This window comes from Artibeus jamaicensis, unplaced genomic scaffold (genome assembly GCF_021234435.1).
Source record: "Artibeus jamaicensis isolate MK-2021 breed Jamaican fruit bat unplaced genomic scaffold, CSHL_Jam_final contig_456, whole genome shotgun sequence".
In the NCBI taxonomy this organism is placed as follows: Eukaryota; Metazoa; Chordata; class Mammalia; order Chiroptera; family Phyllostomidae; genus Artibeus; species Artibeus jamaicensis.
This window is the reverse complement of record NW_026521839.1, coordinates 7220510-7361446: the sequence shown is the minus strand read 5'-3', so window position 1 is coordinate 7361446 and position 140937 is coordinate 7220510. Positions and strand designations below refer to the sequence as shown.

Below are 140937 nucleotides of genomic sequence, written 5' to 3'. Positions count from 1 at the left end.
CAAGGACATTGGCAATTTTTTGTCAGGGAAGAAAAACCTTTTCCACTACCCTCTTAGAACTGGAGGCCTGTGACTGAAGCTAATGGTGGGGGGGGGGAGCAAAATTTCTATTAATATTCACCTGCAGAAAAGAAAACTCAAGTTTTGAGGTTAGACTCAGAGCTTTATAGATCCCCCTTTTTCTAACTGAACTGCTGAAATTCAGTTAGAGAAAGAGAAATATTGATCTGCTCTTCCACTTATTTATGCATTGATTGGTTGATTCTTGTATGTGCCCTGACTGGGGATCAAACCCACAACCTTGGTGTATGACAATGCTCTGTCCAACCTAGTTACTGGCCAGGACCTTATATACCCCCTAACAAAGGAAGGAGGCTTTGGGCTCCAAGGAATAATAAATTGTGGGCAAGTGACTGGGAAATATATGAGGGAAACTAATGGAAGGTAAGGGCTATTTGAGTAATGTCCATTTATGCCAATTCATCTTGGTGCTGACTCCCTGTCTTCAGTTATGCCCTGCTTTCAGGGAGATAAGGGGCATGCAGAGAACTCTGCCTGCCTCTGTTGATTCTTTTTTTTTTTTTGCAGTAGGAATAAGTTTTTATTTTTCCAGTTATAGTTTACATTCAACATTGTCTCACATTAGTTGCAGGTGTACAGAATCGTGGTTAGACAATCATATACTTTACAAAGTGATCTCTGATATTTCTAGTATCCCACCTGGCACGATATGTAGTTATCACAGTACCACTGACTATATTCCCTGTGCTGTACTTTACATTCCCATGATTGTTCTGTGACTACCAATCTGTACTTCTCACTCCCTTTGCCTTTTTCACTGAGCCTCCCAACCCCCCCTCCCCTCTGGCAACCCTCAGTCTGATCTCTGTATCCACGAACCTGTTTCTGTTGTTTGTTTGTTTTGCTCTCTAAATTTCATATATAAGTAAAATCATATATTTGTCTTTCCCTGACTGACTTAATCCACTTAGCATAGTTCCCTCTAGGTCTATCCATGCTGTCACAAATGGTAAGATTTTACTCTTATTTATGACTGAGTAATAGTCCATAACTTTCTGATCCTCTTGTCTATCGATGGGCACTTGGGTTGCTTCCAGATCTTGGCTATTGTAAATAATGCTGTGATGAACATAGGGGTGCACGTATTCTTTTGAATTAGTGTTTGGAGCTTCTTCAGATGGACTCCTAGAAGTGGGTTCTCTGGGTCATAAGGCAGCCCCATTTTCAATTTTCCACTCTCTCCTATTTTCCTCAGTGGTCACACTAGTCTACATGGGGTGAGTTTATGAGGCGTGTGTGTTTCTTCTCACCAGTGTCAGCAGGATCGTCTTTCTGGCCTTCTACTCACTTTTACAAAAGGAGCAGAAGGTAGTCAATATCCAGGCAGTTGCATCAGCCCCACTGCTCAGACACGGATGGTGTCGCTGGACTGGAGCTGATGATCAGCAAGCCCAGCACCTTGTGATAGCCCAGAATGCCTGCTTGGGGGCTGATGTGAGAAACTCTGAGTCTGGCCTTGGGAAAGCCAACATTTGAAAGGGCAGGGTTTATAGGAATAACCTTGGGCCACAAAACTAACACAGGGAGCAGTTCAGCACTAAACTTTGTGCAGGTGATCCTAAGCACAAAAGGAATCCAGAGAAAGTAGAGGTAACTCAGGGTTGGATTTGCCAGTGTTCTCCGACCTGTCTGCACTATGTTGAATATGTTTGGAAAAGGCACATGTTCTATAGCTATTCCAAGTTGGTATGTAATTTGCTTTTTCCTTTATATTACATAATGAAACTTTCCTAGTTATAAAAAATTAATTGAAAAGTCAAGTGTGAATGACTGTCCAACATCCCATCTTGGGGACCTGGCCTGCAACTCAGGCAGTGGCCTGAGTGGGAATAGAACAGACGACCCCTTTGTTTGGAGTCCAGCACTCAATCCACTGAGCCACACCAGCCAAGGCTGCCTCTGTTGATTCTTACTTGCCTCCAAGTAATAAATCCTCATGCCAAAGTGGCATATTTAGGGGTGGCATATTCTGGTCCTCTTTACTTTGCCTTCCTCTTCAACTGCAAGGACCAGAAATATAGCAAGCCCCATAGTAGCAAAGCCTTCTTCTGCAGCCATAATGAACATTCCAGATCTAGCTCCCAGAGCAGTTCTCAGATGTACAGAAGCTGCAGTACCTGCCCTGTATTCTTATATTCCCATGCCTTCAGGGCATCTAAGAAGAAAGCTCAGAGAAAACACTCCTAGGCCAAGGAGGAAGCCATTAAAGAAGCATATCTGGACCTTGGGGGATTAAGATTCACCCCAATTTTCTGACAAGAGCCTCTGCCTTTGGGAGTACTGGTGAGCCACACTGACTTCTCTGAGAACTGCCCTCAACTAATAGGCCTGAGATCCTGTTATTCCTTTAGTAGCACATGCATATGCTTTCTTTACCCAGCTGATAGGCCTCGGATGGACCCTTGATCCAGAAAAGCCAATTTAGAACCTGTGCACGAACAATCAGATTTTCCATTAATTTGGAATCAGGATAGGAGATCATTTAGCTAAAGTCACAGGACCTGGAAGGTCATGCAGAAGAAGTAGGCCTACAAAAAGAATGAAGTGGATGTTCCATGATGTCTAGGTCTTCAAGAGATAAGGCTCAGGGACTTCCGCCAAGATGGAGGCATAGGTGGAGACGCCGAGCTTTCTCACGCAACCAAGTTTAGAGACAACAAAATATTAGCAACAGAAAACATAACCAGAACACAGAAAACTGAACTTTTCGGAAGTCTGATAACAATGAATGCTTCAGCCTGACCGGTGAGAGGGGCAAAACCAGCAGCTGGTGGAGCGGGGTTGCACAGGAAAACTTGGTCAGACGGACTCAGGCGCGCAGATCCCAGGCGTGAGGTTGTAAAGGGCAGACCCAGTGAGCGACCCAGTGAGCGACCAGCGGATCTGGCAAGGGTGCAGGGCAGTGTGTTGACTGTGGTGGCTCATTCCTGAGCAGATAGACGGGCAAGGGGGCGGGCAGTGAGACGGGACCCAGCGGGCCCCAGCGGCAGGAGGCAGCAGAGAGGGCTGCCATTTCCCCACTCTGACCCCGCCCCCACATTCAGCGTCACAACCCAGTGACCTCGCCCTGGTGGCCCCGCCCCACTCCTAAGGTTCTGCTCCTCATACTTAATGGGTGCGAACAGACCAAAAATGGCTCAGAAAGATCTCAAAGCCCCAGAGCCCATAACTCTAAGTGGTGAAGAAATAGCAAAACTTTCAGATGCACAGTTCAAAACACTGGTGATCAGGATGCTCACAGAACTGGTTGATTTTTGTCACAAACTAGAGGAACATATGAAGGCTAAACTAATTGAAATGAAGGGAAATGCACAGGAAACCAATAGTGATGAAAAGGAAACTGGGTCTCAAATCAATGGAGTGGACCAGAAAGAAGGAAAAAATGACCAAACAGAAAAATATGAAGAAACAAGAATTCAAAAAAATGAGGAGAGACTTAGGGACCTCCAGGACATCTTTAAATGCTCCAACATCCAAATTATACGGGTACCAGAAGGGGGAAAGGAACAGCCACCAGTGGAAAACTTATTTGAACAAATAATAAAGGAGAATTTCCCCAATCTGGGAAAGGAAATAGACTTCCAGGAAATCCAGGAAGCTCAGAGAGTCCCAAAGAAGTTGGACCCAGGAAGAAACACACCAAGGCACATCGTCATTACATTAGCCAAGATTAAAATGAAGGAGAGAATCCTAGAAGCAGCAAGAGATAAGGGGACAGTCACCTACAAAGGAGTCCCCATCAGACTGTCAGCGGATTTCTCAAAAGAGACCTTCCAGGCAAGAAGGGGCTGGAAAGAGGTATTTCAAGTCATGAAATCCAAAGACCTACAACCAAGATTACTCTATCCAGCAAAACATTAATTTAGAATGGAAGGACAGATAAAGTGCTTCTCAGATAAGATCAAATTCAAGGAGTTCATCATCACCAAGCCCTTATTGTATGAAATGTTAAAGGGACTTATCTAAGAAAAAGAAGATAAAAAAGTTGAACAGTGAAAGGACAGCAAACTCACAGTTATTAACAACCACATCTAAAACAAAAGCAAGCTAAGAGGACAGCTAGATCAGGAGCAGAACCATAGAAATGAAGATCTCATGGAGGGTTAGCAACAGGGGAGTGGGAGGAGGAGAAGGGGGGAGAAGGTACAGAAAATAAGTAGCATAGACGGTAGGTAGAAAATAGATAGGGGGAGGGCAAGAATAGTATGGGAAATATAGAATCTAAAGAACTTGAGACACATGGTCAGAAACTAAAGGGGGGAATGGGGGGTACAGGGTGGAGGGGAATGAAGGCGGGGGGAATAGAACTGTAATGGCATAATCAATTGAAAAAAAAGAGATAAGGCTCAAACCCCGGCTGGTGTGGCTCAGTGGATTAAGTGCTGGCCTGAGAACCAAATGGTCGCCAGTTGGATTCCCAGTCAGGGCACATGCCTTGGTTGCCAGTCAGGTCTCCAGTGCGGGGGCACACAAGAGGCCACTACACATTTATGTTTCTCTCCCTCTCTTCCTCCTTTCCCCTCTCTCTAAAAATAAATTTTTTTAAATCTTTTTAAAAAAATAGATAGGGCTCAAAACTGGTTCCTGACTGGCCAGTTCTAGCTCTCCTATAGCCTGGCTGAACTTCCTGGGATTGAGCTGCATGATGCTCCCCTTTTACCAAGTAATTCTAATGTTTCTGTTACATGCAGCTAAAAGACCTTTGGCTAAGGTACTTTCTTTGATTCTCTTGTACGAGGTCCCTCAGGGCCTGAGCTTCAGACCCAGAGCTCTAGCTTCCATCCTGGAGTTCAGACCTTGAAGAGTGAATCTCCCAGGGGTAACATGCCTAGATAGAATTCAGCCCACATTTGGAGGGAGAGCCAGTTCCAGGGCATGGAGCAGAATACATGGTACCCACAGATCCTCTCCCAGAAATAAGAATAGTAATAGCTGACACTGATGGCACCATGCTATTATTATTATTTCCAGTCCTCAAAACAACCCTGGTTGGTTTTAAATGTTTTTACTATTATCTAACTTAAAATATACACAGAGATCAAAACAAGCATAAATTCCTCATGCTTATAAGCTTTTATGGAAATAGGAAGCCAAAAGATTGCCAACCCAAACCACTAAAACTGATAAAAACATTAGTTGATATTGCCAATTAGTTTTTAACTGCAATTAAGTTGCTGATGTTCTATGCATTAAAAATAAAGCAAACAAAAACTGTAATCCTTTAAGTTAGCTATTCGTATTGGCATCCCCACTGTAGATGAGGAAATGGTGGCTCAGAGGGGTAAAGAATATTTCCTAAGGTCAATCAGCTGGGCATTGTAATCAACCAAGATAACTATAGTTTTCTAACTGCCCAAACTTGAGGCCCAGCTGCCAGTGTCCTGGGCTGCACCTTCACTGTAATGGAGCTCATGAATGGGTAGGGATAGATCTTGAAAATACAACCTGGAACAGAGCAAGTGCTTGTTAAAGGTTCATTGACTGACTGAATGACTGAATGAGTGAATTTGAAGATATGTAATTGTTTAAAAGATAGTCTGTTTCAACCTGACTATGCAGAGGCCCACTATTCAGTACTCTTTACTTATCACTGTTGCCAGCAGCCCTTCCCACCTCATTACCCAAAAGCTAGTGTCTAATGGCATTAACCATCCTAGGCAGCCAGGATACCATTAAGAGTTTCAGTCCAGCCTCTCTGCCCCCACCCTTGGTCTTGGCTCTGGGCCCTGAGCTGGGAGAGTAGTCTGGTTGTTTACCAGGAATTTGGACCTTCTTCAGAGAAAAGCGCAGATGACCTATAGTCTAATTCAAGCACTTAGCAAGGAATGACTGCACCATTCACACCCCAGCCCTAGACTAATGGAGCCAAAGCAAATGGAGAGCTCTTGACAGCTCAGAGATCTTCCTGAGAGGAGAAGAAGGGGAAGTTCCAGCCAGTGCCCCACCGGACTTTGCAGGGAGGCAGGTCGTTTGGGTATTTCCTGGGGCAGGGTGGGCTATGGGGATACAAAACTGTATAGGGAGAGGCTTCCCTATTTCACCCATCACTCTGGCAGCTACTCTACACATCCTACCTCTAGTCACCTCTTCATTGCCTTAAAACTTGGCTGGAGAAAAATAGAAAAGCAAGCAAATATTCATCAATGCAGAACGTCTTAAATAAAATGTGTATGTAGAAATATGCATTCATACAAGTCCGTGTTAGACAGGTGATAAAAAGGATGATGTAGCCCAAGCTCTATTCATGGATGCTGAAAGATCCTAAGACTTATACTTTGATACGTAGCATCTGCCTCCACTTATGTTAAAATTATACATACCCATAAATTCTCATGCGCACAGATGCACAGGGAGCAGATTTGGAAGTTTGAGGGTGAGATTTTAAAGATTTTTAATTTCTTCTTGATAATTACCTGTATCATCAAAATTCTCTAAAAAACCTTATACTATAATTGCTAGCTTATTTAAGTTCTTATTACATATCAGTAGTAAGTGCTTTTGCATGGATTATCTCATTTCTTATAAGGTAGGTTCTAGGCTCCTTCTATGTTACAGATATGGATAGTAAGGCCCAAAGGGGTTAAGCCCAAGGTCCCATAGCTAATGACTGACAAAGTCAAGTGTTGTTGGAGGATTAAAAGAATTAATCTTCATATACTTGCACACAGTAGGGGCTCAATAACTGAGGGTTATCATTATAATACTTGTACAGCACTTATCACTCTGTATTTTAAAATTTACTGTCTCATCCCTTCCCCTGCCTTTAAAACAGGATCCGAGTTTTACTCCCTTGGCATCTCCTGTACTTAGCACAGCACCTTGCAGCCAGCACTCATCAGGTGCTTATGGAAAGAGTGAGTGAATGAGTTACCAGATAAATGTCCACAGCCCTGTAAATATATTCTTCTGACTACTTTGCACAGGTGGCTGTTTCCAATTAGATCAGGATTTCCAATTAGATCGAGGACCAGTCTCCCCTTTCCTCTGGCTCCCATCATAGTGCAGAGCAGACCAATGACTTGGAGGTATTGAGTACCTCCAAGCAGGTACTCAATAAATGCTATGGTTGACTAAGGACCACCCCCCTTCTAAGCCACTGTGGCAGATCCCAGAAATGCTTGGAGCTTAAACATATACAGGTCCAGAGCCTCACATAAGCTATTTTTTTCCTTCCAACTCTATGTCGGAAGCCACACAGAGAGGCTGAGAGACGTGCCTGAGGTCACGTAAAACTTGGTGGCAGAGTTGATGTGTCTCCTGATCACCTGGTCTGTGCTCTTCTGTCTGTAAAATCTCTAGTTCTGTATAAATTCACAATGTGAGAAAGTGGAAAGAGAGGAAGGTTTTAAGTCAAAATGTTTAATTATGATCCAAGAGACAGGGAGGACTTTGGGACAGCAGCAGGAAGAAAGCAAAGTTTAAATGTTCTAGCTCCTGAACTCAAATGCTCTGTAGGGTACCAGAGCAGGGCAGGCAACAGGTTCCCACCCTCCATTCAGAGAAGGAGACAAAGGGAGAGGAGTCTAGGCTGCCTCAGAACACCCAGCCCTGACTACCTGTTGAATGCAATAGAAAATGATTCGTTAGAACCTGGTGATCCTGATGGGAAGGGACCAGGAGAGAGTTTAGTAGAACTGGTCACCACCAGAAGATATGGCTAAACCATGGAGTCCAATTCCTAAGAAGGGGCAGTCTTAGTCAGAAGTGGAGGGAATGAGAACTGAGCCAGTCAGCTTCCATTGTGAGAATGTGCGGTGGGGGGGGGGGGGCGGATCAGGGTTGCCATGTTGTCATGCAACCTCCTTCTCGATGCCATTCTTTCCTCACTTCTTGCAGGTGGCAGGTCAGGCTGGGTGTAGTAGAGGGGAAGAGGGTCCCAGGGAAGTCCAGTTACCAGGACCTTAGGAGCAGAATCAAGGTAAGAGTGCAGGAGAAAAGAGAGAGCATCCAGGGCTGTGGCCTCAGAGCAAGGATTTTGTTCTGTGGAAGAAATGCAATGGAGTCAACTCTACCCGCTTCACCACATCAGCTTCAGTCATGTCCCCTTCCCCTACAGTGCCCATTAGAGGTCTAGAGTATTTATGACAACACTGAGGTCACCCCCTCCATCCCCTTGTCTGCTTTACCTGGGTTTTCCCCAGATGGTTTGGTAAAGGTATGAGGAGTGTAATAGACGAGGCCCTACCTGGAGTCCATTCCCAGCTGAGGTAGAGCCCTGGGAGAAGAGTTTGCTGTGTGAATGCATCTGATCTGCAATGGCCGCCGCTGAGGAGAAAAGAGAAGGGAAGTTGGAAGTGGACAGATCATGGAGATTTCTCAGGCTCCCAAGGCAGGATAAGCAGGAATGTCTCAGGAACCCTGGGAAGCAGGGGGGTAGATAGGTGGCAGGTGTAATGGGATATTGTCTCGTTCTGCTTGCTTATTCCTTGAGCTGAATAGTGCCAAGTGTCCCTAGGTCCAGACATGTTCAACTGGTAGCTTTGGGGTCATTCAGAGAGCAGAAGAAGGAAGAAAGGCCCAGGCTGAGGGATGTAAGCCTATTCTGAGGAGGGGGCTGATCCGGCAGCAAGAGATGGACAGAGCTGACCCTTTTCCTCTCCCTGGGTCCAGCTGGCCTGACCACCATGGAGGGAGCAGATGGAGCAAACTCACTGAGACAGGGGTTCTGGGAAAAAAACTGTTCCAGCCGCTCACACTCCTCCTGCATGTTGCCACTGCCTCGGCAGGTACAGCTTAAGGCAACGCTGGCATTAACGTTGCTGACAAAGTTGGGGGTCATGGCAGTCCCTGTGGGGTGAAAAGGGGACTGTCAGGACCTAGGCCAATGCCAGCTTCGGCTCCCATCCTCCTTCACTCTTACCAGGAGCACTCCATCTGGGTTCAATAGCCACAGCATTCTTACCCCAAGGCCAACCTGTGGGCTCCCTACACACATCCTCTAGCCTCACCAATCAGCCCCATGTATGCTTGCAGACATCTGGACTGCTCTGTAGCACAGGTCCCTAGGATGTCCAAGGGATGGCAGTGGGTCTGAAAATCAGCCAGGCGTGATCTGAAAGAAAAAATTCAAGGGTTTCCTTTAACGGTCTGGCCTGCGGCCTTCACCTTTGCTGGCCCTGTAGTTGACAGGCCCATCTTCATGCCAAATCCTCCTCTACTTTCAGAGCGAGGCCCAGTGAGGTCTGCTGCCATCACAATGAAATGCACTATCGTCTCAGTCCCCACAGCATAACACTGTGAATTTGGGCTCCACAACCCCAAGTTAGGAGATCTCAGCAGCTTCTTTAACCTCAGTTTCCTTGACTGTAAATAAAAAGTGTGGATTTTTATGAGAATGAAATATGAGAATGTATATACAGCACTTAGCATAGCGTCTGGTACTTTTGAAGTGTTTAACGGACATTAGATATTGTTATTATTAACATTCAACCCTACAAGTAAAGTCGGTTATTTTTGGATAAGAGAATTCTGAGTATGTTTCTCTGTATAAATTTCTGCAGTTTTCCTTATATTTGGCTTTGTGTTAGATTGGTGGTTTACTTCTCTGCCACCCCCACTCAAATGCAAACTCCTTGAAGGAAGAAACAATACCTTTATCATCTAGTCCAGCACTTGTTATGTTATAGTAATAGCTACCAGCACAATAATAGGTAGTGTGGCAGAGAGGTCAGCAGCACAGACTCTAGGCCAGACTTCAGTCCAAACCTTATTCACAAATTTGACTTACTACTTGGTTTTTTAATCTTTCTCTTCTGTGGCTTCTTCATTTGTAAACTGGGGATGACAAAAAGTAAAAACAGCATCTCTTACAGGGTTCTTGTGAGTGAGATTTAGATGAGTTAATTAATACATGGTAAGTATTAAAACAGTACCTAGCCCATGGTAAGTACTTAGTAAGTATTAGTGTTATGATTGTTGAGAGCTCTAACTATATAATATTTTGCAGAAGAGGAAAGTGGGACTCAGAGTTAAATAGCTTGCCCAAGGTTACAGAGAAGTAAGGTGGTAGAACCAGACTGCAAAACAAGGTTGGTATGACTTCATTGCCAACAAATGTCACTTGAATGGATGATAACTTCAATTTGGTTAAGTGTTTTGTCCTGAGAAGGCAGAGGAAAGCCAGATCAGAATTTGGCTGGAGAATATGCAGCAAACACCTTACACATCTTTATGCCCTTTGATTCAATATTGGTACTTATAGCAACACATCCCAATCAATAATTATATTTTTGCACAAAGATTAATAAACAAGAGTGATATCTATACAGCATTATTTAGAAAACAACCTAAATATCCAACAATAGAGAATGATTAAATAAAGTATGGGACGTCCATAAAATAAGGTATAATGTAGGCTCTTAAAAATCAAGTTGTAGACCTGGCTGGTGTGACTCAGTGGATTGAGCACTGGCCTGCAAACCAAAGGGTTACCAGTTCAATTCCCAGTCAGGGCACATGCCTGGGTTGTGGGCCAGGTCCCCAGTAGGTGGCATGTGAGAGGCAACTACAAAAAAAATCATGTTGTCAAAGGATAGTAAATGACAAAATAAGCAACACCATTTATTGAGCACTTACTTTGTACCAGCAGATTAAGCACTCTCCATAAATTATGTACTCCAACTCCCACCAAAATCCTATGAGGTCCACAGTATTATCTCAGTTTGTACAGAGAACTAAGTGGAAAGCTGGGTTAAGTGATGGAATTTTAGGTTAAGTGATGGGCCCAAGGTCACACAGACCCAGGACAAATTCAGATCAGTCTGGCTTCGGAGCTTGTCTTGACCACTGTTCTGTACTGCTTCCATCAGAATGTGTTCATGAGTTATGCACCATAAATTTAAAAAAAGATACAATATAAGATGCAAACATATTCCTAGAATATCAAATTTTGTTTCTCTATACACAAAAAGGACTAGAAGGATTTGCTCCCCCAAAGTATGGCAAATTATCTTTAGGTGATGGATTTTTAAAAATATTTTATTTATTTATTTTTAGAGAAAGGGGAGGAGGGGGAGAAAGAGAGGGAGAGAAACTATATCAGTTGCCTTTAGGTTGCCTCTAGCCAGGGACCTGGCCTGCAACCTAGACATATGCCCTGCCCAGGAACCGAACCGGCAACATTTTGGGTCACAGGCTGGCGCTCAATCCACTGAACTGATTTTGTGTGATATTTTTATATGTTTTTATATTTTCTGAAGTTTTTACACGAAGAAAATACTATATGGTTTTTTTTTTTTTTGAGAAATGAGTTTCCTAAAATATCGGAAGATAGATACGTCATTAAGTCAGTACAAGGACTCCGAGGAGTTGGACCCCTCCTCCCATCGAGGGTGCCTGGAGGGAGTGGTGCGCACGGTGACCCTGCCTACCTGGCCCACCCGCACCCAGCCCCCTAGCCCCGTACCTGCACAGCCGGTCTGAGAGGCAGAGGCGCCGCAGCTCCAGGCAGTTGGGGGTCCCAGATGGCAGCGCACAGCTGGGGGCGATGGTGTTGCGCCGTCGCTGCCCACAGCTCAGGTCGGAAGGTGCACATGGGCACAACAGCAGACCCTGTGCGTAGGATGCCCCAGCATTGTCAAAGAAGGCACGCAGCTGCTGGAGGCAGGCATGACGCTGGCAGTGGGGCCTGGAGCAAGCCTCTCCATAGGCTTTGCGCAGCCGGCCACACTTGTCATTAAGAGTGCACAGCATGGCGAACTTGAGGCAGGGGTCTGAGTCTGTGGAAGGAGCGACACCAAGTCACCAGTCCTCTGCAAAACCAGCTTCCCTCGGGAACCAACGCCCATCCACACCCCGCCTATGATTTAACAGGCATTGGTAGTGAGGGTAAGAAGAAAAGGGAGGACTGCCCTGAGTAAGCCACTCCTAATCCACGGCTTTTCCTTTACACACAAACTACCTCTGGTATTCGTGAGCCTCCCTCATGCTACTCCTCAGCCTAAGTTAAAAAAAAGAAGAAAACCCACATACATCTAAGGCTCATTTATCTAAAATTCAAGCAGCCAGAGGTTCAAATAACCAAAACCCTTTCCTCAGTCCTATGCATTGAATGAGATCTCATGGTGGGAATAAGCTGGAGGCTCTATAACAATCTAAAACTTTCTGTCCAACAAATGCAACCAAATTCTACCTGGGATTTGGGGTGGTTTTTTTTTTTTTTACATCTGTCTATTCTGCTCAGTATTAATATCACCTGCTTGTCTTTCATTGATTCATGTATGCATAAAAGTTTCTCATACTCTTGAGTCTCAGGAAATTATGGTAATATTTCTATTAAGAGAATATTCCAACAGTCAGAACAATGGAGTAACTGAACAGGCAAATTCCTGAATCCCTTGTAGTAACTAAGAGTTTATGTATAAATCTCTATGCTTTTCTCTCAAAATTCTAATGTAACAGACTACATAACAACACTCACATCTTTCTCACAGACAGTAGTGCATGTGCGCCTGTGTTCCCTTCCTATTAATGCAAGAGCTTCTCTTTCCTGAAAAACATGCATCGTAGTCCTTGCCAGACAGATGGCTCCCCACCCTGAGTCATCCCTGAAGCATCACACTCTTTCTAACCATTTTTCCCTGCCCAGCACCTCACCCGTCCCATTAAAATGGTTGAAAACAATAATTTCTTAGTCTTCAGGGACAAAAAGAAAAAACAAAACAAAACAAAAAACTACTTTTGTGGCTGCCTTGAATGAGGTTAAATACTCCATTTCAGCACATTTTCCTGGGACTGCTGCCACTCCCACCAAACCCTCTACAGAGAGACCCACCTTCTGGAACTAGGGAGCCCTAATGGGCTTTCTCTGAATGCTTCCCTAATGACTATCACTTCCAGATGACTCTTACAAGATCAGACCATGCCCCACATCTCAGACTCCCACCCCATGCAATCCTGCTTTAGTTACCTGGCAGGTGCACATTCTTCCCCCACAGGCCCTCCAGTTTGTGTACCCCAACTGGGACTCACACCCAGCCCCCACACCACAGTTTTCCCTTGCCCTCCACACCTGGTTTGAGCATGCTCAGTTTGCTGAGATTCATTTCCAAGGGTTTTCTGGTCACTGTGTCTTCATAGGGGGAGACATCCAGCTCATAGTCACCTAGAGAAAAGGCAGAGAGCACCAGAGTCCTGAGGACGGGTCTGGGGGCAGGTGCAGGAGGGCCTGAGGCTGCTGAGTCAGATCTCAAAGCCCTTTAGAGAAAAGGAAAATACAGTCTCTTGCTAACTAGCTGCAAACTCTGAGAAGTGAGAAAAAAATCAGGGCCATAAGGTATAGGCTGGGTGCGATGAATAACCTAAATTTAATGATGAGAATGGTAAAGGTACCATGCTGAGCATGCTGTGTGCTGGGCACAGTGGTGTAAGTGAAAAAAATTACATATATATACCAACACACACACATATCGATATATATTTAAAGTGATCTCATTAAATATATATATTCGATCTCATTTAATCCTCCGGAGAAAGCTTTGGGTAGGTAAGAAGAAACAGGATGAGAGAAGTTAAGTTACTCACTCAGGCTCACATAAGCTAAGAAGTGGAACTGGGCTTTGAAACCTAGACTATCTGATTGCAGGATCTCGGCTCCTAACCACTAGACATATTGCCTGTGGATCCATGAGCAGGCAAGGGGATTCTGTCTTGTTTTCTCTTCCTACTGGAGACAGGGCAGTGACAGACTCTGTTCCAGGCCTGACCATTTGGCTATGGCAAAGCATTACATGCTGTGGAGGTGGAAGTGAGGCCAGGCTCCAAACTGAACCTGAGGGAGAAGAGCAAAGAAGGGAGAAATAATGATCTCAAAGGAAACACATTTCTCTTAGTCACCTCCATGAGGTTGTGGACTCCTTAAGGGGGCTTATATAATCACTGCGTAGTTCATATATTGTACATGGTAGATACTCAATAAATGTTGGTTAATCTTGTTGGAAGAGAAAGGTGAGAGAGGTGAGCTTGCAGGGTTTTCACACAATAAGACTCTGTGAATGCATCTTTTGGAGGCAAAGAGTATGGATGATGTTAGGTAAGCAGGAGAGGATAGTTGGGTAGTTGGGAAGACCTGATGCTCCCAAGGGAAAAGGTGATGGGAGAAGATCCAAGGAGAAGTCTCAGGGGAAGTTCTGAAACAGAAGGGATTAAGATAAGGAGCAGAAAGCAGGAAACGAAGAGTGTGGTAAATTGTATGGCTGTTTACAATTATTTGCTATCCATCCTGTGGAAAAATGACATTCCCACCTCTTGCGAAATGATTTTCAGGCCCCCACCCACTGTCAGGCTCAGCCATGTGACTTGCTTTGGCCTGTGCATTGTGAGTGAAGTGATATAAATCACATCTGAGCAGAAGCTTTAAGAACTATCACCTGATTCTGCTGTTGCTCTTCTCCCTCTACCAGCCTGGATCCCTGAATGAAAAAGACAGGTAGAGCAAAGACAAAGTCAACTTATGGAAGCCTGCAGCAGATGTATAACATGAGCAAGAGATACATTTTTGTTGTTGAAAGACAGAAATTGTGGGCTTGGTTGGTTGTGACTGCAGCATAACCTAGTACACAACGTTAGTACATTACTAAAAATGTAATTGGTATCTAGATGTGGAGTGCTAAAGAACAAAAAACAAATAGCCTAAAATACATGGTATTGGCTTTGGGACTGAGCAGTGGGTCGTGAACTTGGAAGAAAGGTAATGTACTGAATTAGCTTGTGCTTTAACATGAGAAGCTGAGAAGCAGAAGTTTACTAGTATGTCTTGATTGCTATTAGTTGCATTTAGCAAGCTACTCCAAGGAAGATAAAAGTTCAGAGAAGAACTGGCCAGTCTGCAAATAGAGAAGAAACAGAAAAGGGAGAATCCAGAAATTGTGGGACTTGCAGGATTAAGAAAAGTTGCAATTGCTTCTTGTATTCAAATGGTAAAAGATAAAATTGAACAATGCTTTGAGTAATAAGATCTATTACAACTCAGCCTTGGAGCAAGACCAAATCAAGTTTGTGGTTATCATGCCCTTCGTGGGGATCTCTCATTGATTAAAGTGGTATCCAATAAATCCTGCCAGTTGGACAAATGAGGTCAGGGAAAAAAAACTAAGGTAGTGGCCCTCCCATAGAAGCCTGATAGGGGTACTTCTAATTCAGTCTAGAAAGAGATACATGCCTTGAAAAGAATTATAGGAAAGGCCATCACTGGCACAGGTGGTGATGAAAACCAAAGTATAAAAATAAATTATGTTTTGAGAGAGTGAACTGCTAAAAGCCACCAGTTTGAATTAAAAGACACTGTGACTATTTGAGACTTAAAATGCCCCAATATTCCTCAAATAGGAAACAAGCTGAATATAGTGCTCAGTCCCCAAGGAGGTCAGAGTCTCCACGCCCTTTTCATATGTGGCCAAAGAAAACACAGCAGGTCCTTGAATTATGTCTTCTACGTTGTTTTGTTATAACATTGATGAGGGAAAAAAACTGATCCCCAGCAAAGAAGTTGTCTGTGTGGAATTGGAGGTCTCCCCATGTCTGCACGAATTTTCTCTGGGTACTCTGGCTTACTCCCCCATCCTGAATATATGCATGTTAGGTGAACTGGCATGTGTACACTGTCCCAGTCTGAGGAAGTGTGGCTGGGGGTGTGAGTGGCCCCACGATGGAAGGGTGTCCTGTCCAGGGTGGGTTCCAGCCTTGCACCCTGAGCTGCCAGTATAGGTTCCGGGCACTCCCAACCCTGATCTGGAATAAATGAGTTGGAACGTAATTGTCTTACTTTTTTTTACTAATCTTTCTTTAAATGTATATATAGCTCATATTTATTTTGATGTTTAATATCATAAGTGTTTTGGGTCTCTATTTAGAAATCTGGTGATGTTTTGAGGCCCGGAATATGCTGTAAGAACTTATTTACATTAATTACTCTATGGAAAAAATTGGTTTCATTATATGTCATTGGGCTTAAAGTCCCAGTTTCCAAGAATCTTGATGACATTGAGTGAGGATTTATTGTAATGGAAAAAAGAAGAGCTCCCAGGGAGCTGGGCCAAGAGCCCTAGAGAACAATGAGTAGAGCAACTCTCCCATGCAGTAAAAACACGGCCTTATTAAAGAACAACCACTGCTCCCAAGGAAGATGGACATTGTGACATTTGTCTAGTGAGACTTCAGAGTTGCTATGAATCAATGTCTGCCGCATGCCTCCCATCCTTCCCCTTTCTTACTGAAATTATCTGTTATGGTTTTTCTTGTCCCTGTTTCATTATGATATATTGAGTATGTAATGGGAGGCAGATGACTTGTCTTCTTAGTCCATATGTTAGTTTCTTTCTTGTACTTGGTTTTTTGAGGGTTTTCCTTTTCTTTTTAAAGTATACTTTACTGATTATACTATTACGGTTGTCCCAATTTCCCCCCCATTGTCCCCGTCCTCCTGGTAAACCCCTTCCTTCCAGCTATCCCCCCTTAGTTAATATCCATGAGTTTTGCATGTAAGTTCTTTGGCTTCTCCATTTCCTATGCTAAACATCCCCCTGTCTATTCTGTTCCTACCAATGAGGCTTCTTAATCACTTAATCATTTCCCCCATTTGCCCCTCCCCCCACCCAGCTGATAACCCTCCAAATGATTTCCATACCTATTATTCTGTTCCTGTTCTGGTTGTTTGCATAGTTGTTTTTGTTGTTGTTGTTTTGGGTTCAGTTGTTGATCGTTGTAAATTTGTTACCTTTTAATGTTCATGATTTGGATCTTCTTTTTCTTAAAAAAGTCCCTTTAACATTTCATGGAATAATGGCTTGATAATGATGAACTCCTTTAGCTTTACCTTGTCTGTCTATCTGCCCTCCCATTCTAAGTGATAGCTTTGCTGAATAATCTTGGTTGTAGGTCCTTGCTTTTCATCACTTTGAATACTTCTTGTCAGTCCCTTCTAACCTGCCAAGTATCTTTTGAGAAATCCGCTTATAGTCTTATGGGTACTCCTTTGTAGGTAACTCTCTGCTTTTTTTCTTGATGCCTTTAAGATTCTCTCTTTATCTTTTTAACCTTTGGCATTTTAATTATGATGTGTTTTGGTGCACGGTTCTCTTTGGGTCCAACTTGTTTGGAACATTCTGTGCTTCCTGGACTTGTATGTCTATTTCCTTTGCCAAAATAGGAATGTTTTCTTTCATAATTTTTTCAAATAAGTTTTCAATTCTTTGCTCTTCCTCTTCTCCTTCTGGCATCCCTATAATTTAGATGTTGGCACATTTGGAGATGTCCTAGAGTCTTCTTATTCTCTCTCTTTTTTTTTTTTCATTCTTGTTACTTCATTCTGTACTGGTTGACTGTTTATTTCTTCCTTATGTTCCAAATCATTGATTTGAACCCTGGCCTCCTCCTCTTCACTGCTGGTTCCCTGTGAATTTTTCTGTATTTCACTGTGTAGCCTTCATTTCTTTCCTTATGTGTTTGCTGTACTCACTGAGCTCTCTGATCATTCTGATCACCAGTGTCTTGAACTGTGCATCTAATAGTTTGGCTCTATTTCACTTTGTTCGTTTTCTGGAGTTTTGATATGTTCTTTCGTTTGGGCCATATTTCTTTGTGTCCTCAATTTGGCAGCCTCCCTGTGTTTATTTCTGTGTATCAGGTAGAGCTGCTTTTATTCCCTGTCTTAGTAGCATGGCCTATGTAGAAAAGGCACCTGTAAATTATGTGGGAGGGAGCCTTAGCTAATTGCTAGGGTGGGACAACCCACTTCACCACTTTGTGGCTCTGTGTGTGGGGAGGGCTCAGGGAGGGTACGATGCCATTGCCTGGCTTCTGGAGATTTGCCTGGCACTCACCCTATTTCCAGTCACTTCACCTGTTTCCTGTATGCTACTGGTGTCCTTTCAGCTGCTGAAACCAAGAGTGCATGGTTTTATGTATATGTTCTAAGTCTATGTGGGCTCTTTAAGCAGCGAAAATCCAGCAGTTTCTTCCACCACCCCAGTCACCACTGATATTTACAGCCAGTCATAATGAGGGTTTATCTTCCTGGTGCTGGAACCCTGGGCTGTGTGATCTGGCTGGGGATGAGATTGCTCACCACCAAGGTGTCCCTCCTGATTTTTATCTATGGTACATGAATGTGGGACCCACTGTTCTGCTACCACTACTGCTGCCGCCTCTCTGCCCGTCTCTGTGGCTCTAATTCTCCTAGCTGTCTGGATGAATGTGGCTTCTTTAAATCCTTGGTTGTCAGACTTCCATACAGCTCGATTTTATGATGGTTCTGGGTGTCAATTTCTTTTGGGTTCTGGTTGTAATTCTTTCTATGGTTGCATGAGGAGTCATAGTGTGTCTACCTATGCCTCCATCTTGACTTGGAAGTCTTTTAGTTCATAAATTTCTAGATCAAGAGGAGCCATATCCACACTGAATATATAAATAATCACAAGATCCTAGACTTGGAGCCTGATGTCATGTTTGGGTAGAACTCTTAGGGTATCTTTCTTGGAAAGTGTGTTGGTATATATTGCTTGTGGAAGGGAGGAAAATGAATATTTTGACCAAGTGGTGGGCTGTGAAGGTTGTATTATTGGTTCGTTATTTTTGCCCTCACTGTAAGATTACATACACTCACTTATTGCCATTTGGTCTTCAACATCTCCCTGTGGGAGAAGTACACTTCCCCTCCCCAGTGATCTCAGGCTTGCCCTCCATATGTTTTGCTTTGTCAATGTAATGTGAGCTGAAGTATTTTATGTAAAATCTAAGCAGGAGCTTTTAAAGCCACAGCATAGTTCTGCCATTGTTCATTTCCCTGTGCTATGAGAAGGGAACATCCTAGATACAAGCTGTCCTTTCAGCTAGGATCTGGGAATGAAGGGGCACATGAAACAGCCAACATGGAACATAAGCAAGAATTAACCTTTGTTTTGTAAGTTATTTGTTCTACAAGTTACTACAGCACAGTCCAGTAAAAGCTGACTGATACACAGAGGGGTCAATGGAGTCAGGGGACGCTTTTCTCTTTGTCTCTTCCAGTGCCCTCTCTTTTTATCACCTCCTGCTTAACTAATGAGTACCTTTTTTTATTAAAGGCTGGACCAGGATGCTGCCTCCCAGTCTCTACATTTATGGATTACATTGTATTTGGAGCCTGTTTATGGGTTAAAACCATTTCCCTCCATCTCTTCTCCATACCCTTCTGTTCCAGGAGCTCCCCAGCTTGGGCCTCAGCCTGGTTCATATCTCTGCCAAGAGACAGCTACGTGTCATCAGATAAGAAAGAAGGAAATAGGGAGATAGGAGGACAATGTTGGGGGACCCAAAAGGATACTGGCAATTCCTCTATTTCTTACTGATGTCACATGCAAAGCTTCATTTATCATCATTCTCAAAATCTACCATGGGCTCACATGTAAAGGATTAAAAGACAACCCAAAGGGCCATCTTCCCTAGCTTAGTCCACTCTGGGATGGGGACCTCACCAAGACTGCGGGCAGGATGTACAGTCCAGTAGATGTCCAGGCAGGTAGTCTGGTTCTTCATGCGCCGGTGGCATGTGCAGTTCATCAGAGAGCTATTCCTGAGGTGTTGTGCTGCCTCCAAGCAGTCTGCAGAAACTGCAGCTCCCTCTGCGGGTGATGAGGTGCAGGAATTCAGGTGGTGGTAAGCAGCACTGCAGGTGGGATCAGCTTGGCATTTCTTCCTGGCCTGGATACAGCTGTTCATGAGCCGACCCCCTGTGGGGCTGAGGTTCCCTGTGAAGGGAGAGAGACCAAATAAGGCTGCCTGGGAGTACAAACCCCTCAGGTGAGGTGAGGCAGGGGGAGGAACTTGGGTGAAACTTTGAGCAAAAAAGTCTTGGGGTGGTATAAAAGGCCTTCAGGAATAAGTGTGGGGAGAAGGAAGCCTAACAGGAGTGGAGAACAGATGCAGCCCAAGAAGAGGTGGGAGTCTAAAGAAAGGCTGCTTAGCCTCCTGGGAGGGGAAGGGGAACAGTTGTTTAAAGATGACCTGATGACCCTGCCAGGTGTAGGGAGGAGGGGCCCTTGGCAGAGCTATGCCATGGGTGTAGCTAGTATCATAATCAGAGGGTTGAGAATGTGCTTGGGCATGCTTAATGAGAGTTAGCAATAATTCTGAGTCACTTAAAATACCTTACAGTGGTTACAGGTTGGGATTAGGATGGGGAGATTTTGCTGATTCTGTCTCTCAGGAATACCAAGGTTGGTTATTGCTCAGCTGTGGAGGAAGGCCCTGCATCCTAAGACTCAGGGTCCCTATCAAGGGGTAATGGAACACCATCATACCCCTAGTTTTTCAAGGCAAAACATCTAGGGGTCATTCTTCATTCCTCTCTTTCCTTCACATCCTACATTCAACCCAACAAGTCCTGTCAGCTCCACAACATATCTGGAATCTGTCCACCTCTCCACATCAATTACTACCTCCTTTGTTCTACTCACCATTAACTCTTGTCTGAACTGCTGCCAAGACTCATTGGTCTCTCTGATTCCATCTTCTAAATTCATTCTCCTAAACCACTCACCCACCCTTTTTTGTTTTCCACCTTTATTGAGATATAATTGACATATAACATTGTGTGGTTTAGGTGTATAACATGATGCTATAATACACATGTATAGTGAAATGATTATCACAATAAGATTTGCTAACATATCCTTCACTTCACACAATTACTACTTTGTTGTTGCTGCAGCCATCTTTTTTAATGAAATTTTTTAGGTTGGGGAATATTTTTATAAAAATAAAATTCATGCCATGTAAAATTAACCATCTTAAAGGGTCCCATTAAGTGGCATTTAATACATTCATGATTGTTGTAAACCATCACCTCCATCTAATTTCAATACATTTTTTTCACTCCAAAAGGAAACCCATGCCCACTAAACACACTGTTCTACCTTCCTCCCAGTTGCTGGCAACCACTAAACTGCTTTCTGTCTCTATATGTTTTCCTAGATATTTTATGTAAATTGAATGATAAAATATTAAATCTTTTATATCTGGCTTCTTTCACCTAACATACTGTTTTTAAGGATAAAAGAATAAAGTACTGATACATGTTAATCCACATTGTAACATGTATCAGTACTTTATTCTTTTTTTATAGAAGAACATAGTTCACTGAATGGATATACAACTTTTGTTTATCCATGTATCAGAGCTGATGAACATTTGGGTTGTTTCCTTTTGGTTACTGTGAATACTGCTGTTGTAAACATTCATGTACAAGTATTTGCTTGAACATTTGTATTCAGTTCTTTTGGGTATACACCTAGGAGTGGATTGCTGGGTCATATAATATTTCTATATTTAACTTTTTGAAAAACTGCCGAATTACTTTCCATAGTGGCTGTAGCTTTTTACATTACCACTAGAAATATAGAAGGGTTTCAATTTCTCCATATACTGGCCAACTCTCATTTTCTTTTTTTTTATTTTCTTTTTTATTTTTTAAATTAATTTTATTTAGTTATTTTTCAAGTACAGTTTTTTGTCAATTTCTCCCATCCCAGCCTCCCCTGCCTCATTTTCTTTTTTAATATAGCTATCCTAGTGGTTGTGAAGTAGTATCTTATTATGGCTTTCATTTGAATTTCCCTAATAACTAATGACGTTGAGCACATTTTCACAGTAGCCATTTGTGTATCATGTTTGGTAATTTTTTTACTGAAGCATAACATACAGAAAAGTACATAAATCAAAAAAGTGCAATTCAATGAATTTCCAATTGAATACACCTGTGTAACCAGACGGGCAAAGGACCAGAACATTACCAACACCAGGAAGGCCTTCTGACACTCACCATCCCCCGCAAGGAAACCAGCATCTTTGTTTCTAACAGACATTAATTTTTGCCTGTTTTTCAATCATACAACATGTGCTTTTGGTGTCTTGGCTTCTTTAGCTCAATATCATGTTTATGAAATTCACCCACACTGTTAAGTATACTTGTAAATAGCTTATTTTTGTTGCTATATAGCATTCCATTGAATGTAACATAGTTCTATTATCTACTCTGGTTTAAAAAACTTTGTAAGACCTGGTCCCTGCACACTTTTTCTTTTACTTTTTTTAAACAACTGATAGTCAATTTATTTAAAAGGTTAATTTAACCATCTACAATGATGACTTCAACCTCAACTCCTGGCTCAATACTGATGGAAGTAATCTGCTTAACAATCTCAGGAGGGCTGTGCAAGTCAATGAGTCGCTTGTGGATCCTCATCTGAAATCGATCCCAAGTCTTAGAACCCTCCCCAAAGGGACTTTTCTTGCAGTGATTCTCAGAGTCTTGGTAGGCATCCGAACTGGTCCTTTCACTTTGAGATTCTTTTTCTTTGCGCCTCTGATCAAGTCAACACACACCTTCTCCAAAGACTGCACATCCTGGCAGGTCAGAGTTATTCTAATTCAGAGAATTGCTACCTCTCATTCCACAGATGTCTTTCCAGTAATGTTAAAAGCTATTGCTGTGATTTGGCTTCCTGACTGACTTGATTCTCTCTGAGAGTGAACAGCGGTGAGTCAGGAGCAGAAGTGGGCTGAGCTGCAGCAGCAACCCCATCTTTCTCAAAAAGCCCACTTCTTTAACTTCACCTCCTAGTCCTCTCCTCCTCTCCCACTCCCCTCTGTCTACACTAAGCTTTTCTCTGGATGCCACTGAACAAGACAAGCTTGTGTCCACCTTAGGGTTTTCATCCTAGTCTTCCTTTCTTCTTGGAATGCTCTTCCCCCTGAACTTCACATGGCTGTTCCCTTCTGGTAATTCAGTTTGCAGTTTAATGTCATCTCAGAAAGGCCATCCCTGACCAACCAATGTAAATAACCCCCTAGCTACTCTAACACATTATTGCATAGCACTTATCACCACTTTATTTTCTTTCACTTATTTTTTTCTGATTATCACCCCCTTTAGACTTCCATGTTTATCTTATCACTACTCTCACCAGTGCCTATTATTTGTGAGCTCCTATTAAGAAAGAGCCAGAAAGACTTCTGGTCAAGAGAGAGGCATAGGTACACATGCTTTGCCTCCTTGCACAACCATAGAAAAAATTACAACCAGATATCAAAACAAAAAACACTCAGAATTGCCAGAAAATCAATCTGTATGGAAGTCCAACAACCAAGGATTTAAAGAAGCTACGTTCATCCAGATGAACAGGAAGGTTGGAGTCCTCAAAACAGGTGGACAGATGATGTGGTGCAGAGAGGTGGCAGCAGTGGCAGTGGAACAGACAATACCACATTCATGTATGGTGGATAAAAATCAGGAGGGATACCTTGGGAGCCAGTGATCCCAGACTCAGGCTAGACCACACAGCCCAGGTTTCCAGCATGGCAAGATAAACCTCCATTACCTCTGGCTATAAAAACCAATGGGGGTTGGGGCGGCAGAAGAAACTGCTGGATTTTTGCCACTTAAAGAGCCAATATGAACTTAGAGCATACGCAAATCCACACACTCTGAGTTTCACCATCAGGGCAGCACCTGGTAGGGTGCCAATCACATATGGGGAGTGAGGGAAGTGATCGAAAATAGGGTGAGAAGCCAGGCAATGGCACTGTCCCCTCTCTGAGCCCTCCCCACACACAGAGCCACAAAGTGGTGAAGTGGACTGCCCCACCCTGGCAATTAGCTAAGGCTCCGCCCCACACAATTTACAGGTGCCTTTTCTACATAGGCCATGCTACTAAGACAGGGAATAAAAGCAGCTCTACCTAATACACAAAGACAAACACAGGGAGGTTGCCAAATTGAGGACACAAAGAAATATGGCCCAAATAAAAGAACAGAACAAAAGCCCAGAAAAAGAACTAAGTGAAAGGGAGATAGCCAAACTATCAGATGCATAGTTCAAAACACTGGCAATCAGGATGCCCAGAGAACTCATTGAGTATGGCAACAACATAATGGAAAAAATTAAGTCTACATTCAGTGGAAAAAAAAATTCACAGGGAACCAGCAGTGAGGGGAATGAAGCCGGGATTCAAATAAACAATTTGGAACATAAGGAAGAAATAAACAATCAACCAGTACAGAATGAAGCAACAAGAATGAAAAAAAAAAATGAGGAGAGAATAAGTAGACTCTGGGACATCTTCAAATGTGCCAACATCTAAATTATAGGGATGCCAGAAGGAGAAGAGGAAGAGCAAAGAATTGAAAACTTATTTGAAAAAATTATGAAAGAAAACATTCCTATTTTGGCAAAGGAAATAGACATACAAGTCCAGGAAGCACAGAATGTTCCAAACAAGTTGGACCCAAAGAGAACCGTGCACCAAAACACATCATAATTAAAATGCCAAAGGTTAAAAAGATAAAGAGAGAATCTTAAAGGCATCAAGAAAAAAGCAGAGAGTTACCTACAAAGGAGTACCCATAAGACTATAAGCGGATTTCTCAAAAGATACTTGGCAGGTTAGAAGGGACTGACAAGAAGTATTCAAAGTGATGAAAAGCAAGGACCTACAACCAAGATTATTCAGCAAAGCTATCACTTAGAATGGGAGGGCAGATAGACAGACAAGGTAAAGCTAAAGGAGTTCATCATTATCAAGCCATTATTCCATGAAATGTTAAAGGGACTTATCTAAGAAAAAAAGATCAAAACTATGAACTGTAAAATGACCACAAACTCACAAATACTAGTGACTGAATCTTAAAAAACAAAAACATAAACAAACAACTATAACAGGAACAGAATCCTAGAAATGGAGATCACATGGAGGGTTATCAGTGGCAGGAGGAAGGGAAAAAATGGGGGAAAAGGTACAAGGATTAAGAAGCATCACTGATAGGATCAAAATAGATAGAGGGATGTTAAGAATAGTAGTAAAAGAAATGGAGAAGCCAAATAACTCACATGCATGACCCATGGACATGAACTAAGGACAGGGGATTGCTGGAGGGAAGGGGGGTACTGGGTAGAGGTGGGTAAAGGGCAAAACTGGGATAACTGTAATAACATAATCAATAAAATGTACTTAAAAAATGGCCAGATAACAGAAACAATCTGTGAGCCACCTCTATAATTTCTCTGGGTCCCTTCCCTCTACTTTAAATCAGAGTCCCAAAATTAGGGAGGGCCTCAGAGTTTGGTTAATCCAACCTGCTCTTCCAATCACACAAAAATCAATTCAATTAGCTATTAAAATGCAGATTTCTGAGCCTCATCCAAGAATTACTGAATCAGAATCTCTAGTGATAAAGCCTGGATATTTGAATTGTAGCAAGTTTACTGGTGAGTAATATCCACCTTATAGTTTAAGAATAGATGCTATACCCTCTAAACTCCACCGAAAAACTACTTAACCTAATAAGCAAATTTGGCAAAGCAGCAGGATACAAAGTCAATATTCATAAATTGAAGGCATTTTTGTCCAACAATGAAATATCAGAAATGTAAAGTAGGAAGAAAATCCCATTTGTTATAGCAATAGGAAAAATAATGTACCTAAGAATAAACTTAATCAAGGAGGTAAAAGACCTGTACTCAGAAAATTACAAAACACTAAAGAAAGAAATTAAGGAAAATACAAAAAAAAAAGGAAGCATATACTGTGTTCATGGATTGGAAGAATCAACATCATTAAAATGTCCATACAACCCAAAGCTATCTACAGATTCAATGCAATCCCTATTAAAATACCGGTGACACAATTCACAGATATAGAACAAACATTTCAAAAGTATATATGGAACCGTAAATGACCCCGGAGAGCTGCAGCAATCTTGAGACAGAAGAACAAAGTAGGAAGAATCACAATACTTGATACTAAACTATACTACAAGGCCACTGTAATCAAAATGTCTGATACTGGCATAAAAACAGGCACATAGATCAATGGAACAGAATAGAGCACCCAGAAATAAACCTATAGTCAAATAATATTTGACAAAAAGGGCAGAGGCATAAAATGGAGCAAACCTGGCCTCTTCAACAAATGGTGCTGGAGGATCTGGAATGGTACATGCAAAAAAATGAAACTAGACCACCAACTTACACCATACCCCCGAATAAACTCAAAAGGGATAAAAGACTTAAACATAAGCCATGACACCATAAAAGTCCTAGAGGAAAACATAAGCAGTAAAATTTCAGATATCCCAGCCAGCAATCTTTTTGCCAATAGAGCAAGGGAAATAAAGGAAAGAATAAACAAATGGGACTGCATCAAATTAAAAAGCTTCTGCACAGCTAAAGAACACATCATCAGCCCTGGCTGGTGTGGCTCAGTGGTCTGAGTGCCAGCCTGTGAACCAAAGTGTTGCCGGTTTGATCCCCAGTCTAGGGCACATGTGTGGGTTGTGGGCCAGGTCCCCAGTGGGAGGTGTACAAGAGGCAACCACACATTGACGTTTCTCTCCCTCCCTTCCTCTTTCTAAAAATAAATAAATAAAATCTTTTAAAAAGTTTAAAAAGAAAACATCATCAGAATGAAAAGAGAACCAACCATATGGGAAAACATATTTGCCAACAATACCTCAGACAAAGGTTTGATTTCCAAAATATATAAATAACTCATATGACTCAATGCCAGAATAATAAAGAATCCAATTTAAAAAAGTGGGCAAAGGACCTGAACAGACCCTTCTCCAAGGAGGACATACAGAAGACCCATAGGCAAATGAAAGAAAGTTCAACATCACTAGCATCAGAGAGATGCAAATTAAAACCACAATGAGATACCATCTCACACGGGTCAGAATGGCCATTGTAAACAAATGAACAAACAACAGGTACTGGCAAGTATGCAAGTGTGCAAAGAAAAGGGAACCCTAGTACATTTGTTGGTAGAAATGCAGACTGGTGCAACCGCTCTGGAAAACAATATGGAATTTCCTCAACAAACAAAAATAGAACTGCCCTTTGACCCAGTGATTCTATTGCTGGAATTATACCCTAAGAATCCTGAAACACCAATTCAAAAGAATCTATGCACCCTAATGTTCATAGCAGTGCTACTTACAATAGCCAAGTGCTGGAAATAGCCCAAGTGCCCACCAGTAAATGAGTGGATCAAAAACTGTGGTACATTTACACAATGAAATGCTATGCAACAGAAAGAAAGAAGGAACTCCTACCCTTCGTGACAGCATGGATGGAACTGAAGAGTATTATGCTAAGTGAAATAAGCCAGGTGGCAAAAGACAAATACCATATGATCTCCCCTATAACAGGAACCTAATGAACTAAACAAACAAACAAGCAAAATAGAACCAGAGGCAGTGGAAACAAGAAACAAAATGACAGGGACCAGGAGTGGGAGAGAGGTGGTATAAGGGAGAAAATGAGGGGAAGGACTCAGTTAAAGAATACGTATAAATGACCCATGGACACAGACAACAGGGTGGGAACTGACTGTGGGAGCAGAGGTGGGGGGGGAGCAACAGGGGAAAATTGAGACAACTGTAATATAACAAATAAAAAAAAGAATCGGTGCTACATTCAATGAGTAAAGACAAGATCAGTATTACTGAGTTTTCCTTTTGCTTCAAGCTCCAATATGCCTCAGCGTGACATCGTTAGTCTTTTTACTTAAAATTTTGATATGTTGTTCATCACAGATTTTTTGGCATTAATTTTGATTAAAAAAATATTGCATTAAAACCTTCTTTATCTCGACTGCTGAGTTTCTTGGCAGCTCCTTCACTCACCAAACCTTAGTCCCAGCTCTACATAGGGAATTTAATTCACTTTCTGGACCTTAGCTTCACAAACATAAGATGAGAAAACTGGATTAAACCAGAGCTTCTGAATGGAGAGGATAAAGAAGAGAGACATTAAGCCCCTTTTAGGGGTATATCAGAATTTTCAAAGTAAATGTGTGGTTCAAAACAGCACATTTGATAATTATATAAGTGAAAGATAAAAAGCATAGCTTTTGAAGTTTCAAAAGATATTTAAGAAAGGCATGAGATTTTTATCTTCACCAAAAAGAGGACATGATTTTAAATAGTTTGAGAAATACTAAATGTTTAAGATGTTACTTCTGGTAGGAACCCAATTAATGCTTGCTGAAAGAAATTTAGCAGGTCCAAGCCTCATTGTTTTAATTGAACTAAATATTGAGTTGCAACTATTTGCAAAAGTAAACCTCTCTCATTTTTAAACCGATCGTCCAGGTCTGAGCAGCAGTGGATTTTAGAGCATTTGTGACTCAACGGAAGATGGGGAAAAGGTGCCCCACATTTATCCTTGATCCTGACAGACAGCCATACTGTTAGGGTTAGTGAAATGTCCTGAGCATTCAAATCAGATCAGTGAAATCTTGCTGCCCCAATTTACTGATGGAGTCAGTCTGTACTGGCTAGTCCTTTCCCTCCTTCCTTCCATATCTGTCTTTCAGCCAAGACTGCATTTCTCTAGTACTTACCTTGTGGATGCAGGTCACAGACCATGTATGGTCTCTGCTTTGGGTTCCCTCCACTCAGGCTCTGGGCAGGAACCCCACAGTGAGGCTCCAAGCACCCATTCCACTCCAAAAGGCCGTGGGATCCCATTCCCTGGGATCATGAACCCCTGGCTGCCCTTCCTTAAGGCAATGACATGGTTAGGAAATGAGGTCCTGAACTACATATTCCACAAAATATCAATCGATATCAATAATAAGGTAAGGCACTGCCTGGCAGCTTGCAAGGAAAAACTATCTTGCCCAGTAGCGAGTTTTCTCCTGTAATCAAAATAGTAACAAAAACTATATCCTTAAGAGGGGTACGTTGGTACTGAGCAATATTCTCAGCAATACAACCAAATAATGGTGTTAGCATGTTCTGGCAGCAATTTACAAACCTAATTTGTTTCAAGTCAGTTCTAGCAATAACTTATTTTCCTCTTTACGTAGTATCCACTTCTCCACTCCTTACAGAGGGTGGAAGAGATGAAGCCCACGTGGAGCAAACAGAGATCTCCCCGTCTCCTACAGATGCTGTTGTGGAAGTGGTCTGGCTGCGGACACTTCTGTGACTGTGCAGATGCGCCACGGTAGAGGGGAGAGGGGAACCGGTGACTAGGATGTGTTTGAGTGCCCTGACTATTGCATTCGACTCAATCTACAACAGTTCGGACACTTTATTACGCATGGGACCCAGCCCCTTCCTGGCACCCTGGGCTCCCTCCTCTAGATCCTCAGGCTCAAAGGGATGGAGAGCCGGGACCAGGTAGCCATGCGGTGTCTGAGTCCTCTCTGGGCAGTGCTGACAGGTCCCTGCTTACACTCTCCCCAGTCCCCGTTCAGGAGCAGGTTGGGTGTAGGCAGGGAGGGCACTCACCAGCTCCGAGCAACGGCGACGGTAGCAGCAGTAGCAGGAGCACGGACAGCGCTGGTAGCAGGTTCTCGGGGTGCGCCATGTGGGGGGTGGGTGTAGGGACTGCGGAGTTTGCTCCCGGGGCGTTCTGCGTGCACCTATTCCTGCTCCCCTCACTCCTAACACTGGAACTCTGCAAGCTGGGGGCCCCTCCCTTGCCCCTCCCACCACCGCCTTCTAGAGCCCCTCCTCGCACAGAAGGCGCCAATGCTCCCATCAGGGTCCTGGGCGCCGCCCTCCAACTCCATCCAAAGTGGACAAATGCCCGCTTCTTCTACAGTTTGGCGAAAGAAAGCCCCGGCATTGGGGCGGAGGGCAAGTGTCCTCGAAGCAGGAGCGGCTAGAAGACTGTGCCGACCAACTTGCTGTCGGCTCCCGGCTCCCGTCTGAGAGATATTGGGAAAGCTACCGCTGGAGATTTGGGGGATTCTACATGTTTACAACAACAACAAAAAAAGCAGCACCCTTTTTCACCCCACTCCACCCCACTACCACCAAGGAACAACCGTCACAAATGAAATCTTTTAATACAACTTGAACAAACCAGCACTAGGGCACTTGCATTTCTAGTATATTTTTTCTTAGAATTTTCACATTTATGGTTTCATTTGCCCCTCATAAGTATCTTCGAGGGCAAGATTTGGTCATTGCCTTTAACCCCAAGGTTCTGCAAACATGGGTCCCAGACAGCTGGGAGCAGATCTGGTGCCAGATCCCAGGACATTTGCCAGACTCGACTCTGCCGGCCCCTACAGTGTCATGAGGGAGGATGGAAGGATTAAACCCTCCTAGGACTAAATAGCAGAGCTTTTCCTGGAAGAAAGACAAGATCACTGAGGAAGGTGGCTGGAGAGACCACTTAGGAGGCTCATCATTTTCAGATGCTATTCCAGAGAGCAAGCGACTCTCCGGAGATTAAACAGCTAGGTAGAAACACAGCTGTGTCCAGAGCCCAGGATTTCTATACATAAGAACGAGGGTACTTATTGGGCCTAGGGCCAATTCCCACCTGCTCCCAGGGTAAACATAGAGGCAGACGGACTTACAGAGTGAGAATAAAGCGGCGCTTAGAAAGAGAGAAAAAGAGTGTGATGAAAGGAAGTGGAGGTTTTCATCCCCTAACCCTTCAACAAAGCCCTTTCCTTACTTTCACAGCCGCGGTGGCAGAGGGCCAGGAGGAAGGGTATTGAGAAGCGTGATATAAACCTCTGAGATTTATTGGCTGCTGCTTCTGAGTATGGCCATCCTGCTGTGGCCTCTGGGGGGCATTTGCCGATGTAATCATCCCAGAAAGAGAGTCATTCCAGCCAGGGGTGTAAATCACCCGTCACAAAGCTAGGAGAGAGACGTGTAGCCCTAGATAAGGAAGGAGACTGATGTGGCCTCTTGTGCCCTTTCTTCCCTCCCCCTGCCCAGGGGGAGCTGATTCCTGAGCTGTAATGCACTTTAAATGGAGTTTGTGCTTCTTTTTAATCTATATCTGCCCTGCCAGTCTTATTGGAGAGCTCTGAAAGTGAACATCTGGCTACTCAGCTTTTGCACAGGGCTGGTTTTCCCCCAGCTCCATCCTACCTTTAATGTGCCTTTCCCAAGTCCTCCCCTCCAATAAGGCTAGAACACCAGTAGCTGGGGATTAATTCCCCACTCTCCACTCCACTCTAACAGTTTCAAAACGGAATTGACAAAGCAAAGGTAACAATGTCAGGTGGTGGGGAAAAGGGCTGGGGCATACAAATCGGCAAAGATGTGATGTGGTCAAGGGGTGTCACCTCTACGTAATCTCTCTCCTTCAGCAACCAACTGTGGGGTAGGGTGGTAGGCTGGGAAAGGCATTTGTTCAGGGTGCCTCCTCAGTGTCTACTCAATGCTGTCCCCATGGAATGGACCAGGAAGGCTGGAACAAGATTAAACTGGTGGGCGAAGAGCAATGTCCAGTCCTACCTGTAAGAGGCTAGCCTTTTTAAAAAAGTGAGACGCCTGGAGCATATTTCTGGGCATGGGATTGGAGAGCTTCACATCATTAACCAAAGCTAGGGGAGGGTTGAAAAAGCCTCTACAAATAAATATGACTCTAGACTGACACTTCCAGTCAAACTCTCTCCCACAAACATGTCTTCTATGACTGCCGACACCTGCTAGATAAGGAGCAGTGCTGTTGGGAACCTAGTGCATAATGACGAATGAGCCAGTCCTTTCTACAATGATGATGTTATTCAGCCATTATTCACCTCAATAATGTCTTTTGAGACCGATTATGGGTCCAGCTTTGTGCCAGGTGCAAAAATGATTAAGACACAAACCCTGCCCTGGGTGGCATGCAACCTACTGATTTGGGTTCCAAGGTCCAAAGACCCTGTATCTTACTCCACTTTCACTTGTAATCTTGGTTTCTTGCTTTCTATCAAGTCCTTTCTCACTATTAAGCTTTAATTCCTGCAGCTACCCTAATCCAGGACATTAGCAATATAGTAAATAGTTTAGAGCACAAGCTTTACAGACTGCCTAGGTTCAGATGACATTTCCAACACATGCTGGGTGACCTTGAGCACATCACTTCATTTTTCTGTGCTTCAGTTTCTTCATCTATAAAAATAATGATAACAGTATCTACTTCATACATTTAACAGTTGTTGAGAATTAAATAAGTATATATTGAGTAAAGTGTTTAGCCTAGTGCTTGACACATAGCAAACACTGAATAAAGTGGTATCATCCCAAATGGCACACAGGAATTAATTATCTGTGAACCTGACCAGCCTCCACCACCCACCTTGCTGTTTTGGAGCTGGAGACTACGCACAGTTCTTCCTTTTGCTGAATGTATTACAGGGCCAGGGATGGGAACATAGGGCATCATTTTCTACCTCATCAGTTTTTTGAGTGCAGGGACTGTGTCATATTTGAATATCTATGGTACTCAGAATTGACAACTGCAGATACATATGTTTTTAAACACTTACCTGAATTGAATGGGGAAGAGAATCCTAATGCCTCCCACTTTATACTCCTGAGAAGGAAAAAAGAATGCTCCTCACTCTTACAGCAGAGGTCAACCAGGTCCTAGGCTATTAACAACCAGAAACAGTGTTTATGCCAAAAAGTCTCCATGTTTTATTACTTGACTTCATGATGAATGAATACTAGTCACACAAGGATACTAGTGCAGAGCTAACTCCCTAAACAGCCTTGTGCTGAGGTCTATGGGCTGGGGTCTTAGTGCCTGCTTTTAGCCTCATCTGCCAAACCCAAGCAACCCTTAATGGCCCTGACTTCTCAAGAACCTACAACTGAGGCTACATACTTAGCACACAATGCAATGCCAGCTCTAGAAAGGCACATTGTTCTTTGGTGAGGATTTGCTTAACAGCAAAATCCATTAAGGGCACAGACTCTGGAGCCATACTGCCTAGGTTCAAATCCCATCTCCACCATTCACTAGCTGTGTGATCTTAAAACATGTTCATTTCTTTATCTGTAAAATGTGCATAATAATCAGTACCTGCCTCACAGTACTGTGAAAATTAAATTAGTTTATATAAATGCAAGGTCATAAAAAATCTCAAATGCAGTAAGTACCTGAAATGTGTTAGCTATTATTATTGTTCCTGGAAATAATATGAATCAAATTACACGGTACCTATATGGTAGGAGGATGTTATGAAAAATTATATAGGAAAACGTTGCCTTTTAGGCAAACATAATTTTTCACAAAGCTGATAACTAATTAAGCCCTGTTTTTTTGTTTTGCAACTCAGAATTTCCACTTACTAAGATTACTGAAATGTGAATGCATGTGTACCAGTCTCTTCCCAGGTGGGGGCGTAGTTCTACCTTTCTGGGGAGAATTATCAGGAAATGACCTACTAGGATAGGCAATGAGTCAGGGACCCCTCCTCACACTTGGAAGTTGGGAGTGTTTCAAGCAGTTTCCTCCTTGGGCTACTAAGAGTTCTTGCTTAGTAGGGGTAAGTGTGTGGGGGTGGGCAGCAGCTTTTCTCTCCTTTTTTCCCTCTACCTCTTCTAGCTTTGGGCTCAAGGGCTCAGTGAGGCCAGAGAGAGATATCTTCCCTCTGGGCAGACAGGTGCTTGCTAGCAGTGGAGGCTGCCCGCTCCAGTGGCTGGCTTAGAGAATGCAGCAGCGCCCTCTGCTGTGAGGCATGCACTCCACACTCCAGAAGAGCGCACTCTAAAAATCATTCCAGCCCTCTCTCTACCCACTTACTTTGAAAAAGTCTCCCTGCTCCAGAACCTGTGAGCCTATTTCAGCCTAGGCTTCAGGGCCCTTTGTCTTTTTTCAGTCCTGAGCTATCACTATTACTAAGTTTAATTCAGGAGAATGACAATGTTCATAGTCCATTCCATTGCCAACCCAGGCCAAACAGGACTGTATCTCACTAAGCAGACAAAAGCCTACTGCTAGCCTTAAAAAGCTCTAAGAAAGGAAAGCCTGGGTTATCCATGAAGAATGCCATTTAAAAGGTCTTAAGTCTGATTCTGCTTGGTACTTTTATTCCACAAGAAAAAAAATATAGCACAAATCTCTACTTCCAACCACCTGAAATGTAAACTTGTATTTATGAGTTGTGATATGGAGTGGTGAAGAGTTTGGGAAATGGAAAAAGTCAAAACTCCATTGAAAGTGTAGACAAGGAATATTTTGAGCCAAACTCAACCTCTCATTTGTCATAGATGATGCCACTCATCTGGTTTTCTGAGCCTAGATACCAAAGGGCTGAGTCTGGGATACACTTTTATGTAACTCATACCATGGAATGGTCTTTAGGATAGGAAAGCCTGGAAAATTGCTGAAGAGTGCACTTGAAAAGGTTTTTTATTCCAGAGCAGTGGATCTCAAGCCTTGGCATGGATCAGAACCACCTACAAAAAATTTTTTAAAAACTCATATTTCTGGGCCCTCACCTTAGAGATTCTGATTTAACAGGTCTGGACTGGGGCCTGAAATTTTGTATTTCAAACAAATGCAGATGATACTGATCATCCAGGGTCTAAACTTTGAGAACCACTGCTTGATCTACAAAAAAGCAATGAGGTCTCAGCTCTGAATTAGACATGGTTATACCTTTATGTTGGAAGGAGTCTAGTTTGGTGATCACTTCTTCATATAAATCTTCTAGGAACAGACAAAGCTTATAATCACATCTCTCATTCTACAATGTTTATTTTCCCATTTAAGAAAAGGAAAGAGAGGGAAAGAAACAAGGGTAATACAGAAAAAGAAGGTGGTCAAATGTGTTGCATAGCCAGCAGCTCAGGGAGAAAAAGAGCTGGCTGGCTTGTGAGAAGACGCTAGTAGTTAGAGAGTGCAAGCACTCCCTGAAGCAACACACATTTCAGTGCAACCCGAAGCTACAGCTTACAGAGCCTGCTCCAGGATTTCACCACCAGCCAGCAGCTCTACTGAAACCTAGGCAATTCCAAGATCTAGGATTACATCACTTTGGCAGCCTGCTGATTTGCAGATATCCTTTTAACAATCTTGAGCGTAGCCATGTAGAAGATGGCCTGTTTCTACCTGGAGTTTCTACAATGTCTGCAGTGACTCCTAGGCAGCCAGCAACTGATCTATCATGGGCTCACATCCTTTACCAGCAAGGCAATCTGTTCCTGCAGCTGCCGTTCCCCTTCCCATGCTTTGCTCTGGTTTCGACACTTCAGCAGCTCCTCCTTATGGTCCTGGTGATGCATAGGGCAGTAGCTCTGTGGTTCACACAGCACCTGAAAGGTCAGGGACAGGGTAAGGGATTCTCTAGGTTCCTCAACTCTGCCTACGAAGTATAATAAAGAGTGCTGGTAGTGGCTAAGAAGGAGCAGCAGTTTCTTCTTGAAGGGGCTTATAGGCCCTGGGAGTTGCATGCTGAAGTTGGATCCCCCAAACCTGGGCTTCCCCATTGCCCAACATGCTCCATCCTTTACCATATATTCTAGAAAGAAGTCTCTGTAGCCCCCTTTGAGGATATACAGCTCTGGGTAGTACAGTGCAGGATACTGGTTCAGGGCCCTGTCCTCTTCTCTCAGAGAGCGGCACCTTTAGAGAAAACCCGGGGATGTGTGGAATGGAAAGAAGCAAGGTCAGGATTCCATGGTCAAAAAAAAAAACAATGGGGAAAGGGAGAAAGAATAGATTATTACTAACCTCATAAGGACCTCCAGATCTTATTATTTTTGCACAATAAAGTCTAATTAGTGGCATTCTTTCTCCTTTCCTCCACTGGTGCCTAGTTCCCTATTTTTCCCCCCTTCACTGCTCCAAACTTTTGAATTGTAGAAACCCTCTTCTTACTAATCTGTACCATTCTTCAACCTATAGTAGACAGTAGTCATTTATTCAGTCTCTGTGAACTGGTCTGGGAAGGTTCCCTTATAATTTCTAACTCAAGTTCAATTTCCATCACACACCCTACCCCATGTAGACACTTACATTCGGGGACCCCTCTCTGAGGAGAATTCACAGTGGAATAGGATAATTATTCTTTTCTGGGCATCCAAAGGGACAATAGGCATCTTCAGAAAGAAGTTATATAGTTCTTCCTGACTGTACAAGTTTAAGGCTCCCTGTAGAAGAATTTTAATAAGTTATTTTCTCAAGGAAATCTGTGGACAGTGACAGAACTTAGAAACACTTGGGATACCATAACACCTAGGGAAATCCAGGAGAGGAAGGCCAGACTATAAGCACTTTCAGAAAACAGACCTCATTGTATCTCTGTATCTACCCCCAGGGCCTAGCATTGAGCTTGGTATGTAGTAGTTGCTCAATAAAAGCTTGTAGAACTAAATTGCCTGAAGTGTAGGCTCATTGTGAGGAATGTCTATGAGCAGTAAATGTTTGCAATGTGCTTCTCAATCCTTGAATTAATGTTTTTATTTCCAGGTAAGAACACCTGGGCCCTGGTTGGTGGTGGCTCAGTGGATTGAGCACTGACCTGTGAACCAAAGGGTCAAAGGTTCTATTCCCAGTCAGGGAACATGCCTGGGTTGCAGGCCAGGTCAGGTCCCCAGTAGAGGGTGCATGAAAAGCAACCACACATTGATGTTTCTGTCCCTCTCTTTCTCTTTCCCTTCCTCTCTAAAATAAACAAATAAAATATTCAGAAAAAAAAAAGAACACTTGGCTCCTACAAAAAAGAGGGAGATTGGTCTAGAAGAGAAGGAGAAAGTAAATTGCTCAACGTATAAGGAATTAGAATAACAATGAGGACTTGCAGCTTTGATGCACTCCAAAGGTATAGTGTCTGCCCTGGTTCTAGGGTTCACAGGACATTTTGGCCAAAGATTTCTTAGTAAAGAACTATCTTGCCCTGGCTGGTGTAGCTCAGTGGATTGAGCGTGGGCCTGCGAACCAGAGTATCATGGTTCAATTCCCAGTCAGGGCACATGCCTGAGTTGGAGGCCAGTTCCCAGCAGGAGATGCACAAGAAGCAACCATACATTGATATTTCTCTCCCTCTCTCCTTCCCTTCCCCTCTAAAGATAAATAAATAAATAAAATCTTATAAAATCTTTAAAAAAAAAAGAGCTATCTCCACCCCTTCTCCTGCTAATGTCCCCAATTAATCCTCACCTGGATGTGTCCTCCCAGGTACTCATACGGATAGCGGCAATCGATGATATAAAACTTCTCAATCAGACCCTGGAATTTCCCCAACAGTAAGGCAGCCACCTGCGCACAAACTATGACTGAATACTCTGCTCACTGTCACTCTCAAGGAAAAAAGTGCCAGTCACACAGTTTCTGATTTATATTCCCTTTAGTCACCCAGGATTCCCCTGTATTTGAAATGTTGCAATGGTTCAGCCCTACCCCACATATGAGGATAGAATAAGAAGTGGCCTTTTTAGAGAACCAAAATAGCTGGTATTACCAGGATACCAGAAAGGAAAAACAAACAAACAACAACAGAAAAACCCTACTGAAGCTACTCATCTTAAGACAGGCATGGCTAGAATCAGTCTTTCAGAAATACACAAAGACTCTGCAGTAGCACAGGTAGCAGCTAAAGATCTAGAGTTTGCAAGAAGAGATGGGGAATGGTTCCCACCCCCCAATATAAAGGAAGAAAGCAAGTCTTCTAGAAAAGAATATAGGAGAAAAGTTTAACACTCAGAGGAGGAAATGTAAGCTGCATGGAGGAGTACAAATTGATTCCAACTTTCTGGAGGCTCCTACTTTTATATGCATTTGTAAGGTCATATAAAAATAAACGTAATTATACTTTGACTCAGCAATTTTCCCCCTAACACCTTAAGAAAACAGAAAAGTACAAAAAAATGTGGTACACTACTATTCACCTCAGCATTGTTATAGGTTATCAAAATATCACAAATAATAGGGGTTTAATTAAATAAATTACACATGTCAGTATAATAGACTATTATATAGCCATTAAAAGGATAACTAGCCCTGGCTGGTGTAGCTCAGTGGATTGAGCGCAGGCCTGTGAACCAAGGGGTCGTGGTTCGATTCCCAGTCAGGGCACATGCTTGGGTTGTGGGCCAGGTCCCCAGGAGTGGGTGTGTGAGAAGCAACCACACACTGATGTTTCTCTCCCTCTCTCCTTCCCTTCCCCTTTAAAGATAAATAAATAAAATCTTAAAAAGAAAAGGATAACTAAGCTAATTGTAACACTACATATTCATCATGACCTGATTTTTATAAAGCATATGCCAGAATATAAAATCTTGAGGGCCCTAAGGAGAATATTACTTGTGGTTGTCTCTGGTGGCAAGATTATGGGTAGGGTGACCAAATAATTATTGCACAAACTGGGACACTTTTTAGAGTGAAAGAGAACACTATTAATAATTACTCTGTATTAGTAGGCATAAATTATAACATGTAAACCTAAAAGGTTTACCAGGATGTAAGGTCACCCAAACTAAGTGGTTTTTCCCTTTGGGATTTTGCTCCTTTTGCTTTAATTTTCCTTTCTTTCATTTTTTTCCTTTCATGAAAATTATATATCATTTATTTAATTGAAAACAAAGGTGACAGAAGAAAGGGATAAAAGTGAGTCCTTTAATACAGCTTCAATTGAATAAGGGGCTTGGTTAGTGAACACAGTGAGAGAAATACAATTGGAAGTGGGGATTTTAGGGACAGAACAGACCAGATGGTGGCTTATGTAACCAGTTACCATCTCCAGAAATCTGCTTACTGTTTCTGGGTTGATGTACTTCAGATCTTGGTGTCTCCCTGACACAGTTGGCAGCGCACATACCTAGAAATACCAAGGGCTAAAATAACAGCAAATTTTCTAAACCCCAATTTGAGATCAAATGCCCATATATTGTCCTTCTTTCCAAATGACCTTTAAACCCCCAATGGTCTCTATAATGTGCATTCCACTTCTAGAAAACTATAGCAGTTCTATTTCTAGGAAATGAGTTTAAAGAACTAATTAAGAATGAGTATGAAGTTTTAGATTTAGCTATAACTATGTGCATCTTGGTATAATTTTTCACAAGGAAAAATTATAAAATATTCTACAAGAAGGTACTTATCAAAAAATTATGGGCAGCCAAAAAATAAAATACTGTACTGCTATTAAAAATGATGAAATAAGCAGAACTCTGCTTATTCTGAAAGAAGCAGAACTCTTTACTGACATGGAAAAAAGGTTCCTGATATAATAAATGAGGGTGAAAAAACAGATCACGAAACAGTAAAAATCAGTTTTTGTGGAAAACCAATAAATGTGTTGTGTATGTACATGTGTGTTTGTGAAAATGCATAGAGAAAAGTATGGAGAGCCCTAGCTGGTATGGCTCGGTAGATTGAGCACCAGCCTGTGAACCAAAAGGTCACTGGTTCAATTCCCAGTCAGGGTACATGCCTGGGTTGTGGGCCAGGTCCCCAGTTGGGTGTGTGTAATCTCTGACAAACAGATGTTTCTCTCCCTCTCTTTCTCCCTGCCTTCCCTCTCTCTAAAAAATAAATAAATAATATCTTTAAAAAATGAAAATGAATCAGCCAATGAATTCATAAATAAGTGTAGCAACAAACAGATGTTTCTCTCTCCTTTCCTTTCTCTCTAAAAATCAATCAATCAATCGAAGAATTTTTAAAAACTCTGGAGAGATATACACCAAGATGTTAAAAGCACTTATACTCTGGTTGATAAGATTTGGGGTAGACTGCTCTTTCCTTGTTAATTTTCTATCTGGAAAATCTATCCATTAATGTGAATGGGGTGTCAAAATCCCCTACTATGACTGCAGTACTATCAGTCTCTCCCTATCTGTCCATCAAGATTTGCTTTCCATATTTACATGCTCCTATGTTGGGTGCATAAATGTTTACAAGGGTTATATCCTCTTGTTGGAGTGTTCCCTTTATCATTATGTAGTGTTTTTCTTTGTCTCTTACTATTGCCTTTGTTTTAAGGTCTATTTTGTCAGATATAAGTATTGCTACCCAAGTTTTGTTCTCATTTCCATGAAAAAAAAATCATTTGCATGGAATACCTCTTTCCATCCCTTTACTTTTAGAGTATTACGCTAAGTGAAATAAGCCAGACAGAGAAAGACAAATACCATATGATTTCACTTATAGTGGAATCTAGTGAACAAAATTAACTAACAAAATAGAAACAGACTCATAGATACAAAGAACAGATTGACAGCTATCAGAGGGGAGGGGGTTGGGGTACTGGATAAAAAAGGTGAAGGGACTAAGCAAAAAAACCTTATAGACAGACAACAATATGGTAAAAGGGGGTGGGTGGTAGAAGGGGATAAAGGGGGATAAATGGTGATGGAAGGAGACCTGACTTGGGGTTTCTAACAGGTCACCTGTTTGATCCCAGTCAGGGCACAGTCCTAGGGTGTGGGCTAGGTCCCCAACTGGGGACGTGTAAGAGGCAACCAATAGACATTTCTCTCCATCTCTATCTCCCTCTCTTAACCTCTCTCTAAAATAAGTAAATAAATAATTTTTAAAAGATGTGGGGTAGATTTCATTTTCTACCTTTTCTGTAATGACCAAGTATTACTTACATAATTTCAAAGGATAGTTTTAAAAAGAAAAAAGGTAATAAGCCTCATACTTTCCCCACTGTTCTAGATTTTCCCCAGAATGAACAGGAATACTTTCTCAATGAAAAGGCTTAGAGCTTAGATCTACCACTACAGCACCTTCAGGTTGTCTGTACTTGGTGAGGATGCATAATTATACCTAGTGTTCTCTGAAAGCAGAGAAGAAAAGATTCAGACCCAGAATGACTCACTGAAATACAGGAAAAATGCACCCACACTCACCTTGGAGAAATCACCGGTCAGGTACCCCTGCTTAGAATTTTCCTCCAGCATCTGAGTGATATTAAAGTTACAGCAAGAGACTGTCTTCTTTAGAACTAAGTCCTGAAAATGATACCCCAGTTCTCAAAATCAGGGGATGAAAGAAGTAGAGAATCATTTAAAAACTGTATGCTTTTTGTTTTAGTAAGTCCACTTGTTGCTAAGGAAATAAAAATATGCACAAAAAAACTGGCTGTAGAGATGGATATCCCAGCATGTTTATAAACAGAAAGAAAATTACTAATAAATTAAATGTTCAATAACAAAGTCTTAGTTAAACAAATCATATACCAAATATTATAGGTTGCAATTATACAATATGTACATTGTAGATTAAGTTCATTGGCATGGAAATAAGTTCATGATATCATTAAGTAATTTAGAAAAATGCTTTGTAATACCACTTTAATCAAAGAAAAAAATTGTATAGAAGAAAAGTGTCTGGAAGAACCTATACAAGTGTTAACAGTAATTATCTCAGGCCTGTGAAACTATGGGCATTTGTTAACAACTTCTTTTTGTTTATTTGAATATTCTATGCTATCATATACTGATTTTATAAAACAGACAAATGTATTTAGATTTTTTTTAAGGAAGGGTAATTTGGAAACTGAGAAGGCATCACCATTTCCTCATGGCCTATACACTCCTCAACACACAGGCCCGCTACTCTCTGCATCGCTCTACTGCTCATCAAGGTCATCAACAATCTTCATGCTGCCACATCCAATCATTGCTTCTTCAGCCATAATGCATATATCTTTCTGAACTGCAGAGGCTTCCACTGAGTTGGCTAATACTTTCTTCCTTGACTTTAATGGCAGAACCTCCTAGTTTTTTAGTTTAGTTCCAATGTAGACAACCCTTATACTAAAAGAATTGTGATGCTTCCATCTCTCTGCTGTTCCTTCTCAGCCTTCTTTGTTGGGTCTCCTCACCTACCAAATCTCCAACAGATGCTGGATTCATCAGGGCTAGCTCCTGGTTCTTTTTTATCTCTTCATTCTTGCCATAGGTGATTTTTCTTTCCCCCCATAAATTTAAATTTCTCCTCTATGCTGATGACTCTCAAATTTCTATTTCCAGTCAAGACCTCTGCTCTTATTTTCAGACTTCCATATCCACACACCTGCTTAACAATTTTTGGGTAACTTCTGGGTGACAGAGCAGTGAATAAGAGAGTAGAAGAGACAGATAAATAAATATATTCTATATTTGTATACAGTGATAAATGCTTTAAGTAAAAAATAAAGAAAAATAAAAATATTTTTAAAATACTAGGGTTGGGAAGCTTGTCAAGGAAAGACCTTTCTGACCAGGTGACAAATGTGGAAAAATGAGGCTGAAATGAGCAATAAAATCATGTGTTGCCTCTGGAAAAAATGTTCCGGGCCGAAGGAAAAACAAATGCAAAGACCCTGGTAAGAATGGCAAAAGGATGGCTCCATTTGGTATGGTATTATTAGCTCAAAAACTAAATTGAAACAATGCTATAAACCATCTAGAGCCAAGGGTGTCCAACTTTTTGGCATCTCTAGGCTACACTGGAAGAAAAAGAGTTGTCTTGGGCCACACATTAAACACATAAACACTACCCCTGGCTAGTGTGGTTCAGTGGATTGAGTGCCAGCCTGAGGACCAGGAGGTCGCCAGTTCAATTCCCAGTCAGGGCACATGCCTGGGTTGTGGGCCAGGTCCCCAGGTGGGTGTATGCGATCTCTGACATACTGATGTTTCTCCCCTTCTCTTTCTTCCTCCCTTCCCCTCTCTCAAAAAGTAAATAAATAAGATCTTTAAAAAAATACACACAAACACTAACAAAAAGTGATGAGAAAAAAAGTTTTAAGTAAATTTATGATTTTGTGTTGGGCCACATTCACAGCCATCCTGGGACACATGTGGCCTGCAGGCCGCGGGTTGGACACCCCCGATTCTAGACCTAACAGATGTGGATAAAACTGCACTGAACAACAACATAATATACATATTTCTCAAATACAAATGGAACATTCTCTAGGGTAGCCCATATGTCAGGTCATAAAACAAGCCTCAATAACTTTTAAACTATTGACATCATACAAAGTATGTTTTCTGACCACAAAGGAATAATTAGAAATTAATAACAGGAAAAAAATCTGGAAAATTCAGAAATATATGGAAATCAAACAACAAACTCCTACATAATCAGTGGGTCAACAAAGAGCACAGTGGAAATTAGAAGATACTTTTTTTTTTTTTAAATCAGTGTATGGTTGCTTCTGGTGCATTCCCTGCTGGGAACTGGCCTGCAACCCAGGCATGTGCCCTGATGGGGAATTGAACTGCGATCATTTGGTTCGCAGGTCCGTACTCAATCCACTGAGCTACACCAGCCAGGGCTAGGTACTTGAAAAACTTAGACACAATATACCAAAACTTAGGGTATGCATCTAATGTAGTGTTTAGGTGAAAATGTATAGCTGCAAATGGCTATAATAAAGAAGAAAGATACTAAGTCAATGACCTAAATTTCCATCAAAGAAGAAACTAAATCTAAAGCAAGCAGAAGGAAGAAAATAAGAATAATAAGAGCAAAACTTAATGAAATAGAGAATAGAAAAACAGAGAAAAACAAAAGTTGGTTCTTTGAAAAGATCAACAAAATTGATAAACCTTTTAGCTAGACTGACCAGAAAAAAAGAGAGAAGACTCAAATTACTAAACTTAGGAATGAAAAGGAGGACACTTCTACCAACCTTAGAGAAATAATGAAAAGATGATAAGGGACTACTATGAACAACTATGTGCCAATAAGTGAGAACACTTAGATTACATGGACAAATTCCTAAAAAGACAAGAACTACTGAAACTGACTCAAGAAGGAACAGAAAATCTGACTACACCTGCAAAAAGTAAAGAAACTGAATTAGTAATTTAATAACTTCCCATGAAGAACAGCTCAGGCCCAGGTGACTTAAATGGTAAATTCTGCCTAACATTTAAATAAAGAAATAAAAAGCAATTCTACACAAACACTTTCAGAACGTTGAAAAGAGAATTCCTCCCAAATGATGACATCATTACACTGATACCAATACCTAAGACAACACACACACTCAAAAACATAAAAAATCGGTATCTCTACTTAGCACAGACTCAAAACTTCTCAACAAAAATCTAAAATATATATATATAAATGATAATATACCATGACCAAATAAGCTTATCACAGGAATGCAAGGTTGTTTTAACTTTCGAAAATTAATGTATTCACTATATTAACAGGTTAAAAAAGGAAACCCATATGATTATCTTATGAGATGCAAAGTATTTGACAAAATGTAGTATCTGTTTCTGCTAAAATTTCTCAGCAAACTAGGAATAGAAAGGAACTTCCCTCAACCTGATAAGTGGCATATCAAGAAACCTACAAAAACATCATTCTCAATGGAGAAAAACTGGATGCTTTTCTTGTTAGGGTACAAGGCAAGGAGTTCTCAATAATTTTAAGACTCTAACACCTGAAACCAATACAAAATAAAATTGAAAGAAAAAAGATAGTAAAGGATTTCTGATATCAAAAGTTTGAGAACCGTTAATCTAGGAGAAAGAACAGTGATAATACAGGAGAGAGAAAGAAGAAATACTGAAGGAGCAGATGAGATGCTTCCATCTGAGTCAGAGTTTTTGCAGTCTCTACAATAGCTGACAAGACCCTACATGATCTGTCCTCCTGCATCTTGCCTTCTGCCCTCATCTGCACACTGCAATTGCTCACTTTGCTCCAGCCAGAATGGCCTACTTACTGTTCCATGAACATGCCAAGCACACTCCCACCTTAGGGGCATTGCAATTATTTTACCTTCCACCTGGAATAACTCATTTGTCTTGATATGTTTGTCTGGCCCTCACTGCTTCAATGTCTGTTCAAATGTCACTCTCTGATGAGAGTTCTTCTCGGTCTGTGAAACCTGTCAACTCCCATTCTATCCCATCCCAATCCAGACACTCACTGCTTCCTTATAGTATTTTAACTATCAACCATAATATAAAGGTTATTTTTTATTCATCTGTCTCCTCCTGATTAGAATGTATGCTTTGTGAGAGCAGGGGCTCTCTTGTGCTGTTGAGGTCACTACTGTATCCCCAGTGTTAAGTGAATGAATTAATTGGTATATTCCATCCATTACCATGATCACCTATACCAAATTACACTTGATGGTGATCTACTCAAAGTACTAACTAGAACTGCCCACCCAGCAGTAAGAAGAGTTGTATGGTGACCTGAGGCCCTATCAGTCAGGTAGCCGTTACAAGTGTAGAGACCAAGTCTTCTTGATCTCTGCAGACCTGCCACTTCGTACAATAACTGTAACATATTAGATATGCAGTATTCTTCATTTAAAAATGAAGGAATGAAAAGTGCAAAGATACCATCAGAGAGCACTGTACCTTGACCTCTTCTTGATCTTCCAGGGAAAACTCCATCAATTCATCTGAAATCTCCTCTGCCTGGTCTTTTTCTAGGTTTGGATTTTTATCTAATTTTGAAATTGTAGTGATGGGACTGCCCAAATATTTCATTTCACTTTCCACCAAGTTTCCATTGTCCTGCAAAGAATATTGACAATATTATAAGTTATCCAGGACACTTACCATAGAACATGTACACAAAATTCAAAATGAATCAAAGACCTAAATGTAAGAGCTAAAACTATAAAACTCTTACAAGAAAATATCGGGGGAAAATTTCATGACTTTGGATTTGGTAATGATCCTGATTCTGAGATATGACATAAAAACAAACATTTTTCTTTTAGAAATGGATAAACTGAGCTTCATCAAAATCTAAAACTTTTGCATATCAAAGAATACTATCAAGAAAGTGAAAAGGTATCCCACAAAATGGGAGAAGATATTTGCAGATCATCTATCTCATAGGGTGTGTGTGTGTGTGTGTGTGTGTGTGTGTGTGTACACACACACACAATGTTCCTTCTTTCTGCTCTGGTAGCAGAAGCTATGGAACAAATTCTGCCACAACACATTTCATGTCAAGATCCTGTGTCAAAATCTCAGACACAAAATTTCAGATGTGTATACACACACACACATTTATGATGTTTGCCCAGAAACTCCAACCATTGTTAATATAAGGAGAATGGTTCACATGCCATCAATGTAGCCTGACAGCCAAGGAGAGTAGACTAGAATATACATGTGTGAACAATGACAGCCTCACTGTACTGGTCAGTGGAGGCAGTAGACGACTTTGCATGAGTACATGTACTGTGTAGCTGTTGCATTCAAAATGACTGAGCAAGTAGAGCAACAAATTTGCATCATATTTTGCATTAAGCTTGAACATTCCTCTGTGGAAACTATTTGGATGATTCAGAAGGCTTTTGGAGATGATGCAGTAAGTGCAGCGCAAATAAAAGTGTGGCTCAAACCCTTCAAAGATGGTCAAGAATCTGTTAAAAGTGATCCACATTCTGGAAGGCCTACAACAAGCAGAACACACAAGAATGCTGAACATGTACAGGCTGCAATCAACAAAGCTTGGCGACTGACAGTATGAGAACTAAAAGCTGATCTGGGGATTCCAAAATTTTGTGTCCAAGATTATGACGCAGGATCTTGGCATGAAATTTGTGGCAAAATTTGTACTATAGCTTCTGCTACTAGAGCAGAAGGAACATCATGCTGCATTTGCTAACAAATTAATTCAAACCACTACCAATGAACCAGATTTCCTCAAGAAGGTCATAACTGGAGATGAATCATGAGTCTATGGCTATGATCCAGAAATGGAGGCTCAGTTGTCCCAATCGAAGTCACCTGGTTCTCCATGCCTGAAGAAGATGCAGGGAAATCAAGACCATGTTAACTGTTTTTTTATTGGGAAGGTGTTTTCCACCACAAGTATGCTCCTCCAGGACAAACAATTAATAAGGAGTACTACCTCAGTGTTCTTTGTCACTTGAGAGATGTAATATGACAAAAATGGCTGCAGCTATGGGCAACTGGTGATTGGCAGCTTCATCATGCATCATGTCTTGTGCAGAGTTTTTTGGTGAAATATCAAATCACCCAGGTGACTAAACCCCCTTACAGCCCAGATTTAGCACCCTGCAACTTCTGACTTTTCCCACAACTAAAATCACCTTGAAAGGGAAGAGATTTCAGACTGTCAATGACATTCAGGAAAATATGATGGACCAGTTGGTGGCCATTGGGATAACTGTGTGAGTAGGCCAGGTGCCCACTTTGAAGGGAACTGAGGCATCATTGTCCTACATACAATGTCTCTTGTATCTTCTTCAATAAATGTCTCTTTTTGATATTACATAGCTGTATACTTTCTGAATAGTTGTCTGTGTGTGTGTGTATGTGTGTACCTGCTACCACCCAACAACAGCCAAAACAGAATTTGAATAGAAATTTGTTCAAAGATGGCATACAAATGGCCAATTAGTACACAAAAAATGTGCAACCTAACTAGTTATTCAGAAAATACAAATCAAAACCACAATGAGACACTACTTCATACTCATCAGGATAGCTATTTTGTGTGTGTGTGTGTGTGTGTGTGTGTATAAAAAACAATAACAAGTATTGTCAAAGATATGGAGAAATTGGAATCCTTGGATATTACTGTAGGAAATGTCAAATGGTACAACTGCTATGAATAACAGTATGGCAGTTCTCCAAAAAGTTAAACAAAAAATTACCAAATAATCCACCTATTCCATTTCTGGGCATATACCCCCCAAAGTTGAAAGCATGGGCTTGAACAGATATTTGAATATCAATATTATAGCAGCAGTAGTCATAATAGTCAAAAGGTAGGAACAACGCAAAAGTCCATCACAAATTAATGAAGAAACAAAATGTGATATATTCATGAAATGGGAAATTATTCAGCCATAATAAGATATGAAATTTTGATACATGTTACGAACATGGGTGAATGTTTAAGACATTATGCTAAGTGAAGTAAACAGACAGAAAAGGGCAAATGTTATACGATTCCACTTACATGAAGTACCTAGAGTAGTCAAATATATGAGGCAGAAAGTAGACTAGAGGTTACTGGGGAAAGAGGAATGAGAAGTTATTATTTAATGGGTAGAGAGCGTCTATTTTGAATGATGAAAAATTCTGGAAATGGACAGTGGTGATGGTTGTACAACATTGTGAATGTATGTAATGCCACTGGATTGTCCACTTAAATATTAAAATGGTAAATTTTGCCCTGGCTGGTGTAGCTCAGTGGATTGAGTGCAGGCGGCGAACCAAAGTGTCCCAGGTTCGATTCCCAGTCAGGGTACATGCCTAGGTTGTGGGCCAGGTCCCCAGTGGGGGCCACATGAGAGGCAACCACACATTGATATTTCTCCCTCCCTTCCCCTCTCTCTAAAAATAAATAAAATCTTTTAAAATCTTTTTTAAAAAAGGTAAATTTGACTTCCAGCCAAGATGGAGGCGTAGGTGGAAACACTGTGTCTCCTCGCACAACCAAGTTTAAAGACAACAAAGTTTTAGTAACAAAAATGCAACCAAAACACAGAAAATTGAACTATAGGGAAGTCCGACAACAACGAACTGTTCAGCCAGACCAGTAAGAGGACCAGAGCCAGCGATTGGTGAAGTGGGGTTTCACAGGAAAACTCGGCCAGACTGACCCAGGCGTGTGGGCAGCAGTTGGCAGATCCCAGGTGTAGGGTTGTAACGAGCAGACCCAGTGAGGGCGCAAGGTAGGTGGCTGACCGTGGTCACACATTGGAGCGCAGATAAACCAGGTGAAGGAGCAAGCAGTAAGACAGACCAGGCAGGCCCCAGTGGCGAGAAGCAGCAGAGGGGACTGTTATTACCCCTCTTTGACCCCACCCCCACATACAGCGTCATAGCCCAGTGACTGAATTGCCCCGCCCTGGTGAACACCTAGGGCTCTGCCCCTCATCCGTAACAGGCGTGAACAGACCGAAACATGATGGCTCAAGAAAAACTCAAAGCTCCAGAACCAATAACTCTAAGTGACCAAGAAATAGCCAACCCTTCAGATGTATAGTTCAAAACACTGGTGGTCAGGATTCTCACAGAACTGGTTGATTTTAGTCACAAATTAGAGGAACAAATGAAGGCAAAACTAATTGAAATGAAGGGAAATGCACAGGAAACCAATAGTGATGGAAAGGAAACTGGGACTCAAATCAAAGGAGTGGACCAGGAGGAAGAAAAAAATGACCAAACAGAAAAATACGAAGAAACAAGAATCCAAAAAAATGAGGAGAGGCTTAGGAACCTTCAGGACATCTTTAAACGTTCCAACATCTGAATTATAGGGGTACCAGAAGGGGAAGAGGAACAGCCACAAGTGGAAAATTTATCTGAGCAAACGATAAAGGAGAACTTCCCCAATCTGGAAATCCAGGAAGCTCAGAGAGTCCCAAAGTCGGATCTAAGAAGGAACACACCAAGGCACATCATAATTACACTTCCCAGGATTAAAATGAAGGAGAGAATCCTAGAAGCAGCAATAGATAAGGGGACAGTCACCTACAAAGGAGTTCCCATCAGACTGTCAGCAGATTTCTCCAAAGAGACCTTACAGGCAAGAAGGGGCTGGAAAGAAGTATTCCAAGTCATGAAATCCAAAGACCTACATCCAAGATTGCTCTATCCAGCAAAGCTTTCATTTAGAATGGAAGGGCAGATAAAGTGCTTCTCAGATAAGATCAAATTCAAGGAGTTCATCATCACCAAGCCCTTATTATATGAAATGTTAAAGGGACTTATCTAAGAAAAAGAAGATAAAAAAGATGAACAGTGAAAGGACAGCAAACTCACAGATATTAACAACCACACCTAAAACAAAAGCAAACTAAGAGGACAGCTAGATCAGTAGCAGAACCATAGAAATGAAGATCTCATGGAGGGTTAGCAACAGGGGAGTGGAAGAAGGAGAAGGGGGGAGAAGGTACAGAAAATAAGTAGCATAGATGGTAGGTAGAAAATAGATAGGGGGGAGGGCAAGAATAGTACAGGAAATATAGAATCTAAAGAACTTGAGACAGGTGGTCATAAACTAAAGGAGGGAGAATGGTGGGGGAGGGGGTGTTCAGGGTGGAGGGGAATGAAGGGAGGAAATAGAACAAATGTAATGGCATAATTAATAAAATATATTTTTAAATAAATAAATAAATAATAAAATATTTATGCCCTTTAACCCAGTAGTGATAGTTCTTGGTACTAATCCTAAAGAAAAAGATCTGAAACATAGGCAAAGATTATACTCAAGAATTTACATGATAGTATTATTTATAGAAGCAAAATTTGGATATCACTAAATGTCCAATAATAAAGAAGTAAAGACATAAGTTATGGTCCATTAATTAGAAGAAAAACATCCATTAAAAATAATGTTTAGCCCTGGCTGGTGTAGCTCAGTGGATTGAGCCCCAGCCTGCAAACCAAAAGGTTGAATTCCTAGTCAGGCCATATGCCTAGGTTGTGGGCCAGGTCCTCTTCTGGGGTCGTGAGAGAGGCAACCACTAGATGTTTCTCTCCATCTCTATCTCCTTCCCTTCCCCTCTCCCTAAAAGTAAATAAATAAAATATTTTAAAATAAAAATAATGTTAAAAATAATAATGTTTTTATTTCAATAGCCATGGAAATAACCTAAATGTCCTTCGGTGGATGTTTGGATAAAGAAGAAGGTGTGTGTGTGTACACACACACACACACACACACTGAATACTACTCAGCCACAAAAAGAAGAAATATTGCCATTTTCGACAACATGGATGGATCTTGAGGGTATTGTGCTAAGTGCAATAAGTCAGATGGAAAAGACAAAAATGGCATGAATTCACTCTTATGTAGGATGAAACACAAAAAGCAACAATCTGGCCCTGACCAGGTAGCTTGTTCAGTTAGAGTATTGTTTTGATACACCAAGGTTGTGAATTCAATCCCTGTCAGGGCAAACAAGAATCAACCAATGAGCCCTGGCTGGTGTAGCTCAGTGGATTAAGCACAGGCCTGTGAAGCAAAGGGTCGCCAGTTCAATTCCCAGTCAGGGAACATGCCTGGGTTGCAGGCCAGGTCCCCAGTAGGAGACACAGGAGAAGCAACTACACATTGATGTTTCTCTCCCACTCTTTCACCTTCCCTTCCCCTCTCTCTAAAAATAAATAAATAATTTTTTAAAAAAGAATCAACCAATGAATATAAAAAAAAGCTGAACAACAAATCGATGTCTCTGTCTTCCTTCCTCTCTCTCTCTCTGTCTTCTTTCTTCCCTCTCTCTCTCTAAGCAATTAAAAAGAGAGAGAGGTTAGTTACAGAATTATCTTAGTGATTAGGCAAATCAGGAGAGGTCAGTTTCAACTTGGGATTCAAGGATGGCCCAAGGATGGCTTCAGCTCAGACCAAAAAGGACAGAGCTTTTTCAGAATAGGGACTAAAAAGCTAGATTAAGGAGAAATAAGAAATTAAGAACTCTAGTTCTGGTATGTGTGGCCCAATTGGTTGGGCATCATCCTGCAAACTGAAAGGTTGCCGATTTGATTCCCCGTCAGGGCACATGGGGAAATGGGGGAGGAATCTGGGTTGCAGGTTCAATCCCTGGTGGGGGCACATACAAAAGGCAATCAATTTTTTCTCACATGGAGGTTTCTTTCCCTCTCTTTCTTCCTCGATTCCCCTCTCTCTAAAAAATCAAAAATAAAGACTTATACATGAAGTCATGCAAATAGTCTATGAACAAGTTATGTGCCTTATTCCTACTTAATGTACTTAACTTTGTAATGTAATGTAAAAAATGTATTGCATATTTTAAAAAATATTTTATTTATTTTTAGAAAGAAGGGAAAGGAAGGAGAAAGAGGAGAGGAACACCAGTGTGTGGCTGCCTCCTGCGTGCCTCCCACTGGGGACCTGGCCCACGACCCAGGAATGTGCCCTGACTAGGAATAGAATCTGCAACCCTTTGGTTTGCAGGCCCCAACTCAATCTACTGAGGTACACCAGCCAGGGTGTAATGTAGTTTTTTTAAGTGTCCTAAATTCCTTAGACAATATTAACAGATATTTTTGTTCTTAAACCAATAAACTGAACATGAGTATAATGATGACCTACTATGCAAGACTCAGAATAGGTTTCTGTTCTAGGGTCAAACCTTAAAGAGAAAAACAGAAAACAAACCATAAAGAAGTTTTTTTCTGATAATGTTGCTATTCATTTGTCTACCATACTGAGGCATAAAAAACAAGGTCTCATGATACCAATGACTTGCTCTGCTCAAAGGAATACAACTGCTAATGTATCTAGGTTTCCATTAGACACTCACGTTTCCTTTGTTTGTGGATGAGGTACATATTGCATCTATCTTCCTATTGCCATGATCCAAAGCATTCGGAGTGCTACAAAGCAGTTGTGCCTACAAGAGATGGTTTTCTGAGAACATTCAGCAACCTCCAGCCACAGTTGAGCTGGAAACCCTCTTTTTCCCCCTAGAAACAAAGCCAAGTCTAAGAAAGAAGACCTACTCACTGGGCTGCATTTTATAAGGCACTGGTGATGATTCCTGCAGATCAAAACAAAAATAAAAATTACCAGTCTGTTTAGATCCAAATACTGTTTGATTGTTCATCAGTGGCTTAGAGCCAGCTTTTCCTTTCCTGCATTCTAGGATCCCTATACCTAGTTGATATGTCTATTCAAATAACAATATGGTAGGGTGCTCTCTGTGGTAAATGTTAAGATGAGTGACATTCTGAAGATAAGGCCTTTATTTTTTATCTACATATGTATATATAACCATATGTATACTAGATATGAATCAAAGATGATGATTTTGTCCTATATCTTATATAGACATAATTTATAATTTATTAATTTTCCAGCATTGACTACTGAGAGCTAGTATTTTTTCTTTTCATGAATTTCTATCCCCCTTCCGAGGAGTTCATTTGTCTACATGAGTTAGGGCATTTTAAGTAATTCAAAGAAAATACAAATAATACAAAGTAAATTTTCACATGTAATAGTCATTGAAAGCCCTCCCTAGTGTACTAAAGTAGCACCTAATTCACCTAAACATTGAAGGATAAAGTTCTAAAAAGATTAAAACAGTCCAACAGAAAACTTACAATAAGTTTAAGAAGTTGAGTTAAAATTACTTTTTACTCCTTCAGTATTCCCTGACTGAACACTTTAAGATCTCTAACAAAGAATCTTCATTGTTAATAATAATAAATATTCTTTTTAAAATATTTAATCTTCATTGTATTTTTTAAAGGTTTTATTCATTTATTTTTAGAGAAAGGAAAGGAGGGAGAAAGAGAAGAAGAGAAACATCAATGTGTGGTTGCCTCTCACACACACACACACACACACACACACACACCCCCACTGGGGACCTGGCCAGCAACCCAGGCATGTGCCCTGGACTGGGAATTGAACCAGCAAACTTTTGGTATTGTATTTTTTTAACATTACCTTTTAGTCCCCTTACAACACCCTCCCCGCAGCAATCACCACACTGTTGTCCATGTCCATGAGTACTTTTTCCTTTTTGTTCAATCCCTCCACTGCCCTAAACCCCTCCCCCCACTAGCTGTCATCCTAGTCTCCATCTAGGATTCTGTGCAGTAAATATTCTAAAATATGCCCTGGCTGCTGTGGCTCAGGATTGAATGCCAACCTGCAAACCAAAGGGATGCCAGTTCGAATCCCAGTTTAGGGCACATGCCTGGGTTGCGGGCCACGTCTCAGGTAGGGGGAGCACATGAGAAGCAACCACACACTGATGTTTCTCTTCCTCTCTTTCTCCCTCCCTTCCCATAAATAAATAAATAAATAAATAAATAAACAAACAAATAAATAAAATACTTTAGCAGCTGCTATGTATTAAATGAAAATTTAATCCTTACAATAGCTGTTTATAAGAAGTGCTTTTAGCCCTGGCTGATGTAGCTCAGTGGATTGAATGCAGGCCTGCGAACCAAAGGATCCAGGTTTGATTCCCAGTCAGGGTACATGCCTAGGTTTCAGGCCAGTTCCCAGCAGGGGATGTACAGAGGCAACCATTCATTGATATTTCTCTCCCTCTCTCCTTCCCTTCCCCTCTAAAGATAAATAAATAAAATCTTAGAAGAAAAGAAGTGCTTTTATTATCTCCATTATTGTTTTTCTTTATTATTAATGAAGAAACTGAGGTGCGGTGAAGTTAAGAAGCTTGTCAAAGTCACAATTGGCAAGGTAGTAAGCTACTGGAATCCAGGCACACTGATTTTACAGCATACACTAGGCACATTAAGCACTAAGATACAGCACTACTCACATGCAGGTAACGATTTATGTCTAAGTGCAGTATATACCATTTTCCTCCACCCTTAACAATAATACTGATTATGTGTGATGGTTATAATAAATAGCCTTCATTTTCACAACACTCTGGAAAACTTAAAAACCTTTCAAGGGAAGGATCTAGGACTCCAAGCCCATTATACCCAGTGTGAAATGTTCTATACTCTGCAGAGTTTACATAGGATAAAATCCCTGTGCCAGTGCTGAAAGGCTTTAGCATGAGGTTCATTTAGCAAAAGAACTTACATCCAAGCTGACTGTATTTCCTGAGGTCCTGAAGAATCCAAAGGACCTACAATCAGATATGAAGTCATATTTGTCCATACATCCTGTCTTTCCTTCCAATTTTCTTCATTACCAGTAAATCGTATTAACTTCAAAGCTGACCTTCTAACTACAAAGGCTCTTGATAGGTACCAAATTCATGGTACAAAGTACAAGTTAATAGAATCTTAAGAATTTACATGTGACACTGAAAGACAAAGTGCTGGGAAACAATACACTAAACTACAGAGATTTTTGCCCTGGCTGGTGTGGCTCAGTGAATTAAGTGCTGGCCTGCAAACTGAAAGGTTGCCGGTTCAATTCCCAGTCAAGGCACATGTCTGGGTTGCAAGCCAAGTCCCCAGTTGGGTGCATGTGAGAAGCAACAGACTGATGTTTCTCTCTCTTCCTTCCCCTCTCTCTGAAAACAAATAAATAAGATCTTAAATGCAAAGTGACTCCTATTAATGTTATTATTTTTCTCTTCCCATTGGCTTGATCATTCTCCTCAAAAATCCTATATATAACCACAAAATTCCAACTTCAAAGCTCTCTACCTACTTTTACCACCTTCTCTATTCATCTTACTACTCTGACTTCTCCTTTAAAAGTTATTCTTTCCTGGCCCTGGCTGGGTGGTAGCTCCATTGGCTGGAGCATTATCCAAATACTCCAAGGCTGCAAGTTCAATCCCTGGTCAAGACACATACAGGAAACAACCAATGAATGAATGGAGGAGTAGAACAACAAAATTGATGTCTTTTTTCTCCCTCTTTCTTTCTCAAATCAATAAATAAAAATTAAGAAGAAAAAGTTATTCTTTTCCTTGAAGCCTTTACCTGCCTTCACCCTATCAGTTCCATCAAGGTCTGTAGGAGTGGTAAGCTGAGTGGCAGACATCTCGCCACTGCTTAGGCTCGAAAGATCAAGGCAACGTTTTGGGGTTTCTCTGTTGAGACATAATAGCACATCCATATTCTCATTAGGATATAATATTCATAAAAGGAAAAGATCACATTATCCTCAATGATTATCACATAATCTGAACAGTGTCCGTATGAATCCAATTGCTTTTGGGAATATTTCAGACTATGCTGAGAAAAATCTCCCACCTTTTCTCTTCTGTAGTAATCTCTACCTAATTTTCTCCTCACTAACATACTGAAACAGAGCGGTTTTTTGGTTTTTTTTATAATCAAAGACCAAAGTTTATTGACTGAGGTGGACCTTGACCCCACATCTTCTACTGTGTGCACCATGAGCACACCAGTTTGAATTCTCCCTTAAGTCTCTAGTGCTTCTCGAGTCTATAACTCTCCAATTTTGCTAGCTGAGGCATTAGATTGGGGTGTCAAACTCATTTTCACTGGGGGGGCACTTCAGCCTTGCAGTTACCTTCAAAGGGCCAAAATAATTTTAGTACTGTATAAGCGTAACTACTCCTTAACTGTTCAGGAGTTGAAATTACATTCGGCCCTTTGAAGGCAACTTCGAGGCTGAAGTGCCCCGCCAGGAAAATGAGTTTGACAGCCCAGCATGGTATAGCCAACATTTAAAGTACAATAACATAATATTAATACTAGTGAAGTGACCAACTCATATAATGCAAGAGTTTTCACAGACTTTCCGCACACATCACACCATTTGAATCTCACAAGATCCCAGTAAGATAGGAAGAGATTATTTCTAGGTCACAGAAAAGCAGTTCGAATATCAAAAGGGTCACACAGTCCAGGGGTAAGACTTAAACTTAGATCTTTGAGCCAGGGTAATCTCTCTTTTAAACTCAAAAAACCATTTACAAAAGCAAAGTAGATAAGGTGTGAAAGGTGGATTTACCCAGACAAAATACTTAGGTTTGCAGAATAACCAAAGAGACTGTTCACTGGCGTTCTTGGGACATCTGGACAGGTAGTAAAGGATGTGTCTCTCTCCAGGAGCAGGTTTAATATCATCCTTTGATGGGACCTGAAACTAGGTCCTGTGCCAGGACTTCCCTCCTCTCTTGTGGATGAATTGAGTTCTGCAGACATAGTCTCCGAGTGCTTACTAAGAAAAAAATGAAACCCATCTAAGAGGAGAACGTCATCTGCATGGGGCACGTCACAGATTGTCCGGTTTTCACAACCTCCCAATCCTTCCCAGCCGCGGCCAAGTGGATCTGGATCCGTGTTGAAGGACCGGCATCCCCAGACGGTGAATCAATCACCACTTGGCTTGAAGCAATCACACTTGCCCGAAAATTCCTGGCTTTTTCGTCGGAACGTGAAACTACCGAGAGGAAACCTCAGAGTTTTAAAGCAAAAATGAAAAAAAGGCTTTGACTTGTTTGGTACCACACAGCTCGTGACTCCACACCCGAAAGAACTCAGGTCTCTTAACTCGCGACAATACCGACCTTAGGGCCCCTGAACTTCTGTTTGTGGGGCTCCGACTGGCCCTTTGAAAGGAAATGGGTCTCCCCGATTCGGGCGGAGATGGCTCAGGTCTTACCTCAGGTTTGAGCCCGAGATTTACCTTCGGGAAAAATGGAAGTGAATGGGGGTCGGTCACAGTGAAGACCTGAGCAGAATTAAAGGAATTCTGGAGAAAGGTGGCAGTTAACCAGACTGCAATTCTACTTCTCGACTGGATACGCCGGAGCCAGGAATTGCCATTTCTCTCCTCAGGGCTTCAGACCAGCAGTATCAACAGCCACGGGACTTCACCGTTCAAACCTTCCGCCCTCCCAGTAACCTATCCTGCTCTTCTGTAAGATGAATCAGCCAATCTTTGCGCGCCCGCCCAGAACCCTCTCAGCCAATGGTTTGTCTCGTCCACCACCGGGGGCGTAGGCTTGCGTTGAAGGGAGCAAAATTTGCCCCGCCCCTCAGCCAGAGCAGGATGCGAATTGGCCCACTAGCGGAGGGCAAACCGCGCAATAAGCCCCGCCCCACACAAGCCTCGAGCACCATTGGCTTTCCCTGTGGCCAATCGCCTCACCCACCCTGATCCTTCCCTTTGCTCTGCCCCTCGACCCCGGGAGATTTAAGTTGCACCGCGCTAGGGACGTCCTGTGCTTAACTTAGTACCTGAAGGATTAGCCTGGATGCTAGCATGTTTTAGACGTTTCTTTTTCCTTGCTTCTTTCTCGTGTATTATACAGACTTTTCCCTCTTGGTTAGCTAGCCTTCCGCTGGAGATGGAACATTTGCCTTGGGTGTGGCAGATACTGGGGCGTGGCAGGTGTGTGTATTTATGCTAAGCGGCATTGGTCCCTTCCTAGAGCTTTCCTAGTAAGATCTCCATTTTAGTGTGCAGCATTTTAAAGACGCTAGGTTATGTGAGTAAAGGAAATTCCTTTTCAGGGAAAGCAGGGGAGTTGAATGATCTCTTGGCATAATCCTTATCACAATCCAAAGGATCTCAAAATTTGGTTTATGAAAATTTGAACATTAGGTGATATTAAGAATTTATACTTAATTTGGGGGACTTGCTTTTAAGTAATCCTGTAGAGCAGTGGTGGGTATAGATGAAACAAGATCGACCTTGAGTATTGGGAGATGGTTAAATGGGGGTCTATTTTATCAGTGCTCTCAAAATTTAACCTGCATACTAATCACCTGGGGATCTTGTTAAAATGCAGATTCTGCTTCAGTAGGTCTGGGTTGGGCCCAAGATTCTTTGGTTCTAAAAAGCTCCTAAATAATGCTTTGAGTATATAGTTGAGTAGCAAAATATTATGCTAATCTCTTTACTTCTCTGTATATTTGAAATTTTCTATAATAAAAAATGTTTAAAATAACCTTGGAAGCTCTTTAAAATATAGGCCCCAAAGTGATGATTCAATAGGTCTAGAATGTGACCCAGGAATTGTCAAGGTCCCCAGATGCTACCCATGCAGATGGCTTGTAGACTACACATTGAGAAACAAATCAGAAATGCAACCTTTCTCTTTGAGAAACAGAAAGTCAAAAATACAACCTTTAGCTGATATCAGGATCTTGGTGGTGGTAGTGGCTGAAAGGTGCAGTTTAGTTAGCTGGGTATTGACCTAATACCCTTTTCATCTGTACTGTCTGCTTCCCCAGGAAGGAGCTGTGTGAAGAGTCTTTGCCCTCTAGGATACAGATGGTGAGTGTGGGAGTCAGCACCGAGCCCTGCCGTGCCAGGTGAGTTTGAAAACCAGACTGGGGATTAACGGAGTGTGGGATGAGTTGGTTTCTGCTTTGATAACTATTCACACTTCATGTGACCACCATATACTTCCCCACAGGTGGGAGGTAGAAACAGATGAAATCGTCCTACAGCGGCGGCAAAAGCAGATAGATTATGGCAAGCGCACAGCTGGTTACCAGTGCTTTCTGCAGCAGGTCCCCAAGTGAGTGCAGTTGTGGATAGTCACAACAGGAGTGTCAGTCAAGTGGCTTTGGTTCAATGTCAGATGATAAAAATATACCAGAATCTGAGTGGCCTCACACACTTGCAGCATTACAAAAACAAATTCTCCTGCAATCTAGCCCTGAGGTTAATTTTCCAAGATTTTTTTCAAATGGAACAAGTCATACATAAGATTTTTTAATCTATCAAAAAAACCCCAAAAACCCTCTATCCATGTTTGCTAATGAAATTTTTTTCTTTCCAATCATTTTTACCTCATGCCTACAGCTGACTTGGCTAACTGCAATATATTTGGCTAATTATATGTAAGTTTACATGCATATATATAAACTAGGTGTATGGAAAGATAGAATGTATTCAAAAAGGGATGCCAAATACTGTCTTTTATATGTATTTTTGACTTCTGAGGGAATTGGAATATTTAATTTACCCTTCCCAGATGAAAGAATATTGAGGAGTTAGGAAGTTTGGTGTTTAATCTGATTTGAAAATTTATTTTTTCTGTTGGACTAAGGGCATTGATCGTACATTATTCTCAGAGAATCCCTAATGAGCCTCCTGATTCATTGTGATAAGCAGTGAGCTGTGCCCTTTTACCTTGACCTCAGTCTCACTCATATTTGTTGTTGCCAGGGCACAACGACAGCCAGGACTTCATCCTCAAACACCAAACAAAAACAGAAGATACAGCCGCCGCTCCTGGGATGCCCAAATCAGGCAGTGGAGAAGAGCACTCCATTCTTGGGACCCCCCCAGCCAGCCTCTGCAGGGCAGGGGAGCTGAGGGGTATGTGCACTATTCTTGGTTCCTTTCTTGAGTGGTAGACTGAGCCCTACCTCTTTCCATTTTGCAGAGTTTTAACTTTTACTGCCTGAAAAGGGAGAGTCTGAATGAGGTGCATGTTCCTCTAACTCTGCTGCCTTCCTAGGCAGGGAATGGAGCGTCTCTTAGAATCAATGGATTCTACCCCTTTGGATGACCTCCTGGATTACTGGCTCCAGCCCCTGGAACCCTCAGATAATCTGGATGGAGACTGGAAGGGAGGCCAGGTAGTATCCTCTGCTGAAATTCTTCCCTTCCCTGGAGCTGAAGATCCCCACCACTGGTTCTACTTTCTAACTGATCACAGTTACTTATCTGTCCCAGACTTGAGTGGGGTACATAATACTTAGGGAAAACAGACATCTTTCAGAGGAGTTGTTGCTAGGTGTAGGGTCAGACAGAGATGGGGTCTGGTCCATGAGGTCACAATTAAGATGGGATTCAAGGTAGTATTCCAAGAACAAAAGAAGGAAAATACAGCAGCAGGAAAAAATATCATGATGTGAGTAAAAAAACAAAACAAAACAAAAAAGCCCCTTGAGATCTAAGAGTGGCATCATAAGAATAATTACAGTTTGCAAAGCGGGGAGTTCAACTTCACTGGGGGATATTTTATACTTGATGAGAGGCATAATCTTTTGAAGTAAAGCCTGAAACCTGACATGCAGGGTTTATTTTTTTAACTCTCAGTTTCTTCAATGTTTTGCAAATGAGGCAATGCTAACTTAACCTCTTATACTCAATTATCTAACTTTAGTAAGCATGGTTAATAATAAAGAGGAGGATCATCTAGTGGTGAAGACCTAGGGTTTTAGAACCTCAGACTGCTTTTTTAATATTACCTTTGTCTACAACATGGGAAGTCACTTAACCTCTCCAGCCACTTCATCTGTCAAATAAGGAGATTTTATAAGCAAAAATATGTACTTTAAATACATATTTAAAGTACGTAGCATGATGCCTGGCACATAGTAAGTGCTCCACAATAGCAATTATCGGAAACCATGTCTCCTGTAACTTTATGGCCCCTGCCAGTTCTTTTGTCCAGGGGGAAATGTGCAGGGCAAGGAAAAGTGAAGTACATCTTCCCTTCGCCCCATTTTCTTGATAAGTACCTAACTTTCCCTTTTCTCTTCCAGTTTGCAGACTTGGTGGCTCCTGACTCCTCCCTTCCCTGGCTCTGTGAAGATGACACACCCTGGTTCTACTTTCTAACTAATCACAGTTACTTATCTGTCGCAGACCTGAATGGGAAACAAAATATTTAGGGAAAACAGAAATCTTTCAGGGGACTTGTTGCTTAGTAGTGAGGATTTACTTGCATGACTGCTACTTTCCAATTGATTAAAAAATAAATCTAATATTCTGCCCTACAAAGAGATAACAATATGAAGGCATTGTTTGTTTAAAACCTCTCCTTTTCCATGTTTTGCTTATCTCTCTAAACCTTCTTTGGTAGATGAGACTCAAATTTACATAAGAACCAGAAACCATCTAGCTATTCCCCAACCTCTTCATCTACTAACGTCTACGTTCACATTCAGTCTCTTCAAAAAGGACTTAAACTTTGACTGAGGTGGGAGGTGGTGGCAATGATGGCAATTTAATAAAAGGTGATTTATTCTACCTGAAGAGGAAATACAAAACCATCAACATATTTTCTCCATCAGCCTCCCTCCCTGTGTTAAGGAAAGTAGTCAGCTGTAACCACCGTACTGCCCCTACCACCTCCAACGCGAGCTATCGAACCGCCTATGATGTCATAATCACAATCCCATTACCTCATCCTGTTGGGGGGGGCGGTGCGTAGAGGGAGGGGAAGGAGTGAACAGCCCTGAGCCCTCCTCAGCTTTACAAAGTGTTTTCGGTGAGGGCTAATTACAAAACCAAATGGGAACAGCACCCCAACTGTTGTAAGTACTGGATTTATAAGGGTTTGAGCCGATCCGGCCGCTGGAATAAGGGCTCCTGGGACTCAGAGCAGGCCCTAATCGGCTCTGGGACTACACTTCCCAGAAGCCTCCACGCCGCGGACAGGTCCTCTGCTGGGAGGAGGGGGATTCCTTTAGGGAGGCAGCGGCAGAAGGTGGGACTGGAGAGCAGGTGAGAGGGACCTTGTCTAAAGCTTTTACGCGGCCCAAACCTATTAGAGGGCTGTACTTGGGCCGGTGTAGAAATGCTGTGCGGAGGAGATGGCTTTGTTTACCTTCGTCGGACACTGCCTCCCCCGCGGGTTTCGTGATATTCGTCTAACTGGGCCCCTCTACCTTCCGCAATATTTTGGAGGGGGTGAGTCAATAGTGAGGAAACCGCCCTCATCCTTAAATCAAAGAGCCGGGCTCTTTCCCGACAGTATTGTCTAAGAAAGAGTTTGAAAGAGAAACAATGGGAGTCTAGAGCCTTCGCGGACGGTTCAGGGGGACTCTGTGAACCCGAGAGGTTCCCCCATTCTCCTGAGAGGCCCATTGGTTCGCGCCGGCGCCTTTTAAGGGCACCGTGGGGCGAACCGAGCGCTCAGAGCTGCTCCGGCCGCGGCCCTGGGAGCTGAAGGAGCCGCGGTAGGTGGCGGAGGGCAGGTGGCTTTCGGGCCTCGGGGTGGGCACCTCAGCCTCCGCTCCCTCCTTCCCTCTTTCCCTTATCCCAGCCCTGCAGCCGCGCGGCGGGGCCTCGCTGTCCGCCTCCGCGGGGAGAGCACGGGACCCAGTGGGGGAGGGGGTGACTGAGTGCTAAGTCCCATACCCTCTCCATCCCCTGCGTCCTGAGTTCTCTTCCACGGCCAGATGATGGAAGCTAATTGCGAACAGGGGAGCAACGAGCCCCCTGAGCGAGCCCTGGTGTCCCCCCACCGGGGGCCAGCGGACGCCCCATGCCCCACCCCGCGGGGACAGCCAGGGCAACCGAGGGAGAGGTTGAAGACTGGAGGGGGCCTAGCCTTTTGCTTCTTCATCCGAGTGGGGGAGGGGTTCTCCCCACTTGTCACCCCTATCCTCACTAGAGCCATATGGGGGACGAGCAATCAGGTCCCCATTTACCAGTTCTTGCGCCTCCCTGCTTCCCTCATGTTTTCCTTCAGTGTCCCCCAGAGATGTGGGGCTGGGACCTGGGGGAAGGTCCCCAGGGATTGGTGACTCTCCTCCCCCTTAGCCTGACTTGATCCTAGGTTCTCCAGTTTTCAGTACAACCTCAGCATCCCTGAAACCTGAATGTCTGGGGTTACTGCCATCCAATAGGAGATGGGGTGAGGGTCCAACCTTTATTTTAGAGGGCCGGTGGTGGAGGGAAAGCCTGAATTGAGAGTTGGGCCTGGTGGGGTTGTGGAGAGGGCCTTAGCGGCCTGCTGCTCTATGCAAGGCTGAGCCCCGTGCCAGTTAAGCTGAGAAGTTTTAACTTGTTTAAGTGAACGTTCAGGGCTCTCTGCCTCCCAAATACACAAAATGGAAGAGGAAGGAAGGCGGCAAGAGAGGGTTTCTTGCACTTTTTTCTATGCCTGCCTGAGAAAGAGGAGGCCCCTCGCAGAGCTGGTTTGCCTTCTTTTGTGTCCTGGTTTGATTCCTTATGGCTTCCGTTCTGTTCCCCCTCTCAGCCTGGCCTGTTTTAGGAAACTCAGGCTGAGAGTATCAGTTGCGTGGTGGTAGTTGCATTGTTCCAATTACCGCCGTGTGTGGCCTCATCCCAACAATTAAAATGCAGAAAAATACGAAATCACTCTCTTCACTAGATCCCAGAGAGAGGGCTGGGAGTTTGCTATTTGGCCAAATACCTCATGAAAAGCTTGAAAGAGTTTTACTTCACTCTTTGCTCCTCATGACTGGGCAGTCTGAAGTCTGGGGTCTCTGGGGTAAAAGTCTGCATTTAGGTTCCCCCTCTGGTTGATCTTTGAGGGTAGAGTTAAGAAACCAAGAGCAGAAGTGTTATAAGCTTAGCTTCTCCCACAAGAACATAGGGGAAGCAGCTGAAGGGAGCTCTCAGGAAGCTGGAACTTTGTTCAGGGCTGTAATAATTATGCATGAAAATGATAGTTAACTATAATAATGATTGACTTCTCCCACACCTTTTTTCCAAAAAACTCTTAAGTATATCCACATGTAGTTCTTTGCTTTTCTGTGTGGCCTGCCTCCCTCTGAGGTAGGAATAGGGTAGGGGTGATTCTCTTTTTTGTAAAAGTGGAAAGTGATCTTGCCCCCAAGGTCATAGAAGAGCCCTTTTGGGCTTCTCTTGGTTTTCAGGTGATGGAAGTTGATATCTAACCAAATACATAAACCCCGTTGCCTTTATCTTAACAATGTCATCACTTGTGGCATTCTGAGCCTTTTGTAGAACAACAAACAGAGTGGAGAAACAGCCTGTGTGGACCTCTGGTTTGTATAGGCCAGATGGTATGCTTTTTACATTTTGGTGTTGTGTGCTACGCTGTATGTGACAGATTAAGATTATTCTGCCTGTTCTGCATGGGTAAACTGAGACCCAGAAGGGTTAAGTGATTTGCTGAAACTGCCTCAGCAAATTGGATCAGGATTTAAGATTCTTGATAGTTTGTTCTCTCTACTAGCAAATGCTGCATATACCCTCTGGTGAGCTGTCTGCCTGCTGGTCATTTCTGGGAAAAAAAATAGTAAGGAGACACAGAGGTTAACCTCCCCTCCTCCCTTAAGTAAGGCCCCTCAGGCAATAACGTGGCCTTAGAGCCTGTTCTCTGGTAGAACTAGTATATTTCTACCACAATTGACCTGAGGAAGAGTCTTGATTATTTGTATTCCTGGTCTTAGAGTCAGATCAGGCTAAAAATTTAGTTTGAATAAAGTCATAGAGTTGTTTTTAACATCTGTAGAGTTGGAATGTAATTGGAATTACGCTTGTATCGTTTCCTTATCCTCTTCTCATTTTATAAGAGAATACATGCAGCCTCTTTTGGAAAACTATAACATACCAGCTGCTCAGGCTAAGGAAGAACTTAAAACCTTGTTCACTGTCGTCTGAAGTAGAAAGTCACTCCTGTAACCATTCCTCCTCCCTGTTCCCTATTATTATTTCTGTAATTTAGAAAACGGTATCTCTCTTTGCTTCTAACTAGAAGATAAAGAAAATATTAGGCTAATGAGAATGGAAGTAACCGTTTGGTCATCTCTCTCTCTCACTTGAGCTGTTTTCTAAGTGGTGCTAGTATTCTGGGAAGACAGCAAAGCATGACCCAGGTTAGAAGTGGCAAATAGGTTTCAACGTGCTTGCCAACTGCAGTTCACTTTACTGGATATCTGGACTGTCGGTCTTAGAATGTGTTTGAGGCTATGTGTAGGTTTAGCAGGAAAGAGCTGTGATCTCTGCTGATGTCTGCCAGAGGCCTGGCTTAAGGATGCTGTGGTGTGTGTGCCATGCATTTTCCATCTCTGGACCAGGTACATCTCTAATATCACTTGGGGCTGGTCCCTCTGTAATTGGCAGACTCAGCAGGCATGACTGGAGAGGGAAGTCCCAATGGTGCTAGAATGGTGCTGCAGTGGCAGAAGACGGCTCACGAGTGAGGTGTGGAAGAACAACAGGGAAGACATCCATCACTTTCTCCAAAGTGTGCAAGTCAGATCCCGGGGAGAATCATGATAACCTTGATCACTGAGCAGCTACAGAAGCAGACTCTGGATGAGCTGAAATGCACACGCTTCAGCATCAGTCTGGTAAAAGACCAGTCTTCCTGCTTCTTCACAACCCCCTCCCCCTTTTTTCAGAGGCTCTTTGTTGGTACTACTTCACCCTTGTCCTGTGCTATATGAGTCATGGTACTTGTACTGGAAGAGTCCACTAAAAGCTCAAAAACCCCCGCCCAAAAGGAAAGGGACAGGGATTTTTCCACTGATAGAGAAGGGACACCAACACTTGGGTGGAGAAGGGTTTGAGATATTGGAAGGTGTGCATTATTTTACTCACTAACTTCGGGAAGACAAGAAGAGAACACTTAGGAGTCCCTAACATCCCTCTAGCCCAGGAATTTCACGGGTGAGCTGAACAGGGCTTCTTGGAGATCTGTATTCTGAACCTGAATCATGGTGGATATTCTCTCTCTTAGCCATTGCCTGATCATGCAGACATCTCCAACTGTGGGAACCCTTTCCAGCTTGTGTCTGGTAAGGTATTGTGTGTTTGCCTATATGTGTGTATGCCCATGCTTCCATCCACATACTTCTTTCATTGGTTTCCATTGACTAGGACTAAGAATCCTGTCTCCACAACTTTCTTGCCAGGGCCACCTCCTGAGATTGGCACTGTCTCTATTTTACATATCATTATGTAATGTTGAGCATTTCCTGGTTTTATATAGCTCTATGTTATTGCATTGTAGGAATGGACCATAGTTTAATCAGTCTCCCATTAATGCATATTAGGTTATTTCCAAACAAAACCATAGCGAACAGCCTTGTACCTATGTCATTTTGCACATGTGAAAATGTGCCCGAGGCATAAATTCCTAGATTATGAATTATTCAGTAAAGGGCCTGTGATCATGGGGGCATCTGGGCGGAGGTGTCACTGTTGTACAGCCAGAACTCTAGCCCATGCTGCTAGGCTGCTGTGCAGCTCATTCCCTTTTGTGGAATACCTGGCAAGGGAGGTCAGTTGTCAAAAGCATCTTCATTCAACTTCTTCCTCTGATTTATTAAATACTTGCTGAGGGCCCCGGGGATTGTGCAGTATGTACAAAACAGGACACATGGTCTGTGCCCTCATAGAGATTAGCAGGGGGCAGAACTGTTGGCCAAAAATGTGAAGTGTAGATTTCTTCCATTGTCGAGTATGACTTCATATACTTATTAGTTGTTCCAAATGTCTAGCCCCTGTAGAAGTACAGTCAGCTAGCCAGAGGAACTTGGAGTGGCCCCTTTGTCCCTTAATGAGCTGCCTCCTAAAAGTGAGGGTTTTGGTTAGAATGCAGTGACGATTCTTTTTAGTCCACTTCTTCCACCATGCAGTCTCTGAATCTGTTTGGATTTCAGAGCAGGCCTAGGGAAGGGAATCAACGTACCCAAGCAAGGTTCTACCATCAAAGGGCCTTTGCATCCTGTTTGCCCTTTCTAGGAATAAAAGTGATCTCTTACCTGCCTGATTACCTCCCTACTTAATAAACCTTGGTGCTTTTGATATATGAGAAGGGGGGAAGGCTAAGGAAGGGAGAACATAGGCCTTCTTTTCATAACCTGGGGCTGTGGGGTTGGGGAGCAAAGTAGGTCTAGGTTGAGTAGAGTGAGGGATGAGCAGGGCACACTGTGCACACACATTTCTATCATTTTACCTTTGAGAGGGAGTGGCAAGGCACTACATGAGTATATTTTTAGTTTCACATGGTTCCTCATAATAGAGGCAGAATAGCATAGTGGTTAAAAATCCTAGCCTAAGAATCAGGCAGTCCTGGGTTTGAATCTTGCTTTGGTCATTTGATTGCTGCATGACTTTGGGAAATTATACACTTTTGTCATCTGTGAAATGGGCATAATAATAATAGCTACTTAATGAGGTTTTCAGGAAATCTCACATAAAATTCTCAGTTACATTGTGGAGCACATAGTAATCTCTTAGAAGTATATTAACTATCATTAATACTATTTTTATTATGAATGCCTTCCAGAAGGTGCTTCCTGGAGGGGCCTGCCCCGCTGTTCCTGTGCAGAGTTCCAGGACAGCCTCAACCTCAGCTACCACCCCTCAGGCTTAAGCCTGCACCTCAGACCACCAAGCCGGGGAAGTTCCCCACCAGAGCAGCCCCTCTCCCAAGTCCTAAGCCCTGAGCCCCCTGACCCAGAGAAGCTTCCCGTGCCCCCTGCCCCTCCATCCAAGAGGCACTGCCGTTCACTCTCAGTGCCCGTGGACCTGTCTCGCTGGCAGCCAGTGTGGCGGCCTGCCCCCTCCAAGCTGTGGACTCCCATCAAGCACCGAGGCAGTGGTGGAGGGGGTGGGCCGCAGGTGCCTCACCAGAGCCCCCCGAAGCGGGTCTCCAGCCTCAGGTTCCTCCAAGCTCCCAGTGCCTCTTCTCAATGTGCCCCAGCCCACAGACCCTGCAGTCCCCCTTTCTTCAGCCTGGCCCTGGCCCAAGAGTCCTCTCGACCCTGCGCTGCCTCCCCCCAAAGTGGCTCCTGGGAGAGTGATGCTGAATCCCTATCACCTTGCCCACCCCAGCGCCGCTTTTCCTTGTCGCCCAGCCTGGGCCCACAGGCAAGCCGCTTCTTGCCCTCTGCCCGGAGCTCCCCTGCGTCCTCCCCAGAGCTGCCCTGGCGACCTAGAGGCCTCCGAAACCTTCCCCGAAGCCGCTCGCAGCCTTGTGATCTGGATGCCCGAAAAGCTGGAGTCAAGCGGCGCCACGAGGAGGACCCCCGGCGGCTGCGGCCTTCCTTAGACTTTGACAAGATGAATCAGGTGGGACCAGCCAGACTAAGGAAGTTTGGAGGGGAGCAGGGGGACTCCATTCTTTCATTCTTGGGCTGCCCTAGCCCCATGCTTTCCTGGCAGGGCCACCCCTGGAGCTCCTTTCCATCCGAGCTTTCACTAGGGTATTTACCATCCAGTTTGCCCAGTTTGCCCAGAATTCAGTGGTTTTAGCACTGAATTCCGAAGTCCCATGTTCTGTGAAACTTCTCAGCCCTGGAGGTTCCAAAGAAACTGGGGTGAAACCCATGTTAAACTTTCCACCAGAGACCCCAGATTGTTTTGCTAGAGTCACTTTTCCTCTCAGAATGCATAAGCCATTAAGTGCCATTATCTTTGCCCCACCCCTCCTTGTGCTCAAGGCTGGTTTTGCCACTTGCCCTTCACTGCTTTAAGTGCATCTGAGAGAGTTTAAGACAGGCTGCTGCAACATTCATCTGTTCAGCAAATGTTTTTGACTTCCCAGTGTGAGTGCAGTTGTCTTGTGCACTTGCCCACTTTTTCATATTCTTCCTTTCAGACCACTGGGTCACAAACCTCTCTCAGAACTGAAACATTTATTCACAGAGTCATCCATTCAACCAGTCAGCAAACATTTACTGAATACCTGCTATGTACCAGGCTCTGACTAGGCCCTGGCAGTACAGTAGTGAAATAAGCAGGTGATATTCCTGCCCACATGAAGCTTATAAATGAGCTTCTAATCTTGACTCTGATAGAAACTATGGACTCTTTCCTCAAAGAATTGTACACTGAAGTTTTCAAATTTTTATCAGGGGCTTCATAAACCTCACCCTAAAGCCTGGGACTTCTGCCTTTAATAGTAACTAGGAACACTTTGAAATACAGTTTGAGCCAGAGTGCTCTGAGATGTTGGTATCTTCCTTTGCCTTCTTAACTTTGTTGTTTGTTTGACAGAAACCATACTCAGGAGGTGTCTGTCTCCAAGAAACAGCCCGGGAAGGCAGCAGCATCTCTCCGCCGTGGTTCATGGCCTGTAGCCCTCCGCCCCTCTCTGCTTCCTGCAGCCCCATTGGGGGTTCCTCCCAGGTGCTGAGTGAGAGTGAAGAAGAGGAGGAAGGGTCCGTGCGGTGGGGGCGGCAGGCACTGAGCAAGAGGACACTGTGCCAGCAGGACTTTGGGGACCTGGACTTGAATCTGATTGAGGAGAACTAAAACCGAGAGGCTACTTCCTGGGGCCACACAGACTGACTCTCTTATGGCTACTAACAAGTGTCGAGGCCCCAAGTCTGGGGACCCAGCCTGGGAATGGGGGTGAGTTGAGGGCTCCGACTCAGGGCAGCCGGAAATCTTCTCACTCCAGGAAGCTCGACCATGCCGAGAGACTGTCCAGGACAAGATAAACAGAGCTGGTGGCGGGAGGGACGGCCCCAGAACAGACCCTTCCCATGGCGGCCCTGAGTGTGAGTATCCCTGCCACCGAGAAAGCAGTGGGCAGGGAAGGAAGGGGTCCGCTGACCCCAGCTCGGGGAATTTCACTAGCCCCTTTGCTTCAAAGGGCACTTGTGTCTTAGAATTTGGCCAGGGTGGGGGGTTTCACTCAGCCTCCTAGGAGAAATTGTGTGAGAGAGTGTGTGTGAGTGCATGGGAGTAAACTTGAGGACAGGTGTGTTTGCGTAGCCTTAGGGAAGGAAGGCAGTTGCTCCTTAACAGTAGAGCATCATGATACCCCCAGGATCTCGAGTTTTCACAGGACAGTGAGCTTGTTCTAGGAGTCAGAAGGAGGGTACCAAGTTTTTCTTTTTTTCTCAGTAGCTCTGGAACCAGGCTTATAATCCATAAGCACTACTGGCTCTGCAAAGGATTCTGTTTGGGGGCACTGCAGGGTCTTTTTAAGTGCTGTGACCTCAGCCAGTGGTCTTTTCCTCAGGCCCACTCCCCTCCCCTAGATAGATTTAGTATTGGGGCTGGAGAGGGCTCTTCACATTGATTCTGAGCTGGCCTTTTTTTCTTATCAGATTGCCTAGGCTGTATACAACCTGCCTCTCACTCTCTAAGTAGATGCAAGCACATGTGGGTAACTGAGGCAGGGTTGAAGGGCTTCATCTCTTTCTTTCCCTCCTTACAGTTGGGACCTTTTTCCCCTCACCCTCTGACCTTTGATGCATTTGGACTGCTGACCATTTAAAAGCAGCCTGTAATTGCTTCTTTTGTAAAGCAAGCAAACTCCCTCTACTTTAGCTGTTTGACTATTTGGATTTTCACATATTGGGCTTACCCAGAGTGGAGCGCACCTCTCTAGGGCTGTGGTTAACACTGGGTAGACATCTGCATCTGTGTTGTGTGTGTGGTGTGGCTGACCAGTAGGTGAGTATTCCTGCGTGTGTGAGTTAAGCCACTCCCAGGCTGGTGCTCTCCTCCTGTGCCCAGTGACTGCCCGGTGGCAGCTCCAGCTGCCCTTCACTCCCACCTGCTGCCAAAGTCCCTGTGCTAATGGGATTACAAATACAAAAAGTGGAAAAAAATTTTCGTAAACTTTGTTTTATATTAAAAAAAAATCCATAAGTCTGTGTGTGTGTTAAACATGAGGTCCTGCCTCTGTGGCTGTGTTTGAAAAAATAAAGTTTTATTAGAATAATCCATTTTCCCAAGCAGCCTTGTGTTCTACAGTGTCGTCTTCCTTTCTCCACAAAGAAAGGCAAGGAGAAAGCAGAGAGGGCCACCTAACTCTTCCGCTGTGCCATGGTTGGGCCTTTGCTCTTCAAGGGCAGTAACGGGTCCCTAGGCCCTTTGGGGCCACAGCAGTCATATCCTTGAAGTCCAGGCTTCTGTTAAGGCCTTGGATATTTACGGCAGTCTGAGTTTCCCTGGTACTTACCTACACCAGCTTCCTCTGCTGTTTTTGGTTCGTTTGTTTAAAGATTTTTATTTATTTACTTTTAGGGAGAACAGGAAGGGAGGGAGAAAGAGGGAGAGAAACATTGATAGGTTGCCTCTCGCACACCAAGTAGGGACCTGGCCTGCAACCCAGGCATGTACCCTGACTGGGACTCGAACCAGCGACTTTTCAGTTTGCAGGGATGACACCCAACCTACTAAGCCACATCAGTCGGGGCTCTACTGTCACTCTTACTTCCACCTGGTTGAAGTGAAGTATTAATATATTCTAGCTCCCTAAGAATGCTTGATGGTGCAGGCAGGGACTTGTCTAGACTGGTGTGTACTCTCTGAGAAGTAAGTGGGAGAAGGCAGGATGGTAGACTTGACCAGGAATCTTTAAAAAAATTTTTTTTAATTTACTGATTTTTAAATAGAAACATCAATTTGTTATTCCACCCATTTATGCATTCTTTGGTGGGTTCTTAGTTGTTCCCTGACCAGGGGTTGAACCCAAAACCTTGGTGTATTGAGATGATTCTCTAACCAACTGAGCTGCCTGGCCAGGACAGGAATCTCTTTTTTAAAAAAAGTTTTCACATGTTATGTACTGGAGAGGTAGAGATTTAGTCATCAGAATTCAGATTCCAAAGACCTAGGCAATTTCTGCATCCTAAAAATAATGCTTTTGTAAAATCCAACCAAGCAGAGCTTCTCTTTTGCCCTAGAAGATGGTATTTTTCCCTAATGCTTCAATTTGAAATGTTCATTTGCTGAAAGAAGCTGTGTGGCTCTCTTTAGACCTTTCTATTACACCCTTTCTTCTCCCTACGTTAGCATTCTTCCAATGTGTGTGGGTGAACTGTAGTTGCTTAGAGATCCAGGCAGGAGCCTCTGTCCCTAAGGCATAGCCTTTCTTTACCAATTTGGTGCTGACTTGCCAGGCAGCAAGAAGAGTCAAGTTGCTTAGCCTTCGTCCCAGTTTCCTGCTTCAAATTGGAGGCACTCATCATTGAATACCAATGAATGTGCAAGTGGACAGGATTGGCCTGACTACCTGGAGCAGGAAACTTGTGTGTTTGTGTGTTCTTGGTGCAGGGGGGAAAGAAGGGGTTCAGGGGGAAGTGGGGACCACCTGATTTGAAACCTGAATGGGAAAGAGCAGAAGGTTGGGGGAGGGAGAGGGGTGATGGGGATGTTAGAGTAGGTGTTGAGGCAGGAGGGGAAAGCGGGTCCAGGTGGACAAAAACCTTTGAGGGGATGAAAATACACTCTTAAAGGGGTGGGAGTTGTCACCTGCTCTAGAAACAAAGGGAGGGGCTTGGGGGGTGGGGCAGTGGCATGTAGTTAAAGAAGCTCATCATTATAGGTTTTTTCTTCAAAACTGCTGTTATATTTCATCTGTTTCAGCAGGGGTAAAATTGAAACATCAAAAATAACTCCCACCAACCATTTTCCTTTCTGTTCAATTTTTTTGTTGTTTTTTTCCTACAGTTTATTTACTATAAGGCCAAATGTGATTTCCTTTACCATTCCTAAAATCCTGCTAATGCAGGAAAGAATATAAACTGCCTGAGGGCAAGGAGTTTTTTACATTTAGTGTTATGTCCCCAGCACTCTGAGAAGTTAGTGGCACATGAAAAGTGCTTGCCATATTTGTTGAATGTATTTTCCATATTTGCCTTTTTCGGCCCTGAATTTAGGCACATTTCTACTTCTGGTGCTGTGAGAAGCCAGCTCTGAACACTGGGGTAATAATTAGAGCTCCACATGGAAGAAAATTCCAGTGGAGAATGTTGATAGAAAAGCTGCAAGGCAGCTAGATTCTGTATGGATTCGCCCTTGTTCCCCTCCTACTAACTACAGCTGGTGGGCCATGTGCTTTAAGAGGTAGGTGTCTCTTGGCCCAGGAAAATATTCTTAGGCCTCAGGCTGGGTATGGGAAATGGAAGTTCCAAGGAAATGTTTCATTGGTACTCTACAGGGTTACTTCTAGACTCACTTTCCTAGGTGTTTTGTATTTTTACTAAATAAAGCCAATAGTTGGTGCCTACTCTCCACCCTCTACCCTTAATCTTTGCTACAAGCCAAGTAGGTCAAGGGTAAAGATGTGGTTATAGACAGATTACTGGGTAGGCACATTTGTCCTTAAGAAAGAACCAGTTGCCACTCTTTCCTGTTTGTAGTGCAGATCAGTGAAAGAAATAGCTTCTTTTAGGGTAACAATCATGGGTTGTTACTAGACCCCTTTATCTTCCTGGTTTGTATACTCAGTCTCTGCATCCATAAGACCATGGAACCTGTGCTACTCTCTGACATTACCAATGTTAAAAGATTGAACTTTTCCATTTCCTGGTGTGAAAACAACCTAAGCAAAAAATTCCATTCTCTCTCCACTACAGCCCCTTTTCTAACAGGAGCTATCAATCTTCCACATTTAATAATTTAGATTGAAGTGGTGGAGTTTTCTTTGTCCCTAGTCCCACTACTTTCATGGTAAAATGAGGTACCATTACTGAACCAAATAAAATAATCTGTGTTTCTTTCCCATTCCCCTAAAAGTTGAGAAACACGTGGACTTAAAAACATTGGCAGGCTTGGAAAGAGAAGAGGCTCAGTGGGTTTAAGTCAGAATACCAAGGTGCTGGAAGCTCCCTGGCCTTCAGCCAGTGGAAGAGTGGCATTATTATATCCAATGGATGTAACACATTAACTGGAAAGGAACCTATGAAGTCATGGTAGTATAGAATGGGGGTGGTAACATGTTATGGGCCAGTGAAAAGTTGGTCCGATGGACCATCAGGGAAGAAGTTTCCTAAAAGATAATGACAGGGCAGTACATTTTTTAGGATAGGAAATCAATAGGTATTGGGGTGCTAACTTCTCAGCTCAAAACATTCACTCTCTAGGTACCTTGCCCCTCAGCTCCCCACCCCAGTAAGTTTTAGTATCCAAGGATGGTAAGCTAAAGCCTTCAAAGATAGGGGACCCCCAGAAGGAAGTTTGGGACTAGGATGGTGCCCTGGAGGACTGCAGGACCCGCCCAGTTCCCCACCCCTGCCAAAACTGCAATTCCCCTCCTTGACGCGGGGGGCACTGCAGGCCCCGGGGAGGTTGGGGCGGAGCGCTCCGAGGGGCCCGAAGCTGCCACTCCGCTCCGGAGCGCGGGGGGCGCTGTGCTGGGGCCAGGGCTGCAGATCCGCTCCCGGCCACCGGGGGCGCTGCGCGGCGCCGGTGGTTGGTGGTGGCTGTTGGGGGGGTGGGGGGGAGCCGCGGCCGCGGGTGGTGCGGAGGGAGGCCTTGCGGGCGGATCGGGCGCTCGGCGGCGAAGGTGGTGGGAGGTGGCGGGCGGGAGCACGGGTCCGGCCGGCCCTGGCGATGGCGGACGCAGCGGCCTCCCCAGTGGGCAAGCGGCTGCTGCTTCTGTTCGCGGACACCGCGGCCTCTGCTCCGGCCTCGGTGCCCGCGGCGGCGGCGGCGGCGGGAGGAGATCCGGGGCCTGTGCTGCGCACTCGGGCCTGGAGGGCCGGCACCGTGCGGGCCATGAGCGGGGCGGTGCCCCAGGACCTAGCGGTGAGTGACGGCCGAGGCGGGCACTCGAGGCCCGGGCTGCGGGGCCTGCGGGCGGCCTCCCCGGGGGCCTTTGTGAGGGGGCGGTGAGGTGGGGGTGACCCAGTTCCGCGCCCCCAGATCTCCTCAGCGCCCCCCACCGGCTCCTCTGCACCCCGAGTTCTGGCCGGCATGGCTTCCGCGTCGGGGTGCGCGCCCCGGTTTCCCCCGGGGGGGTGGCCAGGACGCCAGAAGCTGCTGCCTCCACCCGGCAGGCCCCGCCTCCTGAACGACCCTTTTTCAGTCCCCCCCCCAAAAAAAACACTCCTTCGGACTTGGCTCTCGAACCCTGGGCCCCAGGGCTCCTCAGAGTTTGGCTGGTGCAGCCGCTGCCCCCTGGAAGACGCGGACCTGTAATCCCCAGCCTCTCCCTGGAGACCTGCGCCCTGTTCCTTTCCTCCCGCAGCCCCGAGCGGGGCGGGAATGTGGGCAGTGGTGAGCTGCACAGCGGCTGCAGTTGGAGCTGTTCGGGGCTTTTTTTAATCTGGCAGTTACTTCCTCCTTGTCTGAGCCTGGCGGTGTCCAGAACTGCCAGCTCTCGGGACTCTGTCGGGCCGCGCTCTCTCTGCCCTTGTGGGTGACAGGAGATGCAGTTGTGACCGTTTTTGATAACTTTGAGATCTCTTAGCAGCTGAATGGTGGTTCTTTTTTGCTTTCAGCTCGTCTACTCCCTCAGCCTTGGGAGAGGTTTTGTTTTGAAACTTTGCGTTGGGGCATAGTCGGTTGTGAATACTTGCTTTGGTGTATTTTGTGATTTTAAAGTTGTCCCGTCATAGAATTTAACTAGCATTTAGGACCATGATGTGCTGTTTTTGTTCTGTGATGGCAAAAATACTGTCTTTGAGCTTTGGCAAGCCTCTTGAGTTCCTCATTCTGATAGCGGCCCCAGTTTCTCTGTTGAGATAAGGCTATGAAAAATAGGATTCTTTCGGAATGTAATAGATCAGCAGGTAGAAGGTAAGTTTTTTTGGTGAATTTGCTTCTGCAGATTTTATTCACTCTGAAGGCGGAAGCGATTCTTGAGATTTAATAGTAATATTGTAGGTTTCTGTTATTTTTCTATTCATCAGCTATGTCACCCTCCCCCCGCCCCGCAATGTGCAAGCTTTATGGTTTGATTTGTGTCCCCTTTAGGCTTTGCTTCTGCTGTATGAGTTCATTTGCTTTGATCTTTCTCCATGCTACCTAAGAAAAGGCTGCTTGGACGTTTATGAGGCTTCAGTGAAGCAGATTTGGAAAAGAGTGTCAGGAATATGAGGATGTGAGGTTGATGTTCAAGGAGATTTACATTTAAATTCCTCTGTGCTTTCTTGAGAAGATTGCTTTCTAGGTTGAGATAGGGGAGAGCTGTCCTTCTCAGATCCAGTAATTTACCCCTTTGAATGCAAAACATACTTAAGATCCACCATTGTATGCAAACTTTGACCAGAGGCCTAGCTTTTCATTCTGAATTTTACATTCTAGTTGTTTCCTCCATTACACGAATTGCTAATGAGTTCTGCACCTGAAATGGCTACCCATTCACTTTGTTGTTTGCTGGGCTCCCTATGGCAGAGGTTTGTGAAACTCACTGAGATGCTAGACGCCTGGTAAACTAAGTACTGAATAATTTTACTCTTGGGCCCATGGAATTCATTTCTCAAACCAAGTAAAAAGTTTCAGTGATTCTTAGATATTGAAGTCTTGCATGGAGGTTTATGCATATAGAAGCAAAGGCAAATTTGGGTTTTGAGAATGCACTATGCTTGTATGTATAGCAAGGGACTTGAGAACACAGCCGCAACAAAACCTAGAGCCTTTAGAAATTTTCACCAGCTTGCAAAATTGCCCAAGAATTGCTGTTGCTGTGATGAGGTTCTGTTAATGACAATGACTAGTATAGGATCAGAACTGGCTGCTTATTCCATTTTTCATTAAAGAGCTTTCCTTTGGACCTTAGACATGTGGGCCTTTCCAGTTTGCACCACACACCGTAGTAAACACAACTGTCTTCCAATCAAAAGTGTTCTTCCTGTACTCAAGGGTGGAGTTTGCAAGCAGCTGGCCTGTGATTGGGCAGATCTTCTTTCAGTTATGTTTAAGATGTTTTCAGGCATGCTTGGTTTTGAGTAATGCATAGCAGGGCGCCCCCTGTTAAGGATGAGTAATTGAGGGTTGGATGAATGAGTTTTTGAAGGGATTGAAAATACTTCTCAATATTAAGTTTCATATAGGCCTGACCCATTTAATAAACACATTTTTTGGAAAACAGTACCAAAGCCGTGTGCTACCTTAAAATGAAATTTGAAGAAAAGGGAAGTCAGGATCCTGTTTGATTGGGAGTTTTGTTGATAAGGCTTTAATAGGTGAGCATCTTCATCATCAAAGCCATGCTGACAACTGCTAAGATTTTTAGATTAAGTAAGAAAACAGCTGTCCCCATGGAAGAGTAGCTTTCTTTATATTTCAAAATAAGCCTGTTTTTTTTTTTGGTAAGTCTTGTTGCAAAATTAGTTTAACATGTGTTTCACTCTTCTAACTTAGTGTCCTCTTTGTGTTCCTAAATCATTATTGGTTCATATAAGTTGCATAGACCTTGGGACCTTCACAGATGTTGGTATGGTTAATTTTTTTTAAAGAGACCAAAAGAAGTGGATTTTCCTTTTATTGTTATAAAAGCAAAACTTACATTTTGCGAAATGTCAGCCAAAAGTATACCAGGAAAAGACAGTGGTAATCATCCTTAACCAGCTCCCACGTACCAAAGAAGGCTTTGCTCGTCTTTCTTTCTTTCTTTCTTTCTTTCTTTCTTTCTTTCTTTCTTTCTTTCTTTCTTTCTTTCTTTCTTTCTTTCTTTCTAAGATTTTATTTATTTATTTTTAGAGAGAAGGGAAGGAGAAAGAGAGGGAGAGAAACATCAATGTGTGGTTGCCTCTCACGTGCACCCCACTGGGGATGTAGCCTGCAACCCAGGCACGTGCCCTGACTGGGAATCAAACTGGTGACCCTTTGGTTCCCAGCTCGCGCTCAATTCACTGAGCTATACCAGCCCGGGCCATCTTTCTTAATACTAGTACAAAAAATATAAAAATATTCAGGGTTGTTTTTGTTTTTGTTTTTTAAGCAAATGGCATACTGCACACTACCTACAGCCTGCTCATTTTCTTTTTTCCATTTAACATTGCGTCATACGCATCAGTACCTGTAGACCTTACTCATCTTTAATTTAGGTAACTACATTATATTCCATAACATGGCTGTGCCATAATTTATTCAGTTCTTACCCCCTTACAATGGATAGTCAAGTTATTTAAATTTTTTGGCACTACACACAGTGATGTGATTAATATACTTGTACATATCTTTTTATGTAATCATGTTTTTTTGTTTCTGTAGTTCAGCCATCCAGGAGTAGGATTGTTAGGTTAGGGAATATACGAGTTGCGTGTATGTGTTTTTTATTAGGAAATGCCAGGTTATTTTTCAATAAGATTATAGTATTTCATGCTCACACCAGCAGGGAATGCATGCAATGACTGTGTCCCCTAACCTTTGCTATCACTGGTGTCTTCATCTCTGTTGTTTTTGGCAATCTGATGGGTGAAAAATACCATATTTTGCTATCTATAATGCGCACAAAAACATGGGTGTGCATTGTACATGGGATTATTATTCCCATTGTTATGCCCATGGTATGTAATCATTATACTCATGTACAATGTGCACCCTTGTTTTTCCCTAAAAAATTTGGTGAAAAAAGTGTGCATGATACAGCAAAATATGGTAATATCTAGCCTTTTTATGATTACTAGCATTTTTTATGTTTATTGGCCTTTTACACTTTTTTTATGAGTTATTTATACCTGTCTTTTGTCCATTTGAAAAAATGAGAGTTGTCTTATCACTGTCTACAACTTCTGTGTGTATTTGTGATATTAACCCCTTTGCCTGTGAAGTGTATTGCAATTATTTTCTCTCATTTGTCTTTTGACTTTGTATGGGTTGCTTTGCCACAGGAAAAAGAAATTTTTTAAAAATTTTATTTATTTATCTTTAGAAGGGAAGAGAAGGAAAGAAATATCAATGTATGGTTGCTTCTGGTGCATTCCCTGCTGGGAACTGGCCCCTGCTGGGAACTGGCCTGCAACCCAGGCATGTGCCCTGATGGGGAATCGAACCACAATCTTTTGGTTCGCAGGCCCGTGCTCAATCCACTGAGCTACACACCAGCCAGGGCAGAAATTTTTTAAAAATCATCATTCTTAGTGGCTTCTGGGTTTGCTTGCTTGGGAAGAGCTCCCCCTCCCCCTTCTTGAGCCTATATAAATATTCTTCTTCAAGTTTTCTTTCTAATATTTTCATGTATTTATTTTTACCTTTAGATCTTTGGTCCATATACAGTTTTATAAGTGACACATGGAAGGGGTTCTAACTTTTTTCCTACAGTGGAACCAATTATGGCAGCACCAGTTTTATTAAATAAACTATCCTTTAATTCTTTATGGCAGAATTAAATGATGCTTTTGGTAGCGTTGATTTGTTCTGAATGTTTATCTTTGCTATCTCAGCTATCCAGAACTTGCAAGAAGAGTAAAAGCATATCGGCCTTATTTTTTATTTTCTAATCTTTCATTTTTATCTGGAAGAAAAGTGGACTCTAAAATATTCCGTTCCTTTGATCCGAGATAATGTAGTAATTATAGCAGTGTTGAGCTAGTGCCATGTTTCTTCTACCTGGGAGTCTTCCAAGAGGAGGAGTGAAAGCATATCCGCCTTATTTTTATTTATTTATTTATTTTTGCCTCATCCTCCAGCCTTTCCTCTTTGTCTCAGCTTAGGTGGCCTTTCCAATAAATACCTCTCTACTTTATTTCTAGCTATCTCATAACTATAGTCAGGTCCAGGATAGTACGTTTGCAGTGTGCAACCCGCTAGTATTTCTTCTCAACCTGTGTTCAAACAGAGCTTCAGCCCTAATTGAAATGGCAGTTTATGGCTTTTAGTAATTATCTTTAAATGTCCTTTTCTTGCCTATAACTCCAAAAGTTAAATATCTGAGTGATATCTGATGATATGCTGTTTATTAAAGTAAATAGAATATGTTTTTGTGGATCAGTGTATGATTTAGTGAACTTTAAATAAAATGAGATTTTACAAAGGAATATTCAACATTTAAGTCTGAACTCCCCTAAGCACACTTTTCATCTTAACTCTCTTATAGCAAGGGGGTCTGTTTTGAAACACTGAGACGCTATTGAGTTTTTCAGGCACTGAAGTGCTTTGTACAGTTTTTTTATTTGTTTTATATATGTGTATGTAATTTCTTAATAGGTCTTTGCTATTTGTTTTTATTTGTCTTTACATTCTATTTGTTTCACACATTATACCTTGGTCATTTTGTCCAGTGTCCTGTTCTCTCCCTTTAAGATCTGACACAATCAGATCTCTTCTCGTAATTACCCATTTGTTTCTAAGAGTTTTGCTTCACTAACTCCCCACCTGCCAAGGGTGGTTCTCATCCCCAACTAGTTCTGGTTGATTTAGTTTCCCCTCCTAAATGGTGGGTAAGTAACATGGCGTTTTCTGTTAGTGATTTTCTCCACAACAGCTGGGGTGGGCTCCTGTAGGCTTTGCTTCCTCCAGGCCTGGGGGCTACAACACCTGTTGCTGCTTCTCAGTTTTCCACTGCCTTTGACAGGTTGGTGGTTTTTAAACTCCCCTCCCCCACTCCACTATCCCTACTGCCAGAGTGTCTTTTACCCTCATCAATTGATGGGTAAAACCTTCTCTATTTGTTTAGTAGTAACTCCTATAGTGTGACCTGTTGGTTTTGCAATGACAGAAATTCGTTTTTATGTGTGTCTTCAGGGGTAATCAGGCCCTAGGGGACTGAGTCTCACTAACCAAAGTCTCTGGAGACTGATTTGTAAGTCCAGGAGTAAGGTTATTAATTTGCAGAGGGAAATATACCTATCCAGAGATGCCCCCTGCTGGTCTACTCAAGAGACCAAATTACAGATAAGAAGGATCCTCGGTATGCAAAGAAATCAGGCAAGGAAAATTGGGTGTTGCCAAAAGAATATTTATAGGAAGCAGCCCTGATTTGGTGATCCTCCACTTTTAGTACTTTCATGTTGCCATTGCTTCGTTCCCACTTTTCCGTTTGCTTTTAATGTTGTCATCCTTCGAAATCCTATAAAGAGAAAGGAGAGCCTGTGTATTCTAGTTTCTACCATTTCTGTAAAACCTTTCTGAATTCACACTATGTCATTCTTTTTCTCTTTGCTCCTGGAACATTTTGTGGATATTTCTTTTGGAATTTATCTGATTTTTAAAAATATTTTAAAATTTATTTTTAGTGAGAGGGGAAGGGACAGAGAAAGAGAAGGAGGGAAAACATCAGTTGGTTGCATCTCACAGTCCCCCAACCTGGGGCCTGACCCACAACCCAGGCATGTGCCCACCCTTGTGTTGTGACTGGGAATTGAACCTGCAGCCTCTGGCTTCACAGGGTGGTGCTCAATCCACTGAGCACACCAGCCAAGGCCTTATCTATCTTCTTATGTAATAGATAGATAACACGATACTTAACTTATTTCTCTTACAAGATTGTAAGTCATCAAAAGCAAGAAGCACATGCATTTTTCTATTATTATTTTAAAAGGCCATCTCTGCCCTGGCTGGTGTGGCTCAGTGGGTTGAGTGACAGCCTGTGAGCCAGTCTGTCACTGAGTCTGTCACTCATAAGGTCAGTGGTTCGATTTCCAGTCAGGACACATGCCTGGGTTGTGGGTCAGGACCCCAGCTGGGGGTGCATGAGAGGCAACCACACATTGATGTTTCTTTCCCTCTCTTTTTCCCTCCCTTCTCCTCTCTAAAAATAAATAATTTTAAAAAATTAAAAAGTTTTAAAAGGCCATCTCTGACCACCCTGTCTTAAAAAATAAAATATTTAGAAGCAAGTATTATGTTGTTAATTTTCACTTCTGATTTATTATGAAATTTCTACTCTATTGCTCCCTCTTATAAGGTATTTATGATTGATCTTCAAGCTTTTTTCTTTTATATACTTTTATTAATAGAGACTCACTGCTATTTTTTTGTGTCTTGACATTATTGGAATCATAATCCAAGATATATTGTCCACTGGTTTTTGTTATTATATTTAGGTTGCTAAATTAGAAGCACTAGATGTTTTGTTTTTCTGATTCTTGAGTAATGCATGCTAATTATACAAAGTGTAGAAATTATTTTAAGAAAAAAATAGTTTCTGTAGTGTCACAGCTCATTAGAAACTGCTCTCTACATTTGGAACATAATCTACTAATCTGTTTTTAGAATTGTTAAGAGGTGAATACTGTATTTTCCCATCTAAGTATTAACCAGGCCTGACCCTGCTTAGCTTCCGAGATCAGAGGAGATCAGGTGCATTCAGGGTGGTATGGCCGTAGACTGAATACTCTATTTTCAATTTTGAGTTTTGCTTTTTTGCTTAATATGGCAATTATTTTCCTGTATCACTAAAAGCTTGTATTATAGGTGATTTTAATTTTTTGGTTTTTTAAAAAATTTTCCACAGGTAACATGTATTGCTTTCATAGCTAAAAATAAAATAATAAGTGCTCTAACAAAATCTTATAATTTAAAAAAACATTATACTGAGCCCTGGCTGGTGTGGCTCAGTGGATTGAGCACAGGCCTGTGAAGCAAAGGGTCACCAGTTCCATTCCCAGTCAGGGCACATGCCTGGGTTGCAGGCCAGGTCCCCAGTAGGGGACACATGAGAGGCAACCACACATTGATGTTTCTCTTTCAGTTTTTCTCCTTTCCTTCCCCTCTCTCTAAAAATAAATCATTAATCTAAAAAATAAATCAATAAAGTATTTTTAAAAAATACTTTATTTTTAGAGAGAGGGGAAGGGAGGAAGAAAGAGAGGGAGAGAAACATTAATGCATAGTTGTCTCTTGAGCACCCCCTGCTAGGGACCTGGCCCACAACCCAGGCATGTGCCCCGACTGGGAATTGAACCGGTGACCTTATGTTTCACAGGCTGTTGCTCAGCCCACTGAGCCACACCAGCCAGGGCAAAATAATTTTTATTGGCTGGATAATATATTTAACTGTTCCGTTTCAATATCCATTGCTTTGAATATTGAAATTGTTGCAGAGTTTAGGCTATATCAGTAATTCTCTGATGAACATTTTTGTGAATAAAGTCTTTTCTATGTTTAGGATTATTTCCTGGAGTTAATGCAGCATTGGTATTATGGAGACATATACATATATTTAAGTTTCTCAATATGGCAATAGCAATTTTTTTCTTTTTTAAAGTCATACCAACCTATAGCCTGATCTAGTATGAGTTTGCTTAAGAAATGCATGCTTATCAGGAGCCACATGGTCTGCTAGGCATTTTGTGCTTTTATTGAATTTAATCCTGTGACAATCCTTTGAGGTACTTAAACTGTGTCCCTATTTATAGGAAAGGAAGTGAGGCTCACAGAGGCTAAAGTCACTTGCTCCTGGCTACATGCTAAGAAATAGGGAGGTTGGGGTGCAAATCCAGTTCTTTGTGATTCCACAGCCGCTGAAATCAGAGTATATGCTCGAGTTTTTATTCATGTTATCCCTGTGCTATTCAGGTACTTAACTTTAGTTTATTCAGGTTGTTAGAAAGAAAAAATTGGGGATAATTGTTAGAAAGCTGTCTGTTTTTTGCTTCTCTAAATGTACTGTAGTGAAGATGCAACTCTCAGAAAGCTATCTCTTGATTAAGAAACCATGGAAAATTATATTTTATTTGAAAACAGCACTATTCTAGACATGCATTTATTCCACCCCTTGGCTGTCAAGATATCCTAGTTTTAGAAAATTATTTGTAACAGAATTTGTCTTTTGTTTAGAATATAGGTAGGAAAATTGGAAGAGAAAATTTAAGAACCTTGGGAGTTAGTCTTCGTTTCCAGTACCCTCACAAAATCACCACCATATCAAGTTATTTTTTTATCTCTAACTTTTAAAATATACTTTGCTTTCCCCTTCATGTAGTCTTAGTGATTTAGGTCTTTTTCATCTTTCCTGGGCTATCATTGCTTTGTAATTGGCCTTCTTGTCTTCAGTTTCTTCCCTCTGTGATTTATCTTCCAGCCTGATCCCAAAGTTGATTCTTTCCTTTTTAAAAAGCTTAGTTATAAAAGTAATATATGACTGCATATTTTAAAGGAAAAAGAGAAAGAACACTTACTGATAAAGCTAAAAAAGCATCATGAGACTTCCGCCAAGATGGAGGCATAGGTGGAGACACTGTGCTTTCTCACACAACCAAGTTTAGAGACAACAAAATAGAGGCAACAGAGAACACAGCCAGAACACAGAAAATTGAACTTTTCAGAAGTCTGATAACAACGAATTCTTCAGCCTGACCAGTAAGAGGGTCGAAACCAGCAGCTGGCAGAGCGGGGTTGCACAGGAAAGCTTGGTCAGACGGATTCAGGTGCTCGGATCCCAGGTGTGGGGTTACAATGGGCATACCCAGTGAGTGACCCAGTGAGCGACTGGCAACCCAGCGAGGGCCCAGGGTGGCGGGTTGACTGTGGTTGCACATTCCTGCGCAGATAGACCAGTGAGGAAGTGGGCAGTGAGACGGGAGGAGCAGGCCCCAGTGGGGGGGGGGGGGAGGCAGCAGAGGCTGCTGCCATTTCCCCCCTCTGACCCCGCCCCCACATACAGCATCACAAACCAGTGACCTGAGCGACCCTGCCCTGGTGAACACCTAAGGCTCTGCTCCTCATACTTAACGGGCCCGAACAGACCAAAAATGGCTCAAGAAGATCTCAAAGCCCCAGAGCCCATAACTCTAAGCGATGAAGAAATAGCAAAACTTTCAGATGCACAGTTCAAAACACTGGTGGTCAGGATGCTCACAGAACTGGTTGATTTTAGTCACAAATTAGAGGAACATATGAAGGCTAAACTAATTGAAATGAAGGGAATTGCACAGGAAACCAAGAGTGATGAAAAGGAAACTGGAACTCAAATCAAGGGAGTGAACCAGAAGGAAGGAAAAAATGACCAAACAGGAAAATATGAAGAAACAATTCAAAAAAATGAGGAGAGACTTAGAAACTTCCGGGACATCTTTAAACGCTCCAACATCTGAATTATAGGGGTACCAGAAGGGGGGAAAAAACAGCCACTAGTGGAAAACTTATTTGAACAAATAATAAAGGAGAACTTCCCCAGTCTGGCAAAGGCAATAGACTTCCAGGAAATCCAGGAAGCTCAGAGAGTCCCAAAGAAGTTGGACCCAAGAAGAAACATACCAAGGCACAGCATAATTACATTAGCCAAGATTAAAATGAAGGAGAGAATCCTAGAAGCAGCAAGAGCTAAGGGGACAGTCACCTACAAAGGAGTTCCTATCAGACTGTCAGCGGATTTATCAAAAGAGACCTTACAGGCAAGAAGGGGCTGGAAAGAGGTATTCCAAGTCATGAAATCCAAAAACCTACAACCAAGATTGCTCTATCCAGCAAAACTTTCATTTAGAATGGAAGGACAGATAAAGTGCTTCTCAGATAAGATCAAATTCAAGGAGTTCATCATCACCAAGCCCTTATTATATGAAATGCTAAAGGGACTTATCTAAGAAAAAGAAGATAAAAAAGATGAACAGTGAAAGGACAGCAAACTCACAGATATTAACAGCCACACCTAAAACAAAAGCAAACTAAGAGGACAGCTAGATCAGTAGCAGAACCATAGAAATGAAGATCTCATGGAGGGTTAGCAACAGGGGAGTGGAAGAAGGAGAAGGGGGGAGAAGGTACAGAAAATAAGTAGCATAGATGGTAGGTAGAAAATAGATAGGGGAGGGCAAGAATAGAGGGGAAATATAGAATTTAAAGAACTTGAGACACATGGTCATAAACTAAAGGGGGGGAATGGTGGGTGTGGGGGGTACAGGGTGGAGGGGAATGAAGGGGGGAATAGAACAATTGTAATGGCATAATCAATAAAATAAAAATAATTTTAAAAAGCATCATCAGTTGGTGAATTGGCACCAACTGATGGTTGTTGGTGCCAATTCAACACCAACAGGAATCCACAATGTGGGATGCCATGAAGAAGGAAATTCATTCTGTGCAAAATAGCTGTTGTGATACGGCCTGGCTGTACAGCCCCTTACTTTGGTGTTTCAGCTCAGCCAGGGGCAGCCTTTGGTGGAAAGAGAAATTGCATTATCTAAGCCAGAGGGGAGCTGGCTTATATGGACTGGAGTTCGTTTCCCTGGTGCCTCCAAATCCTCAGTTTGGTCCAAAAGGCACTATCCTGATTGGTCATAATAAAGCTGCTCAGATTGGTTAGAGTTGCACAGCTCTGACTGAATGGGGAAAGCTGAGGTCCTTCTGGTTGAAATAGATTCTAGGAACTCCTTTTGAAAGGCCAGCTCAGGTGGCATAAACACAGTCCAGGCAGGCAGTTCAGCATAGACTTCTCCGTGAGGTGCAGGTTGTTTGAGAGGTTCCTGTGCAGAAATGGCTGCTATGCAGTTTTAAGAAATGTGAGCCCAGTCAGCCACTGGGAGCCCTTCTTAATAAGTGTCTTCCCCTCATCCCCTACTCAGGGTTCACACCCTCCTATCCCAAGCTTCCTCCCTTTTTTCACATTAGTCTTTTAGATATACCTCATTTTTAAAAACTTCTCTATATCACTCCATACTATGATTAAAGTACGGTTAGCTTTTCACCTAATTATTAAATATATAAACTGTCAGTGGCTCCTCTGAGGCCTGTAGCAAGCAACAGAAACGTGTATCCAGGGACCAGGTTTATGAGACGCAGTTGGGTGACAGAGCAAAAGGTGTAATGGGCATTCACAGCTGGGGGGTTTAGACACTGTAAAGATGCACATTAAAAATAAATCAGAAGGTTCCCCTGTGCATTTAAAAGGCACCACTTGAATTTAATAAACTTCTCAAGAAGAAACCTGTGCTGCTTTGACTTGTAGTTTGGTTAAAAAATAGTGTTGCCTTGGCTGGGTTGCTCAGTTGGATAGAGCAGGGCCCTGATAGGCCAAGGTTGTAGGTTTGATCCCTGGTCAGGGCACATGCAAGAAGCAACCAATGAATACATAAATAAGTGGAGCAGCAAATCGATGTTTCTGTTTCTCTCTCTCTCAAATCAAAAAGTTTTTTTTAAAAGATCAAAAACATTATGCTGGCTTAACAAGATACCTTTGCTACTAGGTTTTAATTTATTATCTTTTTAACATGCCCATCAAAGCTCTCTACAGCTTACTCTCCCCCTCCTCTTAGTGCACTCAGTCTTTTATGTTTCTCTGCTTTTGCACCTGCTGGAAAATCTTTACCTTCTCTGCCAGAATAGTGCAGCTTGTCCTTTAAGACTCGGCTTGTGTGCCGCTGTCTCCTCTGTGAAACTTTTCTAGTTTCCCAAGGCATTTGCCTTCTCTAGCCTAACAAAGCATACTCAGATCTTAATTATTGCCTTATTACATAGCTCTGTAAAGATTTCTGTACCTCTCTGTTGACCGTCAAGGGTGTGAGTCCCTCCTGCCAGTGCTACCTTATCCACCTGTTTCTCTCTCTCTCTCTTTTTTTTTAAGAGAGAGAAAGGGAGGGAGAGGGAGAGAAACATCCATGTATCTCTCACTCAGCAACCAGTTGCCTCTTGCACACCCTCAGCTGGGGACCTGGCCCTCAACCCAGGCCTGTGCCCTAATGGTGACCTTTTTGGTTCGCTGCCAGGCACTCAATCCACTGCGCCACACCATCCAGGGCCACTTGATTTTCTTGGTGCTACACACACTATATAGGAGGCATTCTGTTCTTGTTGAGTGGGTGAATAAGATAATTTTATTAACTGTGGTAAGAATGGCCTTAGAACCAGAATCCACACTGATGTTAACCTGATTACATGATAAACATGAAGGCCTATATTCTCAGATTATTGCTACTGGTTTTATCAAATTTAGGGTAACTTATTTGAGTTTTAAAGAATTTTTTTAGTTAGATGTCATTAAAACGAATGAAAATCACATGTAGACCAGAAAGGACTTTTGAAATAAAAGCAAGAGTTTTACTACTAACTCTCCCGAACTACTGAAATATTTTACATCTTGTCCTTGGGTTCTAGCTAGACAGCATGAAGGCTATTTGCTACTTTTACTCTAATAGAAAAAAAATTAAGACTTTCTTAAAAAATCAACTCAAACTGTGTTTAGTCCTGTTCAGACTGTCAGCTTGCCTTGACTCTCTCTGGCTCAATCCAGTTTATAGTCCTCCTGTCCCAAAGCCTGGTCACTGCCATTGTACCAGTTTGCGTTCAATGCACTTTGATGGGAAATGATTCCTACCTTACATGTTCTAACTGCTTCCATTACCCTAGTTGGAGGTGAGGCACAGTTCTAGGGCCAGAAGTAAGCCTCACTGTAGGGAGAACAGGTTTACATCCATCCACCCACATTCCACGCTGTTCACCTGGAGCTGTGGTTTGATCCCAGAACAAACAGGACTGTGGTGGTTGTTAGTTAAACACTTTATTCCTTCTCCTTTGCCCAGGCAGGTTAAGAGATAATTGCCCTTAAATTGGTTGAAATCTGGCTTTCAAATATTTCACCTTGTCCCTGATGTTTTCAGATATGTGATGATGGCTTTCTGAATATTAATTTTTTTAATGTTTAAGTTCTTATGTACAAGAATGCAAATTCTGACAGTTTCGCCACAATGACTGTTTTAGTGTTCTTATATTTGTGTGTTGGTATGACTTAGAATGTTGTGACTCATGTTGATTTTTAAAGAGGTTGGCAGATTGGAACTGTAGCATGGCACTGAGCTGTCAGTCACCATCGAGCCTCAGCCAATAGAGAACTGTCACTCAGGGTCATATTCAGCCTGGGCATTGAACACCCCATGTTCCTTTTCATGGCTTGCAAAGCAGTCAGCCCTTCAGCCATCGCCTGCCTTCTCCTGACATCAGTTGTCTAACTGCCTCACTGTTCTCCTGGGCTCTGGTGCAAAACCGAAGTCATTTAAAAATTTTCCTGGCCCCGGCTGGTGTGACTCAGTTGATTGGAGCATCGTCCCATAACCAGAAGGTTGCTGGTTTGATTCCTGGTCAGGGTATATACCTAGGTTGTGGGTTTGATCCCTGGTCCAGGGGCTATGATCCTGGGGTCTGGGAGTGATATGTCTATCTCACATCAATATTTTTCTCCACCACCCTCCTTTTAAAAAAGCAATTAAATAAAAGTATCTTTGTGTGAAGATTAAACATAATAATAATTTTTTTTTAAGTTTCCTTTTTCCTGCCCTGACTGGCATAACTCAGTGGATTGAATGCCAGCCTGCGAATCAAAGGATCAAGGTTCGATTCCCAGTCAGGGCATGTGCCTGGGTTGCAGGCCAGTTCCAGCAGGGGACGCACTAGAGGCAACCATACATTGATATTTCTCTCCCTTTCTCCTTCCCTTCCCCTCTAAAGATAAATAAATAAAAATTTTAAAAAAGTTTCCTTTTTCCTTATATTCAGCCAGTCATCAATTTTATTGATGGAACTCATGGATTCTCATGAACATAAGTCTGTTTCCTCGAAGCCTCCCTGCTCCCTCTCTAGGTCATGTTAAGGACACTCCCTAGGGGGTTAGGGACAGGTAGAAGAGGGTCAGGAGGGATAGGTGGTTACAGAAGGACACTGGACTGTGGGTGGTGAACACACAACACAATATACAGATGATATATTACAGAATTATACACTTGCAACCTATTTAATTAGCCAATGTAACCCCAATAAACTCAACAAAAATATATTTTTAAAAAAGAAAAATACTTCTTCCTCCCCTCTAATCCATCTATACCTACTGCTAGCTAGCTGAGTTTTCCTAAAACCAACTGCTCTGTTCATATCTTGACCTCCATTTGAACTCTTTCAATGGCAATTGGATTTATACACACACATGCACACACACAGGCAGCTGGATGAAGGCACAATTTTTATCCCAGGACTTGAGATCTTTTCCACTGACCCTAGGTCTGTTTTTGCCTCCACTCCCTCTCCTGCCCCACGGTGTGCTGGAGCTCCTGGCCTCTTAGAACTCGATGGGACTCTTTTGGCCTCAGCCCATATTCGTCCCTCTGTACACTTGATGTGATCTCTCCTGCCTCTGAACGTCTCCCACACTTTATCTATACTTTATTTCTGTTTATTTTATAGCATGTTATTGTCCACATAATGCTTTGTCATGGGTCAGACTGCTTTTGAATCCATTTATTTAATTTTCACAACCAGTTTATGAGGTAAGATGGGTGTGTCTTATCACAAGAGAGGAAACCAAGACTCAGGAGGAAGGAGTGACTTGCTTAAGTTTTGCAGCTAAGACTCAAATCCAAACCTCCTGGAACATAAGCCCCAAGCTTTGTTCATTATGCCACTCTTACCTTCTTGGTGCCTGAGTCTGCTCTGTGCCCTTCGTGCCTGCAGATATTCATGGTTTCCAGTTGAGAGTCTCTGCTGTGGGGATTCTGACATTGTCCTACTTCGCTCATTGTTGCCTTAGGAAACTTAACATGAGAAATTTCTTACAGAGCCAAGCGATTGGAAAAGGCTTGCTTCCCTGAGTAATTGCTTTATGTTTATTTTTGTTTGTTTGTTTGTTTGTTTGTTGTTAGAGCTATGCAGCTGACCTCTCCATTTTCAGACTGGCCTATAAAAAGGAAGCTTAGAGCTAAATATATCACTCAATTATATAACTGTATAGATCCTTATTGCCTGCTCAAGTTTTCCCTTTCACACTTTGATAGTGACTTCGTGGTGTAGTTTACTTGATCCTGGTTTTTTAAATTTATGTTTTATCATTTTATTGCATTGTTTCCCCAAAACTAACAAATTATTTTAAAATGAAGTGGAATATAAATAAATACTCTAGCCCTTCTTCTCTGATCAGTTATTTGAGGCACTGGACATACCTATTCTAAATATTGATGCGTATATCCATATATACTGCTCTTTCTACTGTGTTGAACATGCTCAGAAGTCAGAATTTATATGGAAAAGCCAAACCTAATCATACTACTTATTAGAAAAATGTGGTTTCATTTGACATGAATTACTTTAAAAAAAACTTCAACGTCTACTTAAGCATATCTCAGAAAGTGCGGTGTCTCTTCTGGGCATGCCTTTGCTGGCAGGTACGAAATCACTGCTGGCAGCGGTACTTTACAAATCCAGAACTAGGAAGGCAACTTTTCCCCCCAGTGTTTATCCTTTTGAACCTTGTATCATGTGCACATGTCACCTGTTCAAAAAATTAATGAAACAAGTTCATGGTCATTTTCAGTAGGGGTGTAAAAGATTTCTTTCTACCTGTTAGACTGTGAGTTCCTTGAGACCAAGAAATGTGCTAGATTTCTCTTTGTATTCCTCAGCCTAGCACAGCGCCTTATACATAGTAAGCCCCCAACTAGTGTGCATACGTATGAATTGGAAACTAAAAGTCACGAATTTCAGTCGTTTCACAGCTAAAAATTACTGTGGATAATCATGCCTCCTTCATTCTGTTCCTCCTTTCAGAGTGGGGCTGACCTGGCTCTGAAGTAAGATTGGCTTTTATTAAAATATTCATTAAAGGGACTTAAAGACAAGTTAATAGCATTTTTCCTAGTCAGTTGTTGAAAATGAGGTTTATATTTGTTTATATATAATAGTGTGGGATTTTTCAAGTGTGACCTCCAAACTCCTTAATCTCTTTTTTGCATGCAGATCTTTGTAGAATTTGACGGCTGTAACTGGAAGCAACACTCCTGGGTCAAAGTTCACGCTGAAGAAGTTATTGTGCTTCTGCTGGAAGGCTCTCTAGTATGGGCACCCCGGAAGGACCCAGTCCTCGTCCAGGGCACTCGAGTATCAATTGCACAGTGGCCAGCTCTGGTGAGTGTTTATTGGCTGGGAACATATTCGGAGTTTACTCCTATACTATGAACTATGGTTGAACTCTTTAGAATTCTCCAAACACTGAGATTTGTCCTTAACACACTTAAAAAGAAAAGATTTTATTTAATTATTTTTAGAGAGAGGGGGAAGGAGGGAGAAAGAGAGGGTTTCCCCAAACCCCTTATCAGACTGTGCGCCAGAAACATCAATCAGTTTCTCTCTTGAACCCCCAGCTGGGGACCTGGCCTACAACCCAGGCATGTGCCCTGACCGGGAATCAAACTGGTGACCCTTTCTGTCCTCAGGCTGGCACTCAGTCCACTGAGCCACCAGCTGTCCTTAATCACTTTTATTCTGAAGTTACCAAAGCAAAAATTAGGAGAGATCTTTTCTCCTGTGTTTTCTGAAACTCCTTATATTAGATATTTGATACTTTTTATTTCTAGTAATATTTCTTTTTTAGTCTTTTCTCATAGTAAGGCTATGAAACAGTGTTTGTAATCCTTATTTTTTCCATAGAAAACAGTTTTATTTTTTCCCAGCCATGCCGAGATATGGTTGACTTATAATATTGTATAAGGTTGTGCACACCATGATTCGGTATAAGTATCTAATCTGAAAAGATTATCACAAGGTTCGTTAAGGCATCCATTGACTCACATCGTTACCTTTTTATGTGTGTGTGGTGAGAACTTTTAAGATCTGCGTTCTTTGCCGAGCTAAAGTATACAATATGGTGTTGTTAATTATAGTCACTATGCTTACATTTGGTTCCCAGAACTGACTCATCGTGTAACTGAAGTTTGTACCCTTTGATCACCTTTACCTGTTTCTTCCTCTCCCCGCGCCCCTGGCAACCACCACTGTACTTTCTGTATCTGTGAGTTCAGGGGTTTTTTTTTAGATTCCACATAAAAGTGAAATCATAGTGTTTGTCTTTCTCTCTTTGATTTCTGTTAGCATAATGCCCTGAAGTTTCATCCATGCTGCAAAGAGCAGGATTTTCTTTTTTTATGGCTGAGTAACATTCATGTGCGCACATACACCACATTTTCTTCATTCATCCATCGCTGGACACTTAGGTTGTTTTCGTGTCTTGGCTATTGTAAATAATGCTGTAGTGAACATTGATGTACAGATAACTCTTTGAGATAGTAATTTAATTTCCTTCAGATATATACCAAGAAGTGGGATTGCTGGATGATATGGTAGTTCTATTTTTTAATTTTTGAAGAACCTCCATACTGTTTTCCACAGTAGCCATACCAATAGAGCAGGGGTTCCCTTTTCTCCGCATCTTTGTCAGCACTTGTTACCTTTTGTCTTGATGGGAGCCATTCTGACCGGTTTGAGGTGATGTCTCATTGTGGTTCCCATTAACATTCCCTAATTAGTGATTTTGAGCCCCATTTTGTGTAACTATTAGCCTTTCGTATCTTCTTTGGAAAAATGTTTATTTGGGTGATTTGCTCATTTTTAAATAGGATTATTTGGGTTTTTGCTATTGAGTTATATGAGTTTCATAGCTTTGAATATTAGCCCCTTATCAGACATACAATTACAAATATTTTTCTCCCATTTCTTATGTTGCCTTTTCATTTTGTTGATCATTTGTGTTATGCAGAAGCCTTTTTCGTTCGATGTAGTCCCACTTTTTAATTTTTACTTTTGTTGTTTAGGTTTACAGTTTTAGAGTAGAAAGTTTTGGTTTCTTAAGTCAGACAAAATAGTGCTATAAAATTTAATTCTGAAAGTATCCATCTGTTTGTATCTATACCTTGTTAGCAAAGTAGGCCAGCACTCAATCCACTCAGTCACACCAGCCAGGGCTAAAGATTTTGTTCTTGTTTTTAATCTAGTTCTGTGGCTAACCAAATTAAGTAATGTTCAAAACAAATATTTTTTACCTGGTGATTATACAGCATCATCACTTGCTATACTCTCTTTTTTCATTTGTTTTTAAGGTCACTTTCCAATTCAACTTTTAGAATAAGCTCAGACTCATGGGCCCCTGGGTAACTTTGTAGACTATTTATTTATGAAACAGAAATATGAATGTACTCATGCATATTTATACCAGTGGTTATTTTTAAAATCTCACAAAGATTTTGGGAGTTCTAGAGATGTTAATGGTGTAACTCTTTATTCTGGAAATTTAATGTTAAGTTAGCCCCCTTGAAGCCAGGCAAAAAGATTACTAAGATCCCTGGAAAAAAATAGGAATTTCTCATTCTTCTTTTCCTATTTAACTATAAATAAAAGCTAGTTTGCTTTCTGATTATTTGAGGGGCAGATGCTGGGTTGGGAATGTTTCCAAGGACTTAATGCTTTAGCTTAATCTGTATTTACTGGTGTGAAAAATAATAATAATGGATATTTTCTCTGAAGCTAGAGATTTTGTTGAATTGTTATTTTCTTTTCCAAGTTCTAATCAGTTTCTTGTTATTGTACTTCACAGACTTTCACTCCCCTAGTAGATAAAGTTGGTTTGGGATCTGTGGTTCCAGTAGAATACCTTCTGGATAGAGAGCTTCGTTTCCTGTCAGATGCTAACGGGTTACATCTGTTCCAGGTATTTAATTCTTGCTCTAGTACTAAACTTATTCCTTTCCTTGTTAATTTCTTTGTTGGTTATAAATATGGTGTTTCCCTTTTTCTTTTAGCTTTGAAACAAAGTACTTCCAATAATTCCCTGTATCTTTTACTGTTTTTCTGCTCCCTTGAAAAGTACAATCGGTGACTAAGGCTTTTATCTTCTGCAGACCTTCACCCAACCCTGAAATCACTTAACACTTAAGACCACAATTCTGCGGGTCTCCCCAGAAGAGGTGGCTTCCCGTAGGTGGTTGCTTCTATAACTAGAGCCTGAGGGAACCTGTACTTGTGTCTGCGGCAGGGAGGCTGGGAGTTTGGGCTGATTCTGAGCAACATTAAATATTGAAGAGCTTGGGCATATCTTTAGTTACAAAGAAAAGGGATAAGATAGTAGTTTAAACAAACTAACATCGGAATTAGAGTGTAAGAATTTATGGGTGCTAATATTTTTTATTTCTCATTAGGCTGGCACTCAGTCCACTGAAGTTACCAAAGCAAAAATTGGGAGAGATCTTTTCTCTTGTGTCTTCTGAAGCTTCTTATATTAGATATTTGATAAAAGGGTTGCTCTCTGAAGGTTACAAATTAGGAGGCTTCTAAGAGTTTTGCTGTCTTATTGAGGCAGCTAAGAGGAGTATTTACTTAGCTTCGGGATCAGACCAGATTGGGCACGTTCAGAGTGGTTAGGCCATAGATTAAGAGAAGTATTTTCTAAACTATGTTTTGTGATATGTTAATGATGATTTTGTTAAATTGATTTTAGAGAGAGGAAGGAATAGACAGAGATAGAGAGAAACATCAGCTTGTTCCACTTATTTATGCATTCATTGGTTGATTCTTGTATGTGCCCTGACCAGGTATTGAACCCCCAACCTTGGCATATTAGGATGATGCTCTAACCAACTGAGCTACCCAGCCAGGCTTTAATGATGATTTCTTTGTTGATATCTTTTTTATCCTCAGTAGGCTTCACTCTTATTCATCAACCTTACTTTATTCATCTTTGTAATCCTAGTGCTTATATGGGTGGGCACTTGGTCAGTGTTGGATAAATATCAAAATAAAATGTTTTATGGCTCTTGGCTGGGTACCTCAGTTGGTTAGAGTGTCATCCTGATACCCCAAGGTTGTGGGTTCGATCCCCAGTCAGGATACATACAAGAAGCAACCAATGAATGCATAAATAGGTAGAACTATAAATCGGTCTCTCTCTCTCTCTCTCTCTTTCTCTGTATCCTTCCCCTCCTCTCTCTTTCTTTAAAATCAATTTTAAAAAGATGTTTTGTGATCAAATAAGTTTGAGAAATACTAACCTAAGCAGATTTTTTCTTGTATGTCTTCTCAGAGCTTTAATGTGCTATTGTATATAGAAAGATAGAGTATATAATATTTCTTAAACTTAACTGACCTTAGACATCTTTAATTTTTGCAGAGCTCTCATGAGCCTAGGGTTGCATAGAACATTCTTTGACAAATGATGATGTAAAGCTCCTCAGGGGTATGAGTTTTCTTATCTGGTTCGATGTTACTGTTATTCATTTTAACATTTGGTTGTTTTCTTCTCTTATCTTTACCAGATGGGAACAGATAGCCAAAACCAGATTCTTTTGGAACATGCTGCACTGAGAGAAACAGTTAATGCTTTGATCAGTGACCAAAAGCTACAAGAGATATTCAGCCGAGGTAAGAACAGGTAGTCCTCTCTCCCTGAATTCTGAGTCAAGTGTATGTCAGTGTTGAAAGTGATGGAATGGGGAAGACACGATGCAAATCTAAATATCTGTGCTTGTCCTTTTTGTGTGTGTGTGCGTAGAATCAAGAGTGTCTCCAGTTAGCTGGATCTCTAGACTTTAGAAAAATAGGATCTCGCTCAGACCACTGTTTCCTCTTTGTATTACATTTCATAATACACAGTTTTGTTGTGAGTTTTGTTTTGCTCTTTCTTCATTCCTTAAATATTTATTAAGGATGAACCATGAACTACACAGAATGTTAAGGTACTGGGGATATAACTATGAACTAGAAAATCTGTGCTCTTCTTGAGCTTACTGTCTGTCTATAAGGGTGTCAAGGACCAAAAGCCGTTAACATCAACAAATTATAACAACTTAGAGTACAAGATAAATTCATAAAGGAAGGTATCCACAGACTCAATTCACATTAATATCATGTTATTTTTTTAAGACTGAAAACAAGGAAGAATTATTACCTTTTTCATGTTCAGATACAGTTGCCCAAGATGCTATACAAAGGGCAGACTGTTGCTTCATTTGTCCTTCCCTTCATGCCATACATTCATTCTTCTTCCTTTCTGAACCTTATCACAATCATGGTTTTCAGTGAAATAGTATCCTTGGTTCTCGTCTGTCAAACTAAATGTAAACAGGTAAAGGTAAGAACAGGAACACTGGCCTATTTAGGGAAGAAGAGTATCAGGATAAAAAGATGTTTAATAATCAAGGAAAGGTATGGGGAAGAAGGAATGTGAGAAAAAATTTATAGCAGAAGAAAATTGGACAGAATGAGAGGTGGGGATGTATATCCGTATGTATAGAAAATTAATAAAGCTTAATTATAACTCTGAGAGGTAATTTAAAATAACTAATGATTTAGCTCTATAGTCTCAAGTGTGTAAGATATGCAGGAGAGAGAAACTGTCCTCCTTGGAAGTTCAGATGAAATTGCAGGCTAACATTACCAGTTGAGAAAGGAGTATCTTTGAAATTCTGTGTTTTGTCTACGGCAATACCACCCTGAATGCACCTGACCTCATCTGAAATTCTGTGTTCCTAGGAAAACAGGCGCTTTATTTGTTCAGACTATCATTAGTGCAGAGGTTGGAAACCTCTTAAATTGAACTTTCTACCTACTGTTAACTGAAAGTCAGATAGTAGAGTATAAATGTTATATAGCACTTATATGGTCACTTAACAAAATAGCATACTCAAGTTACTGGCCTCCTGTTTTTTTTATGTTATGTATCAAATCTGAGTATATTTTCATGCTACCTGTAGTTTTTGATTTATTTCTAAGTTTCCTTTCTCTTTCCTGTGTCTAGAATGGGAAGATTGAGATAAGGTAGAATCAGAGGCCTGGGAGGGTCTAAGAAATCTCTGAATAAACTGAATTTACAAAGGTCACTGGGAAAAACTATTTATGTTTTGTTTTTAAATTTCTGAGTATGGTAAATCTGAAAATACTCATTTATTCAACTCTATGCAAGATTGAAATTGCCAGACATTTACACTGTATAGTTTTCCTTCTGCTTTTGGAACCAATTATGAAATGTAGCTTAGCCAAAGAAATTTGATACTGACTGATTTCTCCTTTAGGTCCCTACAGTGTTCAAGGTCACAGGGTCAAAGTATACCAGCCAGAAGGGGAAGTAAGTTGGATCTATGGTGTAGTAAGCCATCAAGATTCCATTACTCGTCTTATGGAGGTGTCTATAACTGAGGTGAGGCTTTGTGTTATTTCATCTAAAGCCCATCCATCCCTTTACGAGAGAGGTGTAGGGTAAGGGAGCACTTCGAGTGTTAGAAATGACCTTGAGAAAGGCTATTCAACTTTCCTAACCTAATTGTTCTCATATGTAAATTAGAATTAACTAGGTAACAGCCCTACCCCACTGATCTCACAGCACTATTGGGAAGTAAGGTAATGTACTTGAAAATGCTTTGAAATCTGTAAAACAATGTACAAATGTGAAGTGGTATTATCATTTTATCATATAAAGCTAAGTAGTAGTTAAAAATTTAGTTAGCATTAGCTTCTATAATATACCACTCTCCCTTAGATACTGGAAAATTGTTTCTAATGAAGTAAATAAAAAAAAAACATAACATATAACGCTACCTAGAGAATTACGTAGGAAAAACACTAGATGAGTGTTTTCAAGCAGACAGATTTGTATTCAATGTCTTTGAACTGGTTTCAGACTTGCCCTTAGCAGTCACATGTATCGATAATACAAACATAAATTATTTTATTTATATATTTGAATTTTTAGAAAAATATTTAATTAACCTTCATTTAAAAAGTTTAAATAATATACATATATAAAGTAAATATTAAGAGCTGCCCCATCCTCCCACAGTGATAACTGCCATTAACATTGGTACATATTACCTATTCTTCTATAACTTACCTTTTTTTACTTAATTGTAAATTAACATCTTTGTGTGTAAAGTACATAATAGACATGTGTCTGTCCTTTTATTTTACTATTTTTATAATCCTCACCCGATGATGTTCATTGATTTGAGAGAGAGAGAGAGAAACATTGATGTGAAAAACATTGATATGGGAAACATCGATCCATTGCCTATTGTATGCATCCTGATTGGGGATCAAACCCTCAACCTAGTTATATGCCCTGACTGGGGGGTTGAACCCTTAACCTTTTGGTGCATGAGGCAAAAATTCAACCAACTAAGCTGAGCCCCTCAGCCAGGGCTGCCTTGTCCTTTTTTTTTTAAGCATTTTTAAAATTTAATTATTGTTCAAGTACAGTTTTCTGTCTTTTACTCCCATCCCAGCTTCCCAGCCCACCCCCCCAGTGCTCCCCACCTCCCTCCCATTTCCACCCCCTTAGTTTTTGTCCATGTGTCCTTTTGCCTTGTCCTTTTAAAATAGATGCATACTATTCCATTGGATGGTTATGTCATGACTAATTTACTGGTAATCAAAAATTGATGGACATTTTAATCAATGCAAGTATTTTCAGTAATACAAATAATGCTGCAGTGAATTATCCTTGAACAACACTCTTTCACATTATTTATTGGGATAAATTCCTAGGTCTGGAAATCTTTTATTCTTTAATAGTAGAGTGGCGCTTTTAATCATTGATTCTGAAGGTTTTTGATTTCTGTAATGTACAGAATAGGAAGGTTTTTAGAGGTACAGAATTTGAAATTAACATCCTTAAAAGAGACCCAAATACTATAAGGCTTACCCTAGTCCATACCTTGTTTCAGATGTTGTTATCTACCGATAGGATAGTAATGATCCCTGCTGTGGTAGTGCTTTTATTCTACTCTGGGAATAGAAATACAAAAATAATTATGCAGATTAGAAAAATACATAATTGTGTCTTTGGTAGACAACATATTAAATCTTTTTCCCTCTTTTTCATATTATCTGTTACCTGCTCCTAATGTAGAGTGGTGAGATCAAGTCTGTAGATCCTAGACTGATTCACGTGATGCTGATGGATACTTCATCACCTCAGAGCGAGGTACAGTAATGGACTGAGTCTATGAGCAGACTTGGGAGCTTGCTTTATATTATTATGTAGATTTCTTATGTGTGTATTTTCCATGGACACCCTTTGGATTTCATCTCTGGCCACTGTACTTTTCTTGCTTTTTTCAGTCTTGCCTAGTTACATGAGGATAGATAGTCTCAAGAGAAAGACTTAGGCTGAGCAAACCCTTTTAATAATGGTTATGTCGTCTAGCCGGCTTCAAATCCATAGCCTAACTCTTTCTTCTTACTTTCTTTTAGGACAGGTATATTTGAAAGGTACAGTAGACAGTTAAAGTTGTAATAAGCAGTAGTAATATTCATGGCCTACCCAGTAATAAGACATGGAGAAGAAGCTATATCCTTTTTTTCTTTCCACTTAAGTGGTAGTGAGCTCCAGGGAAATCTGAGATTCCATATCCCAAGAAGATGAAATAAAACAAGTGCCTAGTTCTGTGCTCAGCACACAGTAAATTATTCTACAATTACTGTGAACCAGTCCAACTCTTGTTCATTCAAAATTATCATAGCCCCAAAAAGATACATTATGAATCAGTACCTAAACCAGTCAAGGGATCTTTTGTGATTTTTCTTCAGTAGGACATGGACTAGGATGACCAACTGTCCACATACATATTCTTCATAATCTCTTAGCACCTCTAGAATATTGCTGTTTTGGCCACTCTTGCTAAGTATAGAGTTTTTCCTCATTGTCTTTATCTAGTCATTCTTGACTTCATAAAATAAGAGAAGGGTAGGGAAAGAAGAATCAAGATTAAATTTATTAGATCTTTACTCCATGTTACCACAAATAGGATAAATGTCTTGACTGTGTTTACATGGCTGAAAACACCTGTTACTTTGATGGTGTATTGGGCCCCTTTTTTATTCCCTTCCTTATTTCATTTATTCATTTATTATGTGCCAGGTACTGTTAAGCTGGCCAGATATAGCTGAAGAGTCACTGGTCTCAGTGTCCTAGGCTGTCTACTCACATGTGAGTAGCTCACCGTAAGTAGGAATACATATAAGTTGTTGCTCAGGGAGGTTGCTATGAGCCAGGCTCTGCAAGTTGGCCCGATGAGTCAGAGGTGAGATCGATCCGTGGTTTCCAGTAATAGATTTTGATTTCTTTCCTTTTCAGCTTTGCTATGATATGACTGTCTTCTTAGCTAGCAAAGCATAATTATTATTGACAGTTCTGCCAAGTTTTACAGTAACCCTTCTTAGAGATTCGCCTTATTTCTTAAATGATGAGTAAGCAAGAAAGGAGAGATTTCACTGATCATATACTTCTGTAGTTTACAACAGTAGAAACTGAGCAGTGAACAAGAGCTAAAAAAGTTTTCAAAAATCAAGTGAAAACAGTTCCTAGCAAACAGAAACAGTTCTTAAATGAAGGATTAAAAAACTTAGATTAATGTTACCAAAAGTATGGGAGAAACAAAGAAATTTGGGCTTTGGTTAAAAATTATAGAAGGAAATTATAGGAGAAAAGATGGAAATGAAGGCAGCAAAGAAAAAAAAGAAAAATACAGGAACTAGAACTGGCTTAAGAAATACAAAATTGGAAACAGTTTGTTATAACACCTATAATAATGATTACAACAAAGATTTGGATCTGCACAAAGAATCTAAATATTCCAGGGCAAAAGGAGTATATTTATTAAGTTGGATAATATTAACAGCTAACTAACTGTGTGACAATAGCTTATTGCCACCCTAACATGTTATCGCCAAATTAAACTATGTGAAAGTTACCCGAATAAAGCTAAAATGATTACCTGCCTTATGGTGGAATACTAGTCTAACAATGTTCCAGATACAAGTCCTTGCTGCACAAATGTTGCTTGAGAAAATGTTAGCTGTGTCCCAAACCTCTCTTCCTTTATCCTTCTCAGGGAAGAAAATAGGAATTGCCTCTTCTAACCTGTATCTTTTAAGGTTATCTGGCCTCTCAAATAAGGTACAAGTAAGGTTTCATGAGATGGGCTGAAATTATTGAAAGAGCTAAGAGATTTAACTATATGCTATGTGGTAGCTGCCTTTTTTTTTTTTTTTTTGCTTTCCTCTGTCTAATGCTTTTAAATAAGATCTGGAGATTGTTTGCATCTTTGCATCTTTGTAGTGTCTATAAGAGCAATCCAAACTTGTCTCTATTGGGCTCACTTTTCCTTTGGTCACAGACTCATAAATGTTAGTTTTCCTATTGTTGTCATCAGTTTTTCCTGACTTCTAGAGGAGGAGATTTTATTTCAATATTTGAAATGCTGTGACTGTCAAACAAGGAGATAAATATGAAATAAAGACTTTTTAAAATAAAGGGGCAAATGAGCTCCTAACCTAGCTTTGGCAGTCTATTTTGTAAAAGAAATTTCACAAATGTTTAAAACCATCCTTCATTTGAGGAAGTAGTACATTTTATTTAAGGGAAGGTTTGCCAAGTGAGTTAATCTCTAGTGACCATTGTCTTGAGTATGTGTGTATAAATTGAGTCACAGGAAGATTGGAGCTTTTTGACAAAGGGGGTGTCTTAGAGTTGGCATTAGAACTTGGCCATCTGTGCCTACTTTGATTTTCTGCTTCTAGAGATGGGAAAGAGCTAATGGTTTATGGTTTTCACAAGATGGAAAATCTCTTATAATAAATCTTTTTTGAATTTTGTTTTGTAGGGGGGTACGTTAAAAGCAGTAAAATCTTCCAAAGGAAAAAAGAAGAGAGAGAGCATAGAGGGGAAAGATGGCCGGAGGAGAAAAAGTGCTTCGGACTCTGGGTGTGACCCTGCATCAAAGAAATTAAAAGGAGACAGGGGTGAAGTAGACAGTAATGGGAGTGATGGAGGTGAGGTGAGCCGAGGCCCCTGGAAAGGAGGGACTGCCAGTGGAGAGCCAGGGCTGGACCAGAGAGCCAAGCAACCACCGACTACGTTTGTCCCCCAGATTAACCGCAACATTCGCTTTGCCACTTACACCAAAGAAAACGGCAGGACTCTGGTGGTACAGGATGAGCCTGTAGGTGGGGATACACCTATACCTTTTACTCCATATTCTACAGCCACAGGTCAGACGCCTTTGGCCCCAGAGGTAGGTGGGACTGAAAGCAAAGAGGCAGGAAAAACACTGGAACAAGTTGGCCAGGGCATGGTGGCTTCAGCAGTTGTGGTCACTACTGCCAGCTCTACACCAACCACGGTGAGGATCTCAGACACTGGCCTTGCAGCAGGGGCTGGGCCCGAAAAACAGAAAGGCAGCCGGTCGCAGGTCCTAGGAGAGGTGAGTTGTTTCGGGGGCAGATATGCAAGATTTGGGTTCACTCCTGCACCCTGCTTTCTTGGTAACACATTACAAGGCACCTTAAATGCCACGGGGAAGGAGTGTTTCTGAGATATGCTTAAATTGAACTCTGGATAGTCCTTTACTGCTCATTGGGCAAATGTGTATATTTTAATAACTTTATTAGCTCTTAAAAGTCACCTGAACAATTAGGCTAATCAAAACTGATTATATAACCCAATTTAATGAGGTGTTAAGATAGATCTTTTTCATTCAGTTACCTATTTAGTTCAAGTACTGGTTGATCCTCTACCAAGCCTATGAGAGGCAAGGTTCACGAATTACAGTGTTGGTAACAGTAGCACTATAATTAAGGCTGTGCGAAAACTACTATTACCAACTTATCTTTAGTTGTCCATTTTCTATGATATTTTCCCTTGAGGTTGGACCCCATGATTTGATATGGCTGTAGTTTTTTTTCCTTAATCATCATCTGAGGATTTGTTTTTATTGATTTTAACTGATATGCACGTATTATTGCTGAAATGGAACTTTTGGTAAATACACAAATTGACATTAAGTTCACTCCCCAATGAAACTTGAAATAATATCAAAATCAGTTTTTACAGTCTTCATACAGACTCTCGTTCCAATTACCAAAATCATATGGTTTATGATGCTAGCCCTAGCTTTTTCAAGCTGGAATATGAAATACTACATTATTTTTTAAAGTATGTGTAGGAAACTACTGTGTGCTAAGTACCATATGTATAAATAAAGAACCGAAATCTCTATTTGAAGGAGCTCACATCCTAAAATGGAATCATTTAACTATAACAATGCCAGATGAAACATGGCATATACATTTCATCTGATTTCTTCCTCTCCCTAGAAAATACAGTTTATTAATCGCTAGCGTGCAGGGATGAGGAAGGAGGTGAAATGTCCAGGCAGAAGAGAAGACGGCCTGTAAATGCAAATTTCACTCTGTGCATGGTTTATGCTCTAGTACTTGACCAGCATTCCCAAAGAGAACTAGGTGAGGGTCTCGTGGATTTCCAGTGTGTGTCATCATAGTGCCCAAATTAATTCAAATAAATGCCGTATCAGAGGCAGTGTGGACGAAAATGGGGGATTACAAAATAGACCAAATTTTAGGTGCTACAAGAAAAAGTTCCACTGAAGGCTATCATTCAGTGGAATGATACTCACTTTGCTACTCTTGGGAGTAGCAAATCTGAATAGATGAATTTTGGGCTCAAAGGGCATTTTTCAGACAGGTTGGAGAAATTTCTGTGACTACATCAGTAATTTTGCTGATCTGTCAACATAGATATTCTCCTTGGGGGTAGGATTTAAAAATACAGGTACAGATGTTTCCCTTACGATGTCAAATCTAAAATAGGAACACAACCCCTACCCAGGAAACTCCTTGCCCTAAAAATTGAGTTGAAATCGGTTTGTCAACACTTTTGTATAAGAAAAGGATTTGGAATTTAATCATTTGAAGGAAAATGAAAGATCATCCAAATTGTTCTTCATTCATGTGTGTATTTATTTTTAAAGGGTAACTTTAGTGGTGAAACCTGAGCTACCCATGCTGGTTCCTTGCAGTCATGCAGGTGTCAAGGCTCCTGGCCAAATCCTGCTGATGAAGCAACTGCAAAGCCTCAGAGCTGTGTCTGTCTGTTCTCTTCTTTCTTGTTGGAGGGGGTTTAAGTCAATGGTAGTTGATGAGTGGGAAGGAAAAGAAAAGAAAGCAGAATTATGAACTCTTAAAATGCCCTGAAACTGTCTCTATAGCAAATGTCAACTGGAGGCAACCCAGGGGAGCCCGCCTTGTTCTCATGCCTCTGTGCCTCCATCTTAAAACTCCATCTTGTTTTTTTGTTACTTTTTTAACATAGCTCTTTCATATCTGGAACTTATTTTTTAAAGATTTTGTTTATTTATTTTTAGAGAGAGGGAAAGGTTGGGAGAGGGGTGCACGAGGAACAAATATGTAGTTGCCCCTCATACACCCCTACTGAGGACCTGGCCCACAACCCAGGCATGTGTCCTTCTGGGAATCGAACCAGCAACCCTTTGGTTTGCAGGCTGGTACTCAATTCCCTGAACTACACCAGCAAGGGCTAGAACTTTATTTTTTAATTGTGGTAAACTAACATAAAATTTACCATTTCAACCATTTAATGTGTATAGTACTGTGTCATTTAATACTTCCACAGTGTTGTGTACCCATGGCCATTATCCTAGTTTCAGAAATTTTCATCACTTCAGAAGGAAACATCATGTTTATTAAGCAGTCATGGAATAATTTATTTCCAGTGTTTTATTATTTTTTAAGATATTGTTTATTTATATTTAGAGAAAGGGAAAAAGAGGGAGAGAAACATCAACATGTGATTGGTTGCCTCTCACATGCCCCCAACTGGGGCCTGGCCTGCAACCCAGGCATGTGCCCTGACTGGGAATCAAACGGCAACCTTTCATTTTGCAGGCTGGCACTTAATCCACTGAGCCATACCAGCCAGAGCTATTCTTTCTTTTCTTTTCCTTCCTTCCTTCCTTCCTTCCTTCCTTCCTTCCTTCCTTCCTTCCTGTCAAATGCTAAAATCTGGGTTTTATTAAATTAACAAGTATTATATAAGTACTCATACCTGCCTATAGATGTTCCTGTGTATGTGAACAGTTGTATAATATATATGAAAGTGATCCCATCCTTCTTTATGCACATACAGAAGTTAACATTTTTAAGGTGAAAAAGAAAGTATTTTTTATTATTCAATTTGTTATCCTGAATGCTTTGTTTGGTGGGCACATCAGTATCTGTACCTTTCCTGGTTGGAGACTTGTTAGAGCCTAATGGTGGCACAAGTATTCAATAACCAGTGTGCCTTCTTTAATTTAACATCTTTAGGTTTAACTTTAATTGAAACAAATAGTCAATATTTAGGTTGACTTGGACCCATAAATAAATGCCCAAATTCTAAAAGGGTTCATTAATGTACAATGGGCTTGTTATGGGACTAAAGTCACCTTTGTAAGATGGGAAATTTATAATAGCTTACATAAATCAAAATTTTCATAATAGCTTCTAAGGTCATTGAGATAGATTAATATTACATGGTCACTTGGTATATTTTAAAGTAAAAGCTGATGTCTGCTCAGGAATCCTTTTCACCAGTTCCCTGGTAGAGCCATTATTTCCAAATAGATGCTTGGAAGCTTGCACAGACCCTAGTGCTGTGACAACCAATTGACTAACAATCAAGGGAATGGCAGAATGGATGACGTCTTGCTGTCTCTAGCTCACCTGGCTAAAGATGCCTGTGTGGTCTGTGACAGGTTTCTTCCCTGATGCTGATCAAATCTAGTTATAAGAGAAGTTTTAATGGAATTGTCAGAGAGAAAAATTATTTGGCCCATAAGAAATGTTTGCCTAGGTCCAAGAAAGCGATCATAAGGTTGTTAAGAGAAACTAGCATCACTAACTCAGGCTATCTTCTTTTCAGAATTCAAGAAATTCTATTCTGGCCTCTTCTGGATTTGGAGCATCTCTTCCAAGTTTATCACAACCTTTGACTTTTGGAAGTGGAAGGAACCAGTCCAATGGGGTTCTAGCCACAGAGAACAAATCTTTGGGCTTTTCTTTTGGCAGTAGCTCTGCGCCAGAGTCTCAGAAAGACTCTGATCTCTCCAAAAACTTGTTTTTTCAGTGCATGCCCCAAACTTTACCCACCAGTAACTACTTCACTACCGTTTCAGAGAGTTTGGCTGACGATTCCTCCAGTCGAGACTCATTCAAACAAAGCCTTGAGAGCCTATGTAAAGGCAGATCCACCCTTGGAGCAGACACTAAACCAGGCTCTAAGGCTGGCAGCTCTGTGGACCAGAAAGTGCCTACAGAGTCCATGCCCACCCTCACACCAGCCTTCCCACGGAGCCTCCTCAATGCCCGCACCCCAGAGAGTCATGAAAATCTATTTTTACAGCCCCCTAAACTGTCCCGGGAGGAGCCCTCTAACCCCTTCTTGGCATTTGTGGAGAAAGTTGAACATGGCCCTTTCAGCGGCTTTGCATCTCAGGCATCATCAGGTAGCTCTTCCTCTGCTACCACTGTCACCTCCAAGGCAGCACCCAGCTGGCCCGAGTCTCACTCCTCTTCAGATTCAGCATCTTTAGCAAAGAAGAAAACCCTCTTCATCACAACTGACTCCTCCAAACTGGTATCTGGTGTTCTGGGCTCAGCTCTTACCCCTGGGGGTCCAAGCCTCTCCGCCATGGGGAATGGCCGCTCCAGTTCGCCCACCAGCAGCCTCACCCAGCCCATTGAGATGCCTACTCTCTCCTCCAGCCCCACAGAGGAGAGGCCAACTGTGGGGCCTGGACAGCAGGACAATCCCCTCCTCAAAACCTTTACCAACGTGTTTGGCAGGCACCCAGGCAGCTTTCTGTCCTCCCCAGTAGATTTTTCACAGGAGAACAAAGCTCCTTTTGAAGCTGTGAAAAGGTTCTCGCTGGATGAGCGAAGCTTGGCTTGCAGACAGGACTCAGACTCCAGCACCAACAGTGACCTGTCAGATTTAAGCGACTCTGAGGAGCAGCTGCAGGCCAAGACTGGCCTGAAGGGGATTCCAGAGCACCTGATGGGGAAGCTGGGCCCCAGTGGGGAGCGCAGCGCTGAGCTGTTACTGGGCAAAAGCAAAGGGAAGCAGGCCCCCAAGGGCCGGCCTCGGACGGCACCCCTGAAAGGTGATCCTGCTGGGGCTGTACCTGGGCTTGGCTCCGGCACTAACCTTGAATACCTGTTGTGCTTTTGGGCAGCAGAGGCCCTCCCTTTGATGGAAAGTTCTATAATCTCATAGAGTTACATAGCCAAGAGGGCCTAACAGAGGCTCCTCATTAGACCTGTTGCAGGGCAGGATTGCATCTGAATCAGCACTCTAAGAGAGGTGTCTGCTCCGCGTTATGGTAGTCCCACGGGGGAAGAGTCTCAATCTTCCATGGTAGTCTGTTCAGGAACTCTTTCCTTGTGTCTTTCTCATTCTTTTCTGCTTCCTGTTGGCCCACCCTCTACTCACTGCTCACTATGCTTCTCTCTGGCACATATGTGAGGTTGTAATGCCCTTTCCAAAAGCTTAATTAAATCCTATTGTATGAGGTTATGGTCCAGAAGTGTGTAAGAGCTGATGGGAAAAAAAGTCTGGTGATAAAAGTAGCTGTTGTCATTAGGAACTGGTATCTTGTGGGAGCTTGATTCGAAGAGTCCTTGATTAGAACAGTCATATACTGAGGGGCCAGGGACAGGTGGGGCTACCATTTGCCTTCTTGGGTTTTCCTCACCCGTGCCCAGAGTTGTTCACTCTAATGGGCCACTTCCTTCAAATTCTCCATGGACCTTAGCTCCAAAGTGAAGCCTTTTTGCTCCTTCTGCTCCCTTTCTGTCAAGGATGGACCTGATGGGCACATGCCCAAGCAGTGCATAGAGAGGTGGCCCAGGTCAGAACAAGTATCTATCCTCCAAAGGATCATGTTATTAAATCTCATTTATACCTGTCATAACCAACTGTTTCACCTTTCTCCCTTGCCACAGTTGGCCAGTCAGTCCTGAAAGATGTTAGCAAAGTGAAGAAGCTGAAGCAGTCCGGAGAGCCCTTCCTGCAGGATGGGTCCTGCATCAATGTAGCCCCTCACCTGCACAAGTGTCGTGAGTGCCGCCTGGAGCGGTATCGGAAGTTTAAGGAACAGGAGCAAGACGATTCCACTGTGGCCTGCCGCTTCTTTCACTTCCGGAGGTACCTGAACTTCTCTCTTTGTCTCCTTCCCAGTTTCCATTAATGATACATAACTCCCACTGTTTTTCTGAATCTGTGAGTATATCTCACCATCTTCCTCTTTGTTTTCGTTACCTCTCTGCTCTCAGTCTCTGCTGAGGCTCTTCCACAGTAGACACTTAGTTGTTTGGATTGTAAAATGACATGTGGCTTTGTCCTTAGAGAATTGAAGCTGAATAGTCTCAGCTGTCAGCCCCTGACTTACACTGAGTTATTCCTAACTCGGGTTCCATTTGAAACCAGCGGTATAAGCGAGCTCCATTTTGGATTATGAGTCTGCCTGACCACTTACTCCACTCTTCAGCACTAAAGTAACTTAAGTCCGCTGGAAAGAAGGGGAAGTATGATTAGGAGGTAATATGACTCATCTTTGAAAAGAGAGAGCCGATGAAAATCCTAGGAATATCTTCTGCTTTTACCAAACAACAGCTATTTAGTCACTTCTGCTCAATAAACTTAGATGAGGAATTTCTTCTAAGTGATCTTCCAAGAAATTTTAATATTTTAAATAAAGAAATCCAAATGGTTTAGCCACACATGTAGATTCAATTGTTCAGCAAATGTTTTAGATTTTATTTATTTATTTTTTTTAGAGAGAGGGAAAGGGAGGGAGAAAGAGAGGGAAAGAAACATCAGTGTGTGGTTGCCTCTCACACACCCCCCACTGGGGACCTGGCCTGCAACCCAAGCATGTGCCCTAGACTGGGAATTAAACCGGCAATGCTTTGATTTGCACTCAGTCCACTGAGCCACACCAGCCAGGGCTTATTCAGCAAGTGTTTATTGAATATATCATGTGTGCTAGTCATTGTTCTGGACACTGAGGATTAAACAGTGCACAAAACCATCAAATTCCAGGCCTTGGGAGGTTTGCATTGTAGTTAGGGAGGCAGAGAACAAATAAGAAAAAAAGGTTAAATATATGGTATGCCAGCTGATATTAACTATGAGAAAAATAAAGAAGGGAAAAGGGATTGAAATGTGGGGGGAAGCTAGAGAGGCTACAGTTTTAAGTAAAATGATTTGAGAAAGTGAGATTTGAGCACTGACCTGAAGGAGGTGAGGGAACGAGCCACACATTTTTCTGGGGGACAGGTATTCCAGGTAAAGGGCACGACAAGAGCAACTGTCTTGAGACTGGAGTGTGCTGGTGTGTTTATGCAGCTAGGGTAACTGAAATAGAGTGTGTCAGGGAGAAAAGGAGTTGAGGGCAAAGAGTTAATGAGTGGTTCCGATTTTAAAGGGCTACTCTAAGGGCTTTGGGTTTTATGTCGAAATAAGTCATTGGAAGTTTGGAACTGATGAGTGACACTGATGAATGTTTTAAAGGAGCACTGTGACTACCTTTTTGAGAATAGATTATATTGAGGCAAAGGCAGAGAGAAAAGGCTGTTGGAATCATCTAAGTGAGAAATGGCGATTTGGTGCAGGGAGGTAGCAACAGAGGTGATGAGAAGTGGATGATTTAAGGATATATATTGAAGATGGAGTCCACATGATTTTCTGATGGGTTAGATGTGGAGTATTAAAGAAAGAAAGGAGTCTGCGGCCTCTGGCCTGAAAACGGGGAAAATGAAATTTGCTCATGAGGAGATTTCTCAAGGAAAAGCAGGTTTGGGAAGGAAAATGGGGAGCTTTAATTTGGGCATGTTATAGTTGGGGTGACAAATGGAGATGCTGAAAGGGCAGCTGGCTATACAACCCTGGAGGTGAGAAAAGAGATCCAAACTGGAGATAAGACTTTGGATGTCACAAAGTAGTTAAAACTATGGGTCTAACTGAGATCACTTAGGAATTTATATAGAGAAGAGAAGCAGTTTAAGAACTGAGTTTTAGAGCTCTCCAACATTTAGAGATGGGAAAGATGGGGATGGTAAAAGAGGCTGAGAAAGAACAGCCCATGAGGTATCCTGGAAGACAGCTGAAGAAAGTGTTCCCAGGAAGGAATACTGGACTGTGGCAAATGCTGCTGATTGGGTCAGGAAAGACAAGGACTGGACGTGGCCATTGGACTTAACAAGGGGGGATCACTTCGTCAAAGGCAGTTTTGGTGCATTGGTGGGGGAAAGTGGCGTGGGAGTGGATTAAGAGAAAATAAAAGGGAAAAGAACTAGAACTGGCAACAATCAATACAGACCAGTCTTTCAAGAAATTGCTGTAGCGAGCAAGTAAATTAAAGAGAATGTGGGGTCAAGAGGACTTTTGAGATACAAATTGTTAGAGGGTTTTTGAGATAGTAAAGTTCAAACTGACAGTGATTCAGCAGAGGGAAAAATAGAAGATGCAGAAGAGACAATTTGTGAAAAAGTATAGGTGGAAAGAGTGGTCTTCGCTGGGACCTAGTTCATTCATAGTAGATCAGATGGTGTACGTGGGGTCAGTTGCAGGAAGGTGTGGTGGTGGGCGTTTGTAGGAGCTCTCTTTTGGCTCTTTGTATTTTCTCAGTGGAATACTTAGCAAGGTCCTCATGGGGAAATTAATATTGGAGGTTTGAAAAGAAAGATGTCAACTAGACAGGCATCTAGGAGAGGAAGCGCACCAGGAAACTGTATTGTGACTGCCAGGCGATATTAAGGGCTCACCTGATACAGGTGGACATCAATTTAAAGTGTGACGATATGGCTTTGTGTTTTCTTCTGGTCAGTTACTCGTGGGGGCATAGATGTGAGAACAAGTGAGTGGAGAAACTGATAGACATTTGGTGGGACAGCTTTTTAAAGAACCCAGACCTACTAAGTATTAACAAACTTTCTGATTAGTGCAGAGAATGCATACTATATTGGTCAAATGTGATGAAAATTCTTAGACTGATTCCAGTTAAGTCTCATTTAGTTTCACTTAGGTACCAGGATTTTGGGTGTGTGTTAGTTTGCATGGCTGCTGCTCTTTACTGTGTATTTGACTGTCTGCCTTCTTGCCTCAGGTTGATCTTCACTCGAAAGGGGGTACTCCGTGTGGAGGGGTTCCTGAGTCCCCAGCAAAGTGACCCTGATGCCATGAACCTGTGGATTCCCTCTTCCTCCCTAGCAGAAGGGATAGACCTAGAAACCTCAAAATATATCCTGGCCAATGTTGGGGACCAGTTCTGTCAGCTCGTGATGTCCGAGAAGGAAGCCATGATGATGGTAGAGCCACACCGTAAGGCACCATCTTGCTCGTCTTCCCCACATTCCTAGTTGAAACCTTTGGGTTTTTTTGTTTTGTTTTGTTTTGTTTTCTTAAGATTTTATTTATTTTTAGAGAGAGGGAGAGGGAAAGCGAAGAAGAAAGAGAGAGAAACATCAGTGTGTGGTTGCCTCTCACATACGCCCCACTGAGGATCTGGCCTGCAACTCAAGCATGTGCCCTGACTAGGAATCAACCGACGACCCTTTGGTTCGCAGCCCACACTCAATCCACTGAGCTACACCAGCCAGGGCAAAACCTTAGTTTTCTTTTGCTTAAGGGGAAGAGTGGAAGCAGTGGCAGATGGCATGTTCTTTGGATGAATTAAGACTTCTCTGTAGCAAACTATAGAACTGAGGCCCTAATAGTATCCAGCAGACCTCATTTTTTTACCAAAAACACCTTCCCATGCTTGCCTTTACATTTTTGTAGCACAGCCTCCATATCAAGCATTTTGATCTCTGCGTGCGTTTGGTTCACTCTGAGTATTTTCAGTTTGCTTTGAACCACCTTGTGTCAGTAAGCGATGCTCTATGGTTTGTGCAGAGATGAAGTGCTACTGAGCGCCATCTTTCACACCTAGAACTCACGTTATTCAGGCACTTAGGATTCTTTCCATGTCTGTGAGACACCGGATTATATATCTAGGCGAAGGTAAGTTCTATGAAATTATTCCCTACTTTTCAAGAGAAGCATCCTCCTATTTCAAACTCCCCCAAATTGAAAATTTTACAGTATCTTAAGTAATAACCTGTGACATATGTTCAGAAATATTAGAAATTCCATATATTTTGTTTCTCATGAATGTTTGAGCTTTATTGCTGGACAAAATGACTTGAGTAGGAATCAGTGTGTCTGGGTCTTTTGCTGCTGTTCAGGAGAGTCAATACCAACAATACTTCCCTTCCTCTTCCCACCAGAGAAAGTGGCATGGAAGCGAGCAGTGCGTGGGGTACGAGAGATGTGTGATGTATGTGAAACAACTCTCTTCAACATCCACTGGGTTTGTCGCAAATGTGGATTTGGGGTCTGCCTTGACTGTTACCGGCTCAGGAAAAGCCGTCCACGCAGTGGTAAGCAAGTACTGTCCTTTGCAGTTCAAAAGGTAACTTGTCAAGGAGGGATGGCACTTGGAAATTGGAGCAAGAATGGGTTTGTGGGCCTTCATTAGCCTCTTAGCTTCGTTCACTAAAATTGCTAATATTTTAGCATCATTGGGAAGGCTAAAATAAACCAACAAGTGTTGTTGTTCATCTTCCCTTGTTCTGTTTTTAGTAACATCCTTACTGAGCTATAAGTTGTGTATTATAAAACTCACCCATTTAAAATATACAACTGAAAAGTTTTTAATATATTTTCAGGGTTGTGTATCTATCATTACTGTCTAATTACATTTCCATCATGTCATCACTCCCAAAGGTGGTGAAATGACTTGTTGCCATCAGTAGTTACTTCCCACTCCTTCCCCTCAGCCCTTGGTAACCACTGATCTACTTACTGTCTCTCTAGATTTGCCTATTCTGTACATGACATATAAATGGAACCATACAATATTTGGCTGTGTGTGATTGGCTGCTTTTCACTTAGCATACTGCTTTGAAGTTTCATCCGTGTCGTAGCACATATCAGTAATTCATCCATTTGTGCTGCCAAGTAATACTCCATTGTTTGGGCATACTGTCTTTGTTTATTCATTTATCAGTTCATGGGCATTTGGGTTGTTTTCACTTTTGGCTCTTACAAAGAGTGCCTCTATGAACATTTGTATAGAAGTTGTCATGTGAACCTATGTTTTTAATTCTTTTGAATATATACCTAAGAGTATAATTGCTGGTTCATATGACAGTTATATTTTAACTTTCAGAAACTGACCAAACTGTACTCCAAAATAGTTGTACAATTTTATAATTCTACCAGCAATGTATGAGGGTTCCAACTTTTCAACCAACACTTGCTATTGTCTGTCTGTTTTTTTTTTTAAGATTTTTAAAATTTATCTTTAGAGGGGAAGGGAAGGAGAGAGGGAGAGAAACATCAATGTATGGTTGCCTTTTGTGCATCCCCTGCTGGGAACTGGCCTGCAGGGAACCGGCGTGCAACCCAGGCATGTGCCTTGACTGGGAATTGAACCGCAATTGTCTGGTTCGCAGGCCCGTGCTCAATCCATTGAGCTACACCAGCCAGGGTTGTCTATTTTATTATAGCCATCATAGTGGCTTTGGGGTGGTAATTTGCTTTGATTTGCAAGATAATTTTGATTTGCATTTCCCTGATAACTAATGATATTTTCATGTGCTTTTTGGCCCTGTGTTTATCTTCTTTGGAGAAATGTTTATGCAAATCATTTGCTTCTTCACCTCTTCATTCTCCCATTTCAGAGATACAGTGTAACCATTGCAATGGTAGCCTAGGCTACTGGGATGTGAAACCCACTTCCATATGTTACTGCACCAGCTATGGTATCTTGGGGTAGTTACTTAACCCCTCAGAGTCTCAGTTTCCTTATCTATAAAATGAAGATAATATGAGTACTTCTCTCACAGCACTGTTGTGAGGTTTAAATGAAATAACGCAGGTAAAGTGATGAGCACAGGACCTGACACCCACTAGGTTCTGCATGTCAAGTAGCTGTTAGATATTCCACTCCTGCCCATGAATGATTAACTGCTGTAGGAATTGTCCTCCCACCATTAAAGCAAAAAACAAAACGAAAAAAAAAACCACACACAAGAAAATGAGACAAAATATGGGAAACCACAATTTCGGACATTGGGCAACAGGCAGTATGAGGCTGCAATCCCTGCGAGAAGGGAAGAAACAAAGTGAGCCCTGCAGCTGCCCCAGTTCAAGACCTGGAGGAGGTTTCCAGGCTACAGCACAGAGAAGGGCAGTTGAAACTGTTTGGCCGTCTCACTGAACTGAGAGAAACCAGCATCTGAGCAGAGGGAGGCAGAGTACTGAAGAAGTCACAGCTGCCTAGGGCCGAGAACACCGGATAGCTGCAAAGAGATCACCTCAATTTTTAGCTATAGAGCAGGGGTGTTGAACTCATTTTCACCGGGGGCCACATCAGCCTCGCAATTGCTTTCAAAGGTCTGAATGTAATTTTAGGACTGTATAAATGTAACTTTCTTAACTAGGGTCAAGGAGCTCGGCACTGCTGCCAGATAGAAACAAGGTGCCAGGCTGGATAAAACAAGGTGGGGGCCGGATTCGGCCCACAGGCCTTACGATTGCCACCTGCACTATAGAGTGATCTACATAGGCCTGAGATGAAAATCCTCAAGACTTTTCATTTTCAAAAAAGAACCTTTAGAAAGGAAGTGACTGAATAGTTTATAGAACTCACAATTCGTATTCCCACCAGCCAGAGCAGAGAGACACTGGGTAGAGTCCAAAAGGGTCACATCTTAGTAGTAGAGGAACTAGAAATACTAAACAGTGCTGACAGGAATACAAATTGCTACCATCACTTGGAAAACAGTATGACCATTTCTTATAAATTTAAACATAAACTTAACATAAGACCCAGCATCCCACTTCTAAGTACTTATAAAAGAAACTAAATCATGTCCATACAAAGACTTGTACTTGAATATTTGTAGCAGCTTTATTCCTAATAGCCAAAAATTGGAAACAATTTAAATGTCCACCAGCTGAACAAAATATGGTACATCCATACCTTGGCATACCACTCGGCCATAAAAAGGAATGGATTACTAGTACATGCTGCAGTATGAATGAATCTCAAGATCATGACGCTAAATAAGAGAAACCCAACACAAATGACTACCTACCGTATGCGTTCCAGTTGCATGAAATTCTAGGAAAAGAGTTAGAAAGTCGATCTGTGGTGCTCAGGGATTGAGATGGGGGTATTGACTGCAAAGAGTTCAAGGGAATTTTAGGCAGGGAGATGGAAATGTTCTATATCATAATTGTGGTAGTATTTATACAATTGTCTCATTGAATTTATTGTGTGTAAATTATATCTCAGTGAAGCAGATTTTTTTTAAAGTTAGCTATTAATCTTCTTAGGAGAATATTGGCCTTTATGGTCTGAAACTCTGACTCACCGAGAGTGATATACCTTGTGACCTCATAAAATAACTGAAGACATTTCATTTGTTTCAGAGACAGAAGAGATGGGTGATGAAGAGGTTTTCTCCTGGTTGAAATGTGCAAAGGGGCAGTCCCATGAACCAGAGAATCTAATGCCCACACAGATCATCCCTGGCACAGGTAAGGAGGTTCCTTTTTTAGAATTGGTGAAGTAGCCCTGGCTGGTGTAGCTCAGCGGATTGAGTGCGGGCCTGTGAACCCAAAGGATTGTGGTTTGATTCCCAGCAGGGGATGCACGAGAGGCAACCATACATTGATATTTCTCTCCCTCTCTCCTTCCCTTCCCCTCTAAAGATAAATAAATGCAATCTTTAAAAAACAGAAAAGAATTGGTAAAATAGTTTATCTCAGCCTGTTTTTTTAAGCCTCGCCAGATTTCTCTGAGAAGTTGAATTGTTAGATAGGTGTTAGGTTGTACGCAACCCCTGTACTTTGCTTCACCTTTCTGGTCAGAGAGCTTGGTTACTTTCCAGATACCATTTTACATCCCTATGGTAGGTAGGACCAGAACAGAAAAGGCTGATTCCCATGCTATCAGAGAGACCTTTGGTTTTAGGCTTGTAGAAGTCCAGCTGAAGCTAATCAAACCTCTTGAATCAGTGAAGAAGGCAGTTCAATAGTAGGAATAAATGGTCATTTTCTGTCACAGTCCCATTTTATTTCATTGATTCCTCCAGACAGTCTATTTCCAGCTTACACACTTCCACTAACACACATGCATTAAAGATGGCGAATCTGCCCTCACTGGTGTGGCTCAGTGGATTGAGCGCTGGCCTGCAAACTGAAAGGTCGCGGGTTGGATTCCCAGTCATGGCACATGCCTGGGTTGCAGGCCAGGTCCCTGGATGGGGTCCTGTGAGAGGCATCCGCTCGATGTTTCTCTCATTCTCTATCTCCCTCCTTTCCCCTCTCTCTAAAAATAAATAAACAAAGTATTTAAAGATGGGAATCTGAAAAATTACTGCCTATATTCTTCTCCACTAAAGAAAGATTTGGGAAGGAGGGCTGCTCCTGCATCCTTCATACCCACCCCAGTGCTTTCAGGCAGAAGCGCTCCCTGAGTGCAGTGGTAGGGTGCCTGCGCCCCGCTGGTCCAGGCATTGGTTAAAGGTTTGTGTAAGTAAAGGTAACATTGGTCTTCTTTTTCTCACTTTTTCTACTTGTTTGGTTTTTTTTTTACTTTTATTATTATTTTTTGGTATGACCTAAAGTATATAAATCTTAAGCATACATTTCAAAATATTTATATATTCTTCAACATTGAGAATTAAAAAGGCAGCAATTCACAGCTATCAACAACTAAATTAAAAAAAAACAAAATAGCCCTGGCTGGTTTGGTTCAGTGGATTGAGTGTGGGCCTGCTAAACCAAAGGGTTGCTAATTCAATCCCAGTCAGGGCACATACTTGGGTTATGGGCCAGGTCCCCAGTGGGGGGCACTCTAGAGTTAACCACACATTGATGTTTCTCTTTCTCCTTCTCTTCCCCTCTCTCTAAAAATAAATAGTTAAAAAAAAAACATATGCCACCTAAAGTTTTGCCTGGAGGATACCTTGTTAATGTTTATTAGAGGAGGGAAGAGAATGTAGCTTAGTGGTTATGAGTTCACAGAACTTCAGGGTTAAAGTCTTAGTACTTCCATTGACCAACTGTATGTACTTGAGTAAATGCCCTAACTTCTGAGTCTCGCTTTTATCATCAAATTGAGGGGGGAAACCAATACCCTATTGAAATGTAGTAAGGATTGAGGGAAGTGATTTAAATAATGTCTTTAGCATAATACCTAGCACATATGGGCATTCTAATATTAATTGTTATTATTGTTGTCTTTTTTCCAGCTCTTTATAATATTGGAGATATGGTACATGCTGCCCGGGGCAAGTGGGGAATTAAAGCAAACTGCCCTTGTATTAGTCGGCAAAACAAATCTGTGTTAAGACCTGCTGTCACCAATGGGATGTCACAGGTAAAGTGGTGTGTGAGGGAATAACTGAGTAAAACTTAAGTTCTCAGTACCAGGAACTTCATACCTCTGTGGTACTGGACTACATAGGATTCCTGGGGAGTTAGGGAAAGGATAGGGAAGCATTTCTAGAAAGAACCTAAGGAGAGTTACTCAAGGGATTTTAATTCCCCCTGACTGGTATAAGCTTCTCTTGATCATCTTTAAAACCAGTTCAGGCTTAGTTGATAAATAGCACAAAGTTTTTTGCATTTTGTCAAGATTTATATTGTACCTCAGGGTCCAGTGTAGATGAAGAATATAGAAAAGGTTACTAGGAATACAGTCTTCTCGTGTGTGGTTTCTGTCCTTGTCGCATGAGGTACAGAGGGTTGAAATACGAAGACTGACCTGCTGAGCTGGGATCATTCTATCCTAAAAGCAGTCCCAAGCCCCCAAAGAAAGTCAGTAGTTTTCCCATTGCTCTGTCAGAAATGGAGGTCATTCCTGTTTGATCGTGACCATTTTGAACAAGAGGCTGTATTTTTTTTTAATACATGCATACACACTTAACTGCTTACATTTGGGGAGATTAATAGGGACCTCAAGATATATTTTCAGTAGAGTTGCCATATTAGAGCAAATCATGTGAAAAATTCAAAAATAGAATAATAAATATCTATTGAGTTTATGTGTGCCAGAAAATACACTAAACTCTTTGCAAATACTATCTCATTTAATCTTCAGAACAGAATCTTGAGCTCTATGAGGTCAAGTTCTTATCACCAATTTGCCATTGCAGAATTGGAACCTCTGACATGCTAATCAAAACCTTGTTTTACTTTCAAGTCTTATTCACTCCTCTTTTCACAGAACCTAGCAGTTTCTGTCACATTATAGGATTCAGTAAATATACGTATATTGAATAAATGAATGCATAAAGTTACTGTCTGTGGCACAGTTTTAGATTGTTTTCCCAGACCTATTTAGAGCCGACTATTTAGACCTGTTCAGCCATTACTTTTGCTCCACAAGGACGGCATTCTAACCATGTTGGCTGGTGTTCTGTGCTTTAGCTTCCTAGCATAAACCCTAGTGCCTCTTCTGGAAGTGAAACCACCTTCTCAGGCGGAGGAGGAACTGCAGCGGTCACAACTCCAGAGCCTGATCCCAAAGCCGACAGCACCGACATCAGAGCAGATGAGCCTCCGAAAGCAGACATTTTGGCATCAAACAGCAATAGTGAGCTAAAAGCCATCAGGCCCCCTTGCCCTGACACAGCCCCACCCTCCTCTGCCCTGCACTGGTTGGCGGATTTAGCAACTCAAAAAGCTAAAGAAGAAACAAAAGGTGAGATGAACAAAAGCTTCGACCCTGCCTGTGGGTGGAACACTTGAGTTATTTGGGATTCTTCAGACTCACACATTATCATCCACATTTATGAAACATGCCACTTGCTTTCTCTGGCTGATCACATAAAATGAGGGAATCTCTTTTGACTTCTTTCTAGACCTGGAATGTTTTTTAAAATGCACATACCTGGGCTCTACCCTAGGCCTCTGTAGTCAGAACGGATACAAGATTTTTAATAAGCTTCCCAAATGGCTCTGTTAGGCAGCTAGGCTTGAGGGCCAGACAGTTTTCAATGGGCATAAGAATCACCTGGGGAACTGTTAAAAATGCAGGTTCCTGTGCCCCACCAGAACTATTAAATGAGGGTGTCTTAGAGTAAGACCAGGAATCTCCATTTTTAACAAGCATTCCAGGTGATTCCAATACAAGTGCCCTGGAGACCCACTCAAAGAAACACTGTCTTAGAAAGTAAGGGAGACAAAAGATTGATGGGAACAAAAGGAGGTTTGAAACCCAGATCTGGAAAAGAAAGGAAGAAATAGGAGAGCCTCTCCTTGGCCATGAGACCTACCATAGTCATAGCTCGTCAGGCGTGACCCAGACAAACTACGTAGTTTGGGGGCAGGAGAGGGGAGAGTCTTTTCCTCTTCCCTCTTGGCCGATTTTTAGGAGTCACTTGCCTGCTGGGTGTTCTCTGTCGTGCCTAATGCTATGCCGGTTATGTTCTTACAGAAGCAGGGTCCCTGAGGTCGGTGCTCAGTAAAGAGTCTCATTCACCCTTTGGGCTGGACTCCTTCAACTCTACTGCAAAGGTCTCTCCGTTGACTCCAAAGCTTTTTAACAGTCTGTTACTGGGTCCCACTGCCTCCAACAACAAAACCGAAGGCTCTAGCCTTCGAGACCTCCTTCACTCCGGGCCCGGAAAGCTTCCTCAAACCCCTTTGGACACAGGCATACCCTTCCCCCCGGTCTTCTCTACATCCTCAGCAGTAAGTGTCCTCTCTACAACTCGAGCCTTTGCTGCTTTTCCATGAAAGAACCATCAGCGATCTGATAACTGGGTTAGACGGTATGTGGGTGACCTGTGTTCTCTACATTGTCCAGCCAACAAGCTCTTTCTTTACATTAAGTTTGGGATCCTTTTAAATAGTGAACCTTTCATTAGGAAGTCAGTGGAAATTGACACATTGAAATTTTCAGTCATCATTGTTTTCTTACATTAAAAAAATTTTTTAACCTAGGCAGTACCTTCATAGTGTATTTTCTTGAGTATCTAACAGACATCTCAGACCTAATACATCTAAGAGCACACTCCTGATCTACCTGTGCTCGCCCTCCTTTAATTTCCTCTCTTGGTCAGTGGCATCTTCATTCTTCTAGTTGCTTGGCCAGAAATCTGGGAGTTGTTTGGGACTCCCCTCTCTCACATTCCATAACTAATCTGTCAGCAGATCCCTTCAGTTTGATCTTCAAAATGGATAGAGTCCAGCCATGTCTCATCAGCTCTACCGCTTCCCCTCTGGTCTGAGCCTCTTGTGCGAATTGTTGCAGTAAATTCCTTTTACAGGTTGTCTTTATTTCTTCCCTTTCCACTGCACAGTCTATTTTACACAGCAGCTAGGTAATCCTTTTAAAATATAGGCCAAATCATGTCACCTATGGCTAAAAGCCTTCGTGGGCTTCCTGCTTCTCTTACAATCCAAGCAGAGTCCTTCCAGTGGACTTCAAGGCTCTGCCCCATCTGTGTGTCTTCCCCTTACTTTTCTGACTTCACCTGCTCTCCCTCTTCTTGTTCACCGTGTTCTGGCCACCCATACCTCCTTGCTGGTACTTGAATGTGGCCCGGCATACAACCTCTTCAGAGCCTTGTCCTTTCCTCTGCCTAGAGCTTTCTCTCCCCAGTAACTACGTGGCTTACTTCATCAACTTCTCCTTCCTCCCAAAATGTCGTTTCCTCAGTAAGGCTTCTCGTTAGATCACCTTTGTAGAAAGTCCATCCCACTCCCATCCTCTGCTCCTATCTGTTTTCTCTACACTTCCTATTTTTACCATAGCACTTACGACCACCTAAGTTACTGTATGTTTTATTTATTGTTTGCTCACCTGTCCTTACACACATTTTTTGCTTTTATTTACCACTGTGCCCCTAGTGCCACAGGGTATTCAGCATTTACTGAACGAGTGAATTCACAAGGTACAGTTATGAAGATTCAGTGAAAAATCTCTGTCCCATAGTGTCTCCCAGCCACCTGGTTCCCTTTCTGAAGGTGACTGTTTTTTCATGAGTGTCCTTTCAGTGACATTATCATGTGTACATAGCTTCCCCCCTCTTTTTACACAAATGTTCTACACAGTGTTTTTCTGTTTTCAGTTTATGTATCTTGAAGATCAATTCAAACAAGTGCATAAACATGTTTCTCATTCTGTTTTACAACTAATGGCTGAAATTGGATCGATAGTCGGTGGTTGAGCCATATACAGTGTGGGTCATTTGTGTCTTCTGGGCAAGTGATGTTGAAGGAATTATTTTGGTTCGATATTTTATACTTGCTCTGAGCCCCGGTCTTTCTTTTTTCTTTTTAAATTTTCTCAGGATGTTTTATGATTTCATGTATTCTACAGAGATAATGATTACTAACACTTCAGATATTGCAGGGATAGAATTATCACGTTTACAAAAACCCCAAGTGTTGTGTCCCTCGGGCAGTGTGGCCAGAAAAGAAATTGATCATTTACTCTCAAAGTAAATGACCTTTTTCACTCAGCTACAGTATTTTGTGATCTCTCTGGTCTACATGCATATGCTTAGTACAAATTAAGGGCTAAATGCAAAGATACTCCTTAGACGTCAGATCTCTTGGGCAGAGGGAATCTTTCAGTGCTGTTCTTTCATTAATGTAAAGAAAATAATGAAGGGTAGGGAAATTTAAGATACTGACTTAATAGGTTCCCCCCTCCAATTATAAAAGACATTTTAACTTTTGAAGTAGATCAGAAGTCCTTCTTACAAATACAACTGTTAGATAAATTTTTGAATGCTCTTTTCATGCTGCCTCAGTCAGACTTAACCTAGTGGGTTTGTGTTTGGCAGGGAGTGAAGAACAAGGCCAGTCTGCCCAACTTCCTTGACCACATCATTGCCTCAGTGGTAGAAAATAAGAAAACCTCAGATGCTGCAAAGAGGGCCTGCAACTTGACTGATACCCAGAAGGAGGTGAAAGAGATGGTGATGGGGTTAAATGTGCTGGACCCCCATACCTCTCACTCCTGGCTGTGTGACGGGAGACTTCTGTGTCTCCATGACCCCAGCAACAAAAACAACTGGAAGATCTTCCGGGAGTGTTGGAAGCAAGGCCAGGTAAGCAGGAGTGAGGAGTTGCCTGGGCTGCCCGGAGAGTTGCAGTCTCCCTGGAAGATCTTTGACCAGGGAGATGTCAGTAGAAGCAGCTTCATTGTAAATAGTCTTGCTACTTTGAGTTTTCTTCAATTTTTAAAAACCGAAAGATTCCTGAAAAGACATTGTGGATTGTATTATTTCTAAGTTGTATAGCTCTGTATTGTTAATAGGGCAGTTGAAATTCCTGTTAGAGGGTGGTGATGTGGCATTAATGACACCTTTAGGGGAAAATCCCCAATTGTGATGTGTGGGGTGGGTGGAAGTGGTTGGTGCTTTTGTAGGTAAATGTTCCAAAGCCACACAAGTTTCTGTGATAGTGTGATAACACTGCCTAATTTTCTGACTCTAGCAGGTGCTTGAGGAAGGGGGAGGTTATGGAATTGTCTAGATTTTTTTTTTTATTCTCACTCTGAGGAAGTGTTCTGAAAGGTGCATCTGTCAGCTTTTGCCTCTCACCTCAAAATAGTGGTAGATACCAGGGCAGCAGAAGTGGTTGCTGTGGCGCTCCCCCAGGATGAGAATCACGTGTTGGGTCATGGAGTAGTGGTTTCTGTTTTCTGTGGCTGACAGGTTGAAAGCCATAGATTCTGAAACTGGGAAGGAATAATAAGTCATGACAGACAAGAAGAGGCGGCCCCCAGAAAGCCCTTCTTCCAGTTCATCTCTTAGTCCCGAGCCCCACAGTAGTTCCTAAATGGGGTGACTTTGTTTCCACAGCCAGTGCTGGTTTCAGGGGTACATAAAAAGCTCAAGTCTGAACTCTGGAAGCCAGAAGCCTTTAGCCAAGAATTTGGAGACCAGGATGTGGACTTGGTGAACTGCAGGAACTGTGCTATAATTTCCGATGTGAAAGTTCGGGATTTCTGGGATGGCTTCGAGATCATATGCAGTAAGTAGCTTTTCTATCTAGTTCAGTAGTGGCAGGCTGGGAAGTAAGCGTGTCAGTGTTAAGCCCTGCCCACAGAATAACAGTTTACATCCTCTTGGCGGTAGGAACATTCTTTCCTGGTGCCAGCCAGGTAGCTAGTGTGGCAGTCACATCTGAGCTCACAGGATGTATGGAGCGTCCCTTCACTCTGAGGAAGAGGCATAGAGTCCCTCTGAGAAGGAAAAATACAGCTCATACTAAAGCAGTGGGTGAGGAAAACAGCCCATCTAGTCTGTCGTGGGGGTTTTCATGTCTGAATATGAGAGCTTAGCCTCCTAAAACTTGTATTTACTGGAAAATCAGGCAGCGGCCAATCTAACAGATGTTTGTGGGGGTGTTTCTGTCTTCCAGAGCGATTAAGGTCAGAAGATGGACAGCCGATGGTGCTCAAACTCAAGGACTGGCCTCCGGGGGAAGATTTCCGGGACATGATGCCAACAAGGTCAGTGAACTACAGGGGCATCTGGAGAGACTTTTGCCTTGCTGAAGCCATTACAAAGTCATCACAGAAAAATGAATTTTGCCTCTTTGCTTTTTCCCCCAGTAACCAGTTAAGTCATCTTTCCTGCTTTTTGGTAGGTTTGAAGATCTGATGGAGAACCTTCCTCTGCCAGAGTATACCAAACGAGATGGCAGGCTCAACCTGGCCTCTAGGCTACCCAGCTACTTCGTAAGGCCCGATCTGGGCCCCAAGATGTACAATGCCTATGGTATGAGAGCAAGGCCATATTGCCTCTTTTTTCTGGACACAACTGTTCCCATTTCATCTATAAAGAGAGTATAGAGATGATAGAGGGCAGTGTCAGGTGCTAGAGCAGTTAATAGTATCCAGGATGGTTTTGAATGTGTTTGGTTTTGCCATACTAATTTGCATAACATCCATATGAGTCCAGTCCAGAAGTTTCTATATCTCTAGTAGTTAGAAAGTTTCCTCTCGAAAATTCTACCCAAGGAAACATGATTCTTGGTTTTTAAGAGACTTGATAAAGTAACAGTGAAGAAGTCTTCACTGTTACTTTAGCTGGGTAGCATGAGTACCATGCTACCCAGCCATCTCTTTGTGAAGTCTCAGTAATGTTCTAAATCACTGTGAAAGCCAAGCTGTACTTGAATGTGACTAATGCCCATATCTGTTTTGCTTTTGAAGACGGAGATCACTTAGGGGTGAGGTGGGGAGGAGGTTGGTTCAGTGGTCAAAGCTAAAGAAATGATAGTGTCAGCCAAGCTAGAAATGGGTCTTAAAACACTAGAAAAGATATGAGCACGGTAAACAGATACATCCTTTCTTCTCCCAAAGTTACTCATTTAAGAACATCTTAGAGTATGTTCTTCAGAGTATTCCCTTTCACCTTGCATATCTTTTACCTCTAGGCTTGATAACAGCAGAAGACAGAAGAGTCGGCACAACCAACCTCCACTTGGATGTGTCCGATGCCGTCAATGTGATGGTGTACGTTGGGATCCCCATCGGGGAGGGTGCTCATGATGAAGGTACGATTTCTAGAACTGCTTCAGGATGGTGAGACCTGGCCTTGGGACTTGGGAGCAGAATTGGGTGTCTTCCTCCTCAGTCAGGAACAGTGGCTTTTTCTTAAATCTCTACCAGGCCTGGTGTGTTGTAAATGCCCAGTGGATGTTGCGAGACGCAGGCGGGTTTTATCAGAGAAGGGTGCTACTTATGTATCTTACCATTCTCCTCCTGAGAGTGCTGCCCATTCCCTCTGAGGGCATGTGCAGCACCACAAAGCGGAATGAAGAAGGAATGGCCAGCTAGCCTACCTGGTCATCAGCCAGATCAGCTGTGGGATGACAGGTGATAAAGATAGGTCACATGCACAGAAGTGAAGCATAAAAGTGATATTTTGTTGCATTTACACTCCCTGCTATCTCAGTACAAGATTAAGGTGTTGATTATGGAGGTTTTAGAAAACAGGCAATTTTAAAAAAGAAAATAAGGAACTCAAAATCTCAAAGTCAAGGATAATCAGTATCATTACTTTGGCATATTTCCTGGCACACATTTGCTTTTGATGTCTCACACCTACAGATCCTTCCACTGTGTTGTCCTTTGAGGATTATAATAAATAAGCATTAAAAGCCATCCCTCTTAAAGATTTTTATTTATTTATTTTTAGAGAGAGAAAGGGAGAGAAGCAATTATGTGTGAGGGAAACATCAATTGGTTGCCTTTTGCATACCTACAACCAGGGACCTGGCCTGCAACCCAGGCATGTAACCTGACTGCGAATCGAACCAGCGACCTTTTGGTTCATAGATCAGTGCTCAGTCCACTGAGCCACACCAGTCAGGATAGAAGCCAGCCTTCTTAACTTCCTTAGCAGAAAAGCTTTATGCTTTGTGGCCTTGAATCCATAAAGTCCATAGAGTTTAGAAGAGATCTTGGGAAAGTGCAGAGTTCATCTCTTTGTAGCAGGAAATAACCTGCAATTTGAACACAAGATGGCTACACAGTTTGGACAAGAAATATATTTTAAAGGAAGACTGTGCCTCAAAATAATACCAAGTCTCTGTTAAGTACGGAAGATTAGGGCAATCCTTCTGTATTTGGGAAGCTTAGACCTATATGAGTTTTGATTCTTTGATTTTACCTTTATTACTCCAGAGAGACAAGAACAATGTGGACTAAACTTGTTTGAATTAGACATTTTGCTTCACTCAGAGGTACTGAAATTGCTAGTTATGTTGAAAAGTGGCATTTTGCTCTTTTCAGAGGTACTCAAGACAATTGATGAGGGAGATGCTGATGAGGTAACAAAGCAGAGGATTCACGATGGAAATGAGAAGCCCGGTGCTTTGTGGCACATCTATGCAGCCAAGGATGCAGAGAAGATCCGGGAGCTGCTCCGAAAGGTGTGCTCCTGGGCAGGCTCCCAGCTCACAGATAAAGGTCCGGGGTTGCTGAGACAGCCTCCCTCGGGTTTCTCGTGTAGGGTCCCTTGGCACTAACGACCTGTACCCCTTGTCAAAATGCCCCAGAGGCCTGGATCTACACTTAGAGGATGTTAAATAAAGCAGAAGCTTTGGCCCACCAGGGATGTTGCTGTAGCAAGTTGGATTTATGCTGTTAATAATTTTTATGTATTTATTGATTTTTCTGTCTTTATGTTTTGGTCATGGCTTCAGGTTGGAGAAGAGCAAGGCCAAGAGAATCCCCCTGATCATGACCCAATTCATGACCAAAGTTGGTACCTGGACCAGACCCTCCGTAAGCGACTCTATGAAGAGTATGGTGTGCAAGGCTGGGCCATCGTTCAGTTCCTGGGAGATGCCGTCTTCATACCTGCTGGAGCCCCACACCAGGTGGGTTTCATCTTGGGAGCTGGGCCTCACAGTTCCATGGGCTTCCTTATTTGACTGTCTTGCTAATCTGGCAGTAGATATAAATGACTGGATTAGACAGATTGCTTTGAAACTGTCATTTATTTTTGGTTTTTTAATTTTCTTCTATGTAATTTTAAATGCCCATTAAACTTTTCTTCAACGGTGGAGACTGTTAAAGCTAAGATGAAAGTCCCGGTGCAGGTGCCTGAGCCGCATCCCTCTTCAATCCCCTCACCCTGCCCTCCCCAGAGGTAGCCTGCTGTTAACAGTTTAGTGTATGTTTTTCTAGATCTTTTCCTGTGCATATGGTAATGTTTTATTTATAAATTTATACTTCAAATTTTGCTGCATGTGTTGTTTTTATAACAATAGAATTTTTATGAGTATTTCTAAAGTTTTTTGCTAACTAGATCGTGGACATTTGTTACTGACTCTCTAATGCCTGTTTGCCTTACGTACTTTCCCCTACCAGGTGCACAATCTATACAGTTGCATAAAAGTTGCAGAAGATTTTGTATCTCCAGAACACGTAAAGCACTGTTTCCGCCTGACACAGGAATTCAGGCATCTCTCTAACACTCATACAAACCATGAGGATAAACTGCAGGTAAATAACTCCTTCACCCCCCATTCTGTCTTCTCATCTCCTCCTCAGCTGCATACACAGGAGGCACATTCTGCTGTTTGAAGGTATCTCTGGGGTATAAAACTGGAGAGATGATAAAGGGAACCATGTCTGGGGGAATGGAGTCTCCCCCAGACGAAGTATTTAATCAGTCCTCTTAGACAATACTGATCTTTTAACCTAATCATGTGCAGTGTAACAGTTTTCTGTTTTTCTGCCCCCGGGAGATACAATGTTTCAGCCTTCAGAACTGTGACTAGACTGACTTCCCCAGTCAGATGGGAAAAGCACTGTGACATTTTGTTCTGAGCCTGTTTCCGAGAATGGATTTTTCTCTGAAGCTACTTCTCACAGCAGATTTCTGTGCAGACTCAGTTCCTTAGAGCTCCACTAGGGACTGCAGTTCATGTCCCTAAGAGGAGTGAAGATTGTTTTCCCCTCTTAGATTAAGCTGGACATTCAGATTAGGTTTTCCTCTGCTCCTGAAGTGGATTAAAGCTTTAAGAGCAAAATTTCATTGTTAATACATTTTGGTGCTTTAGTAACATAAGAGAATAAAGAATAAAGAAACAAGATTGTCCAGGCAGAGTTTCAACAATCTGAAGACACCCTCCTAGCCTCTCACTTGTGAACTGTTTTTATCCATCATACCTGTGGCTCAGGTGTGTCTTCTTTGGTCAACAACCAATGAGGTTGAAGATTTTTCTTGGTCTCTGGTAGACTGTCACCTTCAACCTGAATTTGATCTGTTTGGCTATTCCTTTTTCAAAATTATAGAACATTTCAACCATAAAGTTCTTTTTTTTTTTAACTGATTTGACAGAGAGAGAGAGAAACATCAATTTATTTATTCATTGTTGCTTCTTGTATGACAGGGGATTGAACCTGCAACCTTGGCATATTCACATGGTGCTCTGACCAACTGAGCTACCCAGCCAGGGCTCAACTATAAAGTTTTTACTCAAAGTATAATCACATTGATAAATACAACATTGATATTATAGACATAGTACACATATTCAGGCATAAATACTTCAGACCCCACCTCCATTAGGTCTCTACTTCTAATAGGTCACCTCCAATCCTCTGTCACTGCTTTATTTTTTTGTTGTATTTTTTACCAGCTAACAATACTGTTTGTATTTTATCTGTTGGTTTCTATCCCTACTAGAATGTAAGCTATTTAGCCCTGGCTAATGTGGCTCAACAGATTGAATGCCAGCCTGTCCAAGGGTCACTGGCTAGGCCAGCCCGTTCCACTCCCGGTCAGGGCACGTGTCTGGGTTGCAGGCCAGGCCAGGTCCCCGGTCGGAGGGGTGTGATCGGCAACCACACACTGATGTTTCTCTCCCCGTCTTTCTTCTTCCCTCTCCTCTCTCTAAACATAAATAAATAAAACTTAAAAAAAAAAGATTGTAAGCTATTTAAGCTCTATGAAGGTAGGGATTTTACTGTTTTATTCACTGCTTTTCCCTAGCACAATATTGGACAGATAGTAGGTACTCAGTAAATATTTGTTGAATTAATACAAAAAATTTAGTGGAGGGTAGCACAAGGGGGCTTGTGTGCCCATCACACAGCTTAAGAAATAAAACATCATATATACACACATAACACATATACAATATAAACATGTGCAACAGTGACGTGGTGGAAGTCTCCACGGACCCTTCCCATTTTATGGCTCCACTTTCCTTCCCCAGAAGTAGTCACCATCTTGGTTTAAAATGTCTTTAGGCTCTTCACTTTCTCTCTCTTTTTTTTTTTTTTAAGATTATATTTTTTTAGAGAGAGGAGAAGGGAGAAAAACATCGATTAGTTGCCTTTCTCACATCCCCAACCAGAAGCCCTGGCCTGCAATCCAGGCATGTGCCCCGACTGGGAATTGAACTGGTGACCTTTCAGTTTTACGGGCTGATGCTCAATCCTCTGAGCCATACCAGCCAGAGCTATTTACTTTCCTTTAATAACGTTTACCAAATCTTCCTACTTCACACATAGTATGTGTTTCTTTTAGATAAATTAGAAAATACCTACAAGCACAAAAGGAAAAAATACCCAATAATCTTACCTGCCCACTTTGTATAATACATTCTTGTTTCCTACAGGACCTTAGGTAAGGTTCTTAACCATGGAACCTTGACTTTCTCAGTTTCTTACCTATAAAATGGGGAATAATAATAAAACCTATCTCAGGGATTATGGTTAGAATTAAATAAAAATCCACAAAAAGAGCTGTGCAGTAGTGCCCAGCACACAGTAATCACATAGACAGTGGAGATTATATAGGCTTTCAAGTGACTTCATTACTCTTTTTTGAATATAGACCTTACATTCTGTGTGACTTGTAAATCACCTTTGGGATTGATTTGGGAAGCGTGCAGTCCTGGTTGAGGGGTTTCCTCACTCATCGGTAGGCTTACAGGCAGTGTAGAACAAACGTTTTCATCTGCAGAAGACTACTTGGCACTGCCGTGAACTGACTGTGCTGTGTGCTCTCTCCAGGTGAAGAACATCATTTATCACGCAGTGAAAGATGCTGTTGGCACCCTCAAGGCTCATGAATCCAAACTGGCAAGGTCTTAGGCGTGGAGAAGTTCCAAACTCCCCTGCGAAGCAGGTCTTTCACTCACACACACACAGGGAACGGCAGGGTCCTCTGCTGGAGCAGGGAGGCCCGTCACTCAGAGCCAGTGTGGTCAGTATTACAAACTCTCCAGCCACTCTTTCCTACGCTGCCTCAACACTGAAGGTGGACACAGGAAAGTCACACTGTTCACACACACAGTTTCAGACTCTAAGCCGAGGGTGCCACATTCCCATCCTGTGGCCTTTTGGGACTCTGAATTGCCTGAACGTCGCTGGGCTTTCCTGCACAGTCTTGTGATTTGGGATTCGTGGAAACCAGGAATGTGGGCACACTTTTCTTTTCTTTTTCTCTCGTGCCTAGTTAAGTGGGAATGTCTGGAGGTATGGAGAATCACATAATTGGTACAAGTAGGGGCTAATTGCTTAAACATGCCTGGTAGAAGCCTGGCAGTGGCTCTGCATGTGACCTCTGACAGCCCATCCCAGGAGACAGGGTGAAGCCATTCCCCACAATCTCTCCCGTGAACACTGGAGTCTTGCAGGACCCGGGGAGGACCCACTGCTTTTCCCAGGAGGCTCCAGGATTAGGAAACGTGTGTATTTAGTGAAAAATAGGTTTGTAGTGAAATAGTTACTATTTCATGAAAGTAGATATTTTTAGAATTTTTGAAATACCACAGTTGTTTTCCTGGATTATGAGGAAAGGCACATTACATTTAGTCTTCCTTTCAATAAAATTCTTTGAAGAAATATGATTTTTAGAAATCAACTGCCCATTATAGCACAAAATCAGCCAAAGCAGAATTTACAAGAATTGGCTTTTTAGGATTCTTTTAGTGTCTCCCCCTCCCATCTCAGTCCTATCTTGAGGGAACAGCCACGTGAGAAGGAACTTCGTCCTGTCTGAGCTGTGGTGTGTCACACACACACACACACACACACACACACACACACACTGGTGACTCCACAACCATTGCCAGCGTTCCCTTGGGGCTCCTCTTAACAGGTCCAGATGCAAAGGAAAGTTTGTTTTCCTACATGAGGCTTTTTTTCGTTTGGGGTTGTTTTTTCTTTTTGTCCAGAAATATTTTCAACAAAACTTTCCAACTCAGTGGAGTTTTATTAAGAATTTATTTGAAAATAATGGAATTCATTGGCCCACGGGTACATTGGAAAATGTATCTGTCTTCTTTCTGGCTGTACTGTAGTGCCCCGCAGGCTTGTTTATATGTTCACAGTTACTTTTTTTTTAATAAAAGTCATTTACTGTAGAATACTTTTAATTTCACTTTCTGTACTTTAATTTTGTTGAAGGGCTGATTGGGATTTCCATGTTCTTATTAAAAATCTAACAAATTTGTTTGGAGTGGACTAAATTCTTATGCCAGCCATTCCGAAAAGCAAGGCGGGGTCGGAAGTGTAGGATGATTCATTTTCAGGTCTTCATTACATTGCTGCATCTGATTATTACCCTTTGCTTCCAAATTTGTTCCCAGTTGGCAGAGGGAAGTGCCAGGTCATTGTGGCTTGAGGGTTCGTGGTGGGGGGAAAGGGGCCACATGAGTTAGAGGATGGGAGGAGATGAGGCCCTCCCTTCCTGGGGCAGTCTAGGGGAAGGACGCGTGGGGGGTGGCCCGAGCAAGGTTTTGGACATCAGTGGTGGGGTTCCTCAAAGCAGGAGCCCCACATACAAAATGTGGCCCTAGATCCACCTTGGAGTTGGTGGGAGAAAACCCAAATGGGATTTATTTCTATCAAGCAGCAATGAAAGTGGCTTGGAGAGCTAGGACAAACTATATTCTAATTAGAAAAGGCCGTCTTAAGAGGAGGTTGTAAAGAACAGCAAAAGGGGTCATTAGAGGCTGCTTCTCTGGAGCCTGTTGGAAAATGTATTGCAAAGTGTTTAAGCCTGGAAATGCAGTTATCCGAGTGGAAATAGATCATTGTGTGATTCAAGGATACCGAGGTCGAATAAGACCATCACTGAAATACAGAGTTCTGAGCATGTTCTTTCAGCCTGGATGGGCCGGGTTGACGCTGTGATCACCAGGATTACACCTCCACAGGACAGTAGATGAGGGCAGAAGCTTTGATATGGGACAGGAAGGGAAAGCAATGGGGAGAATGGGAGTTGTGGAGTTTGCGGCTTTGTTGCTTTGGTGACAGTCAGGAGGCAGGGTAGGGCTAGCCTACATTCTGGATAAAAATGTCTTCGGAACTAGGGCATACGCAGCCACCAGTGCTAGCTGATGGGGGTGGGACTGGAGCCCCTGGAACCACCACCGACCGAGACCCCAGGCCTTTGAAGAAGGTCTGACTCAACCTCCTGCCCCAGGGTATTCACCTTGAGTGCACAGGGCACCCCTGCAAAGCTTAGGTCAGGGCAACCCTAAGAAAGCCGGTCAGATTCCAGGGTTTCCTTCCAACTGGAGTTGGGTATGTTCGTTCGTTCGTTTGTTTGTTTGTTCGTTCGTTTGTTTGTTTGTTTGTTTGCTTGTTTTTTAAGAGGGGAAGGGGGAGAGAGAAACAGGTGCAACTACACCTTATACATCGTTCTCGGGTACATGTCTTTACAGGACCCGTGGTGTGGGAGGAGGGTTTGCCGGTTAGCGGTTGGGAAAAGTTGCCTATTTAAAGTAGACTGCCTGGGTACATGCATATCTTAGAAGCAAGACTTCATGGTTCTGTGACACTGGGCAAATTACTGAACCTCCATAATTTTTCACATTTCCTCACCTTTGAAATAAGGGTAATTACAACCCCTGCCTTAGAGGACGGTCATGAGCATTTACTGATAGAACAAGTGCACGTGAAGCGCTTGGCACACAGAACGCATTCAAAGTCAGATGTTCCTCCTTATGGGATAGTTAAGCCTTTCAGCCCAACGTGTGCAGGGCAGGAAAAGGGCTGGGGTGTCAGGATGGAACCGTGAAGGCCTCTGAGGACCTCAGCCAGAGCTTGGAACCCAAGAGAGGTGAACAGATTTCAGAGAAGAGGGCCGGGCATCGAGGGTCAAAGGCGCATGCCCGGCAATGGCAGGTGCGGGGGGCGCGGAGGCCTCCCCTTTAAGAACCGCCACCGCCCACGGCCAGCCGTTGCGGCAGGGACCTCCCCTTTAACGGCGGTGGCTCCTCGCTCCGCGGCCCCGGCGGCTGCTGCTGCTGCTGGCACTGCGGCTTCTGCTGCCGCTGCTGCTCGACCTCCGGCAGCTGCATCCTCGGCCGGGTGGGGTCCCCACCCCGCGCCCCGCCATGGTGTCCTGGATCATCTCTCGCCTAGTGGTGTGAGTGCTGCGGCGGGTGGGAGGGGGATGGGGCCGCGGGTACTGAAGACCGGGGTGGACCACTCCGGGGCTTCATACAGCACAGTCACCTAAAGACACATCGTCCCTATTTGGGGTCCCCAGAGACATAGAGGTGTGGGACCCAGGGCGGGGAGGAATATGGAGAGGAGACTGGCAGGCCTGGCTTCCCATCCCTTTTATTTTTTATTTCCCTGCTCCTTCTTCCTCCCTTATCCTAGGGCTGAGCAGCATGGTTTGATTTATGGGGGAGGCGGGAGTGTCCCTTAACCCTCCTAGCATATCTGGTCTGGAGAAGCTGCTCAGACCTGGGCCCTCATCTCCCTGGAGAGAGGGAGCTGATGGAAGAGTGAGGAGCAAGGCAGGGCCTCACCGTTCCCCAGTTTAGGGCCGTAGCGGCAGCCTTGACCTCCCTGAAGGGCCGGGTCCCTTCTCCCCGCCCCTTCCACTGCCTGTCAGGAGATGGGGGATGAGGGCAGTGCTCTGAAGGCCCCTGGAGCGACATCTGGGTTTGGGGAGGCAGAGATGCTTGGAGGACAAAGTGCGGGAGGTAACTGGGAGAGGATGTGTATGCTCAGCTGGGGATTGTGAAAATCACCGAGGGGAAGAGGGGACGGCGCTAGGTGGCCTTCATTCCAGGCTTCCAGCCATGCCCCGAGAGCCGAGAGCCGTGTCACTGCCACCTCCCCCAGGCTCTAGAGGGAACCCTGATCCCACAACCCAACCCCAGACTTTGTCCTTGAGGACTCCACCCCCACCCCATCTCCACAGGCCAGTTCAGAATCACCCTGCCTCTGTAAGGCAGGTCCATGTGGGAACAGGCAGTACTCCCACACTGTCAAAGGGTTCAGCCTGGCAGGGGCTCCACATGGCCTCAGCCACCACCTGACTCATCTCAGGACCCAGACCCTCAGCCTCCACCATGGGGGACTGACACTTCCCTGCTGCCTTCCACTCAGTGTTGTCCTGTGCTTGTATCCTGGCTTCCTCCAGACACACCAGTATCTCCTTCCTTCCTCCTGCTCATCCCAACCCAAAGGGAATCTCGGGCCCCCGTTTCATGTGGCCTTCAGAGTGCCTGCTTCTCTCTTGTCTGGATGAGCCCCTGAGAGGCATTGGTTCTCTTATCCCCTCACCTGAGACCTGTAATGACCTCTAATGGGATCACCTGGTGGTCCCATTGGACTCCCACTGGCCTCCCACCAGACTCCGATCAGGGCCTCGAGACCAAGGCCTCCCCCGAGACTGATCCCGAGAGCGTGTACATGGGGGGTGAACCTCTTTGCCCGTCTCAGGGCCTCCTGCCCCTATGCCCTCTGCCCCCAGGGCCACAGCGGTGCCTCTGACCACTAGGTAGAGTGGCCTATAGACAGTGTCAGGTTCCCTTGCGGACCTGGCCCTACCCAGTCTGGCTCTGAGACAGGGAGGTAGAGGGCAAGGGCAGATGGGTATGAATGGACATGGTGTCTGCAGAAGGAAAACACCCTTTTGGCAGTGACTAGACCCCACTCCGCATACATGTTTGTGCATAACGAGGATCATGGCCGAGGGGACCACAGTGGACCCTCTAGGCTCTGGGTCTTTCTGTATCTCAGAAGCTGGAGAAAAACTAAGCAGTGGGGGGGGGGGGGATGTCACTTTAGCTGGCTGGGACCTCCATGCTTGTGTATCACCTGAGGGTTTTTTTGTTCGTTTTTTATTTTAGAGAGAGGAAGGGCGGGGGGAGAGAGAAACATTGATTCCTCCCTCCCCCCACTTATTTATTAATTCATTGGTTGATTCTTGTATGTGCCCTGATCTGGGGATGAACTCACAACCTTGGCATATCAGGATGCTGCTCTAACCAACTGAGCTATCCAGCCAGGGCTCACCTGAGTCTTGAGTTCATCAGTCCAGTTCCTGTCGCCTACCTGGGGAATGATGCGAAACTGAGAGGGCGAGGCCGCTGCTCCTGGCAGAGGGGCCCAGTAACCATGCCTGCCTCCCTAGGCTCATCTTCGGCACCCTGTACCCAGCCTATTCCTCCTACAAAGCCGTGAAGACAAAAAACGTGAAGGAATATGTGAGTGTATGACCCTTCAGCTCCCACCCAACCCACACAGTAGAGATGGGGAGGGCAGAGGGTCACGGAGATGGGGTGACTTTGTACCAGTGCCATTGGCACTAATAACACCGTGGTCCAGAGGAGGTTCCTCTGTGTTCCCCTGCCTGGGTGTGACCCTCAGGCAAAGCTGAGGTCCTGAGTGTGTCCCTTCCTCCATAGAACTCCTAGCATAGCTGGCAGGCAGGGGCCCCTCAGGCCCCAGCCAACGCTGCCTCTGTGCCCGCAGGTGAAATGGATGATGTACTGGATCGTCTTTGCCTTCTTCACCACGGCTGAGACGCTCACAGATATCGTGCTCTCCTGGTGAGGTCCAGCATCCCCCCTGCATCTCGGGGCCCGGGGCCTCTGACTTCCTCTTTCCAGCCAGGCAAACAGATTGAGACCCAGGGTGGAGACCACCGTTCTGTGTGGTTCTGAATGCCTGCCCCCAACCCAGGCCTGGCTTGGTTAGCAAAATAAGAGCAAACATACCCTTCACGTTTCTTTCTGGTGACAGCCAAAGCACCACAGTAGAATTTAGGAAAGCTCTTTTTGCCAGGCTTACTTGGCTCTGCGGCAGGTCACAACTCTCTAGGCCTCAGTTTCTCTATTTGTAAATGATTTAATCCTATACACATTGGATGCTTGTACTTCAAAGCCCTTTTCCAGACATAGGTGGACTATGTATGAACACTATGAGGACAAGGAGGGAGTGTCTTAATCTTCTGTCTATTCACAGCAGGAGCTCAGGAATGTTTATTGAACGGGCACACAGTGCACTGGAGTCACAAGAAGAGAGTTTGAGGGAGGGTAGAGGACGAAAGGTCACTGCATTTGCAGTTACACCAAGTCCTCACTTAACTTCATCAGTAGGTTCTGCAACTTTAAGCGAAGCGGTATATGACAAAACTAGTTTTACTATAGACTAACTGGCATAAATAAGAATGAAGTTCCTATACCATCTCATTGAGATGATAACAAACGACACTGAAGAAAAGGATATTATTCCCAGACCTGCTATAGAAGAGCCTATGGCCTTTGAGAAAAATAATGTTAGAGGAAGGAAAGTGGGTTGAAAATTGAGGGCAGTGAACACAGATGCCTCTTCGCCAGCACAAGCAAAGGAGAGAGCTGAGGTGGAGGCTTTGCAACACCTGCCGGAAGGAGTTTGTGACCCGAGAGAGGGAACATGGGGAATGGGGAATAATCCTTCCAAGCAAGGGGCATGTCTCTGCAGCCAGGGACAGGATCCAGAGCGCAGCCAAAACAGCCCCCGTCGTCATGGGAGGGAGGGGAGAAAGAGGGTGAGGACACAGTAGCCCTAGAAGATTAGGGAGCACAGCTTGGTGTTGGCCCCAGGACAGAGGAATAGGGGGGTCTTGTGTCAGGGTGAGAGGGCTGGGACTCCCAAGAGAGAAGAGGGCAAGGGAGCCACTGCTGAGGGGACTTCCTGCTGGGCTCACTTCTCGCCTTCCCACTTGGGAACTCAGCTGAACCTCCCAGTCCCCTTGAGATTAGAAATGACCAGTCTCCTGAGCCACATGGAGACCCCAGTGCACTAACGGCTGGGGAGCTGGCCAGGGTCATGCAGGGGATCAGTGCCCCTTCCAACTCCCTGCCCTGAGCTGTGCTGAGTGCCTGTGTCTCCCCAACAGGTTCCCCTTCTATTTCGAGCTCAAGATCGCCTTTGTGATATGGCTGCTGTCCCCCTACACCAAGGGCTCCAGTGTGCTCTACCGCAAGTTTGTGCATCCGACGCTGTCCAACAAGGAGAAGGTTTGCTCCCACTCGGCTTTTCAGCCGGCCCCAGGCTCCGGCAGCCCAGTGCCTGCAGCCACTTATATTCCCGGCCCTCCCTGAGGGTACCCAGAGCCCAAAGTGACCTAGCAGGGCCCTGGCCCGCAGTTGGCAGTGCCTTTGTCCACTGCCTACTGGGCAGGGCAGGGTCTGGCCAAGAAGGCTTGCCCTCACCTCCTCCCCCTTCCCCTCCGACCCCTCAGGAGATCGATGAGTACATCACACAGGCCCGAGACAAGAGCTATGAGACCATGATGAGGGTGGGCAAGAGGGGCCTGAACCTGGCCGCCAATGCCGCTGTCACAGCTGCTGCCAAGGTGAGATTCCCCACGCTCCTGGGGCCCCAGCTTGTCCATCACGTCCCACTGCTCCAGGCCTACTGCGTCTACCCTGTCCTCACAGCTGTGAAGGTTCGGAGCTTGTGCAGCTTGAAGGCCCAGTCCTGGTTCTGCCACACTCCACCTGAGTGACTCCCACTTTCCAAGCCAGTTTCCTCATTTACCCAAATGGGAAAATATGGCCCAGCCCATCAGTTCTGCCTTAGGACGGGACGAGGATGGTGTGGGGAAGGCACGGAGCCCGGTGGCTTCCCAGTGCCCCATGGTGACCTCTATCTCCACCCCGCCCCTTTCCCGGTCCTCCCGGTGCGTGGTGGTGACCCCAGGGCCAGGGGGTGCTGTCAGAGAAGCTCCGGAGCTTCAGCATGCAAGACCTGACCCTGATCCGGGACGAGGACACGCTGCCCCTGCGGGGCCCTGACGGCCGCCTCCGCCCCAGCAGCCTTCTGGACACCATCGAGGACCTAGGTACAGGCCCACGGCTGGGCAGGGGGCACAAGGGCAAGGAGGTGACCAGGCGCAAGAGACACCGAGACCACTGTTCTCTTCTCCCCACAACCAGGAGACGACCCCGCCCTGAGTTTAAGGTCTGGCACAAACCAGGCGGATTCCCGGACAGAGCCCTCTGAGGATGATGTGGGAGACAAGGCCCCTAAGAGGGCCAAATCCATCAAAAAAGTGCCCAAAGCTGAGGTGAGAGCCCAGAACTTGGGGAGGTGGGGCAGGGCTGTGGCTGCAGGCTGAGCGCTGTCTGTCTTCCTCCCTCCTCCCCGAAGCAGCCCCTGGCTTCCAAGACGCTGAAGACCCGGCCCAAGAAAAAGACCTCTGGTGGGGGTGACTCAGCTTGAGGTCTGGACACCCCACTGGCTGCAGAGCTTCCGCTCCGCACTGTGCCTGTAGCCGTGTGCTGCAGGCCCCAGGGCCCCTCAGATGGCTGTTTCTGGTGCCCGCCCAGTGGCTGCTTGTCTGGAAGGGCTTGGAAAAGAGGAGGGAAGCCTGCTGGGGGGCGGGGGTGTGGGTGAAGGTGGAGGCTGGACCAGGAGCTGAGGACTGAGCCACCCAAGAAGGTGGAGGCTCCTCAGAGCCTGAACTGCCACTCTCCCTGCTCCAGCCCTGTTTGCCCACCCAGTGCCTTGCTGAAGACCACAGCCATCTGCTTCTCTGAGGTCCTAAGTGCACCTGCTGCTGTCCCTGGGCTGGGGGTAGGGGAGCAGTCACAGCCCGGGTGAACCAGAGGGCAGGGAGGTGCCTGGGGGAGGCAGGGGGTGAGGAGGGCCTCAGGGAGCCTGGGCAGGGGCTGCAGGCCACAGCTGTGAATGGCGGCTGGGGGCTGAGTGTGGGCTAGAGTGACCGGGATGGCCAGGCCAGAGCCGTAGTTGGGGCATTGGATGAACTGTGTGTTGGATGTCCCCACTAAAAGGACATGGGTTTCTGGGAGTGTGGGTGTGTTTTTCCGGGTCCAGGGCTGGGGGGTTTGGGGTACAGGACTTTCCCTCTCACGGTGGTCTCTCCCTGTGACCTCTCTCCACCCTCGGCCCTCCCTCCTAGTCTCTGAGCCTCACGGGGGCCCAGCCCATGATTGGCTCTGTGGGGCCTTTCACGAACTCCTCTGACCTCAGCTCTTTTTCGCCCCTTCCCATTCCTTTCCTGCCCCTGGACTGGACTCCTCTACCCCTCGGGGCCCACCGGAGAGGCCCCTGCTGAGACAGCTCCTTTCCTCCACACCAGGAGGCCCATCCTTGCCCCAGGTCTTCCTGTGCCAAGGAGACGGGCTCCACGTGAGCAGCCCCCTGCCAGAGCCCGCCCTTTGCCCTACGTCCTGCCCTTAGCATTCTGCTGTGACTTCAGTCAGAGCCAGGAAGACTGTGTGAAGGGGAAAGGAAATGGAGGAGCCAGGGGTTCCCAATTCATTAGAAGTGGATGCTCATTCAACCTTTGGCACTGGACAAACCAATAAACCAAACTCTGGCACCACATTAATCTTGGCCCCTGCTTTGTTCTTGCCCTACCTGGTCCAGGTGGAAGGACCCGAAGTGAGAAGGGCCCAGCTGTGGGAGGGAGGGGTCAAGAGGTCCGGCTGTGAACACCAGAAGCTCTGGGTTCAAGATAAAGTCAGGGGACCAACAGTGGTAAGGACTTAAGAAGGGTTAGGAGCCTCAACCCTCTAGGGTTGCCTCGTCTCTCGGAATTCTGCCCCAGGCCCTGGCCAGGGAGCTTGGTTAGAGCATCATCCCAAAACACCAAGGTGGCGGGTTTGATTCCCAGTCAGTGCACATACAGGAATCAACCAATGAATGAATAAGAGGAACAAAAAAATTGATTTCCCTCTCTCTCTTCCCCTCTTCTCTCTCTCTAGAAATCCATTTTTTAAAGATTTTATTTACTTTTAGAGAAAGGGAGAGAGACATCGATGTGCAAGGTAAACATCAATCAGTTCCCTCTCACACACTTCCAACTGGAGACCTGGCCAGCAACCCAGGCATGTGACTTACCAGGAATTGAACCTGCGAACTTTGTCTTTGTGGGACCATCCCCAATGCACTGAGCCACAACTGTCAGGGATAAAAATAAAAATCAATTTAAAAAAATTTTAAAGAATCCTTCCCTGAGACCCCCTCTCCAAATGGACTTTCTGGTACCTCATGGGAAGTGCCAGGGGTGAGCTCTGGGGACACAGACTCTGATGAGGCCTGCATGGAAGAGAGGTTAGGGGTTGGGGTCCCACAGTGCCTAGAAAGGCTGAAAGGAGGAGACAGGTGGGTTGAGGAAAGAGGCGGAGCTAAGAACCAGCCCCGACCCTAGGAACAGAGGAGGAGGACAGGCCCCCAAGGACTGGGGCCAAAGAAGCAGCCCATGTGGCCCCAAAAGGGAGGGGTTGGGGAAGGTCAGAGGACAGACCGAAGGAGACTATTGGACGTGGGGCCCGAGCCTTTGGGAGGTGGAGTCCAGGCCACTAGGGGCCAAGGGGCATGATTGGCTGGGACTGAGACCCTGGAAGGCAGAACTTGGGAGAAGGGCAGGGGTGGCAGGAGAGTAGAAGTAGCATCAGAAGATAAACAAAGGCACCCTGATCAGTGGGACTCAGTTGGTTGAGCATCGCCCTGCAAAAGCAAAAGTTCACTGGTTCAATTCCCTGTCAGGACACATGCCTGGGTTGCGGACGAGGTCCCAGAGTGAGGGCGTGTGAGAGGCAGTTGATCAATGTTTCTCTCCCTCTATTTCTCCCTCCTTTCCCCTCTCCCTAAAATATCATTTTTAAAAAAGAAGACAAACAGGCCCTGGCTGGTGTAGCTCAGTGGATTGAGCGCGGGCCTGCGAACCAGACAATCGCAGTTCGAAGCCCAGTCAGGGCACATACCAGGGTTGCAGACCAGTTCCCTGCAGGCCAGTTCCCAGCAGGGGACGCACAAAAGGCAACCATACATTGATGTTTCTCTCCCTCTCTCCTTCCCTTCCCCTCTAAAGATAAATAAATAAAAATTTAAAAAAATAAAAAAGAAGACAAACAAAGGGAACAAATGGGGAGGGAGAAGGAGCAGAGAAAGAGCTGCTCGGCCTGGTGGAAGGAAAATGGAGGAAGCAGAGCCTGGATCAGGGTGGGGAGCGAGAGCAGCTGCAGCCCCCCCCCCCCCAGGGCTGACAGGCTTTGCTCTTCCTTCTCTGGCATCACAGAGGTAGTCCTCCAGCCACACTTGAGCCA

General features: G+C 43.1%; 6 protein-coding genes and 1 pseudogene across 22 annotated transcripts; 4 read left to right on the top strand and 3 right to left on the bottom strand.

Annotated features, from left to right (window-relative positions):
• Positions 1 to 7340: 7340 nt before the first annotated feature.
• GFRA3 (GDNF family receptor alpha 3) lies at positions 7341 to 29488 on the bottom strand. The gene is made up of 8 exons (XM_037147673.2): positions 29351 to 29488; positions 19530 to 19802; positions 13091 to 13183; positions 11486 to 11798; positions 9030 to 9133; positions 8734 to 8868; positions 8267 to 8346; positions 7341 to 8061 (listed from the first exon to the last, which is right to left on the bottom strand). Exons 1-8 carry the CDS (start codon positions 29427 to 29429, stop codon positions 7972 to 7974), a joined length of 1167 nt encoding a protein of 388 aa, XP_037003568.2. The 5' UTR covers positions 29430 to 29488; the 3' UTR covers positions 7341 to 7971.
• LOC119051106 (40S ribosomal protein S20-like) lies at positions 22181 to 23429 on the bottom strand (annotated as a pseudogene).
• Positions 29489 to 34599: 5111 nt separating the features above from the next.
• Positions 34600 to 57018, bottom strand: CDC25C (cell division cycle 25C). Of its 10 annotated transcripts, none has more exons than XM_037147632.2 (13): positions 56817 to 57018; positions 56163 to 56372; positions 55163 to 55272; positions 54306 to 54351; positions 52242 to 52275; positions 52039 to 52128; positions 45134 to 45292; positions 40664 to 40765; positions 38563 to 38625; positions 36969 to 37067; positions 35826 to 35959; positions 35321 to 35432; positions 34600 to 35122 (listed from the first exon to the last, which is right to left on the bottom strand). In XM_037147632.2, the coding sequence occupies exons 2-13, from the start codon at positions 56354 to 56356 to the stop codon at positions 34973 to 34975; spliced, it is 1293 nt and encodes a 430-aa protein (XP_037003527.2). In that variant the 5' UTR covers positions 56357 to 56372; positions 56817 to 57018; the 3' UTR covers positions 34600 to 34972. The 10 variants fall into 10 exon arrangements, with proteins under 10 accessions (XP_037003527.2, XP_053522470.1, XP_037003528.2 ...); XM_053666495.1 differs by having other exon boundaries at positions 40664 to 40714; XM_037147633.2 differs by having other exon boundaries at positions 56841 to 57018.
• Positions 57019 to 57350: 332 nt separating this feature from the next.
• LOC119051052 (oocyte-specific histone RNA stem-loop-binding protein 2-like) lies at positions 57351 to 60848 on the top strand. Of its 3 annotated transcripts, none has more exons than XM_037147643.2 (6): positions 57351 to 57548; positions 58394 to 58474; positions 58579 to 58683; positions 59337 to 59489; positions 59632 to 59752; positions 60665 to 60848. In XM_037147643.2, the coding sequence occupies exons 1-6, from the start codon at positions 57412 to 57414 to the stop codon at positions 60791 to 60793; spliced, it is 726 nt and encodes a 241-aa protein (XP_037003538.2). In that variant the 5' UTR covers positions 57351 to 57411; the 3' UTR covers positions 60794 to 60848. The 3 variants fall into 3 exon arrangements, with proteins under 3 accessions (XP_037003538.2, XP_053522474.1, XP_037003539.2); XM_053666499.1 differs by lacking the exon at positions 57351 to 57548 and adding an exon at positions 57606 to 57645; XM_037147644.2 differs by lacking the exon at positions 57351 to 57548 and adding an exon at positions 57684 to 57761.
• Positions 60849 to 61565: 717 nt separating this feature from the next.
• Positions 61566 to 70530, top strand: FAM53C (family with sequence similarity 53 member C). Of its 2 annotated transcripts, none has more exons than XM_037147640.2 (5): positions 61566 to 61628; positions 64965 to 65194; positions 65584 to 65641; positions 67138 to 67922; positions 68850 to 70530. In XM_037147640.2, the coding sequence occupies exons 2-5, from the start codon at positions 65117 to 65119 to the stop codon at positions 69105 to 69107; spliced, it is 1179 nt and encodes a 392-aa protein (XP_037003535.2). In that variant the 5' UTR covers positions 61566 to 61628; positions 64965 to 65116; the 3' UTR covers positions 69108 to 70530. The 2 variants fall into 2 exon arrangements, with proteins under 2 accessions (XP_037003535.2, XP_037003534.2); XM_037147639.2 differs by lacking the exon at positions 61566 to 61628 and adding an exon at positions 61687 to 62083.
• Positions 70531 to 74080: 3550 nt separating this feature from the next.
• On the top strand, positions 74081 to 131084 carry KDM3B (lysine demethylase 3B). Of its 2 annotated transcripts, XM_037147530.2 has the most exons (24): positions 74081 to 74342; positions 91134 to 91301; positions 93763 to 93876; positions 95477 to 95582; positions 97232 to 97356; positions 99064 to 99138; positions 101819 to 102418; positions 105934 to 107173; positions 108015 to 108216; positions 111179 to 111393; positions 112341 to 112493; positions 115555 to 115662; positions 117381 to 117508; positions 118561 to 118834; positions 119570 to 119826; positions 121929 to 122195; positions 122952 to 123123; positions 123514 to 123604; positions 123742 to 123872; positions 124534 to 124653; positions 125894 to 126033; positions 126307 to 126483; positions 126977 to 127111; positions 129635 to 131084. In XM_037147530.2, the coding sequence occupies exons 1-24, from the start codon at positions 74148 to 74150 to the stop codon at positions 129713 to 129715; spliced, it is 5274 nt and encodes a 1757-aa protein (XP_037003425.2). In that variant the 5' UTR covers positions 74081 to 74147; the 3' UTR covers positions 129716 to 131084. The 2 variants fall into 2 exon arrangements, with proteins under 2 accessions (XP_037003425.2, XP_053522458.1); XM_053666483.1 differs by lacking the exon at positions 101819 to 102418 and having other exon boundaries at positions 74082 to 74342.
• A 1747-nt stretch (positions 131085 to 132831) lies between these two features.
• On the top strand, positions 132832 to 139213 carry REEP2 (receptor accessory protein 2). 4 transcript variants are annotated; one of them, XM_037147707.2, is made up of 8 exons: positions 132832 to 133001; positions 135009 to 135081; positions 135350 to 135426; positions 136758 to 136878; positions 137103 to 137216; positions 137570 to 137705; positions 137800 to 137930; positions 138017 to 139213. In XM_037147707.2, the coding sequence occupies exons 1-8, from the start codon at positions 132970 to 132972 to the stop codon at positions 138083 to 138085; spliced, it is 753 nt and encodes a 250-aa protein (XP_037003602.2). In that variant the 5' UTR covers positions 132832 to 132969; the 3' UTR covers positions 138086 to 139213. The 4 variants fall into 4 exon arrangements, with proteins under 4 accessions (XP_037003602.2, XP_053522420.1, XP_037003601.2 ...); XM_053666445.1 differs by having other exon boundaries at positions 138014 to 139213; XM_037147706.2 differs by having other exon boundaries at positions 137564 to 137705.
• Positions 139214 to 140937: the final 1724 nt, after the last annotated feature.

Bases quoted from the DNA above. Each gene is read 5' to 3' on its own strand.
- GFRA3 (XM_037147673.2), bottom strand. From the start codon at position 29,429: ATGGCGCACCCCGAGAACCTGCTACCAGCGCTGTCCGTGCTCCTGCTA. The intron at 11,799-13,090 runs GTGTGGAGGGCA...CTCCTTCCACAG, and splicing joins ACTGAGCATGCTCAAACCAG to ACTCAGACCCCTGCCTCAAG. The intron at 9,134-11,485 runs GTACGGGGCTAG...TTTTTCTTTCAG, and splicing joins CTCTCAGACCGGCTGTGCAG to ATCACGCCTGGCTGATTTTC.
- CDC25C (XM_037147632.2), bottom strand. From the start codon at position 56,356: ATGTCTGCAGAACTCAATTCATCCACAAGAGAGGAGGGAAGTCCTGGC. The intron at 52,276-54,305 runs GTAAGTTCTTTT...TTTGATCTGCAG, and splicing joins GAAATACAGTCAGCTTGGAT to GAATCATCACCAGTGCCTTA. The intron at 52,129-52,241 runs GTGAGTAGGTCT...CATCTCTTGTAG, and splicing joins GCCTTATAAAATGCAGCCCA to GCACAACTGCTTTGTAGCAC.
- LOC119051052 (XM_037147643.2), top strand. From the start codon at position 57,412: ATGCTAGCATGTTTTAGACGTTTCTTTTTCCTTGCTTCTTTCTCGTGT. The intron at 58,684-59,336 runs GTGAGTGCAGTT...TGTTGTTGCCAG, and splicing joins TTTCTGCAGCAGGTCCCCAA to GGCACAACGACAGCCAGGAC. The intron at 59,490-59,631 runs GTATGTGCACTA...CTGCCTTCCTAG, and splicing joins CAGGGCAGGGGAGCTGAGGG to GCAGGGAATGGAGCGTCTCT.
- FAM53C (XM_037147640.2), top strand. From the start codon at position 65,117: ATGATAACCTTGATCACTGAGCAGCTACAGAAGCAGACTCTGGATGAG. The intron at 65,195-65,583 runs GTAAAAGACCAG...TCTCTCTCTTAG, and splicing joins CACGCTTCAGCATCAGTCTG to CCATTGCCTGATCATGCAGA. The intron at 65,642-67,137 runs GTAAGGTATTGT...AATGCCTTCCAG, and splicing joins CCCTTTCCAGCTTGTGTCTG to AAGGTGCTTCCTGGAGGGGC.
- KDM3B (XM_037147530.2), top strand. From the start codon at position 74,148: ATGGCGGACGCAGCGGCCTCCCCAGTGGGCAAGCGGCTGCTGCTTCTG. The intron at 108,217-111,178 runs GTACCTGAACTT...TTCTTGCCTCAG, and splicing joins CGCTTCTTTCACTTCCGGAG to GTTGATCTTCACTCGAAAGG. The intron at 126,484-126,976 runs GTGGGTTTCATC...TTCCCCTACCAG, and splicing joins CTGCTGGAGCCCCACACCAG to GTGCACAATCTATACAGTTG.
- REEP2 (XM_053666444.1), top strand. From the start codon at position 132,970: ATGGTGTCCTGGATCATCTCTCGCCTAGTGGT. The intron at 137,217-137,563 runs GTGAGATTCCCC...TGGTGACCCCAG, and splicing joins CTGTCACAGCTGCTGCCAAG to GGCCAGGGGGTGCTGTCAGA. The intron at 137,706-137,799 runs GTACAGGCCCAC...CCCCACAACCAG, and splicing joins GGACACCATCGAGGACCTAG to GAGACGACCCCGCCCTGAGT.